Source organism: Sylvia atricapilla, chromosome 29 (assembly GCF_009819655.1).
Source record: "Sylvia atricapilla isolate bSylAtr1 chromosome 29, bSylAtr1.pri, whole genome shotgun sequence".
Taxonomy (NCBI): Eukaryota; Metazoa; Chordata; class Aves; order Passeriformes; family Sylviidae; genus Sylvia; species Sylvia atricapilla.
In genome coordinates this window covers 1,150,995-1,289,256 of record NC_089168.1, presented here as the reverse complement: position 1 = coordinate 1,289,256, position 138,262 = coordinate 1,150,995, and the positions used below count along the sequence as shown (strand labels likewise).

At 51.4% G+C, this 138,262-nt stretch overlaps 7 protein-coding genes and 1 pseudogene across 7 annotated transcripts in view; 7 read left to right on the top strand and 1 right to left on the bottom strand.

Moving 5' to 3' along the window:
• The window catches only part of LOC136372843 (keratin, type II cytoskeletal 7-like), a 5,470-nt gene extending 108 nt beyond the window's left edge, over positions 1-5,362 (top strand). The window contains exons 1-9 of the mRNA XM_066337680.1: positions 1-348; positions 1,356-1,570; positions 1,917-1,977; positions 2,591-2,686; positions 3,271-3,435; positions 3,515-3,640; positions 3,881-4,101; positions 4,373-4,401; positions 4,890-5,362. The exon at positions 1-348 is cut by the window's left edge and continues 108 nt beyond it. Of these exons, the coding sequence (XP_066193777.1) occupies positions 1-348; positions 1,356-1,570; positions 1,917-1,977; positions 2,591-2,686; positions 3,271-3,435; positions 3,515-3,640; positions 3,881-4,101; positions 4,373-4,401; positions 4,890-5,362 (1,734 nt within the window). The remainder of the gene's footprint in view (positions 349-1,355; positions 1,571-1,916; positions 1,978-2,590; positions 2,687-3,270; positions 3,436-3,514; positions 3,641-3,880; positions 4,102-4,372; positions 4,402-4,889) is intronic.
• Positions 5,363-20,242: 14,880 nt separating this feature from the next.
• On the top strand, positions 20,243-27,411 carry LOC136372754 (keratin, type II cytoskeletal 4-like). Its single transcript, XM_066337500.1, has 9 exons — positions 20,243-20,782; positions 21,928-22,142; positions 23,181-23,241; positions 23,515-23,610; positions 24,365-24,529; positions 24,979-25,104; positions 25,663-25,883; positions 26,220-26,248; positions 26,363-27,411. Exons 1-9 carry the CDS (start codon positions 20,243-20,245, stop codon positions 26,764-26,766), a joined length of 1,857 nt encoding a protein of 618 aa, XP_066193597.1. The 3' UTR covers positions 26,767-27,411.
• Positions 27,412-31,480: 4,069 nt separating this feature from the next.
• On the top strand, positions 31,481-36,692 carry LOC136372753 (keratin, type II cytoskeletal 5-like). The gene is made up of 9 exons (XM_066337499.1): positions 31,481-32,278; positions 33,103-33,323; positions 34,134-34,194; positions 34,523-34,618; positions 34,725-34,889; positions 35,011-35,136; positions 35,440-35,660; positions 35,773-35,807; positions 36,205-36,692. Exons 1-9 carry the CDS (start codon positions 31,481-31,483, stop codon positions 36,690-36,692), a joined length of 2,211 nt encoding a protein of 736 aa, XP_066193596.1.
• Positions 36,693-42,682: 5,990 nt separating this feature from the next.
• On the top strand, positions 42,683-61,425 carry LOC136372696 (keratin, type II cytoskeletal 5-like). The gene is made up of 18 exons (XM_066337424.1): positions 42,683-43,334; positions 43,908-44,122; positions 45,756-45,816; positions 46,427-46,522; positions 46,775-46,939; positions 47,343-47,468; positions 47,681-47,901; positions 48,199-48,233; positions 48,381-48,642; positions 56,894-57,416; positions 58,364-58,578; positions 59,069-59,129; positions 59,321-59,416; positions 59,682-59,846; positions 60,027-60,152; positions 60,394-60,614; positions 60,860-60,891; positions 60,998-61,425. The coding sequence occupies exons 1-18, from the start codon at positions 42,765-42,767 to the stop codon at positions 61,189-61,191; spliced, it is 3,384 nt and encodes a 1,127-aa protein (XP_066193521.1). The 5' UTR covers positions 42,683-42,764; the 3' UTR covers positions 61,192-61,425.
• A 4,314-nt stretch (positions 61,426-65,739) lies between these two features.
• Positions 65,740-69,342, top strand: LOC136372755 (keratin, type II cytoskeletal 6A-like). Its single transcript, XM_066337501.1, has 9 exons — positions 65,740-66,204; positions 66,573-66,787; positions 67,067-67,127; positions 67,235-67,330; positions 67,572-67,736; positions 67,987-68,112; positions 68,506-68,726; positions 68,986-69,020; positions 69,140-69,342. The coding sequence occupies exons 1-9, from the start codon at positions 65,740-65,742 to the stop codon at positions 69,340-69,342; spliced, it is 1,587 nt and encodes a 528-aa protein (XP_066193598.1).
• A 3,166-nt stretch (positions 69,343-72,508) lies between these two features.
• Positions 72,509-78,948, top strand: LOC136372695 (keratin, type II cytoskeletal cochleal-like; annotated as a pseudogene).
• Positions 78,949-91,075: 12,127 nt separating this feature from the next.
• KRT7 (keratin 7) lies at positions 91,076-101,522 on the bottom strand. The gene is made up of 9 exons (XM_066337537.1): positions 100,921-101,522; positions 99,968-100,176; positions 97,352-97,412; positions 96,603-96,698; positions 95,763-95,927; positions 95,194-95,319; positions 93,654-93,874; positions 93,108-93,142; positions 91,076-92,247 (listed from the first exon to the last, which is right to left on the bottom strand). The coding sequence occupies exons 1-9, from the start codon at positions 101,305-101,307 to the stop codon at positions 92,060-92,062; spliced, it is 1,488 nt and encodes a 495-aa protein (XP_066193634.1). The 5' UTR covers positions 101,308-101,522; the 3' UTR covers positions 91,076-92,059.
• Positions 101,523-115,657: 14,135 nt separating this feature from the next.
• Positions 115,658-131,278, top strand: KRT80 (keratin 80). Its single transcript, XM_066337538.1, has 9 exons — positions 115,658-116,181; positions 119,274-119,488; positions 124,846-124,906; positions 125,920-126,015; positions 128,366-128,530; positions 128,880-129,005; positions 129,115-129,335; positions 129,782-129,837; positions 129,913-131,278. Exons 1-9 carry the CDS (start codon positions 115,879-115,881, stop codon positions 130,071-130,073), a joined length of 1,404 nt encoding a protein of 467 aa, XP_066193635.1. The 5' UTR covers positions 115,658-115,878; the 3' UTR covers positions 130,074-131,278.
• The last annotated feature ends 6,984 nt before the right edge of the window (positions 131,279-138,262 follow it).

The window sequence follows — 138,262 nt, the reverse complement described above, 5'->3', positions numbered from 1 at the left end:
CGGTGCGGCGCCTACAGCAGCAGGAGCGTTTGCAACCTGGGCGGGAGCAGAAGGATCTCCTATGTCAATGGGGGCTGCAGCACCGGCTGCCTTGGGGAGATGGGGTTCTCAGGCATGGGCTACGGGAACGTTGGAGGAGGAAGGGTTGGCCTGTGTGGCCCCCGGGGATACAGCATCGTGCGGGGGTACCCCGAGCGCAAGGCCGATGGCATCCAAGGGATCTGCATTGACGAGCGGCTGCTGAAGCCCCTCTCTGTCGGGGTGGACCCACTGGAACATGAGATACGCTGCCAGGAGAAGGAGCAGATCAAGACCCTCAACACGCAGTTTGCTTGTTTCATCGACAAGGTGAGTCCAGACCTGCTCCAGAATTGCTGTTCCTTGAGTAAAACCAACCTGACCAACCCCCTTCCAAACCCATCTTGTGCCTCGAGTCCATCGACCAAAGCCCCAGTCAAGCTCACCCATGAATCACTGAGCTGGGTCCACACAGGGGTCCAGCCTTCCACAGAGAATTTTAAGACAATTCTATTAAATTTTAATAACTAGTAATAATTTTAAGATCTAATTTTAGGGTCCTTTAAGAGATCTTTTTAATGGGGCTCATTTCAGCCCTGTCCTTGTTCTGCCATTCCATGGCCTTTGAATTATGGCCACGGTTGCACTTGCTTTTCTTGAAGGTGTCTCTTCTTGGACAGTCTCAGTTCAGACTGGATTTCTTGCTGCAGCTGAGATGGAAGCTACAGCCCTGACAGGTTCATCTTTCTGTCCTGTGTTAAATAATTCCAATAGTTCCCTCCTCTCTCTGACTTCAAATATAGTGACAGCTCCAAAAACTTTCCTGAGGGCAAAGGTAGTTAATCTTGATCCAGACACATAAAGGTTAGGATCAAATCTGATCTGTCACCCAAGGATCCCTTTGAAGAAAAAACAGAGACAAAGCAATTTCACTATGTGGGGACTCAATTTTATTCTAAAATACATCAGAGGCACCATCTGGAGGAGTTTTGTTCCTAATACTTCTTAAGAAATGCAGATTTAGACACCAGGCTCCTGCATTTCTAAGGTAGACATGGGACTCTTTGATTTCTAAATAATGTAGACATGACATTTAGATTTCTGAATAATTTAGATGTCTGAATTCCAGATTTTGAAATAATTCAGACTCATGGCATAATAAGGGTGGATAACTTATTCTTAATAAGGGTGGATAACTTTCAGATCAGGGTGCTGTATCATCTCTCACTTCCTGAAAATCCCACTCCTGTACTTGTGGTTAAGAGCAGAGAGTTAAACAGGTGTTGAGTCCCTGTCTTCACCTTTTTACTTGAATAATTGCTATCTTTTGCCTTTAGGTCCGATTCCTGGAACAGCAGAACAAAGTGCTGGAGACCAAGTGGGGCCTCCTGCAGCAATATGTGCTGCCAAAAAAGGGGAAAAACCTGGAACTGTACTTTGAGAATTACATCTGTGACCTGCGGAAGCGCCTGGACTGTTTGCTGTGTGAAAAGCAGAAATTGGGCAGTGAAGAATGTGCCACAAGCCAGCTGGTGGAGGAATTCAAGTGCAAGTAAGGACCTTCTGGGCTCCTCTAGCTGGTGGCATTTTGTTTGTCTGGTTCATCTCGGGCAACTTCTCCCAGATTTGTGGCATGTCCCCTCTGGGAGTGCCACATTCTTGTGTTTCACTGGCAAGCTCTTTGCATTGGTAATTGTTGTTGTTGCTCATGAAGAAGCTTCTGATCTTGGGATGGTTTAATGTCTCTAGACAGTGATCTGGCAGTGCCCTGTGGCAGTCCCATCAAGAGAGAGTTGTCATTTATACCTGATGGTTATTGTCATTTATACCTGATGGTTGATGTCTGAGTGTCTGAGCATTTTTCTTTCCTTAGCCCTTTTCTCCTCCTTTTCCAACAGGTATGAAGAGGAAATCAACAGGCGCACAACTGTGGAGAATGAGTTTGTGGCACTCAAAAAGGTGAGAAGCTCAAATGACATGAATCCTTATTCCTGTAGTAGGTTTATTTGGGGCAAAACTTGGCTGAAATAGTTAATTATTAACAAAAGCCCACAAAATTGTTACAGTGAGTTGGAGGGAGACTTAGAAAGAGGGTTGGGAAAAGAGGCAAATAAAAAGTAAAAATAATGTCTCCTCAAAGTTTACATCATCAGCACTACAGCACCAGTTTTGTTGCCTCAAAAACATTCCTGAAGTGTGGGAGGGGGACAGAGCAGGACAGGTCACACCAGAAGACCAGGTTATTTCTGGCTGTCTCTCCACATCCTTTATTCTTGGACATCAGAAAAGCAGGAATCATTTGAAGAATATTAAAAAATTGTGCTTAAATACTCATTAGTCAATTGTGGTTTTGTAGCTGCGTCCTAAGTGATAAATCAACTAATTTCTGCAAGTTGTTGGAATGGTTTCATTTTCCTTCAGGAGGCACTGGAATATCCTGACTCACAGTCTCACACCTTTTTTCTCTTGAAATCTTGTTGAGACACATTTCTGTTTGTTGGTGTTGCCTCTGTGTGTTTCTTCAACAATCACAGCCAGGTTTGGGCTGGAATGTGTGTCTCTCCTCTTGCAGGATGCAGACTGCATCTTCTTGAACAAGGAAGAGCTGGAGGTGAAGGTGGATCTGTTAAGGAGGCAGCTGGAGCTGCTGAAATGTGTGTTTGAGGAGGTGAGTTCCTCTGGTACATCCTGAGACTTCAGTGGTCCTGTCTCATCCTTCAGGGGCTCCAAACTTCTACTGCTTGAAACTCCTCTGGGATGTGTCTCATACAAATCCCTGAATAATTAAAAGCTTGGAAGTACAAGGTTGATATAAAGTAGCATGATTATGCTGGAGATAGGGTGGTTCCCCCTTCCTTCATGCAGCTCCAGGTAGAAATTGGCAGTGTCCTAACTACCCTGGAGAAAAGATGCGTCCGTCTTGTTCCTCTGGATTGCAGCTGCCTGATTAGAGTTGAAGCAACTCCCAGCTCAGTCTTGTCATTAAATCACTCAGGCAGCAGGAGATGAAAGGATACCAAGGGTTAAGTCACTCCAATTCCTTGCCCTTGATGTGGACAGAATTGCTGCAGGTCAGCAAGTAGGTCAGCAGTCACAGGTGGCAACTCACACTGCCGCAGGATTTTGTGCTGAGCCATCCCAAGGGACATTTCTTGACTTGTTCTATCCCTCAACCACTGCGTGCCCCAGCCCTTCCCTCTCTGCAGAGCCTGAGAGGTGGAAAGATCTGACTAAGCCCTTCCCAACCTGCAGGAAAGGGCCCAGGTTGATCGCCAGCTCTGTGACACCTCGGTCATTGTCAAAATGGACAACAACCGAGACCTGGACATGGAAAGCATCATCAAGAACGTCGAGTGCTGGTACCAGGAGATTGCCCAGAAGAGCAAAGAAGAAGTAGATGCTTTCTACCAGACCAGGGTGAGTAAGAGGCTAGCTGGGTCTGTGCCTGGCAATGTCACAGGCCAAAGGTGATGACTGTCCTGTTTCTTGGTTCCAGTTTCAGGAGCTGCAGGACAAGAGAGGGAAATTCTGCCATGACCTGCAGAGCAACAAGTGTGAGATTTCAGAGCTGACCCGGATGATCCAGAAGCTGCAGTGTGAGCTGGAGAGCGTCAAGAAGCAGGTAGGAGATGTTTCCAGAGAAGTAAGACAGCTCAGACATAGGGCAAGGTGATGCACTGATCTTTAGAAGACTTGAGATCTGCTCTTGGTCCTGGCTGGAATGTGACAAGTGGAGAGGGATGGGATGCTGGTGCGTTTTCCCTGTCTGCAATTGGAAGAGCAGATTTATCCAAACCCAGAGTGTCCAACAACTAGGATAAGAAGCTTTGCAGACACCTGCACTGTTGTCCTCCCCTGACAGGTCTCCTGTCTGCAAACCTCCATTTGTGACGTTGAGCAGCGTGGGGATTGTGCCCTCAAAGATGCCCGGGAAAAGCACATTGAGCTGCAGAATGCTCTGCAGAAGGCCAAGGATGAGCTGGCCTGCATGCTGCGGGACTATCAGGAGCTGCTCAACATCAAACTGGCCCTGGACATCGAGATTGCCACCTACAAGACTCTGCTGGAGGGTGAAGAGAGCAGGTGAGTGACACATTTCCCTCCTGTGTATCTGAGGCCATGGCAGTTCCTGCTCCCAGGTGAATTGTAGAGCTCCAAGATCTCCCCAGGCTCACATAAACTGGACCTGAAGAGGTGCCTGGAGGCCATGGAGGCCACATGGGTGCCAGCAAAAGCAGTTCCTGTCCTAGGGATAGTGAGGCATGTTACAACAAGGGACTAAGTGGTCTGGATTTTGTGAGTAACGTGAAATTGGAAATTGTGAGTAACGTGAGTTTCTCTTTTCTCCCCACAGGATATGTGTGGGGAACCCTGTGAGCGTGTGTAAGTAACTGCACATTTTCAGCCATTAAGATTTCTTGTTTTATGAAAGATACCTTTGGGAACAGCATTATCTGTCAGTTCCAGGTCCCTCTGCCTCCCTTTTACAGTTCTGGAAAGTTTAGCCCCAGAAATCTCCAATATCTTAGAATTTTTAAGAAATCATCTTTTGGAGTGAGTGGAGGTGAAACTCAGGACTCTTCTGCTTGCCTTTTTTTAGTTTCTACCCTTGGAGGCAACAGAGAGATGTCCTGGGGATCATGGGCTATGTACTGAACCTGAGAGGCACCAGCAGCACGGGAAGGGGGAGGATCCATGAGGGGATGTGTTGGGACATGGGGAAGGAGTAGGAAGGAGCAGGGGCTCAGACATGTTGGACAAATCTGGAGGAAATCAGGTTTGGTTGGTTCCGTCACTCAAGAAGCAACCTGCCTCGCGAAAGCCTTCCAGTTTTCCTCCCTAACTGCTGACTCCTGTGGGCTCTGTTGCAGCTGTGGTCAGCAGTGGCTACAACATCCCTGACGACTGCGGGATGATGGCCAACGGGGCCGCGTGTGGCTATGGCTCCCTGGGCAGACGGGCCGGGAGACACAGCTCCCAAACCGGCGGCTTCAGCTCCCGGAGTGCCGGGATCCACCCCAAGAGGGTCCTCAGCTCTGTGGCCAAGCAGTGCATCCCAGAGGTGTTCTGCCAGGCTGGAGGGGTCAGCTGCAAAGCCGGGGGCTTCAGCTCCCGCAGCGGGGGGTACCCAGCCCGCACCGTGGTCAGCGCTGGGAGCGCGGCGATGAATGCCAGGATGGGGCCCTGCCAGGCTGGAGGAGTGCTCAGCTTTGGCAACCAGGGCTGTGTCATCCGGCAGCTAGCAGGGCCCCCCGTTGTTGTCTCCAGCCCTGAGGTCGTGGGGTGCAACAACGGCGTGGTGGGGAATTTCGGGGTTGTCAGAGACCCCTGTGTGGTCCCATAGGGACAGCAGCGCTCGGACACACCTGCCCTGTGCCACAGGATGCAGGGTGATTCCTCTGCCCCATAGTAGCAACATTTGTCACCAAACTCATTCCCACATTTATTAGGCCCAGATGTATCCCCCCGAGCTGTGTTTTCAGAGTCCCCAAGCCTAAAGACCCCTCTAGAAACTTCTGCTGCAGGTGCTCAGCACAGTGTGATTTCTTACTTTACGTTATCACAGCTTTAAGGGTCTGTTTGTTGCGCTGCTTTCCTCTCTCTCTTTTCCCATAATGAGCAGATTAATTAACAAAATTCCTCCCTCCAAGATCCCCCTTTTTTCTTCCAGCTCCTCCCAAAGCATTTCAGAAAAGAGAATGAGGATTTAACTGCTTAACTTTCCCAGGAGATTCTGCGAACAGCAGACTCCTTTTATTTTTATCCTGTTTTTGGTCCAAGAAAACCCTGCTCTGCAAATTTATGCTTAAATCAAACAAAGTAATTTTCAAAACACCTGCTGGTTACTCCACAGCCATCAGCTTTTTGTATGTGTGTGGAATTTGCTTATGGATGAACACGCAGTACTTTCGTTTGCTTCTGCATGTTGGGGTGGCTAGCTCAAGGTGTGCTGATTTTTAGAAGAGATCATCCCCTTTCCTTTTCCATCCCCCCAAAATGCCAAGGGAAGTTACTGATGCATAAATTGTCCACGTTGACTGCAGTAATGGATCTGTTCCCATTGACTGCTCAAACTTCCCAGCTTCTCACTGAGTCCTCAATAAACTGCTTTGAAAGGACATTTTTTGTCTCTCAATTTTTCCATAGATGGTATTTAAAGAAACTACAAAATAGGTGAAGAAATACTCTAGGGAGAAATAAGAACCAAAGAGACCTTTGGATTCTCTGCAGGCAGTTTGGGACATGGTGGGGCACAAGTTTATTTATCTCTGGTTTATTTATCTCCTCAGAGCATATCATGTAAGGTACTTTATAGACCAATTAACGATTGATGTCAAAGATTTCCAGAAACCTCTAAAATAATCCTGAGCACCACATAGTGGTGTTTTCCAGCCTGTTGCAACCTCCAAAGTATTTGTTTGATCCTTCCATGTCAGAGCAGTTGAGTAAAGATGAATTCCCACTGCCCTTCTGGGCTCATAGGTCTGGTGATCCGGGCTGTGGGATCAGAGTTGTGTTTCAGACACAAAAATTTGGCTTTAGTGGCTTTGGGGCCAACAAAGTGTTATTTGAACTGTGTGACTTAAAAGGCCCTGAGATCTCTTGGCCTTAACGGGGTGGGATTGACTTTGCCCCTGTTTTGGAGTCTCCCATGTTGAGCTCAGAAGGGTTGCTGGGGTTTTATTTCATGGAAAAAATGACACTTCCATGAAGGGATTCATCTGGTCAAACACAGGTGTCTAATTTAGCATGAAATGCATTGAGCTTGAGGCCGTCTGCACCAATGGGATCTGTCCTGGCTCTGGAGGCAGCCCCAGGCAGGGGGATTAACCCAAACATGGGTGTCCCATGCCAGGCGCCTGCAAGTTCCCAGGAATCCTCCCTGCCTCCCCCCGCCAGACTTGCAGACGTTATTATCACAGGGGATTTCTTCCTGTCTCCAGCCCAGGAAGAATTACAGGTCACACAGCCTCAGTAATCTCCCCACTCTCACAGGGCAAAATTCTAATTGCAACCTGAAAAAAGAGGACAATTAAAGGGTGAGGCAGGGAAGAAGATCAGCACCTTTGGGGAAGGGCAGGGGATGCCATTTCTATGCTGAGAGTGGAAAATGCTTCATCCAGTTCTGACCAGCTGTGTGTCAGACTGTGGTGGAGTGAGGTGGATGCTTGTCCTCCACCTATGCCCTCTCTCCCACACGGAATCCCAGTTCAGCAGTTTCATTTTTAACTGGCTCCAAGAAGATGGGATGGAGCCCACCTCAATGGGGAATTCTGCATTTGAGCTTGCTTCATTCACCACTTGCAAATGGAATTTGGAAACAGGAGTCCCTCACATCAGGCAGCTTCTGTTAACAGTGTGAACATCACGGATTCCTCGTGTGGATGTCACTCAGCCTTGGCCAAGTGTCCAGGAAACACTGCAGCTCCAAATTTGGATCTTGTGTCCATGAGGAGGCCTGGCTATCCCTTCACAATCCACACCCAGCATGATTCGGCTTGGCTTTGTGCCAAGATCACTTTCTGTTGTATCTTCCTAAAAAGATGGTTTCTTGAGGAAGAGGAGGGTGAGGAAGCCCTGCTTTGGAGCAGGGGTTTGATCCTCACCTGGTTAACATGACCCATGGCTCTTCCCCCACATTATCTGCTGTTATGGCCTGGAAAAACAGGAATTGGCATTGCATGGCATTCCCAGCTCAGAGGGGCTGGGGCCTGGCAAGCCCCAGGATTTCCAGAGCTTTCCCCCCGACCATGAAAGTCAGACACCGAGGCAGCCGCAGGTGAGAGAGGACTCAAGCCTGGGCTGCCCCTGCAGGGCCCTGGGCTGAGCTCAGACAGGAGCCTGAAATACTCTGAGCATTACCAAGGGTGACTCCTCCCAGTCCTGACTGAGGAAGTGGGAGGTGTCTGCCTAATTTCAGAGGAATAATTAACTTTTACTGGCCTGAATAATAGAGAGAAGACAGGGAGATGATCCTGCCTCACCCAAAACAAGTGCAGCTCCTTTCCTCCTCCTCCTCCTGGAGACAACACCCAAATTTTCTGAGCTATAATATTAGCAAACCAAAGAAGGAAATGAAGGCTGCATTTCTTTTTCTCTCTCTGGCTACAGCTCTTAAAAATCTTATCACAGGAGCAAAGGGAAAAGGCTCATCTCAAATGCTTTTCAGACCATTCATTAAGCTGTAAAACAAGCTCAAAATCCTCTCCTGGCAAGGGACTGCTACCTGTCTTCCCAATATTTATTTTGTGTTTTAATCTTGGGGATTGTTTTGACTTTATTATTTTTATTTCCTTTTCAGTCTTAAGGACTGTTTTGACTATTTCCCTCCTTCTTTTTAATAGCCACAAGTTCAAACACTCATTATAAGTTGGGGAACTGTAATTTCTGTCAATTAAAAATAATCAAAGAAAACATTTTGATACTGGAGCAATGTCTCCATTAAGTTCTTCTAAGGGAAAAAAAATTAGAAATACCATTCCAGGAATTTTATTCCATTAAACGACTTGTGTTTGGTTGATTAATTGAATAAAATTAACATCATCCCAACCAAATCCAGGACACCAAACCAAAGCCTACCATAGCTGAGGAGACGAAGAAGAGAATGAGAAGAAGCAAAGTGCACTCATCCAGGCTGAGTGCACTGTCCAGGTCTCTTCCATCATCCAGGGGACACACAGACTACTCAGAGGGTTCCTCCTCCAAAACCCAAACGTGTGCTGCCAGAAGAGCAGCATCAGGAGAGGGGAGACTGCTCCTGCATCAGACACCTCCCTACCCTTCCTAACAAGCATCTTCCAGTTCAACCATTCTGAGCAGGGTGGGACAATTCTGCCATAAATTAATCTTTAAAATAGGAGAGATTTACGGCACCAACCCATCCAACCTGAGCTTAATTTATGGACTAGAAAGGTGAGGGTTGGGCCTGGCACAGGCTGCTGAGAGAAACTGTGGCTGCCCCATCCCTGGAAGTTCCAAGGCCAGGTTGAACAAGGCTTGGAGCAACCTGGAATGGGATGGGCTTTAAGATCCTTCAATGGGATTCTTCTTCTCCTACACCTTCTTTGCACTGAATGCACCAAGACTGGAATGCAGGAAGAGGAGGAAGAGGTGGGACTCTAACAGGAACAGAGAGAAAGTCATCTCCCAGAAAATCATCTTCCAAAGTCATCTCCCAGAAAATCATCTCAGAAGTCCTGGCCACAGCATGTCCCTGCAGCACAAGGCAGGAACAGCAGCACAAGCGCAGCCACAGCAGGAAGAACACCCATCCCAGTAAATAGTTGAGCTGGTAATTAATCCTGGCAGAATAAATGGAACAAGAAAATGTTCTCCAAGCCAAGGCTGTCATTTAAGCTGTTCCACTTCTTCATTATTCCCCGTGTGTAAGAGCTGCTGAAAAGTTTTTTATGTCAAAAGCTGACACCAACCACCACAAGCCAAACAAAACCAGGCAGGCTGAAGAGACATTTCTTCCATCCAACCTGGATAAGGAATCCAAAACAAGGAATATTTTCTTAACTCTACCACTAGACAGGCTCTTCCCCTGGCCTCTCTGTCCCTTCCTTCTCTACTGACCTGGAATAAGATAAAGATGCTGAACCTCTGCACTTTAGCATTGAATGAGTTTTTCAAGCCTTTTAGCTCAGGAGCAGCAGAAAAAGGAAAACTAAACTCGTCCAACCTTTGAATCAACAGCAACAGCAGAAAATGGATCAGATTTACTGGAACAAGAACCCTCTTTGGCCTCTGTGGAGATGGTGGTGGTAGAGCACATCAGGAGGAGGGAAGAGGGATGTGAGGGGAGGATGTCTGTGCCTTAGGCTTGGCTTTAACAATCTCAGAATCTGGGGAGTGCAGAGATTTGGGGTTCTGGCAGCAATGGAGTTGGAGGATGAATCCCGGTCATGGTGATCCCATTAGCTCTCACTCTGTGACCAATGAAATAGCCAGAGCATGAGCAGAGATCTGGGGATGAATCACTTGGGACAGTGAGAAAGATATAGAAATCTCGGGAGCAAATCTGCCTCCTTTGCTGACAAGGTAGGAGTGGGATTTTTGTTTTACTCCATGGTTGATTCCTTACAAAGTAAATCTGGGAAGCCCCCAGTCATATCACAGTGATTTGGCTTGGAATATCTCACTTTAAACCAAATCAACTCGTGCCATTTCAGCTTTTGATTTTTAAGTGTTAGCAAAAAGATTTAAATGTCTCAGAAGTTCCTGGAGGACAAAAGGTGACAGGTGAGTTCCCATCCCTGGAGGTGTCCAAGGAATGACTGGACATGGCATTCCTAGCTCTAGTGTGGGTGACCAGGTGGGGATTGGTCACAGGTTGGACTTGATGATCCCGGAAAGCTTTTCCAGCCTCAGTGATTCTGGGGTTCTGTGAAGCGGATGCAGATTTATGGCATCTTTTACGCAGGGAATGATTATCAGGAAGAATCTAGGCTTCTTTGTTTTCAGCTCTTCAATTATCAGTCTGTTTTCAGCTCCTGGGAAGTCCAGTGGTTTTATTTCCCCTTTCTGACCCCAAATGAGATGTCTCTTATCCTGAGACATTGCTTTCTATTACTTACCCATTATTCCATTATTACTAGTTCCAGCACACAAAGGTGGAGACAAATGGGGGACTTGTAGCTGCACTGACGGGAAATCCAAGGTTGGATTTTCAGCCCTGCAGCCCCAGGAGGGTGGGAACAAACAAGATCCAAAGAACCTGCAACAGAGCAGATTGTGGATAAAGATAGGTAAGAAATTAGTCCCTAATTAATTCCTCCTGCCAACACTCACTCCTTGCAGTCAGATGGCTCCACAATCCACGCTTTATTCCAAAGCAAGTTGTTCCCTGTGATGTGGTCAGCATTACTAATGGGGGGGGGGGGGAGGGGGAAGGCTTTGGTTAGAGATCTGAGTTGTGAAGGGGTGGATCAAGGCAGGACAAAGATATTCTAGGTCTGTGGTCCAGGCTTAGAGTGTGGGGAGGATTCTCTACCTCCTTGGATAAAGCAAAGTGGGATCATGCTGGGGTTTTTTATCCTCTTCTTAACACAGCTTCTCTTTTAAGCTGGTTTTAGTGGGAATCCAAATTTTTCTTGGAGTCTTCATCCCTGGAGCATGGGGAACATTGGACCTATTTCTTTGGTGTCCAAACCAAGCATCTGGGTAAATTCTGACCTAATTTTAAGGGATTCAAGGTTTCTTTACTACAACCATGAAACCTTCCTCAGGAGATTTGCTCTTCCCAGAAGACAGATGAGCAGATTTATCTCCATAAAAGTTGGACTTGGTGGTCCTATGGAGTGCCTTCCAAATGAGAATATTCTGTGATTCTATGATTACTCCTCTCCACTTTTTCCAGGTCTGTGTCACTGAGGTGGTTTGAGGAAGCTCCTGACCACAGACAACACCCTCCACAAATCTGCTCAGAAGAAAAGAAAGGAACCCAAGCCCCAACCAGCCATGCAAAGCAGCCAAGGGTGAACCAGTGTCACTGGTCCTGCACTGTCTCTGGGAGCTGGATGGTGCCACAAGAGCACCGTGGGGCAGGGTGGGCTGAGGGAGACAGGAACTGGGGTTGCTGAGATGTGTTTGAAGACTAGAAATCCCTCCCTTTATGTCTATAGGGAAATGCAAGTTGGATTTGCTTTTTTCCTTGAAACACCCTTGTGTTCAGCACAGCCTAGTTTTGTGGTGACAGAGCTGGGCTGTTACCCACCTGGGTTTATGGGCTGGTTCTCTATGGGAACAAAAATACCACCAATATTCTTCGGGGTTCAAATGGGGAATCCTCTGTCTCCACCCAGCACTCACTGGCCATGGCCCAGTTCATTAGGGGAATTTATTCATTTCCAGGATTAAAGGAGGCTTTGGTGTTTTCTTCTATGGTGAATGACCCCAGTCTGGGCTGTAGCTGCAGGATGGACACTCCCCTTAGATAATTAGTTCTGCATTTCTCCAAAAGTGATGCAAATGAGGGTGATTAACTCTGAACAGCAGTTTTTCTACAACCTTTAGGAACAAGGTTTGTGACGCCTCCATTGCTGTAAAAATGGACAATTTTTGGGATACAGGCCCTGTCAGAAATCCCAGGGCACAGACCAGAGCAGGCTTCAAGGCTTTGAACCATAAAGGAAGGAGGAACCAGCTACTGAATATTATTGCACAAGAGAACTTCCAGCTCTGGAGGAGCCCAGATGTTGACCTGGGATAAGGAATTAAACAGGACCTCTGTCAGCTTCCTTGAAATGGGCTGTTTTGTACAACAAAATTTAAAGTGGCAGTTATTATGTGAAAAAAGGAGAAAGAAGGGAAAGGATAAAAACCTTTCAGATTTTAAGGTTCTTGTTCAGTTCTAGGGTCAAAGAATGGGGATTCAGGGCAAAGGAGTGAACTGTGCATCCAAGACCTCTGGATTGAGAGTGGGGACCAAGAGCCTGCCCTGCAGAGCTCCGTGTGTGACAGTGATGAGGATTTGGGTGGGAAGGTGCTAAACCCGACGGGATGACAGGCACTTATGCCAAACCCAATGGCAATCTCAGAAGCGACTAGTCCCCTTTATCATGAACTCTTGGAGTGACTTGAAAGGAGTTGCTCAAAAGGGCAGTGACGTTCTGGGGACAGCCCAGGGTGTTTGTCAGCTCTTAATGAAATGAGGCTGAGGAAGGCACAGTTGTCACGCTCAGTAATTAAAGGGAAAGTAAAGCCTCCTGTCTATGCTTTGGGAGCAGCCAGGCTGCAGACGGGATCAGGAAGGCTGAGCCGAGCAGTGACAGCATTGCAAAAATGCCTAGGAGGAAAAGAAAACATGAAATGATCTCCAGGTGAAGCCAAGGAGGAGCTTGGAATACCAGAGGTGCAATTATTGGGATGCCTTGAACACCAAGTTGGCCTTGGATCATTGAGATTTCCACATGCAAACCATTCTGCATGGGGAACAAGAGACACCGGTGCTTCACACTCCTTGGGATCACAGGCAGTGCCCAGCAGGTGGATTTCCCCACGGGATATGAAGGGAGAAAATTCAACCACATAATAACAAGAACAAAGGGAATAACAAGGCCAAACATCGATGTGTGTTTGTTGCTCTGAGAAACTGCCCTGGAGTTCCCCCAGTGAGTGTCCCCAGTGTGTCTATCCTGCCAAGCCAAGGGGGAAGAGGGAGCCTGAATCACTTGGGATTACCCAGGTGCTGAGCTGGAAATGAAAATGTGAATTTCTAAGATCCCACTCAGCACAGTTTGCCCAGAAAAGTGTAGGTTTACCTAATGTGCTTTCTTTGATCCTCCAACAGAGCATGGCCAGAGTCCTGTTGGCAGGAAATAGATTCATGGAATGGGTTGGGTTGGAAGGAACCTGAAAGATCATCTAATGCCACCCCTGCCATGGGCAGGGACACCTTCCACTATCCCAGGCTGCTCCAAGCCCCATCCAGCCTGGCCTTGGACCCTCACAGGAAGGAATTTCTTCTCTAACCCTCGCCTCTGCCAGTGGGAAGTCATTCCCTCTTGTCCTGGCACTCCAGGCCTTTAGAATATCTCTCCATATGTTTCTTGGTGTTTCCTTCAGGCACTGACTGACTACAATTAGGTCACCCCAGATCCTTCTCTTCTCCAGGCTGAATAATCCCAATTCTTTCAGCCTTTCCTCACAACAGCTGCTCCATCCCTTTAATCATCTCCAAGGCCGCCCCTGGACTCTCTCCAGCAGCTCCATGTCCTGTCTGTGCTGGGCCCCAGGGCTGGAGTAGCCCTGCAGGTGGAGTCTCACCTGAGCAGGGCACAGTGGCAGAGCCTCCCCCTCACCTGCTGCCCACGCTGGGGTCTCAGCCCAGGACAGGATTCACAGGAGGATTTTCCATTCCCATTTCTCTGTGCTGTTTCTTGGCTTTCTTTTCCAGTCACTCTGTGCCGGGTTTTCTTGCAGCCCAGGTTCCCAAGCCTGGTGCCAGTGGATGTTGGGAGGGGCCCAGCTGGATTTCAAAGCTACTATGGACACATCTCTGGCCATGAGAGGAAGAGTTTCCCAAAATAGGAGATTTAGGTCAAGCAGTGAAAGAATCCCCATCACAAAAAATGAAATCAAAGCATGATGTTGTACCTTTGAAGGAAGTGGTGGCTGGCCCTTCCCTGGAAGTGTCCAAGGCCAAGCTGGACGAGGCTTGGAGGAACCTGGGATAGTGAAAGGTGTCCCTGCCCATGGCAAGGGGCAGAATGAGATGAGCTTTAGGGTTCCTTCCTGCCTAAACCATCCCGTGGTTCTATGATGACCTTGCTCAGTGCGGGGAGGGATCGTCACTCCAGAGGTGCTGTGACTGTTGCTTTGCTTTATCTCCAGGAACATGTGGTTTTGTGGAAATTCAGGGTGTTAATCTCTGGAAATGAAGGTTGCAACCCTGCAGGCTTTGCTGAGCCAGGGAAATAAAGAGTGTGAAGCCAAACATTCCATCTGGCTGCTCCAGGGCACTGGGGCTTTAGGGAACGTTGGAGCAGGTGTTCCTGAGTATTAGAGCTGCAATGGAGGTGGTTGCCAACTCCTCCAGGACAAATCCTGCCTTTATCTCCACTTATTTCAGTGGAGAAACCATCATACAGTGAAAACACTGAGCTGCCACAGCTGGGGTGACACACCGAGGTTTTCTGCCTGTTGGTGACAAAATGAATCACAAAAGTGACTTCAACCTTTCATTAAGGTAATAGGTACAGCCTCCAGAAGCTCAGCTTTCTGTCATCTCCTTAATCTGAGTGTCCATCTGGGAAATTTAATGAATAGGTGCTCACCACACCATTGTTGTTTCTCCTGCTTCGAATTTGTTCCTTTATTTTGCTGAGGCAGCTGTGGACAGATAAGAACTTCTGCTCTGGGATCACCCTCCCCGGGCCCTGCAATGTCTCCAGGTTCTCCTGCCATGGTGGCATTAGAAAACAATCTTTTCCAAGCTCTCTCATTGGCTATTCATGATCTCTTTCTTCAACATAATGCCTGGTTTTTGGGGAGAATTTAGGTAAAGGACTCCTATGCTGAAAGTGTTTTTATTTACTGGTGATCTCACTTGCCAAGTTGTTTTTGCATGGCCTGTGAAAGGCTTTGCTCCCTAACCAATGTCTCTCCTTGTCCTTCTTCACTTTTAAATTCAACACAGAGATTGTTGGCTGATAAAATCTCAGCGTTCTCTGCTCTGCTGCCAGCAAACAGCATGAAATGTTTGTGCATCGTCTCCACTTCACTTTTGCTTTAAAGAAAACTCTGAAATAGAAGTTTGCAAAATCAACTCTGTTACATCAAGCACCTGTTCACTGAGCAGCTCCTCCCTGTGGTACTGCAGACACTGGTGTGACACACGGCAGATTTCCAGACATATCAATGGGAACTAGTTGAAATTGAAATTCTGAGGGTGAATTTCCCTCCTCCCACACTCTCCCCTTTCACTCAGCTGCTGGAAGGCATCTCCAGAGTCCCCAGCTGGCTCTGTGCATGAAGGAACACGTTTTCTGACTAAAACCATCTTTACAATAGAAGAGACGAGACGACTATCCTGTGAAACAGCATAGCCCCATTTCCCACCTCCAAGTCTGATGCGCTCCCCATGGGAGATTTTTTGCTAACCTTTCCAAAAAAACCTCTTCCAGTGGACACCTTGTGCCCTTGGGGGGCTCTTTCTCCACAGAGTGACTCCCTCCAGTGCTCTGCTTTCATCCTGACACCACCACTCTGATCCCACCCCATTACTTAGAGCCCTTGTTGTCCCTCAGCCCTGAGCACTGGCACAAAGTTGCCTGGATGATGTCAAAATGCCTCACAAATTCCTATGCAAAAGAGGAACATTACTAAAAAAGGAGTGGACACTTGTGGTGGTTGGCACGAAACCTCTGTCTCTTGCAAAAGGTGGCTCCGTGTGTTCCTCACATGAGACGTCACCTTGAGGAACGATATTTTACAGAAACATGGAATAGTTTGAGTTGGAAAAGACACACCCAAATCATCTGTACAAGACGCGCCGAAAATCCCAAAAATCATGTGCCTGAGAGCACTGCCCAAAGGCTCCTGGAGCTCTTGGGCCTGTGACCATTTCCTAGAAAACTTGTTCTGTGCCTGTCCACCCTCTGTAGGCAGACCCTTTTCCCAATATCAAACCTAACCCTCCTGACACAGCTGTTTCCTGGGTCCTGTCACTGCTCACAGAGAGCAGAGATTGGAGCTGCTCCTTGAGATGAAGATGCAGCCCCTGATGAGTCTTCCCTCAGACCCCTCCAGCCTGGCTTTGTGTGGCCCCTCCAGACCCCTCCTTATCCCCACGGCCCTCCTCTGGACTCTCTCCAACATCTTTAGGTCTTCCTTATCTTGTAGCACCCAAATCTGTCCCCCCAGTGGAGGTGAGGCTGCCTCAGCCTGGAGCAAAGCAGGACAACCCCTGGCCTGGCTGGCCCTGGCCTGGTGCCCCTAGGAGGTGTTGTCCCTCCTGGCTGCCATGGAACACAGGTGGGTCGTATCTGCTCATTTTGTTCTCTGAACAGACTGTCACAACACCCTAACACTCCTGATGGGACCACACGGGTCATCCACCGTCCAGCAGAAGGAAGGGAGAAGATTTGGGAAGGTCATACCTGGAAGCACCTCAAATGCAAGCAGTACATATGGGCAGATGTGAAATAGCCTGGAACATCATGGAACATCATGGAACAGCCTGGAAGGAACCTCAGGAATTATCTTTTCCATCTCTTTGCCCCGGAGCAGCATAAATGGACTGGGACGATCCAGGCTGAGGGTGAGGAGCAGCTGTGGAGCAAGGTTACTGGTTCCCAGTTTCAGACCATCATCTCTACCCCAGTCCCCACTAATCCCTGTCTGCTTTGATGTGGGAGTGGAATGAAGCTGCACTAAAGAGATAGGGAACAGCCACCTTTGGAGAGCACGGCCAGCAAAACCAGTGGGAGGTGTCCTGGGGGCCTCATTAACCCTTTTCATGGTGACTTTGTGTCCCTTCTGCAGGGACCCACAAAAACTGCCCAGCCTGCAGGGAGGGAGGGAGCTCACCACCATCACCAGGCCCTGACAGCTCTGTTTTTCCAGGAGAGGGTCTTGAAAAGTGCTTTTCTCATTGAGAAAAGCAGACTCGGGAGGCTGTTGGGTGGTTTTTCCAGCCAGAATCCCAACAAGAGGTTGGAAACACCCCCAGGCTCTCCCTGTCTGCAGGGGTGGCTTAGCAGGTCCCAGTTTAGTAGGCGCTTAAGCAGAATGAATTTATCTGGGCAGATGTAAATTTCAGAGGTGTTAAAGTCTCATGAAAGCCACCACAGCTCAAGGAATGTTTAGGGCCAAGCAGCTCAGGGTTTTCCCCTGTAAACCTGAGTGGAAGCTGTAGGTTTAAATCAAACATGAATCCCTGAGAGAAGTGGTTTCATATCCTTCTTGGAAAGAGGAAGGTTCATGCCTCTCTGCCAACACCATCTCACCCCCAACCAGCCAGGACAAAAAGAGGACATGTGAAAAGGTCTCAAGGAAGATGACCTGTGCATGAAAGCCATTGCAACCCTTCTCCTGGGAAGCCCAAACCCCATCGGAGTCCTTCCTGCTTTGAAGTTGGTGGAACCTCCACCATGTGACTCTGAACCAGCTTTGTGAAAGCTCAGCAGCTGCAAACCACAGGCACTGCCCTGGACTGACTTCCTCTGATGTGCAAGGCTGGGCACCTGGAAAAGCCACTTCATAGGGACAGGAGCAGAAGCCAGAGGTTGAATATCAGGTTTGTTGTGGAGGAACAGCCCTAGAACTCTTCATACACCAGAAGGGCTAGCAAGGCTTGCAGCTGGTGGAGGGTGATTGTCCCATGAGCAGCATTTTCCCTGTTTTACAACAAAACCAGGGGTTTGGAGGGTCTATAGCTCTGAAATCCATGTCCCTCGTGTCACAAGGCACTCCACAGTGGCTGAGCAGAGATACAGGGGATAACTGGGACCTGACCCCAGCCAGATGAAGATTTCTCACAGCTGGAAAAACTGGAAAGTTGTCGTCCTCAGGGGAAAAGGGCTGTGTCCTTCTTGCCATGAAGAGGAGATGCAGTGTCTCTGCGGTCCTGCTGGGCAGCAGAGCTCGGAGCAGCGGCTGCTCCCAATCCTGCAGCCGTGCAGGGCTGGGCCACATGGAAAGCAGGACTAGAGCCTGGCTTCTCCCTGTTTTCAGCTTGCCTGTGGTTGTGCCAACGTAAAAAAGTTCATGAAGGTCATGTCTGGACCTCCCTAAGGGCTCAGTGATGTTTTGTCCTATCCGTGAACACCCTGTCCCCAGGCAGTGCTCCATGTTTGGCCTCAGACCACACACCCCGTGTCTTTTCCAGGGATTGCACCAATGCTTTGGTGCAAAATAAAACTCATTTCCAAAATATTTCTTCTTTTTTCACTTGCATGCAAGAGGTCCTAGTGCTTGGGTTACCTTGAAGCAACACGAAGGATGTGGTGCCCAAAAGCCCATTTGATTTCTCCAACTATCTGTGAATGAGAGTAATCTGGGATAGTGAAAAGTGTTCCTGGCCACAACAAGGGGTTGGAATGACCTGAGTTTTATGGTTCCTTCCAACCCAAACCATTCCATGATTCTATGAAAGTACATCCCATTGCAAGATGTGCATCCCAATATACTCAGACCAACATAACTATAATGGAACTACTACATGGTTATAATTAAATATAGTATTTTTTTTTAATTTCAATTCATTATGAGACCTGTTAAAAGAAAAGGAAAGACCCTTCCAGGAAATATTCTAAATATCCTGATTCTTTTTCCTGACTTTTAATTTTAACTACATTTCACATTGACAGCAGCACTGAGTCTGACCAGAACCCGTTAATTTTGCCCCAGCAAAGATGTAAAGGTTTCTCAGGGCAAGCTCTGCAATCCTTTGTGTTTCTGTGATTAGACCCCCTTTTTAAGGCAAAAAAAGGAACTTTATTTGTTTAAAAAAAAAATTCAAAAATCTTTTTAAGAATTTTAATTAAGATGGGACAATGCCTTCTCATTACCAGATACTACTGGAGGGATTTAATGTCAAAAAGGTGTGTCAAGGAATGACCAGGCAAAACATTCACTCCAGCTGACATTTCTCAACCTGCTTGTAACTCTTCTCTTCTTTGTTACTTCTCCTGTTCAGGTGAATCTGTTGTGTGTCCTGGTCCCATTACATCCTTGTTCAAAATTTCGCATCTTCCCTGGGCACATAACTAGTAATAAATCACTACCATATCCCAGAAATGCCTTATCTTCAATTTCAGGTGTTCTAAGGCCCAGCGGAAGCCTTGGGTTGTCCAGAGAAGCTATGGCACAGGTTGTCCAGAGAAGTTGTGGCTGCCCCTTCCCTGGAAGTGACCAAGGCCAGTTTGGATGAGGCTTGCAATGACCGGGGATAGAGAAAGGTGTCCCTGCTCACAGCAGAAGGTGGAATGAGATAAACTTTAAGGTCCATTCTGAGCCCGATCATTCCATGACTCCAAGATTCCGTGAACCCCCAGTTTCCCAGAGCATCTTCCCCATTACCAAACTCATCCTTGGTACCACCTCACGCGGTTCCTGCTCCACAAACATGGAAACCACCAACCCCATCCTGCTGGTCAGCGCCCGAATTCCCTCCAAGAGCCACAGCCATCCCCACAAGAGGAAGGAATAAATGCTTACGAGAACACTCCCAACAACGTCAGTGCTGAGCCGGGATGGATCCGCCTTCCCTCTCCCTGTCAGCAGTGGTCATTGCTCAAGAGCCTGCCCAGAGCTTGCCACAGACCCTGAAAGGGGTGGCATCCCCATGACATTTTGCAGGAGGTCCTGAAACGTAATTAAATGCTGTGGTGAAACCAAACCGTAAACAAGCCATGAATAAAAACTCCTTGAATTATTTTGCTAAACTATAATTACACAATAAGGAAGCAGATTAATTAAGTAAAATATAAGTCCTGAAACTGAAGCTTGCAAGCAAAGCAGTTTATTTTAATTTCCACATTATTTCATATGAGATAGAAGTGTTTGCTGTGGGTTTAAAATGTTGGAAGCCATTCCTTGCTGCCAGGCAGGCCAAACCCAGTGGATAAATTAAATTTTTGCATCTGAGGCACCTCCTGAAATGTATATAAGGAGAAGGGCTCTGCCTCAGAGGAGCTAAAGGAGATCTCCTTCTTCCAGTCTCTGCTCCTCTCTTGCTCCTCCGCGTCGCCGTCACTGCCCACCAACCCCAGCCACCATGAGCCGACAGTGCTACACCTCTGGCTCCATCCTGGGAAGACGAGGCTTTTCCTCGGCATCCGCTGTCTGCGGCCTAGGCAGGGCCAACAGCAGCTCAGCCTCCGTGTGCCAGCCCGTAGGACGGAGGTGTGGGATCGGTGGCTTCAGCAGCCGCAGTGTCTGTGACCTGGGCAGAGGGCAAAGGATTTCCTTCGGCGGGAGCTGCCGCAGCGGCGTCTATGGCAATGCCGGCGTCGGGCGCTGCGGCATCGCCTACGGCGGGGGCCGCTTTGGCACCGTCGTGGGCTTTGGGAACTGTGCGACCTTCGGGGGCCTGGGCAGCTACAGAGGCCTGGGGGACGGCGTGGCCATGGGGGGCTACGGCGCTGGCATCGGCATCGGCGGAGGGAGGTCCGAGGGGATTCGTGGCGTCAGCATCCACCCAGAGCTCCTCAAGCCCCTGTGTGTGGGCGTGGACCCCGAGGAGTGCCAAGTGCGGACCCATGAGAAGGAGCAGATCAAGAACCTCAACAACCAGTTTGCCTGTTTCATTGACAAGGTGAGACTCCACTTTCCCTGCCCCATGTCCCTTGGCTCCAAAGGGTGCATGTCCCCAGAAACAACAGGGAGAGCTGTTTCTCCTGGTGCCCTAGTATTTAAACATTTCTGATGAGCCATGGTGGTCCTGGCCTGGAGACGTTCTGGATTTAAGCCTTGCACCAAGGTAATGCCACCAGTGTTGTACCTTTGGATGGTCACCAATCTGCTAAAGAGCTCAGTCAGGCACAGCTCCAGGGATATAGTAAATCCAAGCCTGTGAGTGATGAGGTGAAGACACAGAAGGATAGGAAATTTCATTTCAAGTGTATAATCTGATGTTGCTCTCACAAATTTATAACTCCAAAGGACTTCTGCATTCTCAAAATAGCTTGTGTTTCATGAAGGTGACGTGAAAGGATGAATTTAACTAAAATGGGAGGAACTATTATAATTTCTCTGTCCCTCCAATCTGTGAATGAAATGATTTGGTGATTTCCTAAAAAGATGTCCTAAAATTTTATCATTGTTTTCTTGGCTACATTTAAGGGTTTTCATTACTGTTTAGAGAGCTGTTAAGGGAAAGAATTTTTCAAACAGCAAAGAAAATCTGCTCTTTCTGATCTGATCTTGATTTTCCTGGAGAGTTGTTCTGCAACTGGAAAAACTGAATCCACCTAGAAGCAGCAACTCCTGCTTCTTCCCATTTGTAAAATGACTTATTCATGACCCATCAAGCTCCTAGAGAGCCCTTTAATCTAGAAGCGGAAATGCATGATAAGTATCCACAACTGCAGTTTAAATCAGATACATCCAAATGAAGTCCTGGATGGAGCTTTTAGTGCTGAGAAAGGCTTGTTAGCCCTGGGCCCATCGGGAAGCAGAGGATCTGGTTCGTGGGGAGGAGGGGAGGTGTTTGGCTGAGCCAGCATTGGTTGAACCCAGGCTCGGCCTCAACACAATGTGAAGGCACTGATGTTGCTCAGCCTGAGATTCGAGTGCTGGGTGGGATCAGTTTAGCTCAGAGAAGATGCTGATCCCACTCAATCCCCTGAGACAGCAGCACCTGACCATTTACAATTCTGATTTGATTTTCACTTTTCCCTTTGGGAAGTGCAGAAGCCCTGGGACAGGAGATCCTGACTCTCCCATCTCTTCCCTGCCCAGGTGCGGCTGCTGGAGCAGCAGAACAAGGTGCTAACCACCAAGTGGGAGCTGCTGCAGCAGTATGTGCTCCCAGCGTCCCGGAGAAACTTGGAGCCTGTGTTTGAGAACTTCATCTGCAACCTGAGGAAGCAGCTGGAGTGTGTGATGGGGGAGCGTGAGCGGCTGGAGAATGAGGAGCGGTGCCTGCGCGACTTAGTTCAGGAGTTCAAGTGCAAGTAAGTCACACACAGGGAAGCTGCAGGCCCAGACATTGCTGGCCTGGGTGGTGTTCCTGAGTGTGAATCCAAGGAAATTGCACTGGATGGTTCAACAAACGGGCACAGGGCAAGTCATTGCAGTACTGGGCGAATTTCCTGCACTAGGCATCCAGTGCTGCACTGGAGATGCTGCTGAGGGACTGGAAGATGTCTTCAAGCCCAGGTTCCTTATGGAGCAGGATAGGAAACCACTTTTCCCCTGCCTCCTGCATACCCCCATGGTTTGCCATATCAAATCTCTCCCATCACCTGTGCCTGTGTCTTCTCCAGTGCCTTCCATTCCCACAAAACAAACAAAACCCTCAGCCGATCTCCTCCACCCCACTCTTTAACCACATCATGTTGGGATTCAGTCTCTCTTCCCAGAGAGAATGTGGGATTTGTTTTTTTCAGTCGAAGCTGTAGATACTCCCTAATATCTCCCCATGTGCCCTACTAAGCCATAAACCAGGTCACTGGATCAACTTTCCCCAGAGTTCATCAACTCAGGTGTTTTTTCTTTCTGAGCCACCACCAAGCGAGTCCAACTCATAATATCTTGTGAAAGTTCTTGCAGATCCAAATTACTGAGTCATTGTGCCCTGACTGTGCTACCTACTGCACCCTGGAGTTTCACAGGTTGCTCAAGTTCCTGACCTTCCCCTGAGGTATTTTGGTCACAGTCTCCCCATAAACATTCTGAGCAGAGTCCTGGATGCTCTGGAAAAACATCTCACAAAGCAGAAGGGCTGGAAGCAGCAATCCAAGCCTCCAGCTCTGAGTTGCTGGTGGTTTGGCTGGATTTTCTGTCCACTGACTCTTACCATCCAAACCACTGGTGTGGCTAAAACTGCTGAGTAAAGCCCAGTGAGGGGGTAAGAAACAGCAATGAAGCAAAATTAATGATAAAAAATAAGGTGCAAAGTGAAATCTCATTTCCCATGGTCTGCACTGGACAGATGGGTGATGGAGATGGGACCCGCAGGGCTCAGCATCCCCCCACTCCACTTCCTGCAGGTACGAAGATGAGATCAACAAACGCACGGCAGCAGAGAATGAGTTTGTGGTGCTCAAGAAGGTGAGTCAGGATCAGCTGAGGGTGGGCAAACCCTGGCCCTGGGGGTCAGTGGGAGAAGTAGGGGGTCCTGGCACTATGGCACAGCCTGATGCCCCATAAATGAGGCAATCCAAGGAATCTGGAAAGCCTCTGAAGTTTCCAGCACATGCAGCCCAAACCTACATAGCACTAAGGGTTGGAAACAATGGGGTTTCCTCCAAATCTAAAGAAAACCCAGAATTTGCCACAATCGTTCCTTCATCTCTTTTCACCAAATTATTGGTATCTCTCCAGGATGTGGATTGTCTCTACCTGACCAAGGAGGAGCTGGAGGTGAGGGTGGGTCTCCTGCGGCAGCAGCTGGAGTTCCTGAAGTGCATCTATGCTGAGGTAAGGGCTCATGACCCAATCTGCTCTCTAGGGAGCAGATCATCATCCCCTGCCCTCCCCACCTGAGTCTTACACCAAGAGTGCAGGGAAAGTTGTTTTTTCTGAAAATCCTGGAATTGCAGCTCAGAACTGTATGTCTTTTAGACATATTTGATAACAGTACTGTCACACCTACTCTGGGAAGGGAAAGAGTGTCTTGGTTGTCTCCTACATTGCTGCCCACAAGGGGAGGGATCTTTCGCCTGAAAACCTCTCAAATTCTAATCCAAACCATCCTTGCACTTGCCAAATATTTCTAGCACTTGATTTTTTTTTTTACACTAGTCAAAATATTTTAATGAAAATAACACTTCTGTCTGAAATTCCACAAGTTTTTAACAAAACACACAGGGGACACTTTACATTGACACTTCTTTGAGCTAAACCCCCTCAGTGGGGTTGAGTGGGGCCCAAAGAACTCACTTCCAAAGGGTTCCCAGTCCAGGAAAGCACTGGCAGAGCCAGGAATGCAGGAGTGGGTTGTTCCACCAGGATTCCCTGCCCTTTCTTAGGGAAGTGCATGCAGCCATCCCATGTTATGCCACCAAAAGAGGTGCCAGCTGCCAGGTCTTGCTGGACATGAGTTGCCCACCTGGCGACCTCTACACTGGGAGTTGAGGGGAGAACCTCCTGCAACCAGACCCCCCACACAGGGGTTGCTGCTGGCCTGGCTGGGGCTGGTTGGGGGAATGGAACTGATGCTCTGGTCCCGCAGGAGAGGGCTCAGCTGGACTGTCAGCTGTGTGACACCTCTGTCATCGTGCAAATGGACAACAGCCGGGACCTGGACATGGAGGGCATCATCAAAAGTGTGGAGTGCTGCTACGAGGAGATTGCCCAGAAGAGTAAGGCTGAGGTGGAGGCTTTCTACCAAACCAGAGTGAGTATTCCATGAATTTCCATGACAGACCATTTCTGAGACCATGATGCAACTTTAACCCACCCCACATTGTGTATTAGCTTAAGTTTGCTTAAGAAAGTTGTACCAAAAAACCCAAACCCAAACCAACCTTAAAAGTGTGGTTTGAGATACTTCAGTGCAAGCAGAGCAGAGCAGAGTGTTCAGAGATGTCCCCTTTGTGCACCTTGAGGAGCATCTTTGCTTCCCAAAGGGCAAATCATAGAACCCCAAGGCTGGAAAAGGCCTCCAAGACCAGCAAGTCCAGGACTCACCTGAGACTCTTGTCCAGGCTGAGGCCATGTCTGGGTGGTGCCCTGGAGACACCAACCTTGGTGCAGCTCTGGAGACTTCCATCTTCCCAGGAAAGTAGGGGGCCCTGGGAAGGGGCGATTTGGGTGCATTGACATCATCCTATTCCTATGCAACAGCTGGAGGAACTCCACAGCAGCCGGGGCAAGTTCTGTGATGACCTGAGGAACAATCAGAGTGAGATTGCCGAGCTCAACAGGATGATACAGAAGCTGCAGTGTGAGTCAGACAACGTGAAGAAACAGGTAGGACCAAGGGATGGATCCACCTGGAAGCGCAGCTCCTCCATCAAAGGTCATTGTCCTACCAGCTCCCACCCTGTGGAGCTGCAAAGAACCCCCTGCCCCAGATTAGATCTATTTTACCTTCTCATCTGCTGTTCATGCGTAGAAAAGAGCAGATTTATTTCTCACTTGGCAAATAAGAAGTGTGTTGGTTTGCCGGTACCAGAATAATTGTTTGCTGTGGGTTCCCACCAGGTTGCAGCCAACAGATTCCATCCTCTTCATCCCAAATAGCTTGACCACCACAAATCCAGCCTAAATCTTGGCTGACACTTCCTGGCCAATAAATAAGGAGTCATATGAGCAAAGCTGTGGAGATATCCTTTGATATCACCCTTGGCTGCCTTCTTGCCCAGAGAGATTGTGCCTGGAAGTGTCCAAGGCCAGGTTTGATGTGGTTTGGATCAGCCTGGGCTAGTGGACAGTGTCCCTGCCCATGGAGATGGGACTGGATGGGCTTTGCTCTTTACTTTCCTTTACTGAACCTTTGTGGGAATGTCCTCCTGTGTCTATCCCCAGATCTCAGCCCTGCAGACAGCTATCTGTGATGCTGAGCAACGGGGAGACTGTGCCCTCAAGGATGCCCGGCAGAAGCTGGTTGACCTGCAGACAGCTCTGCAGCAGGCCAAGGACAAGATGGCCTGTCTGCTCAGGGACTACCAGGAGCTGCTCAACGTCAAGCTGGCCCTGGACATTGAGATTGCCACTTACAGGACTCTGCTGGAGGGAGAAGAGAGCAGGTAGGAGCAGTCCTGTAAGGATGGCCAGCAAAAGACAGTGGAAGGAGAAAGAAATACTGCACCCAGGGCTGCAGAGGAGAGCAGGGTCCCTTTTCCCTCCCACCGGGTGCAGAGGGGATGATCACTCTCATCCAAAAAGAGGATGGGACATTAGTATGACCGTGGAATTAGGGATCCAACCCTGCAGTGCTTTGGTGGGCAGTTTGAACACGGGTCTCCCAGCAGGGTGCACCTAAAGAGCCAAGGACATGTCAGGTTTCTAAGGAGGCAGTGGCTGGGCTCTATTCGAGGAATATGTCCCTAAATACATCTCTGAGACGTTTCTTTCCTTGACAGGATATGCACCGGCAACCCTGTGAGCGTAGGTGAGTTAATGACCCCCACCTTAATTTCTTATAAGCCTTTTAAGTTTGTAACGCTCCTTTTGAGCCGGGTTTTCGCTGCTCTGGGCGTGACGGAGCTTGTTTTTTGTCCCGCAGCCGTGGTCAGCGGCGGGGGCACGGTCGGGGAGTGCCGATCCCTGTCTGGAATTGGAGGCAAATGCACCGTCAAGAGCGGAGGGGCCGGCGCGGGGCTGGGCATGGTCTCGTCCTTCGGAAACGCCGGGTTCAGCACCCGGAGCGTGGATTGTGTCCCCAAGGTCGGGGCAGGATTCGGGGCCAGAAGCGCGGTCAGCTGCGTGGGGAGAGAAGTGATCACCGGGGTGGACGGGGTCCAGTGCGGCCCCGCGATGGGCAACCTGGGCAACCTGGGCAACCTGGGCAACGTGGTGTGCGCGGGGGTGGAGCAGTGCGGCCCCGGGCCCGTCATCATCCCCGCGGCCCCGGGGGTCTGCGGGAACAGATTCAGCACAGCCGTGCGCGTCGTCAGGACGACCCGGTAGAGACCGCCGGGGCCCCACGCGGCAGATTTTATAATAATCAGCATTTCTGCAATAAAAACAGTATTCCCCCTCCCTCTGACAGCCACAGGGATCACACGACCATGCACTAGGATATCGCTCTGCCTAAACCCATTGCCTGACACAACCCAACCTCTCTCTGTTGTCTTTCTTGGGGGAACCCCCCACCTGCCCCCCTCAGCCAGGTGAGATTTTCATTTCAGAGACCATTCCTGTCTCCACACATCATCTTGGCTTTTCAATCACCCTTCCCTGCTTGACCCCTTTCCAGCAGAGAATTTCTTTCCCTAATGCAGCTATTGCAAAAGGATGAAAAATTTGGTCATCCCAACTTCAGAGAGAGAAGCCACAATTTAATTGTCTGAGATGAAGCTGCAGCTGTAATTTAACTTCTTTAATGACAGCAGAAAATCCAATTTTTCCTGTTTACAAGAGGGTAGGGAATGCTTATGCAAATTGGTCCAGGTTGCTACACCGTGTTTGGTAGAGCAGATTTTAATTATGCCCCGACGAGCACCTTATATTTCTGTAGTTAAATGCATGCGTTGTTTTTCCTGTGTGCAATAGACGGAGTTAAAGCTTTTAATGTGTAAGTGAACAGAGTTATTACCCTTCGCTTACTCCAGACTTTCAGCTGTACCTTCAATAAACTCCATGCATAATTCATGCTGCACTGGCTGGGCTTTATTTCCCTCCCTGATATTGCAAATCACAGAAATTTCCTCAAACCTGACTCTCCAAACAGGTGGAGTTTGGAGCTTCAAGAAGCTTTTGTCTGCTCTCCTTCCTGAAGCACCTTTGCATACCTATATTCCATCCACTGGTTAGTGTGGCCACAAGGAAGTCTGGAAAGGAGGTTATTTAACCATCTGTGGGATATGTAGTTTAGTTGGGATCTCCCACAGTGTCTGGAATCTCTGGAGATGGAACCAAAAGGCAGCCAGGCCCTTGTCTAAAGAAATCAGTGAGAACCAGCTCAGGGAGCAACAGGACAATAATCCTACACCACACCCATGAAACCCTCTCATGAGAGCGGGTTGATTTTAGAAGAGGAAAGTTCAGTTTCCCAAAATGCAGCATCAGGGGCTTCTTCCTCAACACCCACCTTTCTAAAAATATGTGAACTCACACAAAGAGCAGGGTCTGGAGATGTGGCTGGACATGCCCCTCCGGGGAAGGAAAATCTCTCACAATCTTAGGAAACTGGGATTTAGGAGAAATCACATCATCTTCTCCTTTTTCTCTATGAGGGTCATAGAATCATGGAATATCGTGGGTGGGAAGGGACCCACAAGGATCATGGAATCCCAGTCCTGGCACTGCACAGGACACCTCAAAAATATCAGCAGATGTTTGAGCATTGTCCCAATGTCCCAGAGTTCTGCAGGGCTCCCAGTTCTCCTGGACAGTGACCCACTGATGGGTCTCTACAACTTGGCTGGGAGGATCTTGCCATGGTAACAACTCAACACAGCCAGATACACAGCTGGAATCACAGGAAAACCAACCAGCCCTGCAGCTCCTTCCTTCCCACAGCTCCCCGTGGCACAGCCAATGGCCCCTGAACCAGCTCTGCATCACCCTTGGAGAAATCCCTATGTCCTTGTCCAGCCTGGAACAACACAGCGTGTGGGTAGTTTCATCTGCCCACGAAAGGCTCACTGAGAACCTGGGGCTGTAATTTATTCCCCCATGTCCCACTCTGCTTCCAAGACTTCCCTGCTGACTCATGGCTTCTTTCTCTTGGCCTCTCCAGGACTGGGGGATGAGCTCAGCCCCCATCTCAGGCTCAGTCTGTCCTCACTGGTGGGATGGGGATGAACCCACCACGGGATGAGTTCAGCCTCTGCTGCTCTCCCAGCATCAGGCATTCCAGCTCCCCTCGTGATATACTGGATGTGATCAACAGAGAGCAGAGCAATAATTCTATTTTAAGAAATGCCACAGTGGCTGGGGATTGGTGAAAGCCAAGGGGGTCACCCCTTAGTGAGAAAGCAAAGCTCACCCCTCTAAAGATTTTTTTGGAAATGTTGTCTTCATCTTTTCTGCTCCATGAACACCACTTGGGCTCCATCTCATTTCTATGTAAATACCAGGCAGAAACACCCAAACCAAGAAGCTTCCAGTGCCCCAACAGCTCATAATTTATGTTGCTCATCTCCCTGCAAAGCAATATCTGAACACCAAACACCAGCCAGCTCCCCAGGGGAAAAAAGCAGTCTGGCAGCTCTTGCATTTCTGGGAGAAAACCTTTAATCATCCTTGTCCTCAACTCCCAGCTATTGCAAAACCCATGTTTGCTGCTGCCTGCTTGAAGATGTTCATGTAGGTTAGGTTTGTATTTTAGAGACAAAAAAAAAAAGCCAAGAATGTGTGTTTGGGGCAGATGGAAATCGAATCCTGCATAGTGTCAGTCTGGACAGACCTTTTTGTAAACTGATAGAGTCTAAAACTATGGATTCATGGAATGGTTAGGTTAGAAGGGATCTTAACCATCTTGTTCCACTCCCTGCCATGGTCAGGGACGCCTTCCACTATCCCAGTTGCTCCAAGCCCCATCCAGCCTGGCCCTGGACACTTTGAGGGATGCGGCAGCCACAGCATCCCTCAATGGGAAATCCATTGCAGGGCCTCCCCACCCCCACAGGGAGGAATTTTTTCCATATACTTGGCTTCAACTTTCCCTCTTTCAGCTTGAACCCAGCGCCTGGCAGAGCTGATCCAAACAGACAGATGAAAATGCCACATCTGCTTCTGGGACTGGAGCCCCAACCCTCAGCTCCTCCAGACCACCAACCAGCTCAGGAAGGAAAGGCAGCATTTTTCAGGTGGCCTTTGCATCTCTCACATACCCTGTGGATAACGAGCCGAGGGGAGAAGAGTATGGGAGCCTAAAGTGACAATTCCCTCTCTCTTCTTGGCAGCCCCACCTTTAATCCCATTACATTCATTCAGCTCTAACATCTGATCTGAACCCGTTCTTCAGCTTCAGGACAAGCTGCCTTTGCTGGGGTCAAGGAACAATGAAGACAAAATCTCATTTTCCCATCGCACCCTGGCTTTGAATTGTATGCAAATCATCAAGGCAATGGATGCTCATGAATATCAAGTGACATTCCAGATTCGGACCCACATTTTCCGAAAAGAAACAAGCTGACCTGCACCATCTGGGCATCATTTCTCACTGCAAAGGGAAATTCTCTTTCAGTGTTCCAACTCTTCCATTCAAGCCTGCCCAGCAGCATTTCTCCAGGGATAATCAGATATTTGTTCTTCTGTATTCAGTAGCACCTGTTTAATTGTTCTTTCAGAGATGCCAGTGGGATTTTAGCTCCTTAATGATTTTGTAGCACTGGGACACAGGGATAGGTTTCGAAGGGCAAGTAGAGTCCTGTCCTCTAAATATATTTAAGCTCCAGTCCTGCAGGGTGCAGGCAAAGCCACCAGGGCAGTCCCATGCCAAAAACCAGCTGAGCTCTGACATGCGAGGGATAAAATACTCTCAACACTACAAGTTCCACAAAGTCTGAGATGCCAGAAAGTGTCACCACACCCTGTTGTATTTGGTCTTTTTTCCCAAGGACTCCAGGAAGTAAAATAAGGAGAATTTGTGGGAGTGTTTTTCATGCTGGTTAAATCTGCTTTTGGCAGCATTTTGAATGGAAGGTTCAAAGATCTTTGAAAGAAATCAGAGCTAGAGAGAGCCAGAAATTCAGGAGTGACTACATCCTAAAGTGGGCAAATTACATTGTTCTACAGAGCTGGGCAGAGAGCTCTTCAGAAAATCAGATTCTTCTGATGGTTTTTAGGTCAAGATGAAAATGCATCAATCACATCATCAGCTAGCTGGAGAAATCACAACACAGCCTCTGTGTGGAATGGAGTTGTGTTCTGGAAATGCAAATATCCACAGGAAAAGCCTAGAAAACCTGCCATAGGCTAAATAATGAATATAAATGGGCAAATTTTGAGGTGATATTTACATATGGAAAGGGGAAAGAGGAAAACTTGATCAGAACCTCTTTGTCAAGTCATCCCAAAAAGATGGTCCCTGCCCATGGAGTAGGAACAGCAGACTGGATAAATTAGAGCCCCAAAAGGGATGTCAGGTTTCATGAACATCAAGCCACCTTCTGCCTTCAGGTGAAGAATGAATTATTTTTGTTCAGATTTAATAATTTAGCTCTCACCGTCTGTCACATGAGTTAGTCCAGAAGACTCTACACTGATCTCTGTGTTGATGTGTTGCATCTTTTAAGTAGATTTGGGAATCCAAGATATTATATCTGGCTTTATAACATTTAAAAATTATTTTCTTTCACAGTGAGGAAGTTATAGAATCATGGAATCCCAGAATGGTTTGGGTAGGAAGGAATCTCAAAGACCATCTCATTCCCCATGTCCCATGGGCAGAGACACCTTGTATTAACTCAGGTTGCTCCAAGTCCCTCCCAGCTTGGCACTGGACACAAAATAATACAAAATAAAATAACTCCTCTCTATGAGAAGACAGAGGTTTTGCATCAGGCTGAGCTCTCCCTGCCAGAAATCTGGGCGTTAGATAACTTTTCCAGCTGAGCAGATCCTGCCCCAGGAGGTGTGTTTGGGTGCAGTCAGGGTTTAACAAGTCTCAAGGAGACAGCTGCCTCCTGGCATGTCAAAACCATGAAGGCACTAAATTGATCACTGGACTTCCATGCAACCAAGCCCAGATCCCTGGAGGATAAAAGGGGCCCCCGTATTCCCTTTCCTCAGAGAGCTGCAGAGTCTCTCTGGCTGGGCAGGGACCTTCTCTGCTGCTGTGATGAACAGGACGCTCAGCATGAGGGCAGGAGGTGGAGGCCGATCCTACAGCGCTGCCTCGGCCATAATTCCAAGTAGCAACAGGGCTGGCTTTAGCTCTGTGTCTGTGGCACGATCAGGAGGAGGAGGTGGCTTTGGAAGGCTCGTTGGAGGAGGTGGCGGCGGCAGTTCTGGCAGTGGTGGAGGTTTTGGCAGCAGGAGCCTCTACAACCTTGGTGGTAGCAAGAGGATTTCCATCGGGGTTGGAAGCAGCTTCCGAGCTGCCTTTGGAAGTGGAGCTGCTAGTGGCCTTGGCCTGGGAGGTGGTGGTGGAGCGGGGGGCTTTGGGCTTGGCAGTGGTGGAGCTGGTGGTGGGCTTGGGCTGGGGCTTGGTGGTGGAGGTGGTGGGTTTGGCTTTGGTGGAGGTGCTGGTGGGCTTGGCTATAGTGGTGGGCACGGGAGCGGTGGAGGGTTTGGCTTTGGTGGACTGGGGGGCCTGGGAGGATTCCCTCCGGGGCTGGGTGGTGGAAGGAACCCAGCAGGATTTTCTGGTGGCCCGTCTGGAGTGGGTACAATCCAAGAGGTGACTGTGAACCAGAGTCTTCTGGCACCACTGAACCTGGAGATAGATCCAAATATCCAACAAGTGCGGAAAGATGAGAAGGAGCAAATCAAGACCCTCAACAACAAATTTGCTTCTTTCATTGACAAGGTGAGACTTCATTGAGTGCTGTGGATCTGTGGTAGAGGGGAAGTGAGGATCTAGTAAGTACAAAAATATAACTTCAGAGATCTTGAGTCTTTCACTCATTTCCTCCCTGCATGTCTTCATTAACTTCCTCGAACAACAATGTCCTGAACATTTACAGGGGAGAAAACAAAACAAGAAAATTGTAGTTATGGGATTGGATCCAGGTTTTGTTCCTGAGGAATAACACAGATTGGTTGAAATGGAGTAAGTCAGTTTTGGGTCCAGCTCTAGTGGCTCAACACAACTCTCTCTCTGGGCAATCACACCAGATGTCTTGGTCTTTGTTGTTTATTGTCTGCAAGACAAAATCCTTTTTGTATTGTCTCAATTGACTCAACCACTCAAGTCCTTCCTTGGCTTTTAATTGGATAAATATGTTTTATGTGTGAGCAAGAGGAAAGGCAATTAAGCCTTTTAGTGTTAGTATTCAGACCTTGGCTTTAACGAAGAAAGATAAATATCTTACAAGGAAAGAAACCCCAGAGGGTGTGAAAGAAGAACTTCACTGTCTGGTGAAGAAAGAGCTGAACCCAAGTTTTCTTACCATCACTTGTTGGCTTCCTAAATTAAATTGCCTCTGAAGAGAACTGTCCACTGAGGGTGGATTTGCTCAGCTACAGGTTGGGCTTAATACAACCCTGGATAATCCAGAGGATATTCCCAGTTTGGAAATTCTTAGTTCAGGAATCCCTTGGCTCCTGCCATGCATCATCCCAGTTATTGAATATTGGCTGTCAGCTCACAGATATCTTCTGCCTAAGCCTCTTCTGCTTCCCAATGCTCAGGTTCGCTTCCTGGAGCAGCAGAACAAGGTGCTGGAGACCAAGTGGACTCTTCTGCAGGAGCAGGGCCAAAAAAACAACTCTGGCAAGAGCAACCTGGACCCTCTGTTTGAGGCCTATATCAACAACCTGCGGCGGCAGCTGGCCAACCTGCTCAGCGAGCGGGGCCGCATGGATGGGGAGCTGAAGAACATGCAGGACCTCGTGGAGGACTTCAAGAACAAGTGAGTGTGAAACGGGGTGTAAATTGTTTAGCTGAACATTGAGTAGCAGGAGTTTTCACCCAGAGGGTGGCTGGGCACTGAACAGGCTCCCCAGGGAATGGTCGTGGTCCCAATGGCTACCAGAGTGCCAGGAGTGTTTGGACAATGCTCTCAGGCACAGGGTGTCCTGTGCAGGGCCAGAAGTTGGATTCCATGATCCTCATGGGTCCCTTCCAACTCAGCTGAATTTACTATTCTACAATTCTGTAATTCTAAGATTCTGTGATTCTATGATTCTATGGTTCTATGATTCTATAGTTCTGTGATTCTACAGTTCATCTCAAAAAATTCAATTTTTGAAAGTCAAACATCCAGCCAGACGTATTAATGGAAATTTCTCCAGGAAAGGGAAAAATGTATCTCCAGTTTGTGCTCCATTCTGTAACAGAACATCACGAATTACCTCCAATACCTCCTGCTTAGAGGTATCTCTCCCTGCAGGACTCCTTTTCCTCAACACCAAAAAGAGTCCATCGACATTTTTTTTTTCCCATCAAGAAATGGAGGCTCAGCCAAGACACAGCGTCTTGCAATGGCTCTTGCAAAGGAAAATCCTCTAAACCAGCTTTACCTTCTTTGTTCTGTCTGCATTAAGTAAAAAATGTCCTTTCTGCCTGTTGAGAAATGGGAGTCACACATTTGAGCTGGACAGTTCCCAGGAGGCTGATTTGGAGATGCCATCCCCAGTCCAGACCACCTTGCAGTCCTACCTGGACACCTGTTCTGCTTCCCAAGGTCTGATCCAGTACTTCTTTCCCTTTATCCCTGCAGATATGAAGAGGAAATCAACCGGCGCACGGCAGCAGAGAACGAATTTGTGGTCCTCAAGAAGGTGGGTGAGACAGGAGGTACTGCAGATGCTGAGCCAACCCCAACCATTGCACAGATTGGGAATATCCTGAGGGATGGGAGATCTCGTGGAGCTGCATCCTCATCCTTTAGAAGGGTTTTAAATCACAATTTGATCATGGTATTGCAGAAAAGGAATGGAGTGTCTTGTAGGAGGGAAGCAAAATCTCCTCTCACTCCTGTCCCACAAAACACACACAGGCGCAGAACAGGCCATGTAGACACAAAGGAGATCAGTCGTGCTGGGAATCCCAGGTACCGAGGCTGAAGATCCAGGTGCCACAGGTGTCCCCACAGCTGCTCTTTTCCAGGATGTGGATGCTGCTTACATGAACAAGGTGGAGCTGGAAGCCAAGGTGGATGCCCTAAGCGATGAACTCAACTTCCTTCGAGCCCTCTATGAGGCGGTACAGACAAATCCCCAATTCCCGTCCTGCCGTTGTCCTTGATTGGGGACTGCCACCACTCCGAGGGTTGGGAGAGGTAAGTGCAGCTCCTGTGTGCTTCCCACAGGAGCTGGCTCAGCTCAGCGCCCAAGTGTCCGACACTGCCGTCATCCTGTCCATGGACAACAACCGGGACCTGGACCTGAGCAGCATCATTGCCGAGGTCAAGGCTCAGTATGAGGACATCGCCAACCGGAGCCGCGCCGAGGCCGAGGCTTGGTACCAAACCAAGGTGAGCTGACCTATCATTTGCCGCAGGAAATCCCTGCTGTCCCTAAGAGGGGTTTTTTGAGCCATGTCTTGTCCAGCCAGACACCTCAGATGGTTCAGTTATATCTTCCTTCTTACCTCAGTTTGAGGAGCTGCAGGCCACAGCTGGGAAACATGGCGATGACCTGCGCAACACGAAGGGTGAAATCTCAGAGCTCAACCGGCTCATCCAGAGGATCCGCTCCGAGATAGAGAACACAAGGAACCAGGTAGGAATGGCAAAAGGAGCCAACAGAGCCCCATTCTGTTGTCTTTCAACACCATTGCTCAGCTTTGCTGATTGGGGGCTTTTCAGCCTCACTGAAGGTGTTGAATTCCCGCCTGGAAATGGCTTCACACTGTAAAATGTAACTATTAAGTCATCCTTGCCAGCCTGGCATTTCAACTCCAGCCGTGTTAGCTCAGCTGGAACATTTTCCATGAACATCCCAGCCAGAACATCCCAGTTTCCTCCTTGGGTGACCCTCACAAAAAGGGAAGAGCAGCTTTCCAAGCCCCCTCATCCCTTGCAGTGTGCCACCCTGCAGACGGCCATCGGTGACTCTGAGGAGCGTGGGGAACTGGCCCTCAAGGATGCCAAGGCAAAGATGATTGACCTGGAAGACGCCCTGCAGAAAGCCAAGTCTGACATGGCCCGGCAGCTCCGGGAATACCAGGAGCTCATGAATGTCAAGCTGGCCCTGGACATTGAAATTGCGACCTACAGGAAGCTGCTGGAGGGCGAGGAGAGCAGGTAGCAGCAAAGTCCTTGTGGGGATAATAGTGATTATACCTTTTCCCATCAGAGGTAGGTTCCTCTGCCTGTCCCCACAGTTTTGTTCTAATCTTCTCTAATCCTCCAACAGGCTCAGTGGGGAGGGACTGAACCCCATCAGCTACTGTAAGTATCATAGTTCTGGATCCTAAAGTCTAGCTTTGGGAGCAAGGCCTGGGAGAAACCTTGGGAAAAGGGAAGGTTTGGTCCACATAAGACTTTTGGAGCCCTCCACTGTCAGTAGGGGCTTGCACAGGGGATGGAAGTTTGGTTCATATCCTCTGGGTCAAGGTCCTGATGAGGGTACCTCCTGGGACTAGGTGATTCCCCAGAGAAGCTGTGGCTGCTCCATCCCTGAAAGTGTCCAAGGCCAGGTTGGATGGGATTTAGAGCAACCTGGGTTGGTGGAAGGAGTCCCTGCCCACAGCAGGGACAGGGATGGGATGATGGCACCTTCCAGCCCAGCCCATGATTCCATGACTGTGAAGTGGCTCTCCAACCCTCTGGTTGCTTTCCCTTGCAGCAGTCATCAGCTCCGGCTCCGGCATTGGTGGTGGAGCTGGCATAGGAGGAGGATTTGGTGCACTGAGCCTGAGTGGAGGAGGCGGCGGAAGTGCTTTTGGCCTTGGAGGAGGAGGTGGAAGCAGTTTTGGTCTCGGAGGAGGTGTTGGAAGTGGTTTTGGCCTTGGAGGAGGTGGCGGGAGCAGTTTCAGTCTTGGAGCTGGCAGCGGAGGAGGTGGAGGAGGCTACAGCTTTGGAAGTGGAGGAGGACTTGGACTCGGGGCTGGAGGTGGTCTTGGGGGTGGATTTGGAGGAGGGAGTGGTCTGAGCACTGCTGGCAGCTACAGCCATGCTGGAGGTGGCAGCAGTGCCCTGAGCACCAGCGGAGGGAATTTCAGTTCTGGAAGTGCAAAAGGCACCAACCCAGGTGTGAAAATCGTCTCCAAAACCTCCTCCAGCAAAAAGAGCATAAAAAGCCAAAGCCTGAAGAATGCCACAGAGTCTGAGTGAAGCCAAGCCCAGACCCTCTGTTCTTCTGTTCCTCCTGCCCACCATTCTCCCCCACCTCCACCCCTCCAGCTGCCCCTGCCCTGCTCCTGCTCTGTAGTTCTCACACATTTGGATCTCAGGTCAAGAAAAGCGGTGGAACACACAGAAACCAGAGCTCTCCAAGCCACTGAAACAGGAGTTAAAGGAAGACATGGACCTAAGTGATTGTTCTGAATGGGGAATTGGTTTGGTTTTCAGTTTGTTTGTTTTTAATAAGGCCAAACAGATTGTGATTGTGGCCACCCACAGCCATCAGCTAAAACAGCAAATTGCAGGGAAAGTTTTAGCTCAGTTCTGGCCCCCAGAAGCCCAGGGATGGGCTGGGAATGTGTATTTAGCTCACCCTGCTTTGCCTTCACTGCTGGAATGAGCCCAACCTGCTTCTTCACAAGAAAAATGCATCTGCATCAGAGATCTTGGTTATTTTTCTGCTGTCAAGAGATACCCCTGGAGACTACTCAAAGATCCCAGGCAGTGGCTTGTAGTGTCCCTCTTAAAATATCCTTTATTCTGAGTCATTCTAGTCAGATGGAAAATCCCTCTTTCCTTCATTCACAACCAAGTTTTGAAAGATATTATTCTTCCAGATATTGCAAATTTTTGCTGTTGAGTCAGCTCAGGCCCTTGAGCCTGACCAGGGGTTTGGAGCAGCAACCTGAGATCCTTCCACCCACAGATGAGAATTCAGTGTGCCATGAGCTTTTCAAAGAGCTTTTCCCAAATCACTCTCCCATTCCTGTCCTTTCTCTTCTTAAATGAGTTTGCCCACAGTGGCCCTTACACATAACTTCAGGAGTGGTTTTTGTCAGAGGATTCTGACTGATCCAATGATCCAAAGATCAATCAGTGATTGATCCTAAACCTATGGAAAAGGGCTTGTTTTCTAAATTACAGGATTTTTAAATTCTAAATAATGTCTGACACAATGAGTCCTTCAAAGCAAGATCAGTGCTTGCCATTAAATGGGGTTTCTGTCCTGTCCAATGCAAGGTTTTGCTGGAATGTCTTCAATAATTCCCAAATCCTCCAGCAGTCCAAGTCTTGCTGTCTTTCCCCACGGTCTTCGTTACAGCAGGTGGGCAAAGTCTGGGACTGAAAATCACGCTGGAAAAGCTACTTGAAGGGCCGTGTCCACAGCTCCTGGAGGAATTCCAGCATTTCCTCCTTGTGTGGGTTCCTCTGCCAAAAGAAAGACCTTGGGAAACTGGGAAGTGCAATAGTTTCCAGCCCAGTGTGTGGGAAACAAGGCAGTTGAGAATAGGATCCCAAAGGAACTCCAGCGTCCCAAATCTATTTTCCCCTTCTCTGGTGGAATTTGCCCCTCTAGCCTTCCACTGTGTCTTTTCATTTTTGGAAAGCACCATTAAAACAGAAAATTGCAGCTTTTTGTACTTCTGTAATAGTGATGCAACTCCATGTTTCCCTTCCTCTCTGTGTTTGGAATGTGTCCAATAAAACCACATTGTAACTTATTTGTTCTTTTTATTTATCTTTTTATTCTAAACCAGAACCAGTAACACAAAATATTCTCAACCTTCATCAGAATGAGGTGGAGGCGTATTTTTTTTTACTTCTAGGGAAAGGCTTTGAAATTCTGATTAAATGATAATAAAAATCTCGAATTTGGTTGTCCCAAAATAAATTGAAGAATTTGAGAGAAGGAAGAGAAGGAGGGTGGAGGTTTATCCATAACTGACAAGATAATTTGCTACATTTGGTCACAGTTTTGGAAATGGGCACACCAGTGGGATTGGCCGGGGTCCCCTGTTTGCATTCCAATTCAACCTATCCTTGCCTCACCTGGGGACTTGTTTACTTTTTATTCTTTAATGAGGTAAGTTAGTCAAGTTTGGTTCAGTTATGGCCAAATTTATCTGTGCAGCTTCAGATCAGCTGCAGCTGTCACAATAATTAATCACCGTTCATTTCTTAACTTATTTGGGTTAATCCAAAAGATTTCTTCTGTGGAAGGGAGAGCTTGGGGCAGCCAGGCAAAACCTCAGGATTTATTTTTTGCTTTCTTAAAAAGCCAGAACAAAACCAAGTGTCTGCAGGGCTCTTGGGGAGGCTTTATCTGGAAGATCTGGTTTGGGGATGGGTGCTGGAGCACAACAACAGCACTGATGCAGATTTTTCAGTCATTGCAAAAGGAGAATAAAACCAAGAAAAAGTGGAGAAAAAACCCTCAGTCAAAAGTTATTGCAAAGCCCTTACTGAATTTCAAAGGCTCAGATGCTTTGCTCTGCCCTGACCTTGCAACATCCTGGCCCTGCATAACTCTGGGCAGAACCTGGGAAGGAGCAGGAACACGGGAGGGAGCAGGAACACATGTCTGCGTGTCCTGGCAAGTTCAAAGGAGATGCTTCAGCAAAACCTCGCTCAAACCCAGGTGCACCAAAACACAGCAACAGCTCATCTCCTTTGCCCAGGAAATCAAGGGACCCTCAGTGAAAGATCAAATCCAGGGATATAACCAGACTCAGAATCCCAGAGTCCCAGGATAGTTGGGGTTGGATGGGCCCTCCAGAGCTCATATAGTCCAACATCCTGCCAAGGCACAGACACCTGGAGCAGATGATACTGGGAGGCATCCAGGTGGGCTTGGAATGTCTCCAGAGACAGACAATCGATGCTCTCCTAGGGCAGCTCTTCCAGGGCTCTGCCATCTCCATGGAAAGAAGTTTTTCTTCATGTTGGGGTAGAATTTCTTGTGCTCTATTTATGGCCATGACTTGTCCCAGCCCATGGAGGTGGTGGAATCACCATCCCTAGAGCTGTCCAGGGAATGACTGGATGTGGCACTCAGTGCTCTGGGCTGGTGACAAAGGGAGGATCAGGCACACATTGCACTCAGTGATCCCAGAGGGCTTTTCCCACCTCAGGGATTCTGGGACCCTTGTCCTGTTGGTCAGAACCACTGAACAGTCTGACACCATCCTCTTGCCACCCCTTGGAGATGCTCACGTGGATTGGTGAGAGACCCTCTCACATGAGGTATTTTTATGAATATTTGGATATTCCTGTGATTGTTGGGATCTTCTCTCAGTCCCCTCTTCTCCAGACTGACCACACTCAGCTCCTGCCATTTCTCCTTATCAGAGAGATGCTCCAGACCTCTCATCAACTTTTTGGCTTCCACTGGACCATCTCCAGGAGCTCCTTGTCCTTCTCGAACTGTAGAGTTTGCAGTAGAACACATCACTCCAGACATGGCCCCACCAGGGCCAAGTAGAAGAGCGGGATCCCCTCCCTGACCTGCTGGCCACGCTCTTCCCAAGGCATCCCAGGATTCCATTGAGAATTCCATTACTTCTGGCTGCAGGGACGCACTGCTGGCTCATGGTCAACCTGTCATCCACCAAGACTCCTCAGCCTCTGCTGTCCAGAGGATGTCGCAGATAGGCCAGAAAAACCAGTGAAGGTTAAAAATAAACTCTGAGTCACTTCAATTTCTGACCTCACTGAATTGCACAGGTCAGGTGCGAGGATTTAACACAGCTCATAACAGCCCAACCTTAACAAATCTGGAGAGTTTTTAACATCTATTTTCCCGTTCCTTCTGAAAAAAAAGGCAAATTAGAGCTCAGAGGCAGCTGAGCTCCTGCAGACAGGAGTCCCGTTCCTCCTCCCCTTTCTCTGAAGTGCCCTCACCCTCTGGGCAGCCCCCCATGACATGTTCTGCCTCTCCATAGGGAACTGTCCCACCTGAGGGGCCAGCACAGCCCCCCTGCAGTCCTGAGCACCTTCAGTGGGACACAGCATGTGAGCAACACAAACCAAGAAAGGAAAGTGTGAGGGACTGAGAGATTCTGCAAGAATTTTCCTTGTTTTGGTGCCTAAACCATCATTTGCTTTGCTCTTCCAAACCCTTTGTAATATTCCACTTAATTGCCATTGTCTGCAGTAACAGGCTTTCCTAGAAGAGCTGGGGAAGTAATGACTCCCTTCCCCATTAATCCTTTCCCTCTGCTTTAATTAAAACCTTTGCTCCTGTTCCCAGGTGTGACTTTGCATAAGCGATTTGGGAGTCAAAGGCAAGTTCCCTGCCTGGCCCAAATCCACAGGCTCCTGGCACAGTTGTGCCAGTTCACATGGGGAGGCACAGGAAAAAGCAAACCTCTGTGGATCTGCCATGCTTGGAACAGGGTTTATTTATTTTCAGTATCACTATGTTTCTTTTCAGCGCCCAGAGGTCTTATGCTGATGTGAAAATGGGGGTTGCTGGATTTGGATGGAGCGAGAGGGGTGAAGATTTCCCAGCGAAACGCTGCATTTCCAGCGCACAGGAGAGTCCCACATCTCTACTCTCCCAGGGCGAGAGCACCCCCTTGCTACAGCCCAGCTCTCTCCCCATCCATGGGAGGGATCTTGGATCGGCTCATCCAGGGATCGGCTCCGATGGCGCCGTGGTGACTCACTATTGGAATCGGGAGTGCTCGAAGGACATGGGAGTTGGGAGCGCTGCTGTTTTCTGATTGCAAGGAAACAAAACTCAACCAAACCAAACCAAACCCCTCCTTTTCAGGTTCTTTCAAGTTCCCAGACAGAAAAAAAGCAGTGGTTGGAAACACATCAACAAAAACAAGCTCTGAGACACAGCCAATTCCCGTAAAGCTCCTCCTTTTGGATTGAGCTCCTGCACTTTTTGCTCACGTAGATGAATTTGGGAATATCTTTGGTTTAGCTGCTTAGGGTCTCATCTCTCTGTCTTTCGCTATTACTTCACCTGTCCAAGGTGGGCAACTCTGATCAGTGGCAGAATCCAGTTAGCAAAAGTATTTGGGGAGGTATTTTGAGAGGGAATGAGGTGAATTTTTCTCCTGTATCTCATGTCCAGCTCTTCATGGACACAAGAGAAGGATCCGCAGCTCTCAAGCTTTTACACAACCCAGACTTATTGTGGGGGTTGAAACTCCAGCACAAGGGTTCACCCAGGAGCAACATCAAGAGGCAAAAGCTGTTTCAGAAAGTTTTTCCAACTGTGTGATCTCAGTGGAGTGAAGGAGGCAGTGGGAAGGAAAGTGGGTGAATTCCCCTCCACAGGAGATCTTGGAGAGCCAGCGATGATATGGAAAGTGTTGGATAAATATAAGGCAGGGGGGCAGAAAAAGTGATAAAAATACCACTTCACAGGGAGCTTTTGAATCCCGAGCTTCACAAGGAGATACTACAGAACCACAGTAATTTCAAGCAGCTTTTAAATTGTATTTTATATATCTCTATTAAGAAAACTACTATTTAAGCTATTTTCATGTGATTTTGGAAACGGCATTTTCTTGCTGTCTTTCAAAGTCATGTTAACTAATTCCTCAGTTTCCCTTGGAATGAGGGGAGATAATTTTTGGTAAGATCCTAGAAAATACTGTCATGACACAACTTTCACTCAGCTCATCTCTTCAAACCCATGATGATTTAGATCCAGAAAAAAACCAAACTTGAATATTTAAAGAAAATCACAGTATCAGCACTGATCATTAAAACCACCTTCATACCCAACTTTCCCAAGCCAAAACAGGGCACACACGGCCAGTTGCTGAGCTGGAAACCTTGGAAAAGTCCCTGTTTTTCTTGTCTATGCAATGTGTTAAACCTTAAAATGCAACTTGCAAAATCTTTCCTTTGCTCAAGCGAGCGAGTCCTTGGTTTGCCTGAGGGAAAGCGGCTCCCAGGGTCCCGAGAATCATGTTGCATCCTGCCCCTGAGCGCAGACCTCGTCCCATTCGATTCTAATTCTATGACTCAGAGCGGCGGCTTTGGTGGAGGGGGGAGCTCCCTCTCGCCGTTACTTTCCTGCCTGCAAACAATGCATTTTTCAGCGCCTCACCGTAGTCGAGGTGTGTTTGACAAGGCAAGTTGCTGCAAGGCACGTCAAGTTCTGAATTCCTGTGCCAAGTTTTCCAAGCAGATAAAAGAGGAGGCTCCAAAGCTCTCCCATTACAGGGGTTTCTGTCTCCATCGCCCTCTGCTCTTCCTGCTGCGCAGCCTTTTTTGTTTTCTTCTCTCCTACTCTTTGCCTTCCCAACTGAACCAGCCATGAGCCGGATCTCTTTCAGATCATCTACTGGAGGGGGCATGAGGGGCTTTAGCTCAGGCTCTGCTATCGTAGGAGGTGGTGGTGGTGGGACCAGGAGCAGTTTTAGCTCTGTCTCTGTCTCCAGAGTTGGAGGAGGAAGAGCTGGAGGTGGAGGAGGCTTTGGAGCTGGCGGTGGCTTTGGCAGCAGAAGTCTTTATAACTTAGGTGGAAGCAAAAGAATTTCCTACAGCTCAGTCGGTGGAGGTGTACGGAGCGGAGCCGGGAGTGGATACGGCTTCAGTCTTGGCTATGGTGGTGGAGCAGGTGCCAGCTTTGGCTTAGGAGGAGCTGGTGGTGGTGGTGGCTACGGGTTGGGAAGTGGACTTGGGCTGGGAGGGCCTGGATTTGGTGGCCGAGGTGGCCCCGGGTTCCCTGTTTGCCCACCTGGTGGCATCTATGAAGTGACTGTCAACCAGAGCCTCCTGGCACCCCTCAAGCTGGACATCGATCCAGAAATCCAGAAGGTGCGGACACAGGAGAGGGAGCAGATCAAGACCCTCAACAACAAGTTTGCCTCCTTCATCGACAAGGTGAGAGTTTGGTCTGAACCATCAAGCCACGTGTGTTATCAGTTGCCTTGAGAAAAAAAACTTCAGGAAGAAACTTCATTTGGATTTAGGGACTTGCCTGAACTGATCCCAGCTGACAAACAACATGGGCTTGGCTGAAAACTAAAAATTTTTTGTGTTTCCTCTTAGCAAGGATGAGTTACTCAGTGTCTTTATATTATTGACAGAGTAATTCTCTCTCTTCCCTGTAAAAACCATCCCCGGGTGGATGGATCTTCTTCTCTACAATGAGATAGAACCAGTTTAAACCAGTAAGGTGGGCTGAACATCTACTGGGGGGAGAAACATTGAAGTTGCAAGTACGGGTGTTTGGCCTGATTAAAACTCCTGAAAAAAATCTTGATAAACATCTCCAGAAGCTTCTAATACTTTTGAGAATCCAATGCCCTAAACTGGGACACTCCTAATAATTGCCCTCTGATTGTCTCAACATCTCTGGACCTTTTCTGTTGGTGATGCTACCTTTTTCCTGGCAGTTGTGAGGGGTTTTTTTGTGTGTTGTTCACACACGTCCCTGGTTTTGTTCCTCCCCAGGTGCGCTTTTTGGAGCAGCAGAACAAGGTGCTGGAGACCAAGTGGACCCTCCTCCAAGAGCAGGGTCACACTGTTACCAGGAAGTCTCTGGAACCCATTTTTGAAGCCTACATCAATAACCTCCGGCGGCAGCTCGACAGCCTGGTGGGAGAGAGGGGCCGGCTGGACTCCGAGCTCCGGAGCATGCAGGACATGGTGGAAGACTTCAAGAACAAGTAAGGAACCACGTTCTGCAGCGTAAGTCATCCCAGGCAGTAAAACCCGGGCAGGTGCTCATTCCTGCTGGTGCACACATGGTGTCTGATCCTGGCTCCTCTTCCCAGCAGGAACATGTTCCCAAAATTACCCCTTGCTATTTTACATTTATCACGAGTGAGGTCAGTGTTTAGCACAGAATTCCTGGGGGTCTGCTCCAGCAGAACAGAAGTCATGGTCTGATCCCTGGAGTCTCCTGAAATAGTATACCTGGAGACAGAAAAGTTAGTAAATTGTGAGAATAATAGACAGGCAGAACCAGAATGAAATGGAGCCAATAAACTTCCAGCTCCAAAATGCCCCATTTTTCATGCTGTGAAGGAAATTCCAGCCTTTCTAGAGGACCCAGATAACCTGGGAGTGCTCAAGCTTACTCACCTCCCATCACCTGGAAGATGATCAGCCCTTTGCCAAGAATTTCCCTGGAGAGGGAATTAACCCCCTGCTGAGATACGGGGTCCAGGGAAGGGGGGCTGGATCATTCTCAGGACACACCAGTCAGCACCTACAGCCTAGAGGGGATTTTTGGGGGGATTTTTAGGTGAAACCATTGACTTTTATTTGGCTGAGAACAATCTGTCCCTTCTTCTAACAGCCCTGGTTGACTGCAAATTTGAGAATTACCCTGCAGGGCTGGAGTATGTTAATATTAGGTAGTTAAGCATGGGAAGAGACAGGTTTTTGGGAGAGGGGCTGGGAAGAAGACACTTATATCCAACAAGAGGGACTCGCAGAGCTTCTGGTCTAGTTTTGGGTGCATCTGAGGTCTTGAAATATGTTCTAGGCTTTTAGAAATATTGGTCAGGCCCCAAACAATGAATTCTACAGTCCAGATTTCGGAGCTACCTCCTGGGAAAGAGAACACCTTTTATTTCAAGTGTAGAGTTTGTTCCCAGTCCAGTGGCTAGTTTCCACCTCTTCCCTTGTCCACTCAGAGGTCTGGGTGCAGGGAAAACTCTGGCAATATTGGTGAGAGGACTGGCACGAACGTGCCTTTGAAAGCCAGGTCTTAGTCTCAAGAGCCTGCATGTTTTGTCTACTTTCTAGCTAAGCCCTGCCCTGATTATCTGATGAGAGGATGTTGCTCAGAGCCATAAAAAGTTCCACAGAACCACTGTCAGAGCTGTAATGATCCTCTCTTGCACAACCATGGAGTTTTTTGTTTTAATTAAATGCTGCAGTGGATTCTTCTGAGCCATCAGCATTATTATAATATCAAATATCAAATGATTGCTTTATTATACATTTGTAGGCATTGCAGTGCAGCTTTGTTAAAAGTCTTTTGCATAACTTTGCTTGGAGCAAAGGTCACTGGGAATGGCTGCTCCTGCTTCCTGCCAAAACGGGCTCTGAATCTGCACATTTATGTATGAGCTTGACTTTATGGGCAGTGATTAAAATATATTAATTTAACTGGGACTACTCACATCACGGAGTCCCACAGTTCAAAGACAGTAATATTTGTTCTGCGTCTGCTCTGGATAAACCTGTGGGAGTAGGGAAAATATCCAAGAGCCACAACTGATGATTTGGGAGTGGAGTGCTCCCACCTCTTGATTCCATCCAAACCCCCTCACTCTTTTATCCCGGCAGATATGAGGATGAGATCAACCGGCGCACGGGTGCTGAGAACGAATTTGTGGTCCTCAAGAAGGTGAGTGGGTTGGGAATTTTGAGCCAGGACACAGAATTAGCTTACCTTGCAGAGTTCAAGCAAAGCTGGTGGGAGTTGAGGTCCTGCACCCTCATGGCTGGGTCAAGCTGTGAGATCAGCACATGCTGGGCTGGGTCCTGCTGAGGCCAGAAATGGGCACAACCTTCTCTGTGCTGATAGAGCTGCCCTGTTTTTTGGTCTCTTGTGGCTGAGCTCAACTCAGTCTCTGGTCACTCTCATCCTTGGGAGTCAGAGCTTTGCCTTCTGTCCAAGAACCTGGTTCTGGCTCACAGTCAATGTCCAACATTACGTTAAATAATACCTTGAAAAAAATTAGTCTAAGCAACTGCTGGCAGTGGCACAGGTTGCCCAAGGAAGGTGTGGCTGCCCCATCCGTGGAAGAGTCCAAGGCAATATGGTCTATGGGAGGTGTCTCTGCCCACAGCAGAGGTGGGAATCAGATGAGCTTTCAGGTCTCTTCCAACCCAAATCATTCCAGGATTCCACAATTCTGTGAATAATAGAGCTGGAAGTGGACATGGTCCCATTGGTGTCCTGAAGCCCCTTTGGGTTTGGGTTTCATCAGAAACCATTGGTATCTTCTTTTTAGGATGTGGATGGTGCTTACATGAACAAGGTTGAGCTCCAGGGCAAGGCTGATGCGCTGGCAGAGGAAATCAACTTCCTGAGAGCTCTCTATGAGGCGGTGAGTGGTTCCTGGAGAGCATCCCCCAGCTCCTGCCCCATGGATCCCACACCCAGGGCTCTGTGGGAGCAGAGGAGAAGGTGGTCCCAGGCTTTTGGAAATGATAATGCAGAAATAAGTTACAAAATGGAAATGGAGCTGGGGAAATGCAAGAAAACAGCTTTTGGTGGAGAGGACTCTCAAATCACCTCATCTCTGTGGTTTCCACCATGGACACCAGACCATTAGCTTCATTTTGTGCATCTTCTGCAGGAGTTGTCCCAGATGCAGCAGCAAGTGTCTGACACCTCCGTGGTCCTGTCCATGGACAACAACCGGAACCTGGACCTCAACAGCATCATTGCCGAGGTCAAGGCGCAGTATGAAGACATTGCCAACCGGAGCCGGGCTGAGGCTGAGGCATGGTACCAGAATAAGGTGGGCAACTAGGGTGACAGACTGATTTCTGTGGCCAGAAATGACCAGAAATTATTTCCCATCAGCTGAGGGGAGACAGGGATGATATGTTCAAAGGATTTAACTTTGGGCTTGCAGAGTCACTGGTAGAACTGGCCTGAAACACTTCCCCTTCCAAGTTCTTGTGGGTGACAACGCCCAGGTCCCCTGTGCCATCAGGCACTGCTTGCCTAGCACATACTGAGAGCTGAGGAAAAGCGCCGTTACTCCATGGACAGATTTCAGATTAATCTTGTCGTCCAACCTTAACCCTCATCCAGACATGCACTTTATTCCCTGAGGTCCCCTCACCTTTCCCTGAGCTACCAGTGCTCACCAGTGCTCACCAGTATTCACCAGTGCTCTCTTCCTTTCCCTGAACCAGTACGAAGAGCTCCAGGTCTCTGCTGGGAGACACGGGGATGACCTGAGGAACACCAAGATTGAGATTTCAGAGATCAACCGGATGGTCCAGAGGCTGCGGAATGAGATTGACAGTGTGAAAAAACAGGTAGGAGGGGGATGGTCCTGCAGAGCAGAAGGAGGTGGGTGGGAGGTGACGGTGGGAGGTGATGGTGGTCGGGTACAGGAGGAAGAGCCAGCTCCCATCAGGAGCCTTCAGTGCCATCCTGGGAGCCACCAGCCAGTGTCCAGAGCCCCCCAGCAACAGAGAGTACTTTGGGGAGCCCAAATGAAACCACTGCCTATTTTCCTCACTCCCAGTGTGCCAACCTCCAAGCAGCCATTGCCGAGGCTGAGGAACGTGGGGAGATGGCCCTCAAGGACGCCAAGGCCAAGCTGACTGAGCTGGAGGACGCTCTGCAGAAAGCCAAGGCTGACCTGGCCCGGCAGCTCCGGGAATACCAGGAGCTCATGAACGTCAAGCTGGCCCTGGACATTGAGATTGCGACCTACAGGAAGCTGCTGGAGGGCGAGGAGAGCAGGTGAGGAAACATGGACCTGCTGTGTGCTGGCCAGGGACAATCTCCTTGGAGTCAAACAGCTCTTCCCAAGGTGCTGGAGCACCAAGGCAGACAGAGGGATGGTTGAAATTGGGAACTTTGTAGGACACGTTTTTTTTTTCTCCAGCTCTTGGCACCTGATATTGATAAAAATGAGCACTGTCACCTTTCACCAGTAACACAGACACACCCTACCCTACTGAAAGCCATGCAGGCCTAAACAGATGGTCCCATGGACAAGGTTTTGGCATTACTGCTCACTTTTCCCTTTCTCAACAGGCTTGCTGGAGAAGGACTCGGAGCTGTCAGTGTCTGTGAGTATCACCACTCTCCCACGTCTTTGTATCTTCCCCCCTTGCCCCCCTTTCCCACGGACCCCTCACCGCGGGGGTGACACTGCAGGTGTCCCCACTCGGGGTTCCGGCTGTCCCCTCACACAGGTGTTCCCGCTTCCTTTCCAGCCGTGGTCAGCAGCTCCAGCGGGGTGGGCTACGGCGGCGGGAGCGGCCTGGGCCTGGGCGGGGGGCTCGGCATGGGCGGCGGCGGCGGCTACACCATGAGCAGCAGCGGCTTCGGCGGCGGCAGCGGAGGCTTCTCTGGAGGGCTCAGCTATGGTGGAGGCAGCTCCTTCAGCTCCGGCAGCAGCCGGGGCGTCAGCTCCAGCACGGGAGGCAGCGTCAGAATCGTTTCCAAGACCACCACCAGCAAAAAGACCATCAGATAAGGCTGGCAAGCACATGACCGTCAGCGATTGCGGCCTCCTGCCCTGCAGATCATGATGTAAATAGCTGCGCTAGAGCCTCTCCTTCCTCCGTCCTTCTTCTCTGGGGCAGCGGGGGGACCAGAACCCCTCGGTGAGAATCTGGAGCACCTTTGGCTGAAGCACAGGTTGTAACAGGTCACTGGCTGGGCACGGACCCCATGGTGCCCCTCTGTCAGCAAGCCCTTGGTCTCTCCTCAAAGTCAGGCGTTTAAAGGGAAATTGAAGCACCGTGTGGAACAGGGACAAACGTTTCATCCATCCCATTCCAAGGGTGAATCACAGCCTTGTGGAACCACAGTTCCAGGCCCTCAGCAGTGAAAACACGTCCAAGAAGCTCTAAAAGCCTCTGCCCCCGAACACGTTACAGCCTCCAAAGGTTCTGTCTGCAATTAAAGGTTTCTTCAAGCCCCTTCGCTTTTCTCTGGCACTTGTGGGAAAGGTTTTTGCTTTGTGTGTATAAGATTTCTAACTACTTGTCCTCGTGGCTGCAGCCTCCTCACTTCCATGCCTAACCTACTGTAAGGTGCAATAAAAGAGCATTTGTAATTTTTAAACTCTATTGGGTTTTTGCTTTTTTCCCTCCTCCTGCTGTGGGTGTTGGTCAGTGCCATGTCCTTGGTGCACTGGCAACGCCCTGAGGGCAGCTCCTGAGACAAGATGGGCTCCTTAAGGAAACAAAACTCAGTTTTAGGACTTGAGCTCTAGGACACGTTGGGGCAAATGGAAAGGAGGGTGGAATGAGCAACCTGGTCTATGGAAGGTGCCCCTGCCCATGGCATGTGGGTGGAGCTGTATGGGCTTTAAGATCCCTCCCAACCCCAACTATTCCATGATCCTATGGATGGAAAATTGACACACAGGAAAAGCTGCCTCAGAACTGATCCAAAATCTGGATGAATCCCACTGCGGTGGTTACCTGCAGAGTTGCCCTTTCTGCCCGTCACTGCAGGAGAAAGGAAGTGCAGGGGAGTGGGGAAAAGGAAGGTGATTCCCAAAGGTTTATTTGGGATTCATGGACTGGCTCATGCAGGGCATGGCTCAGCCATTAGGTGGTACAAGCAGGAGTAAATCGTACATCAGAGGAGCCCACCTCTGGCATCCGCACCATGAGGCACATAGCATCAGCACAGCGAGACTGGCACACAGCAGGAAGGGGATGGAGCAGGCAGACATTGCCCTGATTGGCAAGAGCAGCTTCAGGGGCAGTCACAGGGCAAAGCACCTTCTCTGCACACACACTGTTTGCACACAGAGGTTTCCCTGGTACACGCAAATGTCCCATGAAACATCCTGCTGCTCCTCTGCAACAGCTCCTCTGCAACAGCAGTTTCATGGCCTCAGATTTATTTGGAGTGAACCCAAAATCTTCCAAGGTGCCCACAGCACTTCAGCCTCCCAACTCCCACCCAGACGCCCAGGAGGTTTCCATGACCTGCCTGCCTGAGGGGTTTCAGCCGAGATCTCATACCAATCCCAGGCTCCCTCCTGTAACTCCACAGGTGTCTCCTGATCCCGCTCCCTGCCAGTGCCAGGTGTGGATCCTGGCAGGAATGGGGCAGCACCAGGCAAGGTGGGAATCCAGCCCCAACGGCAAGACAAGAACCATGAGCAAGGAATAAGCCAGGGCAGAAGCAGGGCAGATGAGGAAGGACCCACAGCCCTTTGGCAATGCTGGTCCCAAAAGGAGATGGCCAGTGCCCATAAACTCATCCCTCAGTCCCTGCAGGGAGTGGAGAGAAGAGGGGGCATCAGCCAGGTCTGCCAGAAAAAGCCTCTCGTGCAACATTCCAGAGCAGCTTTTCAGAGAAAAGCCTCAAAGCTCCCACATCACCAGGACCCCCTCGTCCATCACCTGGCGCAGGTGCGAGATCCCGGCCAAGCCAGCCCAGCATCTCCAGCAGGTGGGGACCCAGAGCAGGGAAAGGGATGGTCCTGCCCAATGGGGCTATGGTGGGATGAACACCCTGAGGCTCCACTCCAGCACCTGGGAAGGGCCATGGAACAATGCCTTGGGAAAGTTGGGGCAACCCATTTGCACCAGAGGAGGTTTTATGGTGGGTGAATTGTTGGGCTCCGTTAATTGAAGAGTTTTACTCACTTTTCAAGCATCTGGCCTTGTTTCTTAGACTGATTTGAGGGAATGGGGACAAGCTCCCAGAGCTGAGGTGGTGGCTGGAGGCAGAGCAGTCCAATTTGTTGGGGTTTATTATTGAAAATGTCAAATCTGATGGTTTTTGTTTTTTAATGGAAGCTGCACAACATGCTGGACCATCACCCACATCAGCTAATGAGCCCTCCATGAAACATCTGTGCCAAAACCTATCCCCATTGCACCAGGACAGCTCCTGAGCCTCCATGAGCCACTGCTGGCTCTGTCTCCTGCACTCTGAGGGTGAGGACGCAGCAAAAAAAGCCCTGAGCAGCTCTGTGTGTTTTCTGTTTCCAGAGAGCCCATCCTGGCACATCTTCTTTGTGAATTTGCAGAGCAGATGCAAAAAGCTGTAGTTAACTTCCATCCTCCTGATTTGCAGAGACCTGAAAAATTTGAAACACTCAAGTCAAACATGACACAATATTTTAGCTGCCACCAAAACACCAGGTGAAACATTTTCTGATAGCCAGCATTTAATTTCAAGGTTTCCTATGGGAATGATCCTGTCCTGAAACACTGAACCAACCCCCCTTAACAATTCCATAACGAAACTTTGCAGCTTTTTTGACTCAAGAGCAGAATTTCCATCAAAGGAAATTATTTTAATTTGCAAATTGTTTATTTGCACGGGCTGACGAATGAAACAAGAGACAAAATGCCTCCAGGGAGGGCAATGCTGGATGCAGCAAACCCAGAGTGGAACAATATTCCCAGCTGCCATCTGCTCAGTTGGAGCAATAGCCCACTGCCCAAAGCAGTTGGAGGCCAGGAATGGAATCAATCCCTCAGGATAGCAGAGTGGTAGATAAACACCAGGTCCCCTGGAATTGCTGCCCTGTGATAGGATCCACTTTCCAGGATACATGGATAATCCATTTAATTTCCCAGCTCCTTGTGCTGAGCCAGCTTTGTTTTAACAGGGAGAAATTAAACTCCACACCAGTGCTATGGATCTTCAGAAGGAAAGCCAAGCCAGGAGCAGGATGGAGCTGAGGGATGTGGAATGTGCATAGAGCTCACCAAAACTGTGGGACTCCCCAGCAACACCATTTCCAGGGCTCTGTGTTCTTTACTACGAGAAAAGACATGCCCCAGGTCTAGGAGAAAGGATGGGTGTTGGGGAAGATGAATTAGGGAAACCTTATAAATATGATTGCTTAGCAAAAGATTCTGAAAATACGAAACTTATCGGGATAGAAATGAAAGCTGACTTTGAGTTGTAGGATACTGAGTCTTAGTTACTATATAACCTGAAAACAATGGTCTAGCTGAAGGAGAATCCCTTTGGATTGAGCAGAACCCTTTCTGCTGGCTGAGGGATCCAAAGGTCAATGTAGCAAAACAGAAGTTTAAAGAGTAGTTTTTAGAGTTTAAAATATAACACAGTATGGTAATATAGTAGTTCTTATAGGCTGTCTGTAGATTCTATAGGATTTTGTGTCTTGTGTTGGTTGGTCACTGAAAATTAGAATATTCATCACAAAAGGAGATATAATGGATTGTAACAAGGACCTCGCTCTCTTACCTCTTCCTCCTCTCCTTCCCGCTGCTCTTAGCTCGCTCTTACCCCTCCTCTTCCCCCTGCTCTTGCTCTCTCCTGCTCTCTTCCCCCTGCCACTATGCTCTCTCACTCCCTTCTCTCTCAGCTCTCACTCTGCTGTTCTCTCTCCCTCTCTCTTTGAGACTCCCCTCCAGCCCAGGCTGGTGGCTGAAGGCAAGGCCTTTTTACCCATGACCCTTGCAATAAACCCACATGTTCTAGAATATACAAATCGGCAGAATTCCTTGTCCCAGCCGTCTGCAGATTCGCCTACAGATAGGATAGGACAAATACCCTGTGACCACCTTCAGCCTTTGGAGTTCATGTTTTCACACAGGGTCACAGCCCCAGCAGCCAGTCCAGGGCAGGGGGTTCTCCAAAGGCATTACAAGGAGATGTGGGAGATCCAGGTTCCTTCAGCTGCCACCAGCCAGGCACCAGAACAGGATAAAGAAGGAACCAGACCCCTCCAAAAGTCTGAGGGTCCTTCAAGAGAAGGACCCAGAGAGAACAAGCCCTCCCAGGCGTGTGCAAGGCAGCAGGGATGGAGGTGAAGTTCTTCACAAAGCCTGGACTGCACTGGAGTCTCCATGCTGGCACAGAAAACAATTATCTGGGGAAAGCAGGTCACACCTACACTTCAAAGTCACCCAGGAGCTGGAGCTGACTGGCCTCCAGATACTGCTGGAAACAGGCTCAAAGGACCCAGCACATGGCAACACCTACGGGAAAACTTCTGAGGAGCTTGTCCTAATTCATCCCTTTGGGAAATAGCATTTATGGACACTGGCCTCCCATCCAGGAGGTCTCAGAGGGGCCCAGCTCCACAGCACAGGGATGCTGTGAGTTCAGTGGTCTCCTGTGGAAAAACCTCAATCCTGTTGGTCATCATTAATGTGGGATGAAATAGTAAATTACGCCTGAAATGAGTTGGGTTTGAATTTAGCTTGGAAGCCCAAGTTTAAGCCAAAGGCTTTAATTTAAGCAATTAACGTAAATTACAGCCTTGACTTTGCTGATAATTAAACTGAGATTAGGTAGCACAGGTGAACCAGTGCAAGGCATTTTGACATGCTCTGTTTTACAAATATGGTTATTTTTGCAAACAAAACACAGAGAGGAACATCCAAAAATTTCTGCCTGAGAAGTTGCATCAGATGAAGGATTCTGAGGTGGATTCTGGACAGGAGCAGTGGAGCAGAGGGATGGAGAGGAGGTGATGAAAAGCTGTTGGAGACATTCCTGCTCACTAAACCACAGGAAAATGGCTCAGATTTCTCACTGAAGGGGCTCGAGTTGCATTTATTTCCCTGACAGAGGCAGAACTCCCTAATCTCAAAGGAGAAGTTTTTACCTTGAAAGCAGCATGGTGCCAGACGCAAATTCAGCCAAGACTTTACTCCCGGGTTTACAGCGTTTGTAAAGTGTTCTCCTGCCTCTTGCTCTGGGCTTGCAGTGACTGTTCATCCAGGTGGGCAGAAATGAGGACGGGGAGGGAAGGGAGCTCCAGAGCCTGCCCAGCCTCTCTCACGCAGAGGGGTCTGGCCCAGAGGGACCTGTCCAGACACAGCTGCTGAGGTGGAATCAGGAGGAAAAGCTGCTGAGCAGTGGGTGAGCTCCAGCACCATCCTCTGGAGCCTGTGTATCAGGAGGTCCCTGCACCAGAGCAGCAAATCCATTCCGTGTCAGGAGCTGCAGGAGCATGGAAGACACGCCCCGGGGAGCTACCTGGAAACTTTGTGTTTCATCAACACAACAGGGTGGGGACCCCCCCTTGCCATCAGCCCATGCCCCAAACCTGTAGCTGCAGCTCCTTGTGCTCCCAGTTCTGCCTTTTGTAATTACTTCTGAAATTCCTTCCAGATGAGTGACGACCACATCACCTCCACCCTGGCAGAACGTGGAATGGAAAGAAATTAATTCCTTCTCAGTTGCTTGGAGGAGCTGCATTATTACTACTGTTATTAACCATGGGCTCCGACGCACTCAGTGCATTCCTTAGCCAAAAAAAGGCAAGTTTCAGATGTAAAAGGAACCTGAGGGGAAGAAGGAAAGCACTGACACATCCTGCTGGAACTAGGGGGCCTCTGCCCTGCACACCCGGACTCCCCATTCTGTGTGTCTCCCTGGGGAGGGAGGATCTGCCCTTTGGTGCTGATCTCCATGGGAAAAATTGGAATGAAACTCCTTTTGGGTACTCAGAGTTAGGGGAGATGGAGAGTGCTGAGAGGGCAATTCCCAAAGGAATTGCTGGCAACTTCCACCTGCTTTTGAGTATCCTACAGTCACGGAGTGGCTTGAGTGGGAAGGGACTTCAAAGCCCATCCCATTCCATCCCATCCCTGCCATGGGCAGGGACACTTTCCACTATCCCAGGCTGCTCCAACCTGGCCTTGGACCCTTCCAGGGATGGGACAGCCACAGCTTCTCTGGCAACCCATGCCAGGGCCTCATCACACTTACGGGAAGGAATTTCTTCCCAATATCCAACCTAATTTTCCCCTATTTCAGTTGGAAATATTTCTGTCTGGAACTGGAATCCAGTATATTGGAATGAATCTCATGACCTCAAGTCCTGATATCTGTCTTTTGGTGGGCAAAGCCCCCAGACTGATCAGGAATCCTTTCAAAAATGCCCTTTGCTTACAATCTGTTTGCTTCCAGCTCCCAAGGGTGCAGAGTCAGACCCAGTGACACAGCCTCACTGTGAAAAACCTGCAGGATTCAGCCCTTCCTTGCAATAAAAGCTCAGTCTGGCAACAAACACAAAACCAATCTGACAAACCCTGTCTAAGACTGACATTGAGTTGAAAACCTCCATTGCAAACATCATCCCTCAGACAGCTGGGAAACAATGGGGACACAAAGAATTTCTGGGAGTTTCCTGCACTTGGATATGTCACCAGGCAGGGGCAGATGGAAGCGCAACTGTCCCCACCATGGCAAGTCCTCATTATTCCATTGATTCCTCATTATTCCATTCTTCCTGTACTGCAGCAGCAGCTGCTCGGGCCTGCAGCCAACACAAGGGGAAGCTGCTCAGGAGTATATACATTTACAATTTCAGCCTTTTTTATAAATAAATTAAATACAAATCCTATTTTCCTGAACAACACAAAACACCACAAGTACTTTTTGTCCCTCAAAATGAATTATTTTTTACATTTTTGTCTTTTATGTTTACTCAAACCACCTGTTAAAGGAAAAGGGCTGTGCTGGTACCTGTGGTGGGAAAGGAAAGACCAAGGATGTCCTAGAGTGTCCTGTGGATCTGGGCAGAGGGGGTTTCTGTAGAGCGCTTTCCAGTGGATTTCAGCAGGCAGGATCACACTTCCAGATGTGCTGAAAGAGCTGGTTAAATCCTTGGGAAATGACACTGTGCTCATTAAGTGTGCATTTGGAACAGCCCTGGAGTGCTCCATTTCCACAGAGCCAGTGGAGTCAAAGCAGTTCCTATTCCCACAATCTTTCCTCCTATGTATTTATTTCTGAGTTGTTTACTTGTTTGTTTTCATCCTGCTAAAATAAAGTCCAAACCCTCAAGCCCGAGGTAGCAGAATGTGTTTGTGACAGAATTCAGTGGCAGCTGTCAAAATTCACACAGGAACAAAAAGTTCTTGACAAAATATTCCATTTTTATTTGCGTAATTATATTTTTAAAGACAGTGGAATAAGCCTGGAGAAGCAGGATTTCCAGTAGGATTTCCAGAGGGACCTGAGCTTTTTAGGGATGGGAGCCAAACTATGTCTGCTGATTTCTGTGGTGGCTCAGAGGGGACCACGTGGTCCATGGCATCATGGGATGGTTTGGGTGGGAACCCAAAGGTCCCTTAAACATCATCCTAGTCCCATGGATGGGGACACCTTCCACAGACCAAGCTGCTCCAAGTACCATCCAGCCAGGCCTTGGACACCTCCAGGGATGGGGAGTCCACAACCTCTCTGGGCAAATTTCACAAGAATCTTATAGCAAAGATACCCCAAAATCCCAGGATAAAACTACTGACTGCAGGGCTGGCTGTGGAACTGGCACGGGTCCCACTCCTAAAGCACAAGGATTTAAAGTTTCCCAAGCCCTGCTAGTGAACAAAAGAAGGGGCAAAAGCAATCCTGAGGGATGAAGTTTTCCAATGACAGAGGTGTTGAGTGACAGCACTTGAGCGGTGTTTTGCTGCCGGTGCCTAACGTGACTCATCGGCACTTTCCAGCTTTGAAATGGGGACAAGTCTGGCTGTCTACAAAGACCGGCGACAGTTATTCCCAAACAATGTTCCCTGTTGCTGAGAACCTGGGCTGTATTATTTCAGCAGGGCGTGTGTGAGGAGTGAGTTCACTCTCCAGAATGCTGTTGGACATGCCAAGCCTAATTCATCAGAAAGATGATCCACCTCATCCAACCCATCCCAGGCTCATACATGCATAAAAGGGCTCTCCCCAGCCCTTGCAGAGCACAGGTTCACCTCTCTCCTTTCCCTCCTACTCCTTGCTCCAGGCCAGCACCTTTGCTCCTTTATTCTAGCTGCAGCATCCACCCCAATCCAAAAAGCCCAGCAATGTCTCGCCAGTCCACCGTGAGGATTCAGAGGGGGAGAAGTGGCTTCAGCGCTGCTTCGGCCGTGGTCCCCAACACCTGCCGGACCAGCTTCAGCTCCTGCTCCGTCACCCGCCTGGGCAACTGCAATGCTGGCAGTGGCTTTGCCAGGGTCGGAGGGGGCTTTGGAAGCAAAAGCCTCTACAACGTTGGTGGCTGCAAGAAGATCTCCGTGGCTGGAAGGGGTGGCAGCTTCTATGGCTCCGCAGGGTTTGGTGCCGGGAGTGTGTATGGGGGCGGCTTTGGTGTTCCAGCCAACCTTGGCTATGGATATGGGGCCTTTGGGGGTGGCCCTGGATTCCCAGCTGGGGGCATCCACGAAGTCTCCATCAATCAGAGCCTTCTGAAACCACTCAACTTGGAGATTGACCCCAACATCCAAAGGATCCGAAAAGAGGAGAAGGAACAAATCAAAACCCTCAACAACAAATTCGCCTCCTTCATTGACAAGGTGAGATCTGAGTTTTCATAAATATCTGATTTTTTTGACAGGGACACTTTTCTTTTCTGCATGATGAGGACAAAATCTGATCAAGGAGGAACAGAAGTGAGGAATGAGACTGGAAGATGCCCTGGAAGCTCGAGGGAATGGCACCTGTTCCACAGAGGTTGCCATGAATTAATCATCCAGTGTTTGAGTTCCTCCTTGTTTGCTGCTCCACATCTCACAGGCAGTGGGGAAAGAAATCTCCAGAGGACAATCCCACTGTTCTGGAGACTTTAGGCTCCTCCAGTGAGCATTTCAGGAGCCTTGGGAACAGCTTTTTAGATGATAAATGAACTTCTGAAACCCACCTAAAATGACCAAAAATTGGCACAAGGGAGAAGCAGCTTCTCAATGCTTGAATTCCCTGAAAGGCATTTAAATCTGTCACCAAAATGTCTGTATTTTTAGCTCAAAATATCAAAATCCAATCCAAATCTCTCTGGCCACCACATTTCACTGATGCACAACAACATCTGCTCAGTTCCTGCTCTGGTCAAGCTGCTCCTCCTTGGTTTCAAGGAAAACACTGCAATATTTTGGACATTTAGTGGGGTAGGGGAGCTCTACTGAAGGGATGGAGAGGCAGCACCTTAACGATGTTATTTTAATTAGAGAGCAAGCCCTGCTTTGCTCCTTATGTGATTTTGCTCACATTTTTCACACAAAATCCCTGTACTTGGTCTCAATTTAAACAATGATTGAGAATCCAGAAAATCAAAGGTTGTTCCAGAGTTTGTAACACTGAACAGGGTCCCTGCAGTCAAATCTCCCAAGAGATGAGAATTTGGTCTGAAAACCAGCTGGAAGGAGCATTTCACGTTCTCAGTCAGTTATGAGACCCTCCCATTTGCCAGGAAATTCTCCCCAGTCTCTGTTCTTTCCAAGCCCCTTCAGGACATTTATCCTTTCAGGTCCGATTCCTCGAGCAACAAAACAAAGTGCTGGAAACCAAGTGGAGTTTGCTGCAGGAGCAGGGAATGAAAACAGTCAGGAACAATCTGGAGCCGCTTTTTGAGACCTACATCAACAACCTCCGGGTGCAGCTGAACTCACTGCTGAGCGACAAGGGGAGGCTGGAGGGAGAGCTCGTCAACACCCAGTACCTGGTCGAGGACTTCAAGAAGAAGTAAGTCTTGAGCTAATGCTCTACTCACCTTTCTCCTCTCAACATCCTTAAACCAACTGGGGAATCTAGGAGAGTCTGGGATCCTGGAATTCCCGGCAATGACATTTTCTCAAGGAAAAATTTTCTTAGCAACAGAGTAAGAGATCCAAGTACACCAACATTTAGGGAATAATTTGGAGCATGATCAAAGACTTATTAACTAAATTACCTACTGAGAGGGAAAAATTACACAGTAGGTTTGAAAGTTTCAGGGCAGCACATTTCATTTGCTTAAAGCAGCAGAAGGATGAGTAATAGCCAGAAATAAGTAAAAAATAATGGATTCGTTCAAATTGTTTTGATGTACTTGTTTTAACTGGTTCAGCTCCTGGTCTCTCATTGAGGGAAAAGAGCACTGTATGCAAAATGCTCTGAAGGAAATTTATTCCAGCAAACTCAAATTTCTCTGTTACCTGCCCCAACAAAAACTCCCTGTGCCATTCTCCTTTAGGTACGAAGATGAGATCAACAGAAGGACCATTGCAGAGAACGAATTTGTGACGCTCAAGAAGGTGAGAGCAAGTTCCAGGGCACTGGAATGGCACTTTGTAGAGCTCTGATCACCCACTCAGTCACAAATCCACCCATTACAATTACAACCCCTTTATATTCCTTATGGTTTCTTCCCTGGACTGTTATCATGAAGTGTATTCCTGATTTACTGATAGGGATATGAACCACCCAAAAATCTCTCGTCCCCCAGGATGTAGATGCTTCCTACATGAACAAGGTGGAACTCCAAGCCAGGGCAGATGCACTGAGTGAAGAAATTAATTTCCTAAGAGCACTTTACGAAGCAGTGAGTACAACCAGCTCCAAAACATCCCAGCCCTTAGTGAAGAGCTTCTCTCCCTCCACTCCTCTGAGAGCCTCTAATTCCTTCCCCCGGGAGATGCTAAATCCTTCACCTCTGTAGAGTTGCACCAACACCTGAGCTGTTCAGATAACGATCTGTAACAGCCTCTCCCAGGTCTGCAGCTCACCTGGAAGGGTGAAAAGGCATCTCCCAAGGGAATTACCTCATTCTCCCAAGGGAATTACCTCATTCCCTGTGCTCTTTGCAGGAGCTCTCCCAGATGCAGACCCAGATCTCCGACACCTCTGTGGTTCTGACCATGGACAACAACCGGAACCTGGACCTGGACAGCATCATCTCTGAGGTCAAGGCGCAGTACGAGGACATTGCCAACCGGAGCCGCGCCGAGGCCGAGTCCTGGTACCAGACCAAGGTGAGGGATCTGGGGTTTCCATGCTCTTATCTTCATATCTCGTCTGGAACAGATAAAGAACTGACTCTTCCAAGAAAACCTTCCCAGCTGCTGATCCGGGCTTGAGGAGGGACTCTCAGGTTCCTGGTAATGCCAAAAATGGTGGAATTTCCCTTGACTGGTTGTTCCTGTGTGTGACAGTACGAGGAGCTGCAGGCCACGGCTGGCAGGCATGGGGACGACCTCCGGAACACCAAGCAGGAGATCTCAGAGCTCAACCGCCACGTCCAGCGGCTCCGATCTGAGATTGACAGCGTGAAAAAACAGGTAAAGAGCAGCAAACCCCACTTTTAACCAATTTGCCCCCAGACTTGCAAGGGAGAGGAAGGAAAAGGTTGGAGCAAACTGGGCAGTTCTGCTCAGTTTGACCCTTTTTCATTCAAAAAGAAAACTGTCACTAAAACTGGTGGAGCTGATGGTGCTGGGATAAAACCTTGTGATTGCAGGCAAGGTGAAGAACAACTTGGGTCTGGGGTGGGGACTTCAAGCAGAGTTTTGTGTTTCATAGTGTGCAAACCTGAAAGCTGCTATCGCTGATGCTGAGGAGCGTGGGGAGCTTACCCTCAAGGACGCCAGGGCCAAGCTGGCTGAGCTGGAGGACGCTCTGCAACAGGCCAAGGCAGACCTGGCCCGGCAGCTCCGGGAATACCAGGAGCTCATGAACGTCAAGCTGGCCCTGGACATTGAGATTGCGACCTACAGGAAGCTGCTGGAGGGCGAGGAGTGCAGGTAGGTGGGACACATCCAGTTCTAGGGCTGGAGGTCGCACAGAATAAGCTCAGCATTTCTGGAATGTTAAACAGGGGGCCACAGAGCAGGGGGATTGTCCCAGATAATGGAAATAACAAAAATCCACGGATTATACTATGATTTTATTTTTGTCCCCAAAGGACTCTGGGAAATGCATCCTATTGTCCCCCTCCTCAATATCAACAGACTTCTAATCCTCTTCCTTTTGTTCTATCCCTGAACAGGCTGGCTGGAGATGGGGTCCCAGTGAATATCTGTAAGTCTCTAAAATATAAGAATTATCTTATGTAAACATTTCTGTGTCTCTGCACCAAGAGGCCAATGCCCAGAGATACTGAAACTATTCCTTCTCCTCCTTGCAGCTGTCACCAGAACAACAGTGGGAACGGGATATGGAGGGAGCAACCTCACCACAGGAGGGGGAATCTGCAATTTGGGGAACAGCTTCAACTGTGGGAGCATTCCCGGGGTGAGCAGCAGCACCCTCGGGGCTGGCAGCAGCTCCAGCATGAAGTTTGTCTCCAGCTCCTCCACCAGAAGAAGTTACAGGAGCTAAAATTCTCCTTCCAGTCACTGCCACGCACCAGAAAGCACCGAAACTGGTCCTTTACTGGAGCGTGGCAGGGTCGGCACAACCAGGGCCACCTGCACCCCAAGTCCTGTCCCACAGGAGCCCTACTTTAGGAACTCTCTCTCAGCTGTGTTGTCTCGCACACACCCCGTTGGGCTCAGCCCTGGAACCTGAGTCTCACTGGGTTAAATTTGCAGCTTGCTTGCTCCAGCTCAGCAATTTTTCAGATTTTGTATATAAAATGTGTCCCATGACTGTTTGTCTCTCTTCACTTTCTGGGGTTTGTCTAATAAAAATGCACATGTAATTTATTCTATTTTGTGGTCCTTTTAATTAAAGAGGTGCAAGAGCAAATGCAAACACAGGTAACAAGAACTTTCCCTCGGGGTCTGACCAGTTAAAGGCTCAGATTTTTGCTTCTCACTCAGATTTACTGAATTTCACTGTCAGCATCCAGAACACCCCAGCCCAGCAGAGCCTCAGAGGGAGGTTTGGTGTTGATTTCGACATTCCCTCCCCACTGTGAAGGGAAAACACCTGGAAGCCAAACACCAGGACACGCCAAGGCAGGAGTTAGGCACAGGGGAAAAGGTCTGAGCTTCATTTACTTGCAGCTCCCAGCCCATGGAGCATCCAAGAGCCTGGATCCTGGGGGTGGGATCCCAGTGCCAGGTGTGTGAGGTACTTGCACAAATCTCAATCAAGAGGGAATTAATTCCCAGGAGAGCCAGAGCAACCCCCTGACTTGTTCAGGTAAATCATCCATCCCAAACCCGTGGTCTCACCCACACCCTGGAGCCAGCAGTGCCAACATCTGCCTGAGTGGGTTGAGAGCCCTCCCTGGCTCAGGGGCTCAGTTTGGGTCCTGGTGCTGATGTTCCCTCTCCTCTAACCACACAGAGGGGCAGGATCAGATCCATACTCTGGTCAATAGGGATTATGAACCAGATATGGTCTTACACTGAATTAAATGTCACTTACTCAGTAGCTATAAAAACACCCAAGAAAGGGATTTATTTCACTGTTGAAAAGTGAAAGTCTTCAAAATCCAGAATTTCTTCAGGATTTTAGGATATGTTTGAGACAAGGTCTTGTTTTGAGAAGGTGGAAAAAAAAACCAGAGGAGGTGTAGGGATTTCAGATGTGGTTGTGACTAATTGGGAGAAATTAATGGAGAAGTAAAAGTAGAGAAACAACTGCAGTGACAGATCTCACTGCTGGAAGGTCACTTGAATGAACAGATGAGACTGGAAAAACCATCCCAGCCCTCATTCCCTGGATTTTAATGGATTCAAGTAATGAGCAGGAAGGCTCTCTTAGGAAAACACCCATGGATTTGGGGAAATAAAAGGGAATTGGCAGTGCTGGAATGACAAACTGGATTCAGGGTTTCCTTTAGGACCAGTAGTTTCCCATAATTTTCTAGGATGCTCTGTGCTCTGCATGTGTATTCCTGAGGAAATCTCCTTCCTGAAACCTTGCAGGCTTGTTTGTGGGTCTGCTGTGGGTCCCCACTCCTGCCCCACCACCTCTCTCGGCAGTCTCCAGGGAAGGAGCAACTTCCTCCCTCACAACAGCAGCTTGGGCCGGGTCAGCCTGGGCCATGGCCTTCCTGCTGCTGCCCCAACAAACTCTCTCTGACCACAAGGATATGGGATTGTGTAATCCCAGAATCCCAGAGGTTGGAAAAGATCATTGGATCCAGGTCATTGGATGCAACCTGTGCACAGTCCCCACCTTAACCCAGCCCAGAGCACCGAGTGCCACGTCCAGCCCTTCCTTGGACACCTCCAGAATGGGGACTTCCCCGGGCATCCCCTTCCAATGCCCATGGAGAAATTCCTCCTGATGTTCAACCTCAACCTCCCCTGGCAAAGCCTGGGGCTGCTTCCTCTTATCCTGTTGTTCCCTTGGAGCAGAGCCTGATTCTCCCCTGGCTGCCCACTCCTGTCAGGGAACTCCCCTGAGCCTCCTTTTCTCCAGGCCGAGCTATCCCAGCTCCCTCAGAAGTTCTCCAGACCGTTCCCTGGGGCCCCAGCCCCTTCCCCAGTTCCATTCCCATCTTAGGACATGCTCCAGCCCCTCGTTTTGTGAGGGGTCAATACATGGGGCATTAGCAGGAGTCTTGGAGCACCTGCCACCAAAAAACAGCTGGGGAGTGGGAAGGGTGTGGAGGGAATTTTATGAGAGTTGTTCTCAGACCTTTTCTTTCTGTGAAAACTGTCCACGTTCCACAGAATCATCAGGGTTGGAAGAGACCTTCAGCATGAACCCAGTCCAGCCACCAGCCCAGCACTATCATGACCACCCTAAATCATGTCCCCAAATGTGCCAAATCAGCCTGATTTGGACTGGCAGCAGATCAGGAAATATCAGAATCTGGCCCAGGAGGGAGTTTCCGTCATCTGTGACACCAACACTTGGTCCCACGTCCAACAGGGTCATCAGAAGGTGCTACCCACTGCATCCACACCTGGGTCACAGCACAGAGAGGACAAAGCCTGTCATCCAGCCTGGGAAATGTCAGGGCCGGAATATTTGTTCTTCCAGGGCATCACTCTTCCAACCTACAGCTGTCCTTGCTCAAGAGCAGGGCCCTGGTCACCAGGCTGTCACCTCCTGCATCCCGTCAGACTTTAGGCATGACCTGGGGTTGGTATTTCAGCAGGAGAAGATGATCCCCATTAAATCCACAGCCCAGCCCAGATTAAAGCCTTAGTCATAATGACATGGATGGTGCTGGCACTCAGGGGCCTGGATTTGCAGTGTGTGGAGGGAGTCAATTGCAGGTTGGTGCCCATAAAGACTTTATAGAGTTCTTTAGGACAGCCTGAGGCTCAGTCACAGGAGCTCCTCAGTCACAGGAGCTCCTCTCTCTTACAAACAGCTGCTTGTTGTAACACACAGGAGCTGAAACACTCCCAAGACTTACTGCCATTCCAGGGTATGCAATGCAAATGTTACAAAAACAGAGAGAAAAAAATAGAAATAAAAATAAAAAAGCTTGGCTGAAAGGCAAAAAGAGATGATGGGAAACTGCCCAGTTCCCTCCTGAGACTTCTGGTCACATTCACTTTTCTGTCTGGCTGCCACATGTGTCAGGACAAGCTCCTGAAAGATGCAACTGCAAACACCTGTGGCACATCCTGGTGCCTGGACATGGCTGGGGAAAGCTGTGGATTCTCAGGAATGCTCTTTGGGAGGGCTGCCACCTCCTCCAAGGAGTAGGTGCTCAGCTTGGGCACCTGAAGCAGGTGACAAACTGTGACAAACTCCAGGGGCTGGGAAAAGCATGCCCACCCCTGGGCACCCAGATAAGGCACTGGGAGAGACTTGAGACCATGGCGCCTGCTCTGGGATAATCCCCTGTGTGCCAGAGCTGAGACACCGCCTCCTTCACCAAGGAAATGCCCTGTTTGGCTTTTCCTGGAAGCCACAGGGGCAGGAGTGAAGAGAGGTGTGTGTGAGCAATGTGAATATCCTAGTGAGTAAGGGATATCAGAGGGGAGAGACAACAGGCGTGGGGAGGTGAGCCTGGTAACACCGTGTAGAGACAAGGTCATCCTATGAGTCAGGAAACAGCTCAAAAATCTGCGCAGGTGAAGCCCTGAGAAATTGCCAAGTCAGGGTTTGTGGCATCACAGATGACGGAAACTCCCTTCTGAGGTTCTGATATTTCACCATCTGCTGCCAGCCCAAATCAGGCTGATTTGGCACATTTGGGGACATGATTTAGGGTGGTCATGATAGTGCTGGGCTGGTGGCTGGACTGGGTCATGCTGAAGGTCTCTTCCAACCCTGATGATTCTGTGGAATGTGGACAGTTTTCACAGAAAGAAAAAGTCTGAGAACAACTCTCATAAAATTCCCTCTACACCCTTCCCACTCCCCAGCTCTTTTTTGGTGGCAGGTGCTCCAAGACTCCCCCATCAGCACCTTGCCCCTCCCTCTATCACCCCTTTTCCCTTCCTGTACCAGTTCTGCTTTAAAGAACTCTCATTTGGGCATGAGAACAAGAGAACAGCTCCCATCAGGTTGGGGCCTGAGGTACTGAAGGTCCTCTGGAGTTTGCTCAAAACCACAGATCAGAGACTTCTCAGACTCAGACCCTGCATCAGGAACCAACATTCCAAAATCAACCCAATCAACCTTACACAACCCAGGTTGATTCATCCATGAACTGGAGATGAGTGAACACTTGCCCAATGAGGAACCATCTCCTGCAGCAGTGGAAGGAGGGAGTGGGAAAGCGGTGGCTGCAAACAGGAGCTGAGCAGCCACTATCGAGGTTTTCTCAGATATTTCAACACCAAAAAAATGCAACCCCTGCATTTTTTTGAAAGCTTCATAGGTGCTCATGGTGAACTCACTGTGGGTGTGCCAGGCCTGGTTAATCAGTGGGATGAGCCCCACGGCAGAGCTGTCCCCTCCTCAGGAGGATATATAGGGCCAGTCCCAGGCAGGGGAGCACAATTTCACCTCCAGCCACTTCTTCTCCTTCCTTTATTGCTTGGATCTCTCCTGGTAGCTGCCATGTCCCGCCAGTACACTGTGAGGAACTTCAGCGCTGCTTCCGCCTTCATCCCGAACTCCAGCACCTCCAGCCTCTGCCTGCGCCCTGCTCCCCAAGCTGGGAGCTGCAGGACCACCACTGGAAGGTTCACTGGAGGGTTTGGGAGCAGGAGCCTCCACAGCCTTGGTGGATGCCAGAGGATCTCCGTCGCTGGAAGAGGTGGTGGCTTCTATGGACCTGCAGGTTTTGGTGCTGGCACTGGGATCTCCTGTGGGTTTGGTGGGGCAGTTGCTGGTCCCTTTGGGTTTGGTGGTGGCCCTGGATTCCCTGCTGCGCCAGCTGGGGGCATCCATGAAGTGTCAGTCAACCAGAGCCTTCTGAAGCCGCTTAACCTGGAGATTGACCCAAACATCCAGAGTATCCGGAAGGATGAGAAGGATCAGATTCAAACCCTCAACAATAAATTTGCCTCCTTCATCGACAAGGTGAGATTCCTGCCTATGCTGTGGTGATTCTTTGGTGGGGAAGCACAAAGGGTGAATTATATCTTTAGCCACGGTTTTGCTGCTCCTCCACTGCCAGTTCTAACATCCCAGCAGGCTGGGAATAAATCTTGAGGGTTTCCAGCTTTGAGACCATTTACATCTTTCAGGAATCCTGAGATGAGACCAGAAAACAGGGACAAAGTGGTGGTTCTGGATGTAAGGAAGCAGAGTTGGGAAAGAGAGCGGGAGTGTTTAAATTGTCAGCTGTTCCTCAGGGGCCGAGATTTCCCACCTTCCAGCAAGTGAATCCTTGTAGGATGTCCCTCACATCTCCAAGGAAAACCATCCTAAAACACTCCTCTCTCCAGGTCCGATTTCTTGAACAACAAAACAAGGTCCTGGAGACCAAGTGGGCCCTTCTGCAAGAGCAGGGCAAAAAAACAGTGAGAAACAACATTGAGCCTCTCTTTGAGACCTACCTGAACAACCTCAGGAGGCACCTGAGCAGCCTATTGACAGACAAGGAGAACCTGGCAGTGGAGCTGAGCAAGATGCAGAGCTTCGCTGAGGACTTCAAGAGCAAGTGAGTCTGTTCATGGTCTGCCTGGGCCTGGGTGGGCTGCAAGAGATGCAGAAAACAAGAGAAAAAAGTCTTTTAGATTATTTAATCTTCTCAGAAAGGCCCGAGTTTAACAAAATATATGGCTGAAAAGTCACAGGCAGAAAATTACAGGGCAAAAAGATCAAGGTGGAGAACTGTACATACAAAAAAAAAAAAAAAAAAAAAAATTAGAGGCTGATCATGAAAACATGAAATAATTTTAAAACAAGCCTAGACCACCCCTCCACCTCCATTCCACAGATATGAAGAGGAACTCAACAAGCGTGCAGCCGTTGAGAGCGAGTTTGTGACCCTGAAGAAGGTGGGTGCTCGCCCACGTGGCCCCCCAGCCCTGCAAGAAACCCCTTCTCCAGCTGTTCCTCTGCTTCTCTGAAACTTACCTCATTCTGGTGATGTTTCCTCTCCTAGGAGGTGGACACTGCCTACCTGGACAAGACAGAGCTGCAGGCCAGGCTGGATTCCCTCACAGGGGAGATCGACTTCCTCAGAGCCCTCTACGAAGCTGTGAGCACCAGACCTTATATCCCAGTCCTTGCATTCCTTTCCCATTTCAGACCCTCAGGGCTGGTTATTTTCCCCTCTGTTGTGCTAAATAATTCAATAGCTTTTCCATTTCACATCTCTGCATGAAGCTGTCTTGGAAAAACCCTTTTGTTCATCCAGCTTTCCCCTCTCACCCTGGGGCTTTCCATCCTCCAAGCACCATTTGTGTCGCAGCTCTCAGTAATATTTGCTGCTTTTGCAGGAGCTGTCCCAGATGCAGACCCAGATCTCTGACACCTCTGTCATCCTAACCATGGACAACAACCGGAGCCTCGACATGGAGAGCGTCATCGCCGAGGTGAAGGCGCAGTACGAGGACATCGCCAACCGCAGCCGCGCCGAGGCCGAGTCCTGGTACCAGTCCAGGGTAAGTCCTGGGAAGGCTTCTGCAAGGGGAAATTCACCCTCCATCCCCAGATTCCCCCAGGGAGGTGGGTCCCGCTCTGATTTTGAAACATAGAATGTCTTAAGATTTAACCACCTATGAAATTCAGAAATGTTAATTCGGGATTGGGAACACACACATATTTTGTGGCGCAAACACCCCCAAACCCACACTCTGTTGGGCTTTAAATCCAATTTGTTTTCCCTTGACTGGTTGTTCCTGTGTGTGACAGTACGAGGAGCTGCAGGCCACGGCTGGCAGGCATGGGGACGACCTCCGGAACACCAAGCAGGAGATCTCAGAGCTCAACCGCCACGTCCAGCGGCTCCGATCTGAGATTGACAGCGTGAAAAAACAGGTGAAGGGCATTGTCAATGCATCAAATGTAACTCCTGCTGTGACCCGACCTCTGGGTTGTCCAAGGAATAAAAATAAAATCATCCAAGGGAGTTCTGCTGGATCAAGAATGAGCATGATATATAATCAGAGCAGTGACATCACCAAGAATTACACAGTGTAATATCAATGATCCCAAGGAGATTCTGAGCGTTGTGGAGGTAAATCCAGGGTTGTGACCTGATGCAGAACATGAACCAGTTCAATGGATTTAATTCAATTCATGGATCAGTGATGATTAAGATCACACCTATTGATATTAACCCAAACATCAAACCCGGGATCAGGCCCTCAGGATACAAAGAGCTGGATTATGCTCTCAATCAGGAATGAAAACCTGGATTTTCTCCTGCAGGTCACTGGGTTGCAAACGGCCATCGCCGACACCGAGCAGCGTGGGGAGGTGGCTCTCAAGGACGCCAGGGCCAAGCTGGAAGAACTGGAGACAACCCTGCAGAAAGCCAAGGCTGACCTGGCCCGGCAGCTCCGGGAATACCAGGAGCTCATGAACGTCAAGCTGGCCCTGGACATTGAGATTGCAACCTACAGGAAGCTGCTGGAGGGTGAGGAGAGCAGGTGGGTGAGATTTTATATCCCAGTTTTCGGAGGTGCAATGGAGTTGCAGACCCTGGTCAGGTTTAGGACCACATTCAGACCTGAAAGCTGTGTAAAGACCAGTAAGTGCCCTTGAAGAGGAGCTGTTTGGGAACAGTTTTTCATACAAACTTCCTACCCTTTGAAAATATTCCAAGGAAATTTTCCTGCCTTTGTGAGCCTTTGTCCTGCTCATGGGTTCCCCTTGAACTCTCACTGGTTCTCTTTTGCTCCCTGACAGGCTCTCTGGGGAAGGTGCTGGCTCAGTGAACATCTGTAAGTAACTTCTAGAGATATTTGGACCTTCCTTGATTTACCATCCATCCCTGCACAGAGCCCATCCCATTCATCCACTGCCTGTGGATTCCTCTCATGAGGGTGTTTTCCTCTGGCAGCTGTGACCAGAACCACTTCAGGAGCAGGATATGGAAGTGGGAACTGCCTGAGCTTCAGTGGTGGAGCTGGAAGTGGAGTCTGTGCTGGAATGGGAACAGGCTCCACCTCCGGAAGCGGACAGGGTGGCTCATGCATGGTTGGAGGCAGCAGCTCCAGCTTCAAGTCCACCTTCACCAGCTCTTCCACCAGGAGATGTTACTGAGGAACTGACTCCAGGCCCCGGTGCTGAGGCACCTTTTGGGTCCAATCCTCACCCAGCTCCTTCAAAAGATTTGGAAATCAAACCCATCTGTCATTATTTATGTAAAAGATTCTGTGCTCCCATTTGTCTTTTGACTCTCAACATTCCTCAATTCCCAAAGTTTGTCTAATAAAAGGCATGTGGAATTAATTATGTCGCATCCTCTTTTTAATTCCAATTCTTTTATGTGGTTGGTGCAGCAGAGTACCTTTGCTGCTTTGAAGGTAAAAAAAGTCACACACTAGTTGAGACATCTCCTTCCTCTTCAACTCCATGGACCTGATATCCAACAGGTATAGAACATTTGGATGTTTCATTTCCATGAGGATGGGAAGAGATCTATCCTTACTTCTTGGCAAAAGAGAAAATCCTTCTATCTTAATTCCTGCATTACAGAGCTCGTCTGAACAAACCTTCCAGCCATAGCCCCAGTCACACTTGCCCTCCCATCCCTACGACTCCTTTACATGATAGACAAAGTCAATGAACCTGACCCTACCCTAAAAGCCATTGGTCACCAATGATACTGAACCTATGAATACACTGACTTTAAAGACTTCACATTCAACTCCTACATGATAGCCACAACAGACCTCCCACTAGACATTTCTGGCTCCTGGAATTCGACCATCAGAATCTACAGTCCAAGTCATCGTCACTGCTGACAATGTACTCCACTCATCTCAGCCTTTTATGCCACTGTGGTAATGCCCAAACCTCTGTAATTGAGTAGGATGAGTCATGGAGGGATATAAACCCTGTTTTCCCAAGAAAATGAGTGCTGCAGCTCATGTGTTCTGCACACATGTCTCCTGCAAGGACTGATAAAACACCCTCCCTGCTATTACCATAATTAGAAATGGAAAACAACCATTAAACCCCCAAGGTTTAATTCCTCTTTGGGAGGAATAATGTCCCCAGAGGAGGCTGTGAGACAGTGAAAGATCCTCAGGGCACTGGAAAGGAGGTAGCTTGTTCTCTTCAGCACCTGTCCATCTTTCTCTGGCCTTTCCAGTCCACATCCGACTGGCAGCAGCAGAGCTGGAGTTTGATTTGTTATTTAACCCCTGTCCAGCATCAAAGCTCCATCCAGAGCTACACGGATGTGCAGGGGTCTGCAGGGGACACACAAGGAACAGCTGAGGGTTGGTTTGTCCACCTTGGAAAAAAGGAGACTGAGGTGAGACTGCTCAGGGGCTGTAGCTTCATCCTGAGGGGCAGCTCCAATCTCTGCTCTGGGGACCAGGGACCCAGGGAATGGCTGGAGCTGTGTCAGGGGAGATTTAGGTTGGACATCAGGAAAGGTTCTTCCCCAGAAGGTGCTGGTGCACTGGACAGGCTCCCCAGGGAATAGTCACAGCCCCAAGGCTGCCAGAGCTCCAGGAATGCTTGGACAATGCCCTTGGACACAGGCTGGGATTTTGGGGTGTCTGTGCAGGGCCAGGAGTTGGACTGGATGGTCCCTGTGAGTGCCTTCCAGCCCAGGATGTTCTGTGACTCACCTGATGAGCAGGACTTTCACACCTCAGGCTGTTTTCTCTCAGGGGACACTGGACTTTCAAACTTCTCATCACTGAATATTTTGACTCAAAGCACCTTGGCTCCCAGAAATGCACTGGTGCCTCTCAAATCCCTACCTTTACCAGCAGCACCTCAGTGGGTTTGCTTTGCTCTGCCTGCAAAGCTCAGGACCGCAGACCAAGACAGGAACTTCTTGCCTGAATCAGCACAGGTTGTCACTACCCCACAATTGCTGGATATTTTGGGGCAGAGTCAGGTTTTTTCTTTAGCAAAGGACATCAAACTGGCATTTCCCCCATCTCTGGATTCCCTATTGTGGCAACTTCAGTCCCATCAGCTTTAAACTAAACAAGAATCCCTTTAATCAAGCTAAAACTAAGCCCAGGGGCAACATGCAGACAGAAGTGGATTTTTTTGCCTCACCAGTAATCTCCTCTTTGAAAAACAGCATAGAAAATACAGGTAAGCAAGTTTTATGATCTGTCACTGCCAGCCCGTGGCATTGGAGCAGGTGGAGGTGGCTGAGTGCCAGAATACCAAACCCATGAGCTCACTCCCTTGAGCTGTGGTCAAGCCCAGCTCTTCAAAAGCATAAAAGGCTGGGGGAGTCCTGATCCCAACTCCCAAAGATTCCTGCTTCTCTTCCACCTCACCTCATTGTCCTCTTTCAGCGTTGGGTCTTCCGGAGTTGGGTGCTGCTCCTGTGGGGATGCCTGTCCAGTGTCCGTGTCCATGCCCCTGTCCATGCCCATGTCCTTGCCCCTGCCTGTTCCTGTGTCCATGTCCGTGTCCCATAACCCTGCTGGAGATGTAGGAAAGGCCAGCGGAGCCTTGTCTTGGGCTGCAATGCAAGATGTAACCAGCAGTTTGTATTCTATTATCATCTGTTGAAACCGGCTGGGGAACTGTTTTTCTCTTGTATGACCCATTCCTCATAATTCGGGGGTGGGTGTGTTCTGTTCATGGGCAGCTGCTAAAACCAGCTGGGGCAGAGTTCTTTATCTCTTCCAGGATTCATCCTCCCTCCAGGAGTATCTGCTGTTCATGGGCCATCCAGGCTCACTGCAGGGCTGAGACAATTCCATCATCCCACTGGGGGATGCCCCACCCAGGGGGAGGAGCCCAGTGTTCCGACTTGGATAAAACCTGAGATTTGGAACACCAGGACAGCCTGTTTCCCACTGGGTTCCCAGAGAAAGACCAGACTCACCTCACCACCCCTGGACCCTTCTACAGGATCATCTCTGCTCCAACAGAACCACATCCATCACTCCAGGAGGACTTAATTGGACTGCTCCCGGCATCCTGACCAACAAGGTGTCAGGTCATGTTCTGACTTTTCAGTGTTTTCTTTTTTGTTTGTTTGTTTGCATTTTTGTACTACTAGATTTTTATTTTTAACATTCCTAGTAAAGCACTGTTATTCCTATTCCCATATCTTTGCCTGAAAGCCTCTTAATTTCAAAATTATAATAATTGAGAGGGAGAGAGTTTACATTCTCCATTCCAGGGGTAGCTCCAGCTTTTCCCTGGCAGACATCTGTCTTTCCAAACCAAGACCAGTCTTCAGCAGGAGGAGCCTTCACAGCCAACGGGGAGAACAAAGATGGCCATGAGTGAAGGGCCCAGGGCTGCCAGACAAGGATGCAGCCTCAGGGCAGGAGGCAGGACTGGAGGAGTAGGGCTTGGATGTGGCTCTGGAGGGATCCAAGAGGTCCTGGTCAACCAGCGCCTCTTGATGCCCCTGAACCTGGAGATTGACCCCAACATGCAGCAGGTGTGGCAGGATGAGAAGGACCAGATCAAATCCCTCAACAACAAATTTGCCTCCTTCATCAACAAGGTGAGGCACGTTCTGCTCCTCCAGCTCTGGCATTACCTGGAGATGTAGTCAGGCAGCTCTCAACATTAAAAATTTAAATCTAAATCACTAAAGCAGAGTCAAGGATTTTGTGCAGGACTCTGTTCCATATGCAGACTGTCCATACAGATCTTTTTGACAACCTGGATGCAGAACAAATTATTTCTCCAGATTCCCTTGCAGCTAAATATTTCTCCTGGCTCCCAAATCTTCCCACCAATGATCTTTTGGTGGCATGCCCATGAAATCATGTTTTAATTGCAGAAAATATTTACAACCCCCGCCATGTTAAACCTCCATTTAATGAAAACCAAGGCAAGCTTGGAGTTGTGGATCTTGAATTATTTATGTTGTTCTAATCGGTTTCAGGTACAATTCCTGGATCAACAAAACAAAGTTCTGGAGACCAAATAGAGCCTCTTGAAAGACCAGAAAACTGTGCAGAATAACCTGGAGCCCATGTTTGAGTTGAACATCAGCAATGCGAAGTGGCAGCTGGAGGCTCTGGTAGGAGAGAGGCTGCGGCTCAGGTCTGAGCTCAAGGCCATGCAGGATGCAGCTGGGGACTTCAGGGTCAGGTAGGCAACACCCATGGAAAGACCTGTCCAGTTTTCCTTCACTCACCAATTGCCGCTTCCACAGTGCAGTGCCAACAGTACAGAGCAACTCGAGATGCCGTGATCCCCATCCACAGGATGATCCAAGAGCTGGAGAGCCAAGGGGTGATCAGCAAAACCCACTCACCCTTCAACAGCCCCATCTGGCCTGTGCACAAATCTGATGAGGAATGGAGACTGACTGTGGACTACCGTGCCTTGAATGAAGTGACTCCACCGCTGAGCGCTGCTGTGCCGGACATGCTGGAACTACAGTACGAGCTGGAGTCCAAGGCAGCAAGGTGGTATGCCACTATTGATATTGCTAATGCCTTTCTCTCCATTCCTCTGTCAGCAGAATGCAGGCCTCAGTTTGCTTTCACCTGGAGGCGTGTGCAGTACACTTGGAACCCACTGCCGCAGGGGTGGAAACAGCCCCACCATCTGCCATAGACTGATCCAGGCTGCACTGGAGAAGGGAGAGGCTCCAGAGCATCTGCAGTGCATTGATGACATCATTGTGTGGGGGAACATCATTGTGTGGGAGAGGCTGCAGCTCAGCTCCGAGCTCAAGGCCATGCAGGATGCAGTAGGGGATCTCAAGGTCAGGTAGGTAACACCCATGGAAAGACCTGTCCAATCTTCCTTCATTCTGTTCTTCCTGCATTCAATGAAAAGGCCCAAGACAGCCCAAAAAATGTGACCTCAGAATCATGGAAAGGTTTAGATGGGTAGGGACATTAAAGACCATCTCATCCCAGCCCCTTTCATGAGCAGGGACACCTCCCACTATCCCAGGTTGCTCCAAGCTGCATCCAACCTGGCCTTGGACACTTTCAGGGATGGAGCAGCCACAACTTCCACGGGAAATCCATTCCAGGGCCTTCCCACCCTCACAGAGAGGAATTTCTTCCCAATATCCCATCGAAATCTATTTTCATTTAAAGCTAAATCAGAATTCATTCAAGGTCTTGGATAGTTTGAGCACTTTGGAAAGTGAGGAGTTAGCTCCCATCCCATGGAAAGTCACCAGGATTCTGAGTGAGAATTTCAGCTCAGGAACTCTTTGGGATGTTGGGAGCAGCAGTTCCTCCTCTGCTCTGCCCTTTGCACTTTGGGAAAACATCCATCCAGTATTTGTGTGTGCTCCCATGGCCATGAGGGATCTGCTGGGAATGGATGTGAACAATTGTCAGAAATTTATCTGGTTCTGTGGAACCAGAAAGACAAGAGGTTGGAGTGAGGTGCCTCATCCCTGCTCCCAACAAGGGCACATGCATCCTGCCTGATCCCTCTGCTCTCCTTTCTCAGAAGATCACATGCCTGACACTCTGTGCCACCTTTCCCAACAGGAAAAGTTCCCTCCAGCCTCATAGCAGCATCAAAACCTCCTTGACTGCCCTGGAGAAAGAAATCAACTTGCACATCAAATCCTTGGACAGTCAAAGGCCACATCAGAGAAGCAGTTTAGACTTTAGAGCTCTGCTTGTGTCTGACAAAGAGGCAAACATTCCTTTGGGATCAATGGATTCTGAGGTGAAGTTCAGTGACACCTCACACATTGCTGCGCAGGGACCATCTGTGGAGTGCTTTCAGCCACTCAATGTAATCTCTACACAATAGTTTGGTCGGTGCTGCCCACCCCAGCAATGACCTTGGCCTTGTGGCTCCTTCCCCCTCAGTGTATCTCTGTTGGCTTCAGGTCAATGCCCTCACCTGCCCTTTGCCCTGTCCCCAGACCCTCTACTTAAGGGGAGATGGAGCTGGGGCTCCCTCTCTCACCTCCTCTGTCTTCACCTTCTTCTCCCACCCCGGTTCGGGCTGGGGGAGAAAATAAAATGGGCTCTTGTGTTTCCCTGCTGGCGCCTGCACCTCCCTGGACATGATGAACACTGCTGCCACACAATGCAACAACCATCCTCTTGCATCTACACCTACAAAAAGACGTTGGCTCCTGCCCCACTTCCTTGGAATTTGTCCTTCGCACCTTTATCTATTTTAAACATTTGGGTCTCAGATTTTCTTCCTAATATGGGAATCGGAATGACATGATCTCTAAGGTCCCTTCCAACCCAAACCTGGTTGGAAGCTCCAAATTCCTCTGGGCCAAACATTAATCCAGCAACTGGAAATCCAGACATTAAATTTTCTCTTCTACGTGGCCAAGAGCTTCGAGACCCACAAATGGATGCAAAGCTGGGGCTCTGCTTAATGGAAATTATTTCCAGGGACGGATATTCCTGATGGAAATAAATCTTCCCCCATGAAAGGGCCAGGAGAGGCCCATGGTTTATTAGCTGCACGGACTCCTTCCTTTGAACTCCTCTCTTTCTCTCTTTCATCTCCCTCATTTAAGCATTCCATCGGAGCTGGGCATCAGTCCAGGCTCCCGCTGGGGTTTGACCTTTCCCAAGAGAGTGGCCTTGGCTCTGCCTGCCCAGGCCACCCCCGCCCTCCTCCCCGGCCATCCCGCGGGAGCTGCGTCCCGATCCCGGCTCTCCTGAGCGGCCAGGTGCGGCGATGAGCTCACCCCGGCTCCACCCAGAACATTCCGGGAGCACAAGGCTCCCATTCACGGGATAAATGGTGCCTTTAGTGAGGGCGTGCAGCTTTTCTAGACTGCCTCTCCCACCCCCCAGCCCAGGGGTGCTGCCTTTTCCATCATTATCAGCCACAGAGAAATAAAAACAATAAAGCTCCATTAAGGACTCTGTTCAGCGCTGCTCCCTCCAAAAATCTGTGGATTGGTGGTAAACGCCTGCAGGAAGAGCCCTTTGGTCTCTTCTTGTCTGAAGAGGGGGTTTGCACAGGTCCCTGGAGGAGGCTGTGAAGGGATTCTGAGCTCGCCCTCCCCACAGGTACCAGGAGGAGATCAGCAGGTGCAGGACAGCAGAGAACAACTTTGTTGTGTTCAAAACGGTGAGGAGGCACCACCACCAAGGCAGGGACAGCTTTGGAAAGGCACATTCACATTCAAATCACTCTTTGTATACAGCAATGCCAGGCCCAGAGCACCGGGCACAGCTGGAGTCACCCCAGGAGTCAGAAACACCCACCCGTGCCAGTGGGGCAGTGCTGGGCTGTCATTCCTCCTTGTTTCATTCAGGTCCCTCATCCCAAACTCAGGAGTGTCACACAGGTCAGCACAGATTCCACAGATCCCACTGATCTGGTCCCCCAGATCAGCTCTGGGTCATCCAGACCTTGACCCTTCATCAGATGCTCTGCCAACCTTCAGCCTTTGTGTCCAGCCCCAGCATCCACAGCCCCCTGGTCCCACCTGCAGGAGACAAAATAAGGAGCTTATGCTGTTTCAAGTGTTGTATAAAATATCTGTCTGGGCACTGGCAGGAAAAGGGAAGTTCAGTGGTGTGACATTGTTTGGATCCATGGACATCCTCCCTCCTCCCCTCCACAAAACAAAGGTGGAGGTGAGAAATGAGTTCACTCTTGGCTCTGTTTAAAGGTGCAGAGATCAAGAAATCATCCGTTTCTGGTTTAATACGAAATTGCAATTCTTAATTTAATCTGAAACTCCAAAGGTTTGTGTTAGATACGAAGATTTCACCCAAGGACCCAGAGAAGGTCTGGTCCAACCTCCATTGCTGCCATTCCAGGATCCAGATGCTGCCTGTGTGAACAAGGTGGATCTGGGGACCAAGGTGGATGCCCTTACAGATGAGATAAACTCCCTGTGAGTCCTCTACAAAGCAGTAAGAGTATCCCAAATTTCCCACTCTGCTATTCCCCCATTTTCCCAGTCTCCAGAGGCTCAAGAGAGCCCAAGAGCTGGTCAGTGCTGCAGCTCCTCCCCAACCTTCTTCTACACCTTGGCTCAGGACAAACAGCGAAACATTTGGGACATAAAATGAATGTTTGACTTACAGCAGCTGTCCCAGATGCAGACCCAGATCTCCAACACCTCCGTGGTCCTGTCCATGGACAACAACTGGAACCTGAGCCTGGACAGCATCACCACCAAGGTGAAGGCACAGTACCAGGACATCACCAACCAGAGCTGCACCGAGTCCTGGCACCAGAAGAAGGTGAGGAGGTGAAAACAAATGGAGATTTTTGTTCAGCATTTGCCAAAGGCTGATTTATACTGGAAAGAACAAGCAGCAAAGACAAGGGAAAAGGGTGTAAAATGAAGTGGATTTGGAGAGGAGTTTAAATAGTTCCTTGGAGATGTTTGGCAGTTGGACTTGATAATCTTAAAGGTCTTTTCCAACCTTAATCATTCCATGATTCTTCACAATCCTATGTGAAGATGCTGCTCTGATAATGACAGAGGAGCAGAAGAACGCAGAAAGAGGAAGTTCAGTGGGATGAGTGTGGAAAGTCCTGATCAAGAGAGGATCAGAGCAGGGTCAGTCTCTGCCTGCCCCCACATCACCTCCCTGCCCACCCAGTATGAGGAGCTGCAGTTCTTGGTGATGCCTTGGGAAGCCTGACCTGAAACAGAGACTGGACAGAGCCAGAGAATAAAGTAGATATTTATTGAAAGGCCCTTAGGGTACACCTTGGGCAGGACAAGGGTACACCCAAGGTGGACTAAAAATGGTCACAAAAAAATGGATGACTGTCATGAGGTCTCACACTTTCATAAGTTTGGGTCTATTTGCATATTGGGGTTTAATTGTCCAGTTACAGCTTCAGGTTGTGAGGTCTCATCCTTCTTGTTTCTCTCTTCAGTCCACTGTTGTTTATGCTTTTGGGCCTGAAAGCTCTCCTTGGTCTCCAGCAGGAAAAGGATTTGCTTTGTCTACCTACTCTGTGAAGAGCTGACTGACATTTAATATGGGGCTCAGAACTCCACCCCTAGGCAGCACAGAATCTGGAAACATGAAAGATAAAACTTAAGGCACCACTGGCTGGTCACCCCAGGAATGACCTCCACAACAGCAGGGAGAATATCTCAGAGGTTAACTGTCTTGTCCACTCAGACACAGAGTGAAGAAACAGCACAGGACCTCTGCAAATGTGGGGCACTCCTGTCATCACCCCCCACTGGAAGGGGCCTGGAAATCAGGATCCAGACCAATCCCACGGTCCCTGGAGTTGTTCCCTGCAGGTGGCTGGGCTACAGACAGCTGCCACCAAGGTGGAGCACCACGGGGATATCACCCTCAAGGATGCCAGGGCCAAGCTTGAGGAACTGGAGGACACTGCAGAAAGCCAAGGCTGACATGGCCCGGCAGCTCCGGGAATACCAGGAGCTCATGAACATCAAACTGGCCCTGGACGTTGAGATTGCGACCTACAGGAAGCTGCTGGAGGGAGAGGAGAGCAGGTGGGAGCTCCCTCTGCAAACCAAATCACGTCCAAATCCAGAAATGTTCTCACCTTTGCCTTGCAAGGAGGTGAAAGTGCCACAACATTTTGCAGAGGAAATTAACCCTCATCCTACACAGTTACAGGTGTCATTCCAAATTGTCTTGGATGCTCTCCATCAGACCCAGCCCCCCTTGGGTCTGTTTTCCAAGGTCCTTGGTGCAAAAATGTTGCTTGAAATTATCCTTATAAGGAGCCCTGACCTCTCCATCCTCTCTTTCTTTCAGGCTGGCTGAGAAGGTGTTGGTGCCGTGAATATTTGTAAGTAATCCATCTCACAAACAATATATTAAGTGATTCCTTGATTGTACCTGGAATTGAGGATAAGACAAGGAAGATACAGCTTGTAGATATCAGCACAAAAATTAATATAATTAGGTTTTACTGCCTAATTTTTCCAGCCCTTTAGGTGGGACTAGGGAGGCCAAAGAGCCTGAGGCACATTTTCCTCAGCCAGATTTGAACTTGAAGGGATTTGTACATTGAGATTGTCCCTTGGGAGACTCAGATGCCTCAAGCCAGGAAGAAAAGACAGAGAATAAGATGTGTGAAATCCGGTCAGTGATAGACTGCCCAAGAAATAATTGAAATGTGTGAAAGTAAAGCTTGAAATCCCTTTGTACTCTTCCACACAGCCCCTGTGGCTGGCTTTCCCATCGAAGCCATGGTGCCCTCTGGGAGCAGCCACAGAGCTGGGAACACACCGGGGCTGGGAGTGTGTCTCAACGACAGCCTTGGAATGGGGGGATTTGGTTCCGGAGCAGGAAGCAGCTCCAGCGTGAGGTTTGTGTCCAAAAGCACCACCCAGGAAAGCCACCGGAGCTGAGCCACTCACCTGGAGCATGGGAGGCCAGCAGCGCCTTCACCTGCCAGCACAAAGCCTCGAATCATCTCAAAATCCCTGCTTGTCACTTGGCCATTAAGGGAAAACCTTCCCAGCATTGTTTCTCTGTTTCTCGGCTTGGGAGCGCTCCCTCTCCCAGTCCAAACAATTCCCCTGCATATCCCTGCTCCAGGTGGGGAGTGCAGCTTCTCAGTGAATAATCAATTGTCTCATTAACGAGTCTCATTAGCGTCAGAGATCAGTGAGCACCTTCCCAGTGCTCCTGCTCCAATCCAGAGGAAGGGCAAGGATTATGTTTACATCTGGAAGTGGAGCCTGTTCCTTTACTGCCCAGGAATCCAGGAGATTTGAGCCCATGATGCTCCCTCCCACCTACTCCTCCCTCACTCCCCAAATTCTTAAGGAATTGAAAACCAAACGTCTTCCCACAGGCAGTTTCTCCATTCCCCAATTCCTCTTTCATTGCTGGCTCACTCCAGGGCTCCCCTGCTCTACCTACATCCCAAAATTCAGCCTTCATTTTCCATAGGCTGGAGGTGCCAAGATCAGCCCAGGTCCACAACCCCACTCCTTCCACCTCCCAGGAGCTGCCAACTCTCCCAGGCACCCAGGGCCCAACTAGGAAAATGCTGAGCTCTCTGAGCTCCTTTCAGGCTGGATCCCAAAAAAAGTGCTCAACTCCCAGAACACCCACACACCTTCACCCTAAAACACTGAGTGGCTTCTGGGGTTGCATGCAGGAACTTCTCCCCCATGGAGCAGAACATGTTCCCAGGCCATGGTAATGCCAAGAAAATCACATAAAAGCACTTTTAGAAGAGGAATTTCCAGGATTAGCCTTATCCCATGCAGCCGAAGGAATTAAGAGTGTTCTCACCCATGGCACAGAGCCCTGTTGATATTCCAGCAAGGATAGGACTAAAAATCACCTATTTCATTTCTCCAGGAAAGATTTACCCACCTTTCCTGCAGTTTTGTCACTCTGAACCCACTTCTTTCACTGAAAAATAAATACATGTCCAGTCCAAACTCACAGGGATTTGCCCAACAATTCCAGCAGAAAGGAATGCCCAGGTCTGGCTTTCCTGGCAGCAATTCCCCATGGAAGACACTCCTGCAAGTGATGAGAGATGTCACTCTATGGAACTGATCTTTGGGATGGCAAAGGCTGCACAAGGGTCAGGATCTGCTCCAGGTGCCTGTGGGTGACTGCCATCGGCAGCTGCTGGGGTTGGGCATTTGGAGGTGGAAGAGGAGGATTAGATTAATGTTCCTGTTTAATCATGGAGTATCCTGAGCTGGAAGGGACCCAAAGGATCATCAGGTTCAACTCCTGGCCCTGCCCAAGAATCTCCCCATGGACCTGTATTTAAGGTGAATAATGAGGAGCAAAGTGATGGTTTCTCCTCCCCTTGCAGGTATGAGGAGCAAACCAGCCCCAGGGCTGTACAGAGGAAGAGTTTGTTGTGCTCAGATCTCTTTCAAGCAAATACAGCATTTATTCCAGGCTCTTAGGGAGAACAGCAGCCAGTGTTGTTGGAAGGAAAGTGAGGCCTCTCCCTCTCCAGAGACTCTAGAGGGACCTAAAGGACAACTTTGGGGCAGATTTTAATTAAAAAGAGTAGAATCCCACCTTAAGTGGATCAGCTTTAGCCGAGTGTGTTCATTTAGGATGTTTGGAAATCCAAACTGGCCCAAACCCTTCCTGTCTCCTCTCTGTGTCCAGTGACATTCGTTGTCTTCCTGGGAGGATGAGGGAGTAAAAGGCTTTAACAGCACAGGGAAATGTGTGTCCTCGAAGAGAGCAGCCCTGGGAATTTGTAACCTCGTTATCTGCTGGCATTAAACACTTTTCCATTTCCCAAACCCTTTAAGTGCTCCAGGACACACAGACTGTGCCTCTGTGAGCAAAGCTGAGCTGAAAGCCAAGGTGGAGTGCCTCATCCAAGGGCACTGAAGAGCCTCTGTAAAGTGGTAAAGGCGTTTCCTTTGCTCTTCCTCCCTGCTGTGTCCCTTCGGGGGCTCTGTGGAATTGGCTCCCACAACCCATCACTAAATCCCAGAGATTTTTGGTGTTCCAAGTGTACATCAGTCGATTGCTCCAGACTTCAAAGATGTTACTCATGCACTATTTGGGCAACATCCCAAGGAATCTGTTCCAACCTGATGGGGAAGAGAGATGCCAAGGGCTTCATTCTTCAGATTTCCATATTTGTATTAAAAAGGCTTTTTAAAGGTCAGTTTTCCCAGCCCCTGCTGGGTTTCCTTGTCTGTGACACATGCTCTGTCCACTTCTTACTGCTGCTGAGTCACTTGTGTCCCCAGAAACAAAGGTTTGGCCTTAAAGCTCCAGATCTGGGACTGCAGCCCCAAAATCCTAGCAAGGGTTTGATCAGTGACTCATGTCCTCACTCTGTATTCCTCATGTTCCTGCTCTCCTCAATGTGAGGAACCGAGAGGATCCACTGGAATGACAGCAGCTCCTTGGACACAAAGACTGCAGTTGTGATCCAGAGACTGCCTGGAACAGGAAAACACCATAAGCCCAGGGAAGGATGACTCAGGTGTCCACTGCAATCACAAATTTTGGCTTTCCAAACCTCTTCCAGAGCATGGGAACAATAAAGGCAATTCTGATGGGATCGAGATGAGCCACACCTCTCAGGCTCGTGAGTAACCTGAACACCAAGTAAAGGGTCTGGTACAGCCAGTGACTGAGCTGTAACATCAGTGAGGAACAGCAGAGACCATCACCTCTGGAACTGCAGCAAATCCCACCCAGACCCCACCTCTCAGGGTGTGACACTTTCCAAAGCATTTTCCAAAGCACTTTCCAGCATTTAATCCAGGCATTTGAGGACCCAATTGCCTCTCCAATCAAATGATCCTAAATCCCCAGGGTTTTCCCCATATGGGAGGCCTCCCACGAATGAAGATGAGGTTTTGTGCAGCCTCAGGTCTCCTCCAGCTGCAGGCTCAGCCACGGCCATGTCCGGCACCTTTGCCACCCCAGGCAAAATGAGCTGGAACATTCCCCATCCTTGGAAGTGCTCAAGGCCAGGTTGGACAGGGCTTGGAGTAATCTGGGATAGTGGAAGGTGCCCATGGCAGGGGTGGAACAGGATGAGCTTTAAGGTCTCTCCTAACCCACACTATTCCATGATTGCCCGATTTGATTTGGCTTAACTCATTCTGAACGTTTCAGGTTTGGAAGGAGTTTCTTGGGAGTCTATTTGACAATGTTTCCAGCACATATTCCTCTGGATGCTGAAAGCAAGAGGTCAGGCAGCAACAGCAGAGTCTGAGTCTGTGTGAAATCAAGTCACATAACTTTCTCACACCGGCCTGAGAAATTGTGAGAAGGAATAAAAACAATCCTTAGAAGGTGAAAAACCATTAAGGTGGAAAACCATTCAGGTGAAAACTGTTAGCAGCTGATATTTTCCAACTTGTTGTTTACTTGGAAAAAACAGTCAAGGGGTGTTGTTCTGAGTGTCCAATCGTGTTTCTTTCTCGGAATGTCTATGTAAAGGATGGTGAAAAAAAAAGATTCCTTCTCTCTCATCTGGAGATGAGAAGTTTGTGTGTCATTTCTACCACCGTTCCTCATCAAGATTGACATGTCCCTGTTGCACTGGAGAAGCTGCAGCTTCACCCACTGTCCCCTTCTCCTCTGGGATCAGACCCCTGCAGACCCCTCTTCCCACAAGCCCCCCTCAGATTCCTGCCCCAAAGCACCCCCAGGTCTTGCTGTGTTGGTTGGCTCATCCAAAGCAGAAGGAATTCCCGAGGATGAAAACATGGAGAAAGGAGCTGCAGCCAGAGAGCCCCAAAACACAACCAAAGTCTGGAGCAACTTGAGGACTGAGGAGAACCATGAGGTTAACTCAGCCTCTTCTTCTGCCCAGATCCCCTCAGGATGTCCAAGAGCACTGGAGCATCCAGGAGCTCCCAAACATCTCCAACAAATTGGGATTGTGGCTGTGAAACCAACCAACCACGAGACAGGGAAGAGGAAAGAAACACGAGGAACAAAACCAAACCCTTCATCCAAAACTTTCCACCTTTTCCCTGCAAAACACCACCCTTCCATGAAGGGGCATGGCTCCAACACCATCTGGTCCTTCCAGGGATCAACACATATGAGAGCAGCAGGAAAAACCCAGCCCCAACACCAGGAGGGCACAGTGTAAGAGGGGAAGGCCCTGCCCCAAACCAGGTGGGACCTTCAAGGGAGGGATGAGGAGATGCTGCTTTTCCAAGGCCAGTGAGTGTCTAGAAAAAAATCACCACCTTCCAGGCACTGGCTCCAGTTTAAACTAATCAGCAATTTCCTCAAATTAATGAATTTGTTGGAAAACACCCAGATCAGCAACCTGCAGAATAACCACCTTGGGAAATAGATTTGGCCCTGCAGATATTTCCTGGCATTAAAATGCAGCATTCTACCTTTTTTCTAGGTAGAACCCACAACAAAATGGTCATTTACCCTTAACCTGCTAGCCAGACATTTTAATTTAATTTATTTATTGCTGAGAGTTTTATAAACCAGCAGGTTGAGTCCCTCTTTCCTTCAAATTTCTCTCTTGAAAGCACAGGGATCAGCAAAAAAAAATAGTGTCTCCTTGGATAAAAAGCATTTTACACCTTCGAAGTCAACTTCACCCAACCAGTAAAAAAGAGGAATTTTCACCTGAAAATAATTCACCTGGCCCAAATTCCCCAATTTCTGTTGTCCTTACACAAGGCCTAACTACGGCCCCTGTGACTTTAAATCATTCCTCAAACCCAAATAGGACTGACCAGGTGCTGCTCTGGCTGCCAAGCACAAGAAATGTTAATTAATCCCTATTTTTTTGCATCACAAACATTTTTGTGAAAGCTTTGTGCAGCTTCACTCCGTTTTCCACAGAAATAAAAGGAAAAGGTGCTCTGCAGAGGGAACTGCACCCAGGAATCTGCTTCCAGCACCAAGCTCTCTCCCAGCACTCCCTGTGTCCTGCTGCTCCTACTGCATCAGCTGCGGCCATGCCTAAGGGAATTTTGGCTCTTCCTCTGGAGCTCTCCCCAGAATCTGGTGTGGTTTCAGCACTGCCCTGCATCCCTGGGGTGCTCTGGACTGCTCTAGCAGCAGAAACTGTGATGGTTCATGGTCAGGGCCCAGAAGGGATGAAGGAAGCTGTCCTCCAAGACATGGACACGGTTTTGGTGCAGCCAGAGCAGGGTTGGGCTACAGTGGTGCCAACTTCAGTTCCAGCCTGGGCAGAGCCTCCCAGCCCTGCAGCATCACCTTCATCCCCATCACCCCTATCCCATCCCCTTCACCCCATCCCCATCACCCCATCCTCATCACCCCATCCTCATCACCCCTATCCCATCACCATCACCCCCTGCACCTTCATCCCCATCCCCATCACCCCATCACCCCCCACACCATCAACCATCACCATCACCCCATCACCCCTATCCCATCCCCATCACCCCCTCCCCATCACCCCATCACCCCCCACACCATCAACCATCACCCCATCACCTCCCCAGAGCTGCTGCTCCATCCCAGTGTGCAGACAGTGAAGTACCAAGAGAAGGAGCAGCTCAAGACCCTCAATAACAAATTCACTTCATTCATTAACAAGGTGAGCTGGGAACCTCCCAGCTCCTTCCCAGGGTGTGGAGTCCAGGAGAGGCATTGGGCATGAACAGGGCATGGAAAGGGCACGGAAAGGGCAAGGAATCCTGGCTGAACAACTCATTAGAGACATCAAGGGAACTTGCACAAGCTGCCAGGGGAGAAACCTTGGGGTTTACGAGGCCTCAGTGTCCAGGACTGCTGCTGTGACCTCTGGGCAGGAAACAAGCTAAAACCAGTCCCAGCTGCCCTCCAGTCCCCTCTCAGCCCTTTCTGCACAGCCCAAATTTGTTGTAGAGCTGGTTTCAAGAATGTCTTTGCTTTTTTGTGCATTTCCAGACGGGTGCCCCCAAACAAAAGCTGCTGGATTGGGAAACGCTGCTGGGTGTGCCAAGAGCAGGAACACGTCCCACTGCCAGGGCATCAGCACTGCTCCCACAAGCACTTTGCCATGGGATACCTGGGAAAAGACCCACAGGGATCATCCAGTCCAACCCTGTCCCTGCACAGACACCCCAAAATCCCAGCCTGTGCCCAAGGGAATTGCCCAAACATTCCTGGAGCTCTGGCACCCGTGGGGCTGTGACCATTCCCTGGGGAGCCTGTCCAGTGCACCAGCACCTTCTGGGGAAGAACCTTTCCTGATGTCCAACCTAAACCTCCCCTGACACAGCTCCAGCCATTCCCTGGGTCCTGTCCCTGGTCCCCAGAGCAGACATCCCTCGGGATGAAGCTGTAGCTCTCAAGGAGTCTCACCTCAGTTTCCTCTTCCCCAGCTGGACAAACCAAATGACTTCAGCTGCTCCTCCTGTGGGCCCTCCGGACCCTTCACCACCATCTTCACAGTCCTCATCCCATTTCCCAATATTCTTTCTGGGATTCAGGTTTGGATCCTGGTGCAGCAGAAGGAGGTGCTGGAGACCAAGTGGAGCCTCCTGCAGAGTCACAGTGAGAGCAGCATCAAGGCTGTACTCAGGGCTTTTATCTGGAATTTGAGGGAGAAACTGGGAGCCCTCAGGAGCAGCAGAGCCCAGTTATGAACAGGCCTGAGAGCAGCAAAGCAGGATCAGGAAACCAACAGGAAAATGTGAGTAAAAACCAGAGAAATGCAATTTCAGAGCTCAAAATGTTGCTTGAAATTTGTGAATAGGCAGAAACATTACGCTTTTCGGGGTAGCAAATGGTTCCCAGAGAATTTGTAGGCAGAGATTAAATAGATTCACCTCCAGTGGATTCCCATGGTGGAGGTGAAGAAGATGGAAAGATCTCCCAGGATCTCAGTACAGAAAGCAACATCCAAATTTATAGACACATGGCAGAAGCAGAATATCCCTCTTCCACATTTGCTTTTGCTCCTTCCTGACTCAGAGATTCACATTTCCAAGTGTTCAGTAGCTATTTGAAGTCATATAAAAACAGTTCTGCTGCAGAAACCTCTCTGAAAACATGCTTGTTTTCCATGGGCTACAAAAAAAAGAGCAAGGTGTCCCAAAACACTGTCTGGGGAGAGGGAAAAAATCAGTTTCATTTGTTTCACTTGTGGCCTGAAGGAACTCGAAGAATGAGGGAATTGTGCTGAACTCCAGCAAAAGTTCCCATTTTCCCACGCAGGTCCAGGGATGAGCAGAGCCTGCAGACACACGCCCAGGAGGAGCTACTTGTCCTAAGGAAGGTGAGCAAGGGACTCTCTGGTTGAACTTTCCCCTTCTGGTTCTTTTTTGGGTGGTTGTGGTGACTTCTTTCCCCAAGGCAGCACAGGAAACAAGAACAAGCAAAAGCTGGGTTTGCTCAAACTCCAGTCAGACCCCAAATTCCAGGAGCCAGAGCATGGTCATGGCAGCGACCCTTAGGGCAGCCCCGAGTCCATTCTCCCTCCTAAAATTCCTCTTTCCATCTCCAGAGCGTCTCCAGAACACAGAGAGAGTTCTCTTGGACAAAGCTGAGCTGGGAGTCAAAGTGGAAATGCTCATAGAGCAGGGCAAATTCCTGAGAATGTTCTGCAAAGAGGTGAGAGGCTTTCCCAGGGCTCCAGCAGTAAACCCCAGTAATCCCACTGTGGGCAAGGTTTCCTCCCATCAACATCTGTAAACTGGAATATTCACCTACCAAAATCTGCCTCTTCTCCAGAGAATTTCCTAATCTGGATTCCTTTTCTCTGCTTTTTGCAACCACTTTCCACTCCCAGGGAGGTCTCACCTACATCTCAAAGCCTGGATTTGGAAGTGCTCCAGGACCAGAACCCAGAAACTCCCAATGGAGCAGCAGAGCTAGTGTTGGAGCAGCGGAATCTGTGCAGCTCCCATAGGAAGGGTGTCCAGGAAGACTTGTGGACCAGTGCTGGGAACAAATCTCCACATTTCCCATTGCATGGAGACAAAAAAGGGTCATTTCCACGCTCAAGATTTTTGCAATTTTTTCTGGGAAATCCAGGAGAACGAAAGGCTAAAACCCCTCATCACTCCCATTAAAACCAGATCCTTTGGCATAGTTCCCTGGTCTTTCCATTCGCACAAATGCAGGGATTAAAATTAGGTGGGAGGGAGTGGAGGCAGCTTCTTGTCGCAGAACCTGACCAGGTCCTGCTCAGTTCATTGGAGTGATCTCCCAGCAAAGGCACCCCAAGCCCTATCCCATCCCATCCCATCCCATCTCTTCCCAGGAAGACAGCAAGAGCACCAAGTCCCACCATTTCCAGCAGAGGCTGGAAAAGTTCCTCTCCCTGTGGTGCTGCCCTTTATAACCTCATCAAGCCAATGAGGATTTCCAGCTGGAGTCATCCCAGGATGGGAATTTCCCTCTCTCCCACCCCACTCCCCCCTGCCCAGGGGAGCTGAGCTCAGGCCCTGCTGCTTTTAGGTCATTTCATTCCTTTCAAGCATCAGATGAAAGTCTCAACCAGGACTTGATGATCTTGAACTTCAACACTTCCATGAGTCAACCTTGGGGCAGGGTTCCAATATCCCATCCATCCCTGCCCTCTGGCAATGGGAAGCCATTCCCTGTGTCCTGTCCCTCCATCCCTTGTCCCCAGCCCCTCTCCAGCTCTCCTGGAGTCCCTTTAGGCCCAGAAGGGGCTCCAAGGTCCCTCTGCAGTGAGGTGAACACCCCCAGCTCTCCCAGCCTGGCTCCAGAGGGGCTCCAGCCCTCGGAGCAGCTCCGTGGCCTCCTCTGGACTCTCTCAGCAACTCCATGTCCTCCCTGTGCAGGACCCCAGGGCTGGAGCAGCTCTGCAGGTGGGCTCTCACCTGGTCAGGGCAGAGGGGCAGAACCTCCCTCCCCTCTGCCCACGCTGGGGCTCAGCCCAGGCTTAGGGGGCTCTGGGTCCAGCTCTTGGCCACCGGCACCCCCAGGTCCTTGTCCCAGGGCTGCTCCCTCTGCTCATCCCCCTGGATCCATCCCGGGGCTGGCCCTGACCCAGGGGCAGCACCTGCCCTTGGCCTTGTCAAACCTCAGGAGATTCCCACAGGACGCTGCTCCAGCTTGTCCAGGTCCCTTGGGGTGGCCCTGTCCTTCAGGGGTGTCACCTGCAGTCACCCAGACCAACCACCCTCCCAAGTCCTGGAACCAAAAATTCAAGGAGCAGCACTGGAGCACTTGGAAATCTCTGGTAACGCAGAGTGAGACCCACAACTCTCGGGTTTGGCTTTCTGTGCCCGAGATTAAGGTGGCTAAGAGGTTTTTGCCTCTGAAAGCCTTCAGAAAGCCAGGTCGCAAGAAAGAAATGGAGTCTTCAAGGTCTTTTCTTGATTTCCCGTGTTGTTTATTATTTCATATCTTACAATGTTCTCCATGTGTCTTGGTTTGGGAAGACAGGTATCTGCCAGGGAAAGCTGGAGTTTCCCTTGGAATGGAAAATGTAAACCACCTCACCCCCCCATCTTTTTTTTTCTCCAATTAAAAATTTGCAGGTAAAAGCTTTTAGGCAAAAGATTTTGGAAATAGAAATAGCAGTTCTTTACTAGTATGTATAACAAAGCAAACAAAAACAACAACTACAGCATTAATAACAAAAACAGTACCATGAACCTTGAGGACTTTGCTTTACAAAAACCCAGGGCAGTTTGGTCTCGGTGCCTCTGCAGGATCCTCAGAGCACCAAGCTGGAACAGTGGAGAAGTCCCGGGCTGGTGGCTGGGATGGCAGGATGTCCCAGCAGGGCAGGGGGGTGCAGGGTCACACTGTAGCAAGAGGAGCAGTGCCAACAAAACCACGATGGCAGGGCAGGGCTGGGCCAGCTCCAGCAGGGCGGCAGAGGAGCTCAGAATTCCAGGGTGACCAGATGATGGCAGATTTCCCAGGACTGGACCCCTCCAGAGAGAGTGAACTCTCCTAGCAGCGAGCAATCCAGCTGTTCTCTCTCCCTGAACACCAAAAAAACAGAATGCCAAGCTGCCTCAAGCTCTGTCCTTTACCTGCCCCAAAACTTGAATATCTCTCCTTCCAAGCTTTGACCACCCCTTTGTTTTTTTGTTAACTAGTCTTAAGTATCCGACACTTAGTTTCCTTGGTAACTTATGGGGAAAAAATTCTTTTCAGTAAAAAAAAAAAAACAAACCTAACCCCCAACACCAGCCGAGATCTGAACAGCAGCGAGGACACAAGGGGACGCCTCCCGCAGTGGGATGTCGCAGCCTCTTCATACAGAAAATCACCTATCACTTGTTTACAGTGATGTGCCAATACCTATCACCTTTTCTGAAGGGGTCAACTCTACTCTGACCCAATCTCCTCAAACTACTTTGTGCCACTGTCACCACAAGTTGGAGGCCAGGGGAGAAGAAAGAAGAACTAAGGGCACCACCCCAAATCCTCCATCTTGTTCCCCATGTACATACATTCTAAAAACTCAAAACTACATAATTTTTCATCCTACACCAAGCTAAACTACTGTTTTCACATCTTTGTGGTTTGTAATCCTTCTCTTAATATTGGAAGCCATTACCATGGACTGAAGTCAAAGGCAGTGTCCTCCTGGGCACTGTGGCAGTGTCTATCACCCCCCTGTACAGCTCCAAGACCCCCCTGTACAGCTCCATGACCCTCTTGCTCGAGTCCCAAACCTCTCTGCTGAGGTCTGTGGCCTTCAAGGGCGCCCAGAGGAATGCCCTGGACTCCTACACACAACTCACAAGTATCCCCAAACCACACAATTCCTGCCCAAGCATCCCCAGACCACTCAAAGGATGACAAATAGTGACAAATAGCCCCAAAGGGGCTTGGAATAGATCAGGTGGGAGATGCTGGGCTGTGGCGGGGCTGGGTAAGAGGCAGTTGAAGGATCCATGAAGGAGTCACCCTCCATCCCAGAGGAATCAGCATTCCCAAGTGGCCCCAAAGCCTCTGGCCCCAGCTGCACAGGGCTGGAAAGACACAGTCTGCCCTGGGATGGGCCCAGCTCCCTCCAGAGCCCCACAGGCAGAAGGAATTGTGTCCCTGTTCCAGATGACCCAGACCCCAGACCCCAGCTCCGAGGAGGCTCAAACATTCCCACAGGGGACCGAGGGCTGGGACAGGGACAGTGGATCGTGGCAAAGCTGGAAGCAAAGCTCCCCACATTTCCCATTGCACTGGGACACAAAAGGGTCTTTTCCATGCTCGGGATTTTTGCTGTTTTTTTCCAGGGAATCCATGAGCAAGAAGGGCTAAAATCCCACTCCTCCCTTCCATTAAAACCAGATTCCATTTCAGTCCTGAGCTCAAACCATGACTCTGAACAAACTCCCCCAACCCTTTGCCCAGACTCCAGGCAGGCAAATTCCCACCAGGAATGAGCTTTGCAGGCATCAAACCCCAAACCCTGCCCCTGCCCACAGCTCTGCTCCAGGTGATGGCAGGAAGGTGATTCCTGGATATTTTCCAGAGCTCCTGAGCACCCAGGGCAGCCCAAAGAACTTTGCTGAGACTGGACATGCAGCTAAAAGGGAAACTTTATTAGTCCTATAAAGGACTCATGGGAGACATAAAAAGCATAAAAATCCAACTCAAAACACAATCCCAGGACAGGGCTGAACACAAAAACTGGGAGCAGGTTCTTGGAGTAAGTTCCCTACAAACTCTTCCTACTGCAGTAACAACAATTTCCCTGGCATGTTGAAGACCCATTTTGGCAGGAACAAGGAGTTTTTGGAATGGGGCATCAACTGAACCCTCACTGCAGGAGACTCCAGATATCACTAAATACCCTTAAACAGGGAGTAGTAAACAGACACCCAAAAATAGGGAATTTATCTCCCAGTTTAGTGGGACACATGGAATTTGAAACAATTTTAGATCCCTCAAGCTTTGGGTTTCATTTAAAAAGAGGGAAAGGGTGTGGGAGTTTCTTGAGGAGTTATTTTGCTATGAGGAGCCTGAAATCAATCTGTCAGTGCTGCCTTTGGTCAGAAACAGCTTCAGTCACACGGGAATGTTGAATCCCAACCCTGAGCCCATTTCCAAAGAAAAGAAGGGGAGACCCAAACTTCCTGGTATATTTAAAAAACCCAACCCAGGGTGAGCCCTTGTCAGGGGCTGAGGAGCCTGAGGGATTAGAGTCTTCCAAATCCTGTTAAGAGGGAAAGAATCTTCTGGTCTTTTGCAGAAGCACAGCAGAAACATGGGATTTGCCTTTCCAAGGGTGAAATCCAGCCCAGAGCAGGGGGTACCAAGCACAAGGGTAACAGCAGGGATATCCCACCTGCATCCTGGGATAAATTTCACCCCCCAGGTTTGATCCTGCTCCCGGAGGAATGGTTACAATCCAAGAGTGCAGGATCAAGCCCAGGCAGGGCAGGGGCAGGGCCTCAGCACTGCAGGAGGTTTGCAGCCAATTCATCCTGCAAAAGGCATCAAGACTTTTCTTTCTGTGGTCTCCCTCTCTCGGGTGCTGGGAATGCTGAGCTCCATCACTGGAGTTACTTCCTGACACTTCTCCGGCTAGACGAGGTGGTGGTGATGGTGTAGGACTTGGAGGAGCCTCCCGAGGAGAAGCCGAGAGCTCCGCTGCCCATTCCCGAGCCCAGGCTGAGGCCTCCTCCAATCCCTGCTCCCAGGAGTCCGCCGGAGCTGGAGAATCCGCCCCCACTGCTGGAGCTGACCACGGCTGGGAGAGGAGCAAAGGGAACGTCAGCACCTGGAACCCGCTCCCTCAGGAAAGGCTCCCACAGGATGGTTTGGGTGGGAAGAACATTAAAGCCCATCCAGTGCCACCCTGCCATGGGCAGGGACACCTCCCACTATCCCAGGCTCCTCCAAGCTGCATCCAACCTGGCCTTGGACACTCCTAGGGATGGGGGATCTTCTTGGAAATCCATTCCAGGGCTTCCCCATCCTCACAGGGAAGAATTTCATCCCAATATCCCATCTAAACTTCCCCTTTTTCAGTTTAAAGTCCTTCCTTCTCATCTTGTCACTCCATTACCCAACCCGGCTCAGGATCCCTTGAGCTTGGAGAACTCATAGATAGCCCTTAGAAAATCCATGGAGAACCCCATTTCACAAACATATTCAGCTCATCTTCTGGCGCCCCAAACCTGTGGGAATGGGGTTCCCCAATTCCCAGCAGGAATTAAGGGGCTGAAAATCAGAGCCACTGGTTTGGAGCATTCCTGAAAGAGCAGCTCCTGCCCAAGGCCTGGGCCAGGTGAGGATCCAACACTTCCCAAGCTGGAAGAACACCCTCTGCCACCACCTGTGCACTAATTCCCAACCCAGGAAATTAATTTCCCATTAGTGCTTTTCTATCCATACAAAAATGTGAGGAAAGGAAGATCATTGCTGCCCCAAGTCCAATTTCATCCCGATGAGCCAGAGCTGAGCTCAGGATGGAGCCCCAGCACCACCCCCAGTCTCCGGGTGCTCCCAGTAAGGAGGGGCTGAACTGGGTGAACTGGGACACTCTGCGCCCCCTTTCCCATGGGTTTAGAATGAGGGGGAACCACAACAAACAACAAAATCACTTACAGATGTTGACGTTGCCAACTCCATCCCCAGCCAACCTGTCGGAAAAGACAAAGGGAAGGGGAGGGATTAGACTCAGCTTTCCTTGGTCCTGGGGGTTGAGGAGGAGGACAGAGGAAAGAAGTTTCTACTCCAGCTGCACCTTATCCAGGGAAGATCCCTGGGCCCTCCAGGGCTTTGTTCCAGCCCTGCATTTACCAACTCTGTTACTGCCATGGTGGGGGAGGACAGAGCACAGAAGTTCTGTCTTAATTCCACAGGGATTTCCACTTGGAAATGATCTGCCACAGCATCCATCAAACCTGATGGAAACCAGTTTTTTCCTTCTTCACTTATTTTCCCCAGTATTTTTCCCCCAGAATCTGCCAGTTCGGCTCTTCGGCCAAAGCATTTCCAGGACCAAAACTCAGTTTTTCAAAGGTTTCCTTGCCTGCATTTCCTTGTGGAAATGGGAATTGGGCTCTCATGGTGTCCCCAGACAAAGGGAGCAAAGGGCAGGATCCCTCCCAGAGGGAATCTTTGCTCACCAATCCTCCCACGTGTCCTCACCTGCTCTCCTCGCCCTCCAGCAGCTTCCTGTAGGTCGCAATCTCAATGTCCAGGGCCAGCTTGACGTTCAGGAGCTCCTGGTATTCCCGGAGCTGCCGGGCCAGGTCAGACTTGGCTTTCTGCAGAGCGTCCTCCAGCTCAGCCAGCTTGGCCCTGGCGTCCTTGAGGGCCAGCTCCCCACGTTCCTCAGCCTCGGCCACGGCTGCCTCCAGCTTCGCTCGCTGCGGGGGCAGAACGGCCACATCAGGGGGCTCCTCATCCCTGTAGGAGGATCCTGTGCCCCAAACCTCTGGCTCTGCTGCCCAGTCCCTCTTCACAGATCTGGAGCTCTACTGCGATTTCACCCCTACCTGGTTTTTTGGGCACTGGATGGAGATGGAACCTCATCTCCTTCCAAAGTCTCCCAGAAGGAAGACCGGGTTTCTCTCCACTGGTTACATTTTTTAAGGTGATCCTCAGCTTCCCAGTCCCCCAAATCCCAGAGATCCCTTGGGGTTCAGGAAAGCTCAGGTTCTCTGCTATTTCCCCAGAGTTTTTTCAGAGCTGGGCAATCTCTGGCTGAAATGTAGGTGGGTGTGGACTGGAGCACACCTGGAGGTACCAAACACCCCAAGACCAGCCCTGTGGGGCCCCAGGGAACCCCCAGCTGTGCCCCCACAGCTCCAACCCCCGTGTTTGGCAGGAAGGGCTCTCAAGAGGCTTTGTGCTCCCACACATTGTCCAACGGAGCCCCAACAGGGCAGCTCTCAGCTGGTGCCAGAGCCTCCCTGCCCTGAAACCAAATAATCCGGGATGAATCACCAGGTTTATCTGGAGTGGAGCTCCAGGCCTAAGCCACAGCCCTGATAAAGTGATAAAACCCCAGTGAAAGCAAACAGAGTACCCCAAACCTCTGTGTGTGTGCCTAAATATGGTGTTCCCTACTGGGAAAGGGAGTGGACAATGATCCCAGGAACAGGAGGGCAGAGGATTGTGTGCCAGGGGTGATTTCCACTCATCCTCTCGAAAATCCACCTCCCTAGCAGGACCACCCTGCTCCCAACACCCCCCCTCCCCCAGCAGAACTGAAATCCTACAGGATGAGCCATGCAGCCACCCTAGAATGGTTCTTACAGATCATGGAATTGTGAAGGTTGGAAAGGTTGGAAAAATCACCACATGCAAGGTGCTGTGTGACACCCAGACCCCTGAAACATCCCTAACATCGCAGAATGGTCCGGAGTTGGAAGGGACCCACAAGGACCATCATGGCTCAGGCCATGACAACCCTAAAAATCCCACTAACTCTGAAATTCAACACCTGAGAGTGGTGTCCAAAGGTTCCTGGAGCTCTGGCAGCCTTGGGGCTGTGACCATTCCCTGGGGAGTCTGGTCAGTGCCCAACACCCTCCGGGGCCAGAAGCTTTTCCCAGTATCCAACCTGACCCTCCCCAGACACAGCTCCAGGTGCCCCCTCAGATTCTGTCCCCAGTCCCCAGAGGATCAGTGCCAGATCCCAGCTCTGAGGCCAGAGAAGGACAGGAGAGGGGCAGCTCCTCACCTGGGCCTTGGCATTCTCGATCTCCCCCTGGATCCTCTGGATGCCCCTGTTGATCTCCGTGATCTCATTCTTGGTGTTCCTCAGGTCGTCCCCGTGTTTCCCAGCTGTCACCTGCAGCGCCTCATACTGGGACAGAGCAGTGGGACACAGAGTGATGGGGTGAGCATGGCAGGGAATGAGTGGGACAGACCCTCCCCCCACTCCACTCATGGCACAGGGGATACAGGGGCTGACAGAGCTGGTGGCCATGGAATGGTTTGGCTTGGAAGGGACATTAAAGTCCATTCAGTGTCACCCCTGCCATGGGAAGGGACACCTTCCACAGTGCCAGAGTACTCCAAGCCCCATCCAACCTGGCCTCGGACACTTCCAGGGATGGGGCAGCAACAGCTTCTTTGGGAAATCCATTCCAGGGCTCCCCATCCTCACAGGGAGGAATTTCTTCCCAATATTCCCTTTTGCAGTGAGAAGCCATTCCCTGTTCTCATTGCTTCAGGCCCTCTCCAGCTCTCCTGGAGCCCCTTCGGGCACTGAAGGGCCCTGAATCCCTGTCCCCTCCCAGAGCTCACCTTGCTCTGGTACCAGGACTCGGCCTCGGCGCGGCTGCGGTTGGCGATCTCCTCGTACTGCGCCTTCACCTCGGCGATGATGCTGTCCAGGTCCAGGTTCCGGCTGTTGTCCATGGACAGCACCACCGAGGTGTCCGAAATCTGGGCCTGCAGCTCGTTGAGCTCCTGCAGGAAAACCAAGCCCATTAATCAGCGAGGTTTCAGGGCCCCTCTTTCGGAAGCCAATTAAAGAGAGAATGCAACGAGAGAAGGGAAAGAGAGGCAGATAAGAATCCCATCAAAATAATCATTAATTAGGAGGGAGCCAGCCTTGCAAAGCACAGAGCAACAACCAACAGCAGAGCTGTTTATCCCTACTTTGGCAGCAGGGCCGCTTATCCCACTATTATCCCGTTCCTTAGATGACAACCCAGCTGGCTGCAGAACCTGAAGGGGCAAATTCCACCACCTCTTCCAAGGGTGTGTGTCCAGCTCAGGCAATCCCCGATCTTTGAAACAACGGGGAGGAGAAAGGAGCTGAGAACAAGCAGCTTTCCTTCATTCCTGGCGCACAGCACCACCTAAATCCCTACAAACCACTTGTTTCTCTTGTTTTCACACAAGCAGCATCACAAATACAATGTCTGTCCCATTATGTCTGCAATCCATCCATCCCACATCCCAGACAGGGAGAAATCTGTGTGGCGATCCATGGGAATTCAGAGGAATCACTTCACACGCAGGCATAGTTTTGCTTATGGAAGGAAAGACTGACTCCATGAATCCATCACCTTCCCCACGTTCCTTTCTCCAGCCAGCATTCCCTGTTTTCCCCCTCTGAAGAAGCAAAAGGGTCCTCACCGCCTCATGGAAAGCCCTCAGGAAGTTGATCTCATCTGTCAGAGCGTCCACCTTGGCCTCCAGCTCCACTTTGTTCATGTAGGCAGCATCCACATCCTGGAAAAATGAGGAATAACCCACTGAGATTGTGGAGCTTTGATTGTCTGAGCCCACCCAGCCCCTGTTGACTTCCAAAGAAGAGCTCCCCAAACCAGCTCCAGCTATCCCAGTGGCACCTCAAGGCCTACAATTCATCTCCCAGGGCATTGAATGCTACTGGAGGGCAGATCCTGAGAGTCCTTGGGGATCCTTTGGATCCCTGTTTGCAAGTTCAGTGTCAGGTTGGACAAGCAGACCTCAGGAAAGATTCTGAAGAAAGGTCTGGCATCATCTCTGGTACCCCTGGGACCCAACACCTCTTCCCTGTGTGTGTGGAGACCTCAGGGCCTCCCCTGAGCTGCCTTTGGCAGGTGTGGGATAGAATCCTACCCCTCAGAGCTTAGGCAGAGCTGGAGTAAACTCTGAGTAGGGCAAAGAGTACACTGTGAGTTGGGGCAAATAGGGGAAAGGGCTGCACACACTGATGATCCATCCCAGGGAAGAGCTGTGGCTGCCCCATGCTTGGAAGAGTCCAAAGCTGGATGGGACTTGGAGCACCCTGGGCCCATGAAAATTGTCCCTGCCCATGGCAGGGGTGGGATTGGGATGGACTTTAAGGTCTCTTCCCACCCACCCTATGTGAGGATTCCCTGACCCACGATGATACTCACCTTCTTGAGCACCACAAACTCATTCTCGGCCGCCGTGCGCTTGTTGATCTCATCTTCGTACCTGCCAAAATAAAAGGATTCCTGTGAAGTTAGAGCCTGGATAAAAGGAAAAATATCTCAGTGAAAGGTTATCCCAGTTCTCTTCTCTATCCCTCCATTTCTTGGGAGCCAGCCCAGCAATTCCCCAGGGCTGGTGCACCAGTGGTGCCACAGGTCTGCTCTGGATGAGCTGCTCCACACCACCACCACCATCTGGAAAGCATCCCCTCCTTGCTTTCCCATAATCCTTAAAATTCCCTCTGCTTCAGAAGATTCTTGCTCCTGCTCCTCCTTTGGGGAAGGCCCAGGCTCTGCCCCCATTTTTTCACCAGCCCTTCAGGGTGCAAATACAAATCAGGAGAGACACAAACAGATCTCACAAACTTCTCTGGGCTGATCCCAGCACCTGCTGGTGCTGCTTCTACTCTGCACTTCCCTATTCCAGACTGTTGGGAACATTTTGCAGGTGTTGAACACATGGCACTACCCTGGGCAGAGCTAAAGGTAATTAATTACCCTCATTCTCCTCCAAAGTCCAGTTTTGGTGACTCCTGCTCTGGTATTCACCCTCAAATGAGGGCTCACCTGAAAATCCCCAGAGGTTTCACTTAAAGTTCTCCAGCAGATAAAAAATCCCTCTCATAGATTTCACAGGATCACCACTGATTTGCAAATCTGGATCTTGGAGCCCACCTGGACCTGTCTGTGCACCCTCAACCTGCCCAAACATCCAGCCCCAGCCTGCTCTGGGGATCTGGGAATCCTGAAAGCCATCCAAGGAACAGAGCAGGAAGCACTTCAGCTGTTTGGGAATTGTTGTTACTACGTTAAGGCTCTTTATTTACATGGGCCCTGCATGGCCAGAGCTGGAATTTGCCTTCCAAAGCAGGGGCTGCTTCACCTTCCCAGCCTCCCTGCCCCTCCCTCCTGCTCCCAACTGGAATCATGCCCATCCACACCAGGATCAATGGAGGTTGCCCCTTTGGAGGTCGCCCCTTTGGAGGTCAGTGAGCTGCCAGTGCTATTCCAGAGGAATAAATCCCAGGAAATGACGCAGAGGCGCTACCTCTGCACACAAGGGATCAGCAGAGAGAGATAAAAACACTGAATTCTTCTGGAATGGATCATCAAATTCCTCATTTCCTGGGGGCAGCTCCACCAAGCTGGTCAGTGAACGGATAAAGCATGGAATCTAGGAATGAATTGGGTTTGTAGAGACCATAAAGCCCATTCCAGCCATGGGCAGGGAAACCTTCTGCTATCCCAGGTTGCTCTAAGCCACATCCAACCTGACCTTGGGCACTTCCACAGATGGGGCAGCCACAGATGCTCTGGGAAATCCATTCCAGGGCCTCCCCACCCTCATAGAGAGGAATTTCTTCCTAAATTGTCCAGTATTTTCCCGAGGCCCCTCTGGAAGCTCAGGACACCCTCACCCCTTGGAACTAAGCCCTGTGGGCAGCATGATCCCAGCTGGCTCCACACCCACTGCCACTGCAATTCCTGAGTGAGGAGCTGGGTCTCATCCCTGGAGCCTTTCCTCTCCTAAGTATCACCTGGGAATTCCTGGGGAAACCAGACCTATGGAAAAGAGGCCACAGACGCCCCCAGACCACACCACGGTTTAGGTTTTCCATTTATAAATGAGATTTTCTCCATATAAATGGGGAGCACCGGGTTCTGCATTCCAGTTATTGCATTCTCACTCCCTCAGCTCCTAGCTCCTGCTTCCCTTCCGTTAGCACACAGAGGGTGTGGCTTTCCATGCATCTGTAGGCTAAAGGAATAAATCCACGAGTCCACGGACTGAATCCATGGGAAATGCAGCTAAACTTTGGGGTTTAATCCCTCTGGCTGCAAACCAGCTCCTTGCAGAGATTCCAAGGCCGACTGTGGATAAAGTAACAGAGATGAAATAGCTGGACAGGGCTGGGGGAAGCATCATTCCCAAGCAGCTCTTTGGGAATCTCTGGGTATTGACTCTCCCTAAACACACCCTGGGGATTATCAGCTCTATTTGCAGTTCCTGCCTAATCCAGTTTGCCAGCTCCGTCCTGTTCTTCCCCTGCTTTCTCAGAGACATTTCCCGGCTGGGCTGGGACAAAGGCCACCTTTCTTCTGGGGCTCCTCCCAGGTGACACTGAAAAGTCACTGAATAATTGCAGGGCAGCTGCTCCATTCCCTACCCAGGGAATGAGCCGGGAGCTCCTGCGGAACTCTTGGAGTTCTGGCCACCCCAAGGAGTCACTTCTCACCCTGAGGAGGCCCCAAAGCACCACCTCCAACCCCAGGGAGGCTCCAGAATGTCACCTTCAGCCCTGAGTAGGCCCCAAATGCCACTTCCAACCCTGAATAGGCCCCAAAGCAAAGCCAAGAAGATGGAGGCACTGGCCCATGCAGGAACAAGGTGCCAGAGACAACGAGCAAGAAGAATCCAGGCAGCTTCCCTGGACTGCACACCTCATTGGTGGCCAGAAAACATCCCCCACCCTGGCAGGGGAGCCGGGGACATCCGTGTCCAGCCACCGGCCCAGCCAGCAGCTCCACCACCCTGTCAGGGGGACACTGATACTTTACTTGGTCTTGAAGTCCTCCACAAGGTCCTGCATGTTCTTGAGCTCTCCCTCAAGGCGCCCCTTGTCCGCCAGGAGCCCATCCAGCTGCCGCCGCAGGTTGCTGATGTAGGACTCGAACATGGGAGCGATGTTGCTCCGTGTCGTCTTCTGCTCCTGCAGGAGGCTCCACTTGGTCTCCAGCATCTTGTTCTGCTGCTCCAGGAACCGCACCTGGGAGGGAGAGCAGGGCTCATTTGGGGATGTGGGACAGAGGGGGAGCTTGCACGACAGGAGATGGAAGGACTAGGCTGCAGGTGGTAATCCCGTCCCAGGAATTTGCGTGTCCATGGGAAGCATCAGAGGAGGGTCATGGAGACCACACTAAAGAGGTTGGCTGCTCTGGGACCTGGTTTGTGACTTTGAGGCTTTGGATGAATTAAAGAAAAGCAGATTCTGCCGGGCTGACACTTGACAGAAACTGGCCCCAGACCTCAAACCCTCCAATTACTCCAGCTCTAGAGCTGGATTCCTCACATTTCGGGGATACCAGAGCGAGATTTACACAAGGTCAATTAGTGCAGGAGAGCCAAACTGGGCAGGGCAGCATAAACACCCTGGGACAGGCTCTGGTTCCATCTGCTCTCCGGGGACAGGCTCTGGTTCCATCTGCTCCCTCCAGGAGCCTCTCCCTCCCCAGATTTGGTGCTGGGGTGGGGCTGCAAAGCCTGCACCCCTTTTTGGGCAATCCCAGGTAAATCAGGGCTGCAAAGGCAGCCCGAGCAAGGTGAACACCTGTTCTGTTGGCAATACCAGCAGGGCTTTAATACATCGAACAATAAGAATTATTTGATTGCAGTGGGCAAACCCCACCACATTCTCCAGGACGGATCCTCGGCCCAGTCACGATTAAACCAATTTTGGGTCCCAGCTACTGTTCAGCACCCCCAGAGTTCTGAGCCAGCCCAAGTAGCCCACCTTGTCAATGAAGGAGGCGAACTTGTTGTTCAGGGTCTTGATCTGCTCCTTTTCCTCCTTGCGGACCCTCTGGATGCTGGGGTCGATCTCCAGGTTGAGGGGCGTCAGGAGGCTCTGGTTGACGGTGACCTCCTGGATGCCGCCGGGGCTGAGGCTGCCCCCGAAGCCGGCTCCCCCATAGCCGTAGCCCGAGCGGACGCTGAAGGAGCTGCCCCCTCCCAGGCTGATCCTCTTGCTGCCGGAGCCCAGGCTGTAGAGGCTGGCGCTGCCGAAGCCGCCGGCGCGGCCGAGGCCGGAGCTGCGGCTGGAGGACACGGAGCTGACCCGCACCTGGCTCAGCGCCGGCCCGGCGGCCGAGCGGGAGCTGAAGGTCACCGAGCGGGACATGGTGCTGCAGGGGTCGGTGCGGATGCCTCGTTCCTGAAAAGCTCAGGGAAGCTGCGCTGGAGCGGAGGGGAGTGAGAGCTCTCCCGCTGCCTCCCCTTTTATCCGTTAGAAAAGCTGGGCTTGGCCCAAGGGCACACCAGGGATCATTTTACTGCTCGGAGCTGGGTGTGCCTGGCTGCATTCCCACCCTCCAGCGGGAGAAAGGGAAGGGCCGCGGGGAAGGGACAGGGACACACCTGGCGCCGTGTCCCTCCTCTGCTCCTCTGCCACCTGTGCGCTGAGCCCCGAGCTCGGATCCCTGCCATTCCCCGTGCCCGGACGGCTGCTGCAATGAGCAGGGGGGACACAGGGAACACGCAGGGATTTGGAAATGCTGCAGGCAGGTTGTCCCCTGGGCACGGCCCAAAGCTGATAAAGGGGCCCCGGCGCCAAGTCCTGCCTGTTTAATATAAACCAGGGCACTGCCCGGGCCCTGCCAGCAGCACCCGGAGCCTGCCCGCCCTCCTCTCTCCTGCTCCCCTCCAATAAATCCTTAAAACCGAGGTGGGTTAGAAGGGTTGCATCCCACCCAACATTTAGTCCACACTCAAAAGGAGATAGGATTTAAATTCTAGCTCGGCGTTCTGGGTCCCTGCTTGAATTTTGGGACTTGTATGAAGAAAATGCAGAGAAAAAATTTGGTTTCAGGGGTTTTGCCATTTCCAAATAGTCCCAGAGAGCCTCAGCACTTCACTATCAAGTCGTAAATTCCCCAGGAGATTTCAAAGTCTGGCCTGAAAGTGTCACCCTTCAGCTTTTCTGTCCCCAGGACAGGGAGATAAGGCTGGCTGCAAACTCAGCCTGCTCAAAATCCACCCGTCCTGCTCTGGGGGGAGGAGAAGCCCAGCTGCTGCAGGGAAATTCTCTTTGTAAAGAGTGAAAAGGGAGAATTTGATCTGGGAAGAGAGAGATGGGGCAGGATTCCTGCAGGATTCCTGCCAGCCCTGCATCTGGCTTGGCTTCCACCATCTCAGGTTGGACTCGGTGATCTCAGAGGTCTTTTCCAGCCTAATTGATCCCGGGATTATAAAAATAATCCACTGAGTGTAAACGAAGTGGACTGTTACAGACATGCCCTGCACCTCCCCTGGGGCTGGAGGACAGGACAGGGATCTCTCCATCCATCCATTCCCAGCTGGGAACACAGCAGTGTCCAGCCTCACACGGCCAGGCTGCTCACGGAACAGCACGGGGATGTCCTGAGAAAACAGGGATGGATGCTGACTGTGGGATTGACAGTCAGGCAACAACTCCCACCTGGTTCTGGCTGTTACCAGGTTGGATTCCGGCCTGGATAAGTGCACAGGGACTTTTACACAACACGACAGGCACAGGAGGAGCAATCCAGCCAGGTAAATCCATCCAGGCAGGTGAATCCCAACTTTCTAGCACAAGGCAAAGCTGCACCCAGCAGCCTCCAGGAATCCCAGTTCGGCACTGGGGAGCTGGACTTCACCTTGGATTTGGGTGAGGGTGAGCCCATCTTCATCCCAAGTCCAACCCTCCTTCCCTGCACCTCAAGCAATCCAGGTGGGATCAGGAAGCCTCAGCCCCTGCTTGCTGTTCCCAGTTCTGCTCCCTTCCCCCACTGCCAGGTGGATATTCCTCGTTTGAAGCCACGTGGGGCAGGGCAAGATGTGGCCACCAGAGGTGTCCCAGGGTTTGTTGTGTTGTTGCTCCATGGCAACCTGAGATTGTTCCACAACTGCTCCGACCGGTAAATTCCTCCCAGCCCTCATCAGTGACCCCAGGGACTGCAGTTTGGTGACACGGAGCTCACTTTTGACTTTTTGGGGAAGGGATTTCCCTGCCTGCCATGCTGGGGGTCACATCCCCCCTGGGCCTGCACACAGAGGATTGGCTCCGATGCTCCCAGAGCAGCCAAACCCCCACAAAGGACCAATCCTTGGGAAAACAAGACAGGCTCACAATTCCAGCTGGAAAGTGCCAAAAAAAAAAAAACAAAAAAAACCACCAAATATTGTGATGGAAGAGGAAAACCTCTGCAGGTGAGTAAAATTATGCGTTGGAAATGTGTTCTTGCAGGGTTTCCACACCTCCTGTGTTATCCCAGGGGATCCCTCCTGCTGCCTACTGGATTTCTGTGTTTGGATTGAAAGCTTTTGGGAGCAGGAGTGTCCATAGGTTGTGTTTGTGCATGCCCTGCTAGTGGTTCCTGATCCAAAGAGCTCTGGCCCTGAATCCCACATTTATTGTCCCAACACCTCACAGTGTCTGTGAGGCTCATGGCTGGGGAATGGACACAGGGCATTGGGATCGCTCTCCAGGCCCAGGGAGGCAGAGCACTGGGTGATGGAGACCTCCTGGATGAGGCACTCGGGGCTATCGGGATCCCAGGATCACTGAGGCTGGAAATGTCCTCTAAGATCATGGAATACAAGCTGTGAGCAGTCCCCACCAGAGTCCTGAGTGCCACATTCCTTGGATACCTCCAGGGATGGAGACTCCACCACTGGAGTGCCTGACCATCCTTTCCATGGAAAAATTCCTCATGATGTCCACAGAAATTTTCCTGATGTCTAATGGCACTGCCAAGCTCTTACTCCTGCTAAACCCACCCAAAATCAATGGGAACAAAACAGCACCTTTCCCAAGATCTCCCCATGCTGTGAACCCAGATCCCCCTTCCAGTATCAAAGCAGCCTCATTAATTAAAATTTCCAGCTCATCATAATTCCTGTGAGTAGAGACTGGTCAGAGAGAATTTGTTCTCCTGGATCCCAAAGGCAGGTGTTGGATGTCACCAGGCAAGAGTTGGCCTCACGGATCCTCGGGATCCAGCTCAGAATATTCCACAACTGAAGGCACCGTCTGATGCACGGATTATTGGGATGAGGTGGCCACTTATCAGGATTTTATGGATTCCAGGCTCATTTCCTGTGTCACCAGGCCATAAAGTCAATGGAATGACGCAGCTCCAGCCCAGAGCTCGGCGACAAGGGAGTGCCCTTTCCAGCCTGGCAACAGCTGCTGAGCCACGGAGTTCCAAAGGTTGGTGCCTCCCTCCCGCTAGCACTCAGGGCCCCGTGTCCCACTGGACAGCCTTTAATTGGTGTCTGGTTTCATTTTCTGCCCCTGCCACTTCCCAAGCACTGCAACAATTCCCATGAGCCTGGTGGGACTCCCCTATTGACGGGAATCATGGAATGGTTTGGGTTGGAAGGGACCTTGGAGTTTATCCAGTGCAATCCCCTGGTTCAGACAGGGACACTTTCCACCATCCCAGTCACACCCTCCCATCCTTATCTCACATAAACTGAATGTGCCAAAATCCTCACATTCCATGAAGTGGCTTTTCCGAGGACCTGAATTTCCTGCCATGGCTTCTCCCTGCTCCAGTGCTTTTGGCAGAGGCCAGTGTATTGTTCAGGCTGCAACTTCACGTGGATCTACACGTGGAAACCACATTTTCCTCCCCAGTTTTCCAGCCTTGAACCGGGACAGGAATCAGGGCTCTGCCAGAGGCAGCCAGGTCCGGGCTCACCCAAACTGCTCCAAGCCTTCCAGGAACTCCTCATTCAGGCATTCCTCATCCAGGATACTCCTCATCCACGCATTCCTCCTGCTGCAACACAGCAAAATCCAAATGTGAATTATCACAGGGACTAGTAGGAGCAGAATCATGGGATCATGGAATCGTGGAATGGTTTAGGTGGGAAGGGTCCTTAAAGCCACCCCTGCCCTGGGCAGGGACACCTCCTGCTATCCCAGCCTGCTCCAAGCCCTGTCCAACCTGGCTTCAGACATTTGCAGGGATGGGGCAGCCACAGCTCCTCTGGGAAATCCATTCCACAGCCTCCCCACCCTCACAGGAGACATTTTTTTCTAAATCACATTCAATATTCTCCATGAGTACCAAGGCTCCTCAGGGTGGCGGGGGCACTGTCTCAGCTTGCCCAGGGTGACAGATCCAACTCTGTGTTCCCACGGCTTCCCAAAAGGTCCTCATTCTCTCCAGGAGCTGCATTTCACCTCTCCTCTGGCTCTGCCCACCCTGCTGAGGCTTAGAAGTTCTTGAATCGGCTCTTGGCCACTCCTGGAAGCTGCTGGCCATGAAATCCATCCCTGGGAAACAGCTCCTGGAGCTCAGAGTTGCCCACACCTGTCCTGTTTGCTGCAACCCAAAAGGGCTATCAACCAAAATCCTAAATGTTTGGATACAGCACAAAACTAGCCACCAACACTGCCAGGAAGAGGGAGCAGGGACAGGGCCCAGGGAACAGCTGGACCTGTGCCAGGGATGGTCAGGTGGGATATTGGGAAAAGGTTCCTCTTCCAGAGGCTGCTGGAGCACTGCCCAGGCTCCCCAAGGAATGGTCACAGGCCCAAGGCTGCCAGAGCTCCAGGAGCATTTGGACAAGGCTCTCAGGACTGGGGGGATTTGGGGGTGTCTGTGCTGAGTCAGGAGTTGAAATCTATGATCCTCACAGGTCCCTTCAATCTCCGGTTTTTCCATGATTCTACAAACAACTTGGACCCCCCGCAAGGAGTTGCTCTCGCTGGAATCTCTCCCTCCAGCCCCTTCCAGGTGCTCAGTGCAGCAATGGGGCTGCTCTTCCCCCGTGGATGGAGCCCCACATTCCTCCTGCCCTCTTTACAGAGGAACTTTTCCACCTCCACTGCTCTGCCCACTGCCAGGAGCTCCTGAACACACCAGGAAACCCAGTCCAGAGCAGGATCCTTCCCAGGGACATGGAACACGGCCTGAAACTGGGAAGGTGTCCCAGTATCCCGGCTATGCACTTTCCCCCTCTACAGCTCATTGGACAAAAGCCTAAAGCTGTTTTTTTTCCCCTCTCCCCCAAATTACAAGATCTTCTGATTACAAGAAAACTTGAAGGAATATGGATAAATATAGTTATAATTATGGATAATCATCATCACCTGGATAATTTTAACATGAAAGCCGAGAGTCCCTCCCATAGCCCAAGCCTTAAGGAAAAACAAACAAATTAAAACTTCAGTTCTCAGTGCTGGGATGGAACTGCCAGCACTGGGAATGCTGGGCTCAGTTTTTCTGGAAAAGACACATCTCAGGAGAGGCTGGAAAACTCCTGTTCTCTTCTCACAAAATCCATCTGACTTTGGAGTCTGTTGGTGTGCTCAGGTTCCAGGGGCAGATCTGGTGGAAACTGAATCCTCCCAGGGCCAGAGCAGAGTCCAGATACCCTGAGCTACAAACACAGAATTCCAGAATCCCTGAGGTGGGAAAAGCCCTCCCAGGGCATCGACTCCAAGCTGTGCCTGATCCCCACCTTGTCCCCAGCCCAGAGCACTGAGTGCCACATCCAGGCCTTCCTTGGACACCTCCGTGGATGGGGACTCCGCCACCTCCCCGGGCAGCCCCTGCCAAGGCCCGACCACCCTTCCCATGGGGAAATCCCTCCTGATGTCCAAGCTGCCCCTGCCCTGGCCCAGCCTGGGGCCGCTCCCTCACCTCCTGTCCCTGTGCCCCGGGAGCAGAGCCCGACCTCCCCTGGCTGTCCCCTCCTGTCAGGGAGTTGTGCAGAGCCACAAGGTGCCCCCCGAGCCTCCTTTTCTCCGGGCTGAGCCCCTTCCCCAGCTCCCTCAGGAGTTCTCCAGACCCTTCCCTGGTGCTTCAGACCCTTCCCCAGCCCTCTTTCCATCTCTGAATTCACTCCAGCCCCTCAGTGTCTTTCCTGAAGTGACATAATCCAGGCTGATCTGCTCCAAAACACAGAATCATTAGGAAATTCTCCTTTCTCCATCCATATTTCTGCAGGTAACCCTCCCCAAGGTGAGGCTGCTCCTGGACCACCTCCATGGGCCTGTGTCCCCATCACTCCTTGGCTGGACTTGTCCCTGCCAGGATCCCACATGGCCTGTGCAGCTCCTCCCATGTCCCTGCTCCCGTTAGCTCCAAACTCAGGTGGCCTTTCCCAAGCAGGTGGAAACTGTGAGGTCACTCTGAGGTCACACCAGTTTGTGGCAGCTGGAATAAACCCAGGATGACACAGCTAAGGATTATTGCAGGTGTCTGGGGCCCGAGTCCTGGAGGGAACATTGGAAGGAACAGTGGAGGGAACGGTGCAAGGAATGGAGCAAAGAGGGAGATAATCCAGCAGAGTCATCCCAAAAAATGCTCTTATCAAAGCTCTCTTTCCTGTCCTTGGGCAGAGTCAATGGCATGAAGCCACTTTGCACCAGTGGATCCCATTTCCAAGTCCAGGATGGATTAAAGGCTCGCTTCCCCCCAAAACACTCAGTTCCCACTGGCAGCCATCCCAATTCCATTTCTGCAGCCCTTGGCAAAGGAATGCTGAGCAAGGACTTGGGGTCTCAACAGTCTCCAACAGAATCCAGCACCAGCCTCACCCCTGGGGGGACACAGAGATGGAGCTGCTCCTCACCCTCTGCCTCCAGGAGGGGATTCCAGCATCTTTGGCAAAACCAAACTGATTTGTTGCCTGGTAAATGCTCCTAAAGGAGAAAAAATAACATGGAAAAGGAACTCGGAGATAAACAGGAACGACATGGGAGAGGCAGAAGTAGAACTGGTGTCACGTCCCTCACTCCCCACACACCGAGGGACACATCACCAATGTGTGGCTCTGAAAACTCCTTGGAATCTTGAAAAAATTCGATCATTTTCAGGGGAAACTCTTCCTGCTCAGGACCAGCCAGAATCCCAGAGATGGAAACCTCGTGTCCAGGAGGACGAGGGATGACCCAGGCATTTGTTCACCTCGGATGTTTTCTGTGTGCGACCTCAGAAATTTAAGAGATTTGACTGGTCACAATGGGGGGTTGAAGGACCTTCCCAAAACAGCTCCAAGCTGAGAACCCAGAGCCCACTCTGGGGCAGGAGAAGGAGCAGGAGAGCAGACAGGCTGGGGGAAGGAGTGATGCCTCTGCCCCATGACTCACTGGCTGCACTGGAGGGACGGGAGCAGAGCAAACAAAGAACATTTTACGAGGATTTTACAGCTGCTGTTATCCCAGAGTTATCCCTGCCCCCTGCTCGTAGCAGGTTCTGCAGGAACTACAGAACTAGGGGGAACCAAGCTTCCAAATCTGGGATTTTGGCCTTCCCACCTCTTACTCCAGTCAGGGATTTTATCCCAGCAGCAGGAGCAGCTCCAGGGCCAGACTGATCCCAAAGATGACGAGTTGGAAGCTACCAGAAGGAAGGTGCCATTTCCTCCTTTGCTCTGGTCTTCTCCACAAGTGGGTGGGGACCTGGAACCAGGAAGGACAGTGGGAGCAAAGGGCAGGATTGCAGCCTTGGAGCCCAGCCCTGGTGCTGATGGAGCAGAGGGTGGGGCCCGTCTGTCTCAGGCCCCTCCTAATCAATGCACTCAGCGCTGACAACAATAATTACAATTATAATTGTAATGATAATTGCCTTGGACCTGCCCACACTGCCGAGGACATCAATGCCACCCTGGGAAGGGAGGGATGAGCAGGTCCAGCATTCCATGGAGCAGGGGCCACACCTGAAACCCTCCTCCAGACCCAGCTCCCAACGGCCTCCTCCCCACACCCATCTGTATCCCAAATCCAGCTTCAGCCTTGAGCTCCACCTGTGGCACTTCCCACCTCCCACAGGAGGAGAGAGGCTCAGCAGGAAAAGGAGACAGGAAAAAAAGAGTGCCAGGAAAAAAAGAACAGTTCTCCATGATGCCCAGAGCAACTGTGGCTGCCCCATCCCTGGAAGTGCCCAAAGCCAGGCTGGACAGGACTTGGAGCAACCAGGGGTAGTGGGAGGTGTCCCTGCCCATGGCAGAGGTGGCACTGGATGGCCTTTAATGTTCTTCCCACCTGAACCACTCCACAATTCCATGCTGAGGATGTTACCTCCCCCCACTGAGTGGGCTCCAGAGCTCCTCAGTGGAGGGAAGAGTTTCTGCCACCCAAAAAACAAGGCAAAACAGCCCCCTCCAAGGCAGGATGAGCTCCTGGTTTTGGAGTGCTCTGGGTGTGACTCAGCACCTCAGAATCTGAGCCCAGGAGTTAAAATTCGGGATGACTCAGCCCCCGTCTCTGATTTTACAGGGATTACAGGGTGGCCCTGGCACACGTCACACACGTGGGGACAACCACAGGCCTTGGGCCACGTCAGCCCAGCCTCCCGGGGCCAAGAGCAGCAGAGCAGGAGGAGATTCCTGCCGCTGCCTCTGAGTGCTGGCTCGGGCCTGAGCCTGCATCCCAGGCTCCAAACCCACTGAGGGCACATTCAGGGTGCCAGATTTCCCTTATGGATGCAGCAGGATGGGTGGTGGCTCCAGGAATCCACCAGCCCCAAGAGTGCCCCTCTGCAGGAATTCCAGCCCTGACCCAGAGCAGGGCTGGGCCTTGGCCCCTCTCTGCCCTGCACCACAGCATTGGAGATGTGGGAAAATGTCTCCATGGAAGAGGCTGTGCAGCCCTTCCCTCATCCCAGGAAGTGTTCAGAGAGTGAGGGGATGTGACACCTGGGTCCAGGGTTGATCTTGGGGGTCCTTCCAACCACAACAATTCCATGATTTGGGAAGAAGGACAAGGCACCCTAGGGATGCTGTGGTGAGGTTTGGCCATGGCCAAACATCTGCTTTGGACAACCAGAAAGGTTCTGGTAGCTCAAGGGGAAAAGTGGGAGATGGATCCAATTCCCGTAAGTGCCCAGGAATAGATGGGGAAAAAATTAGACCTTTTTCCTGGTGGTTTGGGCATGTGGCCCTGGAAACTGCAGGCACAAGGCCCTAGTTCTCCAGCTGAGGAGCTGCTACCCTGAGCCCACAGGAAATTGTCCCTCAGTTTGTCCCCAGACAGCTACTGCCTCCAGCAGTGACCCATCCCCTCTCCCACTCCCACCATCCTCTGCTCCCAGCTTGTGGATGAGCCCAAATCCTCACAGAGGAAAAAAAAAACATACCCAAAGGTATGCCAGTCCTAAAGTTCCTGCTGCAACACAGATTTCGGGAGAGCAGCCACTGCAGGCTGGGGTTGCCCTGACCACAGATCCCCAAACTGGGGCAAAGGGATGTTCCTGCAATTCCAGATGCAAACATCCTCCTCTAACTGTCACTGGGATGTCACAGGCCCTTTTTTTATCCAAAAAACACCCTGATCCCAGGGTATTTAACACACAGAACCTGTTGCAAAATAGGGAGGTGGCTCCTAAACCTCCCGCAGCTCCGGAAGAGCCAGAGGCTCCCAGAACCCACAGCAGCAGCTCCTTCTTTGTGCTCCACAGCCTGGGAGTGACACTCAGAGCAAACAAAAGCCTCATTAAAGTGACACAAGAGTCTGTCTGGATCAGAGCTGGATCTGGGTGCTGTTGAAGGGAATGAAGTCATTTGCTCCAGTGGGGATTGGGAAACACCAAGCTGTAAATCCTCCCTGTGCCTCTCATTCCTGCTGTTTTCATTAGCGGGATGATGGGACAGGAGGAGCCATTTGCCAAAGTAACAGCACTTTGTTGGAGAGGGAGCTGGGAACCTCCAGGCTCCCAGTACAGCCCTGAGTGGAGATGATGGACCACAGAGAGAGCTGGAGATCCATGGATGGTTTTGGTTCAAGGGTCATTAAAGCTTATCCAGTGCCACCCCTGCCATGGGCAGGGACACCTCCCACTGTCCCAGGCTGCTCCAAGCCCCATCCCACCTGGCCTTGGGCACTTCCAGGGATGGGGCAGCCACAGCTGCTCTGGGAAGACCATTCCTGGACTTTGGGGCCATTTCAGGTGAGAAAAGAGGTTTGGAGATGAAGCAGAGCCCCCTCAGCCCCCAGCGTGGGCAGCAGGGGAAGGGGGGTTCTGCCCCGCTCAGGTGAGAGCCCCTCCCACGGCAGCGGTGGCACTGGATGGGCTTTGATGTCCCTTCCCACTCCAACCATTCCACTGTCTGATACCACCAGGGAGACGGTGCTGGGGCACTTCCAGCCCCCAGAGCTGCTTCCCCACCCCTCTGCAGAGCGGGCACAGCCAGCAGCATCCCGGCAGGAATGGCTGACATCACCACCCCTGGATTTAGTCCTGTTTAAGGGGGTTTTTTTCAATACCTGAAATTTCCTGGAAACTCCGCGAGCCAAAGCTCGGCTGAGTGGGAAACGCTGCTGGGAGTGAAGCCGCCGTGGGCAGGTCCCGGCCGGCCCAGCCCCGCGGGACATTCCTGGGCTCTGACGCCTGCTTGGGGCCGAGTTTCAGCTTCTCCGTGTTTCACCCAGGAACCAAAAAGAGCCTGATTTGGGATTCCAGAGGAACGCGGGGAAGAAATGTGGATGGCTCTAGGCAGGCGCAGAAAGCAAAGGAAAGAGGAGGTGGGAGTGGGAATGGGGCATGAGAAGGGAGCGGAGAAGAGAGGAGCGAGGGGGGAGAAGGAATAAGTGAAGGTAAGAGAAAGAATGATGAAGTGAGAGAAGGAGCAGAGATGAAAATGAGCCTGGGAAGGTGGCAGAGCTCCCCTCAGCCACCCTCCAAACCAGGGTCCACAAATACCCCCCAGTCTGCCATCGGATTCTCCCATTCCCAGCCCCCAGAGCCAGACCCCAGTCCAGGGAGGGGCAGGAAAGGCTGCAGTGACCCTGTGTGCCCACCTCCTGTCCCGTCAGCATCCCTGCAGTGTCCCCATCCCTGTCCTAGTGGTGTTCCCCCCTGTGCCCACCTGGGGCTGGGCAGTGTCCCTCCAGGGCCATGGACCTCCCTCAGCCCCTCTGTCCCACTGTGGCCTGAACATGTCCTCAGCCTGGCCCTTCCCTTCCCCAGAGGGAACAGAGCAGAGCTGAAGGAAGGGGCTCTCAAACCCCACAACCCAAGCTGGGCAGTGCCCAGTCCCAAACTGGAAGCTCCAAGCCCAGCACAGCCCCTGGTAGAGCAGGAAAACGCCAGCCCCACCCAGCCCGGGGCCAGCGGCCAAACTGAACAAACCAAACCAAACCACACATTTCACAAAATAAATCCTCTCCTCCTTCTGTTTCTTTAAACCTGAGCTGACCTCGGAGAGGCTCCAGCAGTAGAACCAGGAGGTGCTCTGCCTGTCCCATGTGTGACCACAGCTCTGCCCATTCCCTGTCCCATGTGTGACCACAGCTCTGCCCATTCCCTGTCCCATGTGTGACCACAGCACTGCCCATTCCCTGTCCCATGTGTGACCACAGCACTGCCCATTCCCTGTCCCATGTGTGACCACAGCTCTGCCCATTCCCTGTCCCATGTGTGACCACAGCTCTGCCCATTCCCTGTCCCACAGCCCTGGCCATTCTCAGCCATGTGTGACCAGCCTGACACAGCTCCTGCTCCTGGGGCAATTCCCATTCCAGGGGTATCTCCCTTACCTGGCTCCTGCTGACCCTCTCATTCCCTTCAGAGCCCTGTCAGTCCTGCTCTACCTCCTCACTCATATCCCTTGGGGCTGATTCCCACTTTTTTCCTCATTAATAAAGACCAATTACTCAGGAAGCCTTGATAAATGATTCCACTCTGCCTGCACATATTGAGCCAATAACCCTGGAAGGTGAGTTCCAGATGCTGGCAATAATTCCCAGTGTCCAGGGAAAGGTCACAGATTTCCCAGGTTTGTCCAAGGGGGTTGAAGCACCTTCAAGACTCCCTCAGATGGTTTAAATCTCACTGAGCCTCAGCCCCCTCACAAAACCACACACAGTGACACATCCAGAGTGGGAGATCCTGGGATCACTCCACATCCAACCACAGCAGGCTGTGAGTTCACAGGGAATGGCAGAGGTAGGACACAGCAGCTCAGCTGGATGGGACTGGACCCTTCATCCCCTTCTCCACATTATCCTCACCTTCCTTTGTCCCTGTCCCTTTCCAGCAGGATTTCTATGCAGCCAGGAATGATGAAAAGCCCTGTTTTGGGGACCAGCCCATCCCAAACTGAACCAAATACCTGGCCAAGGAGGAGCACTGAGAACATCAGGAAGGGCAGGAGCTGCCTGAGTCAGCTCAGCCTCTCCCCCAGGCAGGGAGGGCAGCAGGGGCAGGAATGAGGGGCAGGTGCTGAGCTGAGGACAGGTCCTCCCTTCTCCAGGGTACTGCAGGATCCTTCCCTACAAACACCAAAAATGCCTAGGAGTAGCACCACGGGCACTGGAAGCAGGATTCCTGAGTGTCCCTCCTCCAGGGGACTCCATCGAGCCCTCTGTTTGCCAGGTGGGCCAGCAGGAGCTTCAGCCTTGAAAGGAGAGGCCAAACCCTCTTCCCACACATCCCATGTCACCTGCAAATCAAACCCATGCTGCTGGAAGGACACAGCACTTGGAAAATCCTCATCCATCTCAGAGCAGAGTGGCTCCAGTGATCCTAGTGAAAAATAGGATTCTATGCTGCTTTTCCCAAGAATTAGAGGCAGTTTTCATCCTGAACCATCATCCTTCTGCACCTTTCTGTGCAGAGAGATTTGGGCCCATCTCCAGCATCTAATAATGGAATTATGGAATGGTTTGGGTGGGAAGGGACCTCAAAGCTCATCCCATTCCACCCCCTTCCACTGGTTCATGTTGCTCCAAGCCTTATCCTTGGACAACTCCAGGGATGGGGAGTATGTGGGACACAGGACACGATGCTGTGCAGGAACTGGGAATCAAAAGGCATCAAGATCCATTTGGATCCAACCACCTGGAGAGGTTTCCTGGGCCTCTGTGCACTGTGAGATGCTCTTTGAGCCACACTTGCTCCCATAGGCTGGACCTATGTTTGGAAACTTCACTTCGTGGAAGAAAAAGGATGAGGGAAAAAATTGGAGGAGAAAGGAGCAGGGATTGATGGTGGGATGACCTGGGATCATGAAACATCCCACCAGGATCAGAGCAGACACTGCTTCCAGCCTCTGCTGTACCAAAGTGCCCTCATTCCACCTGCACCTGCTTCCCTCAGGAGGATCCAGCCTTCCCAGGGCTGTCCCAGTGCCCTCAGCCCCACTGGCAGCCCCAAGGCCAAGGGTGACCCCAGACCTGATGCCCATGGGGATCCATCTGTGCCTGCAGCCACAGAGCCATTGGAGAAGCCCACGAGGAAGGGATAATGTCACCCACCGAGCAGGGGCCACGAGCTATGGCTGCTCCCAACCAGGAATTTGGGCTTAATCATTAAAAGAAAGCATCAGGATTACCCTGAGAAGTCCTGCCAAGGACCCACTGAATGAGTGACCAGGTGTTCAAATGCATTTTCCCTGGAAAGGACATTATGGGAGGCTGGAAAACACGCCGTTCCTGGCAATATATTGCAATTCCACCTGAAGGAAAGGTCAATCCCACAGGAATGGGTCTCCTTCCCAAACTACAGCTGCTCCTCAGCAGATGTTTCTTGTCAGAACACGTCCGTGACAGATCCAACCTCACCTCCCTTGGCAGGGAAGTTCCCGTGTGGAGCAGAACCAGAGCAGCAATGCAGCAGCTGTCCCACAAAATGGAAATTGGGATGGCCAGAGGAGACCATCCCCCTTCCCAAGGGTGCCACAAAACAAGGCACAGATGGGAGCTCTTCTTTCCCAAGCTTCACAGGAGAAACGGAGCCAAAGCAGGAAACCACATCCAGGGTGGGTTGGTACCAAAAAGGGATTTAAGGGTGGGACACCAGAACTCAGAGGGTTTTGGTATCTCCAGCTTTTTTAGGGCTTTTGGGGAATGCAAATGGGTGAAAAAGATGGACTTGGGCACCTGAGATCCACCTCAGGGTCCAGAGGTTTTGAGGGTCTCTGGTGTTGCCAGAGCAGATGAGTGAATAACCTCATCACTCTTGGACCCCACTCCCAGGGGTCTCAAAACCAGGTATACCCTCCCTAAGTCAGAACTATTTTCCCTAAAGCCAGACCGACCATTTCTAAAAACTGATTTATCATCCCTGAAACCAGACCTATCACCCATAAACTGGACCTAACATCCCTAAAACCAGACCTATCCTCTCTAAAACACCCAAGCACCAGACCCTTCCACAACAAGCTTAGTATGCATTTCTCAACTCCTTCTTTAGCCAATTCACACTCTTTATAGTTTTAAACCCTCCTGTATTAAAAAAAAAAAAAAAAAAAAAAAAAAAAAAAAAGTATCACTGTTTCTTCCTGCAAATTTGGACTGGAAAGCAGCCAGGGGCTGATGCTGGCTCCTTGTGCCAAGTCCCTGTGCAAAGCTGTGCCTGGAGCAGTCCTTCCCAAGCCCCAGCACCTCCAATTCCTTTCCTCACCTTTTAAGGATGAGAGAAGCAGCTGCTGGGGCCCGGAATTACCTGGGAGGATTTGGTTTTGCTGCGAGGGCCTGAGTCCTCCTCACACAAACAAGCTCCTGAAGAAAGGAGGGACAGACAGAAGAAAAAAAAAAAAAAAAAAAAAAAAGCCAACAGGTTGATCTGGATTTCCATCAAGGGTTCCACCCTCCTCCGTTTAATGAACATCGCAGAACAGGTGTTTGGAATTCATTACCAGCCCACGAGCCCAGGAGACGGGAATCGCAGCAGCCCGGCTCCACTGCTCTCCCTCTTTCGGAGGCGGCAGCAGCCACAAACCTCCAGCCCTTTTCTCCCTCGGCCTTTCCCTTCCCCGGAGCCGCAGCCCGGGCATGACCAACCCCTGCTCTGCCTTCTCCAGCGGCTCCCTGTGCTCCGGGGAGGCGGCGGCGAGGATGAGCCGCGGCAGCGCCGGGAGCCCGTCCCCGGAGCGCCGCAGCCCCGACGGAGGGGCCAGCGACGGCCACGGCTCCCGGGGCGGCCGGCACCGCTCCCCCTTCTCCCCGATCCCCACGGACGGCAGGCTGCCGGCCCCTGTCCGCCTGGACATCGACACCGAGTTCCAGGCCGTGAGGCAGCAGGAGAAGGAGGACATCAAAGTGCTCAACAACCAGTTCGTGACCCTGATCGAGAAGGTAGGCACGGCTCCGGGCTGGCGGGGAGGACGGGGCTCAGGCACTGGCGGGCTTCTCGGGGAGCCTGAAGCCAACCCCCGGCGAGGCTGGGAACGTGCGCCTAATTACCCAATTAGTTATTTCTTCCAAGCTCTCTGCCTTACGAGGGTTAGGGAGCATCCTTGGGGGAGGCGCCGCCGGGGGCTGCGCCTGTCACCCCGGGGACCCCCAGAGCAGCCCCGGCATTGGCACCGTGGGCAGGGGGCACCGTGGGCAGGGGGCACCGTGGGCAGGGGACACCGTGGGCAGGGGGCACCGTGGGCAGGGGGCCTTGGCTCCCGGGCTGGCCGAACAGCCACGGGCAGCGATGTTGGTGATGGCGGCAGCTCCAATGCCGGCTGCTGCGGAGAGCTGGAAACTCATCCCTGGAATCTCATCCCCACCTCCACCAGGGCAGCACGGGGGGCCGGGGGACCCCCCCACCCACTGCCTCCCAGCTTCTGAGGAGAGGGGCCAAGAGAGTGTTGCTTTCATCTCCGCGGAGCCGGGAGAAGCAGAAGTTTCTCCAAGGAAAACAAGTCCCAGAGCAGGCAGGTTCCTGCAGAGCCCTGCTCCGTAAACAGATGTAATCTCCGGGATTGCTTCATGCAGCTCTTCTGCCAACCTCCAGCGGCCCGGCATTGATTCACTTTAACTCTCCGAGGACCTGGATTCACACTGGGCAGGAGAAGGCCATGGGAACATCTCCAATGGATCTCCAAGGGGACAGTAGTGACCAGTCACACCTGGCAGTGCCAGCAGGGCCTGGCTCTCAGGGATGGGCCTGTGAGCCTTTCCAAGATCGTGGCACTGGAGAATTGGAATTTGGAGAACACCTGGTGCGGGCAACACCCACGTGGTGGAGGCTGGAATTGGGACTGTCCAGGTGGAGGGTTGCTGGGCCCTTGGAGCAGGGATGGGAGTAGAGGAAAGGGACAAAATGCCGTGGGCCTGAGGCCAGGCCTGTTCCCTGACACCAGGGAGGGAAGAGCTGAGAGTTCCAGGCTTCCCAACAAAACCAACCCAGTAACCTCCTGATCTGTGTGGACCCTGGGACAGGGACAGCCCCTGGTCTGGGGGCTCAGGGGACAGGGACACCCCTGGGCTGGGGGCTGGGGGACAGGGACACCCCCTGGGCCAGTATCTCCATCTGCAGCTCCTGAGCTCTTTTGAAGGCTTCAAGAGTTGCATCAAGTGGCAACTTCAGGCACCTGCCCCAGGTCCTCATTCCAGTGGAAGGGAATGACACTTCCTTGTCAAAGACAACTTGGCTTTGTAATCAGGGATTCAGATGTTCTGAATCCCCAGCAGGTGATTCCAGGGATAATTGACCACACAGCTACAGGAGTTTGGTGCTGGTGGTTTTCCAGCTGTTGCAGATCTGCTGGCATTTATTTTCCAGATAGATGGAAAAGAAGACAGGGAAAAGCCAAGCCCTGGAGCCCCTGTTTGAGGCCCTGCCTTTATCCCAAGCAGCCCTCTGGGGAAGGCCTGTGAGGACCAAATATTGGCCACTTCTGTGTTCAGGCATGAAATTCCAGGGAATAAGGCCAAATCTGGGTGATCCCTCTGCAGAGCTCCTGCTAAAAGGAAGGTTTCCACTGAGGGGGACATTGCAGGAGTCACAGAATCATGGAATGGTCTGGGTCACATGAGTCCTTAAAGGTCATTTAGCTCCAAGCAGATGTTGGAAGACAAGATGAAACCAGTTCAACCTAGTGATGATTTGTGAACAGGAATGTGAGAGATAAAAAAAGAGCAGCTGAGGGTTAGGAAGGAGGTCAGGAATTAATTAAAGGTCAGAGATGGACTTGGAACAACAGTGAACACAATCCATTCCTATCCCAGGAGGGAAGGATGACATCTCCAAGAATGAGACCTGGAACATCCCAACAATTCCATCCCTTCTGCTGGAAACTCCCAAGCACTGGAGTGGTTTTGCTTTGCTTGGCTGCTCTCTCTGGTCAGACAAGAAGCATTTGGAGAAGGATGGTGCCACATCTGGGTTGGCAGCTGGAATTATGCCTCTCCAGGCCAAGGCTGGAGGTCTGATGGCTCCTGCCCCCAGTGCCCCCAGTGCCCAGCACCGCATCGGCCCTGAGTCATCCCAGGATGCAACACAGGAAACTTGGAGGCAACTCTGCATCTCGAGCCAAAACGTGACTGGGGTTGCTCCTAGAGGTAGCAATTAGCCAATTAATTGGAGTTGGCCAAGAGCTTTGAAGATGAGAACTGTTAAACTTGGAGCGTTTACTGGTGAGATTGGGAATATTGGGAAAGAGGAGCAGGTTCCTCAAAGACAGGCACAGGAAGGGCAGCGTTGTCCTCTTAGAGCCAGCACAGGGAGCTCACCTGGAGTCTGTAATTACCTGGGATGTTCTCCAGAGCTTTGTCTGAGCTGCTCTGCAATAAACCTGATTCATTCCCTGAGCCTCTCCATGCTGTACTTACTTGCAGTCCAGAGGGTTCCCTGTCTTTGTGCTCTCTGGGGTAGGAAATCTGCCCTTTGCTGACCCTGTGTGACCTGGGGTGGATCCAGCCTGGGCTTCACCATGTTGGACTCAACACCTGGATCTGGTGAACCTGAGGTGTTTCTAGGAGTCCACGGTCACAGGCAAAAGGGACAGAACTGACCATTCCTATTGTCAGTGACTTTTATCCCAGTGTCACTGTTTATCCCAATGTGAACATGTTTATTTTGATGTCACCGTGTTTATTCCAGTGTTACTGTGTTTATTTTGATGTCACTGTGTTGTGTTGAGAAATTACAGAAATTCTATATGAATAATTAGTGAGTAAAGTGTAAAACCCCTAAAAGTCCCCTAAAAGAGGGAGATGACCCTGCCCATGCCATGGGGTGGACCTGGGTGATCTTTTAAGGTCCCTTCCAACCCAAACCATTCCACGATTCCATAACCCTTCATCCTCAGGCCTAATTTTGAAGGAATTTCTCATTCTTCTCTGGAAATCTGCTGATTCCAGCAGCTCCTCTGAAGGTCTCCAACATCTCCTGCCCTGCCATGCTTTGATTGTGGCTCTCAGTGTCACTGACACCTCTGAAACCCCTCCCATAGGTCCAGAGCTTGGAGCAGCAGAACAAGATCCTGACGACCAGGTGGAACTTCCTGAAGGACCAGGACAATTCCCACTCTGAGTCGGACATCAAGGCCATCTACGAGCAGTACATGAGCAAAATGAACCAGGAGATGAAGGCGCTCAACTACGAGCAGGAGAACCTGGAGTCGGAGCTGGCGAAGGTGCTGAGCACCATGGACACCTTCCGGAGCAAGTAGGTGTCTGTCTGCATCTAGGGGGAGTCAGCTAGGGCACAGGGAACAGGGTGGGATTGATTTAACTCAGCCAGCCTGAGATTCCCAGGAAAATATTCCTGGTTTGGTGTGCACAGAAGTATGGATTTGAGAATTTAGGATCACAACCTCTTCCTGGTAAACGATATTTGAAAGGAAAGCCATAGCAATGAAATTCCAAGGAGAGCAGGGTCTGAGGAGCCTCTGCTGGAGAGCAACTCAGGGAGTGGCATTGCTGGAGTGACAGCCATGAAAACAGGGAATGTTTATTCTCCACACAATTATCACAAGCCAGAACTTTGTCGCCCAAGTGATTTCTGGACCAGGCTGCTCAGTACAAAAAACAACAATCCCAGCTACATGATGGGACTTTTGGGGTGTTCTGGGCAGGGTGAGGAGTTGGATTTGATGACCCCTGTGAGCGTCTTCCAACTCAAGATCTTTATCATCACAGAATGGGTTAGGAGGGACCTTTAGGACCCTTGCCATGGTGATACCTTCTACTCAAAGCCCTGTCCAACCTTGGACACTTCCAGGGATGGGGCAGCCACAGGGAAATCCATTCCAGACCCTCACCACCCTCACAGGGAGGAATTCCTTTGTAAAGAAGGAATATTCTATTCCATGACTGTGGGGTTTCTTCCTTTCCCTCTTCACCCAAAGCATTTCTGACAAACTCTGCTTTGACCAAAAGGTCAAAATTGTGCCCCAAATGGTCCTGACCAAGAACAGGGAGGCAGCCAAAGGTCAGGGGAGGTGCAGCTGTCTCTTATCTCTGGGAAGCTCCTCTTATCTCTGGGGACCTCAGATATCTCTGGAGATGTGCAGATAAGAGAAAGCAGCCAGGCCATGCCTGGTCAGGAGCACACAATGCCTCCCTCATTATGGGGCTCATTTGCATCCCACATGAGAATCCCAAATGAGCTCCTTTCCCTCCCAATGACACCCAGCACCTTCCCCACGCTCTGGAGGCTCCTGTGGGGATTTGGGCTGTGCAGAGATGTCCAATCCAGAGTGGTGCCAAAGGACTGATGAAGCAGAAATCCTTGCTGGGATCCAAATCCACTCTTGAGGTGAGGCACAAACAATCCGTGCCCTCTGCAGGGAGTTCAGCCCAGGGATTCTCCAGCTCCTTAGGCCCTGCTTGAGGTGGCTGCAAATTAGGGAAGGGCTGATGGCTCCTTTTAACAGAGACACAGCAGTGAAATGCCTTAATCAGGTCAGAATCATGGAATCTTGGAAGAGCCCTTGGAGATCATCAGGTCCAACCATCAATCCACCACCGTGGTCACTATTGACCCCAAGTCCCCAAGTGTCACATTCACACAGCTTTGGACACTTCCAGGGGTGAGGACACCCTGGGCAGCGTGTGCCAGGGCTGGATGACCCTCTCCATGGAAATTTTTCCAAATATCCAACTTAAACCTCCTCTAGTAGAACTTGAGGCCTTGTTCTCTGTGAGTGGATCCTGAATCCCACCTGGCTGCCCCCTCCTGTCCAGGAGTTGTGCAGAGCCAGAAGGTCCCTCCAGACCCTCCTCTTCTCCAGGTTCAGCTCCCCCAGGTTTCTCAGGAGTTGTCCAGACCCTTCCCTGGTGCTCCAGCCTCTTCCCCAGCTCCATTCTCACCCTTGGACTGGTTCCAGCCCCTGAGGGTCTTTCTTGTTGTGAGATACCCAAACCCCAGGATTCCAAGGGCCTTAGCAGTGCCAAGGACAGGGAATGTTGTGAGGAATTTGACAGGAATAAGTACCAGCAGTTTGATTCTTCACCTTATACTGAAATCATCCTCCCTGGAGTCCTTCAGGTGCCTAAAAAGTTCTAAATTCCTCATGGGAGGTGCCTGCCTGCTCTTTATTTGGATAATGCAAAGGTTAGGATGTGCCATCCCTGTCTGGAGCACCTGGCCCTCCCTGCACTCCCCTGAGGAAGCAGAATCCCAGACTGGTTTGGGTGGGAAAGGAGGCTGCCATGGGCAGGGACAGTTCTACTGTCCCAGGGTGTCCCAAGCCCTGTCCAGCCTTGGACACTTGCAGGGATGGGGCAGCCACAGTCTGTGCTCAGATCTGCACTCAGGAGTTGCTGCAGGAATTCCCAGCACTCCAGGGTTTTCCAGCCTGAGTTCTTAGGGATGATGGTGCTCCCAGGAACAGGCTGATTGAGGGTTCTCCCCAGTGGATTTCTTGTGACTTTTCTAGTGACTTGGACAATGGGATAAGACACAATTAGGATGTTTCACCCCTCAAAAGTGATTCACAGGGAGAGAATTCCCAGGCCCCATCCAGCCCTGGCCCAGGCCAGAGGCATTTCTGGAGCAAATCTCTGTACAAACCAGGCAAATTCAGGAGGTTTCTTTTCCCCGGGGAATCCTGGGGGAGGGAAAGCAAAGAACCAGTTGGATTTCCTACGGGAGTGATACCCTCAGCCAGGCTGTGGCATTCTGGATGGAACACACCATGGGCATGAGAACACCCCAAGTCCTCCGGGATGGGAAAGGTGCCTGGGGGAGTCCCCCCACAAGGCCCTAAATTCATCCTGAGCCAGGGACTGCTTCCCAAAACCATGTGAATGGGACTCACTGGGACACTCCCACCTTCTCTTCAAATGATGCTGCCATGGACCAGCAATTCCAAAGGGATGGAGGGATGGATGGATGGAGAGAGGACAGGCACATCCAGGAGGGAACTAAGCCTGCCTGAGATCTGGTTCCCTGGATTTTGCTCCATCCCAAGGAGCCTGGGGCAAGCAGACGCTGTCTCAAGTGTGCTAAATGCAGAAAGGGCTGGATTTGCCCTCCTGCAGTGCCCCGGGATTATCTCCCAGGAGATAAACACTGGGATGTGCCCGTGGAATGCTCCAGCCCCAGGTGAGTCACGGTCCTGGGAGCGTGGCAGGAGCACGTTGGGCCGGCTGGGCCGGCTCTGCCCCGCCGGGAGCAGGGCTCTGCCAGCGCCCGGGGCCGCGGGGACACAGGGACACTCTGGGACACACAGGGACCGGGCTGAGCTGCGACAAGGAGGAAGGGGGGCTGCAGACGGTCACTAAGCTGGGTCCCAGTGCAGCGGGGCTGTTGGTACTCCAGCGGGGCTGGCAGTATTCCAGCCAGGCTGACAGTATTCCAGCCAGGCTGACATTCCAGGTGAGGAGCACAGACCAGACAGGTAAATCCCATCAGCTGCTGCTGCCCAGCCTTGGAAAAACAGGGAAGGAGAGGGCAGGTTCAGCACCGAGGGGGACTCAGAAGGAACCCCAGGAGCGCCCAAAGCTGTGACTGTCACATGCCCCCTGCCCTCACAGTCCCCTCGGTGAGGGAGCTACAGCCCCAGGGAGCTGCTTTGGATATTCCAGGTCTGCTCCTGAGCACAGCTTCCCCCCTTTCCCAGCATCTGCTCCCCTTCCCAGGCACAGCTCCCCATTTCCACACTTCATACACAGTAGGGAAGGCTCCCAAGAACTTGGACTAGATACACCAGACCCCAAACAGCAGCACACAGCTGCATTCCTGATGTTCCTATCCTCAGTCTGTGGGGAGAGCCCATTTTACCTCATTCCCAAAGCCTCCCCCAGGTCCATTTGGTGACATGTCCAAGCAGCACTGAAAGTCTGAGTTCACAGCCTGGAAATGGGAGTCACTTTGGAGCCACTTCCACCAAGAAAGACCCTGAGGGGCTGGAGTGTGTCCAGAGCTGGGAATGGAGCAGGGAAAGGGCTGGAGCTCCAGGGAACGGTCTGGAGAACTCCTGAGGGACCAGGGGGGTTCACTGTGGAGAAGAGGAGGTTCAGGAGGGACCTTCTGGCTCTGCACAACTCCCTGACAGGAGGGGCCAGCTGGGAGGGTCGGGCTCTGCTCCCAGGGAATAGCAGGACAAGGCAAATGGCCTCAAGCTCTGCCAGGGGAGGTTTAGTTGGATATTGGGAAAAATTCCTCACTGGAAGGGTGTCCAGGCACTGGCACAGCCTCTCAGGGCAGGGGTGGAGTCACCAAAACCATGTGGATGTTGCACTTGGGGACAGGGTCAGGAGTGGCCCTGGCAGTGCCGGGAGAACAGTTGGACTGGAAGCTTTCCAAGGGCTTTTCCAACCCGAATGATTCCCTGATTCCATGCCTCAGAGGAACCTGAGAGATCACAGAAGAGAAAGGGGTGCCACAACCTCCCTGTGAGCTCAGCCTGCTCTGATCCATCACTCCCAGTGCTCCCACACGTGTCCAGCCGCTGTGGGACACACCGACTGTGACCTCAGACACAGACGGCTGAATTCCTTTCCCACCGTCGAGGTCACACTTGTGACGGAGGGTCACACGTGTGGCTGCTGTTAGGAGCACAAAAGGACATGGCAGGCAGCAGGAGGTCAAGCAGGAAAGCTTCTATTTTATTTTTCTGACTCCATATATATACAAATTTACAGACAGGCCAAGATTGGCTACACACGTAGCCACCTCTTCGACCTCGTTGGTGACCATCACCATCAATCATCATTCTCCTCCTAGAGAGGAAGAATGTAAACAATTCTAATAATATACATAGTTTACTTGAAGCTGCGTGAGAACAAAATGCAAAAAGTAAAAAACAGGCAAACTTGAAGCAACAACCGACCCCCATCCCATCATTCTCCTGTTCTGACCAAACACTGCTGGGCCCAGAATGGACCCTGTGGCTCTCCTGGTTAGGTCCCAGGATCCAACAAGGGTTGGAGTATTCCCTAATTCCTGCTCATATCCATGGACTGAGGCTTTGCTCCCTGGCCCTGCCCTATCCCACCTGGATTTAAACACCTATGGGGCTCATTCCTCAAAGGGACACTTAGGACTCCACCCTATCCTGGTTTGGTTCCCTTCCACTCTATGGGCAGTTTTCCATGAATTCCTTTGCCTGTGTGCCTTCACAAATCACCTGGGCTGAGTTGTGACCCCAGTCCAGAATTCTTGGAATTTCCACAAGCCAAAGTTTTCTTCCTTGGGAAGACTCTGACCCTGGAAGTGAAACTCCAAGGAAATGTGAGCAGAATGGAGAAGGCTTGGGATGAAAATCAAGGAGCCTGGGCAGAGCCAAATCCCCACCCCCTGTCCCTTTGTGAAGAAGGTGAGGCTGCCCAGCCCCTAGATGAAATCCCAGTTAAGGCTCCCTCCTCTCTGCTCTGGGATTCTTCATCCCAAAAGTGCTCCTAGTGTTCCAGGGCAGCTGGAATGTGGCAGCTTCTCCTCACTCACGCCCATGATGCCTCAAGGAGGGGGGACATTGCAGGAAAAGCAGAAAGTTTGGATGCTTTGGGGGTCTCAAGACAGCCCTGAGTGTCCCTGAGTTTCCCTGTGGTTGATCCCATGCTTTGGGCACTCTGCAGGTACGAGGATGAAATTCGCCTCTGCAGCGGGATGGAATTCACCTTCATGGAGCTCAAAAAGGTCAGTGGGAAGGGGAGGTTTCCAACTGGATTGGCTCTACCCAGCCCTGCACAGTCAGGGAAGGGCCTGGAGGTGATCCAGGCTCAGCTGGTTTGGGATAGGACAGGGTCTGGAAAAGGACAGGGAGGGAATGAGTCCCAGTTCCACAGGAGGGTGAGTCTGGAGTGGCTCCTGAAAATCCTTTGGCAGCACCTGGGGACTGAGCATCCCCATCCCTACACCCTGGGATTGATTTCCTGGTCAGACTATCCCCATCCCTGCACCCTGGGATTTTCCTGGCCAGAGGAGTCCAAACCCTTCCCAGGCTGCCCCCTCCTCCCTGTGTTCCCTCCAGGTGCCATTAGGGTTGGGAAAGGCTGGACTTGATAAAGGATTTCCTTTGTTGCCTGTGGAGGGGCCACGCCCTGGGCAAACCCCGGGCAAAGCTCCCACTCCAGCAGGAGCCAGTGGGAATCAGCTGGAAATGGGATTTTATATCAAAAACCCCGATTTGGGTGCAGGATAAGAGTGTTGGGAGAGAGGGAATGTTCCCCACAGATATCCATCCTGGCTAATCCCCCGTTTTCCCTGGCACAATCCCAGCCAGGAAAGGCATTCCTGGATACTTCCATGGATGGCTCCGGAGTTTTCAATGAGTGGAGCCTTTTGTGGGGGACAAAAGTTGGGAGGGGTGGCCCAGCCCTGCCTGGCCCAGCGGATCCTCCCACCAACAAATCCCACAAAACAAAGGGAAAAGGTCCTCAAAGGAGCCGCCCCACCTGGAGAGCAGTTCCAAACATCCCTGCTAATAATTCTGGGAATGGGTTGGGTGGGAAGGAGCTCATCCCATTCCCCCCCTCTATGGGCAGAGACACCTTCCCTTCCCTGTCCACGGTGCTCCAAACCCTGTCCAACGTGTCCTGGAATATTCCCAGGGATGGAACAAGCAGGGCACTCCCTGGGGAGGGGGAGCTGTGGGAATGACTTGCTATAAATCCTGTTGTAGACTGATGAATCCCTTTCCATCCGTGCAGGATTTGGATGTGAGCACCTTGCACCGCACAGAGCTGGAGGTGAAGCTCAAAGGGCTCCAGGAGCTGCTGGAGCTGAAGAAAACCATCTACGAGCAGGTAAAGGCTGGATTTCCACCCACATGGGAGCTTGGCCAGGGTGTCACAGCCATTCCATGGCTTAAGCAGGGCCTGAGGAGTTGATCCCGTCCCTAAAAACAACATTGGAATTGGGCCAGGACATTCCTTCTGCCCCAGAGCCTCTGCAGAGCCTGGGGTCCCCCCAAAAACTGCCAAGAATCCCAGCCTCATCCCAAACTGGCTGTTGGGGCTCAGCTCCTGCCCCCAAGGATGGGTTTGCCCCAGACCTCATCCCAGGTGAGCCAAATGTTCAGACTCCAGGAAGAACCCAAAAACCAGGACACCTGGAGAACCTGGGTACTCTGAAACACAGTCCAGACCCCCCTTTCCCAGGAAAATCAGGGGTCTCCAGTCAGGAATGATTCCAGCCAGGGGGGAAGACTGACTCAGGGCCTGGAAAATGTCACCTGGCAGGATCAGCAGTGTGGGAACAGTGGGGATTTATCTAAAGTCCACCAATCCAAACAATTACAATGCCTGATGGAGAAATACAAACATTTCTTGTGGAAAACTGAGGCACAGAGGAGGCCAGAGCTGCCTCCCAGCACAACTGCCCAGGGAGACTGATGTGCTCAAAAATGACATTATTACTTGTGCTAGGCAATTTCAGCCCAGTTTTTTTGGAAATCAGGCCCTGCTTCAGGATCTCCAGCTGATTTCCCACAGGGCCCACAGTTTTTAACCCCCAATTCATGTAAAAATCTCATCCCCAACCTCTCCTGTCTCATCTTCTCTGTGGATTCAATGGCATCAGGTACAGGCACATTCCCACAGGGAGGGAAAATGAGGAAACCTTTGCTTGTTGGCAGGGATCAGGAGAAAATCCCACCCTTGTTTCTCAGTAATAAATGACCAGTTTGGGGGTTTTATTCACCAAATGATCCAATGTTCCAAATAAACACAAATTTTCTCACCTGCCTCAAGATTAACGAAGAAACTCATGGATTAAACACCAGTGGGATAAAATCCTGCTTTGGATGGGGTATTTCTGTGTTATCCCTGAGCCACAGCCCTTTGTGAGGCAGGGAAGGGAGTCAAAGAACACAATTCCTGCTCCAGAGACCTGAGCACAAAGGGAAGAACAATGGAAAGGGAGGAGGAGAAGGAATTCCTGGTGCAAAGCAGGAGCTGCGCCTGAGATAAGGGAGCAGCCACTCCCGAGCAAGCCTGGATACAAACCTGGATCCAGGGGCCCTTCCAGGCTCAGGGAGGGGAATTCTCCACTCTGGGCTCTGTTTTCTCCAGCTGTGACTTATCCAGAGCAAATATCCCAGTGGGTGATCCCAGGGGTGCTCCTGCCTCCCCCATGCTGACATTCCCAGGATAGAGGGGTGGAGCAGCTCTGCCAGCCATGGATGTGTGCAGGGAAGGCTCCTGGTTCCCTGAGGAGCTGTAAATCAGGCTCTGGCATCCCAAAGAGCAGCCACAGGCTTGCTGGATCCCACAGCAGAGCTTGGAAAGGGCATTTTCCAGCCTTTGCCAGGCTGTGGAATGATCCTCACCGCCTTTGTTTTCCCAGAACTCTCACATCCATCATGGATATCAATGGATATCCAATGGCCATGATCATCAGCTCCAGGTCTGCCCCTGGAGAACAACCAACTGGACAAGAGGGAGGTTTAGGTTGGATATTAGGGAAAATTCCTTCCTGGAAAGGTTGTCCAGCCCTGGCATGGCTGCCCAGGACAGGTGTGGAGTACCTGTCCCTGGAAGTGCCCATGGAATGTGTGGATGTGCCACCTGGGGACACAGTCAGGGGTGGCCTTGGGAGTGCTGAGGAACATTTGGAACCTGGTGATACTACAGGTCTTTTCCAGCCTTAAGGATCCCAGGATTCTCACTGCTCCTGGAGCAGTCCAAAGGCACTGTTTTGTCTGATTTTTACCAGATTGTATCCAAAGATCCCAAACCCCAGCTTAAGCTGAGTCTGGATTTTACGGATCAAGCAATACCAGATCTCCAACTCCAGAGAGTGAAAATTTGGGAATTCTCCCCATCTCCACATGGAAGCTGTTCTGCCAAGCACAGCCCACCTGGAGGGTCCAGCTCTCTCTGGGAATACTGGATATGACCAGATCCTGGGAAGATGTTCTTCCCTGTGAGGGTTGTGAGGTCCTGGAATGGATTTCCCAGAGCAGTTGTGGCTGCCCCATCCCTGGAAGTGTCCAAGGCCAGGCTGGAAGGGGCTTGGAGCAGCCTGGGATAGTGGGAGGTGTCCCTGCCCGTGGCAGAGGTGGCATGGGATGAGCTTTGAGGTTCCCTCCCATCCAAACCATTCCATTAATTTCCAGCTCCATGTTCTCTTTCCTGTTGTCCCTTGGCCCTGCAGGAACTGGAGGATCTGCTGACGGAAATCAAGGACATTTCCGTGGTGCTGGGAATCGACAGCTGCTCCCGGCCAGACCTGGGCAGGATCGTGGAGGATGTCAGGGCCCAGTACGAGGCTCTGGCCCTGCGGAGCTGGGAAGAGGCTGAGGCCCTCACCCGGAGGAAGGTATCAGAACCCTACTCTGTGCTGGGAGAGGCAGGGAAAGGACAGGAGGAATTGGCCTGGAAATGGCCAGATCAGCAGGATGGGAGGGATGGGCTGACCCTGGGAATGGAGGGAGGGACAAGGCGCTGTCCCAGATCAGCTCTGGACAGTAAATCCGGAGTTTTGGTACTCTGGGCTTATCCCAGTGCAGATGGAAATGTCTTTCCAGCTCTCCAAAGAGCAGGAATGCGACTAATTCCAGGAGCCAGGTGAGCCTGGCACAGCCACAGCCAGAGACGGCAGGAATGAGCCTCAGATCTTTCCCCAAGTTATCCAGGTGATCCCAGGGCACCCTGCCCTCTCTCCACAGCTCACCGACAGCAGCTCCCAGTGCGGCTCCTTCGGGGGACACCTCCTGGACAGCCGGCGGGAAATCGCGGATCTCAACATCCGCATCCAGAAACTGCGCTCCTGCATCGTGTCCCAGAAGAGCCAGGTGTGTCCTGGGGTGGGACCATGGGACAGCTGTGTCCTGGGGTGGGATAACGGGACAGCTGCGCAATTCCCTCCTCCAAGCCCCCTGAGCTCCCTTTCCCACACTCCAGTGCCTGTACCTGGAGGAGCACATCCGTGAGGCTGGCGAGCAGGGGGAGGGCACCCTCAGGGACGCCAAGGCCAAGGTGGCCGGGCTGGAGGAGGCCCTGCAGCGCAGCCAGGAGCACATGGCTCACCTGGTCCGGGAGTACCAGGAGCTCATGAACATCAAACTGGCCCTGGATGTGGAGATCCTTACCTACAGGAAGCTCATGGAAGGCGAGGAGAACAGGTGAGCTGGGATATTTCTCCGCCTCAGGTGGGGAAGAAATGCACCAGGACACCTGGGGGGGTGGAGACATCATGGAATCAGGGAATGCTTTGGGATGGTCCACACAGTCCCACCCCCCGTCGTGGGCAGGGATGCCCTCAAAGCCCACCCTGCCCAAATCCCAAGTTCTGAGTCAGGTACCGAGGGTTTGGTCAAAGAAGGAACAAATCCTGGTGGTTCCCAGCAGTTCAATCTCATTTCTTGCTCCGAAGTCTTCCTCAGACTCCTTAGGCTGAGGTTCCAGACCTTCTCCAGGTGCTTTGCCCAGGGGCTGTTGAAGCTCTTCCTGGTCCGACCACACCCTTGGTCCTACCACTATCCCAACTCTCTCAGGCTAAATTTGAGCCCTTTCCACCCCTCTGGGACAGCTGAAGCCATGTCCTCACGCTGTGTCCTTCCCTTCCCAGCATGGAGCAGCCCATTCCCACCGTCATCAGTGCTGTCCACTCCCGGCCAAAGCCTCGTAAGTGCTTTGATCCCTTTGATCCAGAAAATCAGGGAATGGATGGAAGGATTTTAACTTTGCCCCTTCTCCCAGTTTCTGCCAGCACCCTGCGGAATTCCCGGCTGTTTGCCAGCGGCTCGGAGCCGAGCGAAGGCGGCACCAGGAGCCCCAGGAGAGCTCAGGACATGCCGGGGACTCCGGACACCGGGACCCAGCCCAAGCTCAGCTCCCCGGGCACTGGGGAATGTTCCTAGGAGAAAGGGATGGACACACACACAAGGCACCTGGGAAGCTCTTCCTCCTGAACTCCAGCCCACATCCAAAGGATGAAGGATGAGGATCCTGTCCAGGCTGTCCCTTGTCTTTCCACCATCCCAGTTCACAGCTCCATTCCCAGTTACAGCAGGAACCAGCCCAGGACTTCAGGGACTCTCTCATTCCATTCACCTTCCTCTCCAGGGCTCCCTTCCCAGGAGATTTGCAGTCACCCCTTGGAATGTGCCTGGCAGGAGGAAAGTGTCCCTACCCCAGTTTTAGTGACTGCCATTGGTCCCTTTACTGGTGCTGCCAAACCCTTTCCCTGCTCTGAGGGTGATCCCTGACAGGGCTTCCAAGGAAAGCACCATCCAGGTTTCCACACTGGGGAAGAGGGAGGAAAACAACCCCAGGGATGAATTTGTCACCTGGACTGACAGATCTGGTGACACCCTGGGGAGCCCTTGGCCACCTCAGGGCATTTCCCTGCCTTTGGGGGGCCCCTCATTCCTTCACCAAAGCTAAAATGCCTCTAAACTCTTCATTTCCATAATCCCTCCCTCTCTCCAGGCTCCACACAGCAGTTCCAGCTCCTAAAACTGGGACGTTGGTTCCTATTTACCTGCACTGGGAACAGCCCAGTTTGGATAGGAAGGACCTCAAAGCTCATCCCATTCCCACCCCTGCCATGGACAGGGACACCTTCCACTGTCCCAGGGTGCTCCAAACTCCGTCCAGCCTGGCCTTGGGCACATCCAGGGGCAGTCACAGCTGCTCTGGGAAATCCATTCCAGGGCCTCACCACCCTCATAGGAAAGAATTTCCTTCCTAAAACTGAATCCAAATCTTCCCTCTTTCAGCCTAAAGCTGGAAAACTCCCTGGCCTTTGTATTTATTGACCTCAGCTTGTACCTGACCCAGCTGCCCCCAGTGGCTGATCCCAATCCCAATGCTCCAGAGCCCCTGGAGCCAGCCCTGGAAGTGCCACATGGCTGCAGGTGGGGGATGCTGTGGCCTTGGAACAGCCATCCCTGTGGGCTGTTCCCAACCTCACCCAGAATCCTGCAGTATTTTCCTTCCTGGCTCTAGCCACTGCCACTCAGCCCCCCTGAATTCCCAGATTCTGGGTCCCCATTCCCACATTCCCATAGGATAGGAAGCACAGCTCTGGCTCATGGGGTTTGGCTGATACAATAAAGTTCTGTCACTCAAAATCCATACTGTCCTTGGTTTTTGCCCAACTTCCCATCACAGGCACCTGGAGCAGCAGCTCCTTCCCAGCAGGACTCACCTGGGGGCTCTGGCTGAGTTGTGGCAGCCAGGCCAGCCTGGAATTGCTTCCCAGGGATTGGCTTGGGCACATCCCTGGGATGAAGGGCAGAGGGGCACACGCAGTACAGGATCCAAGGCCTTGGAGATCAATTTTGGGAATGAGAGGAACGCACTCAGCACTGCTCAGCTTCCCCTTCCCAAATTTCTCCTGATCCTCTCCAAAGGGGAATTCCTGCACACCTGGGCCAGGTCCATCCTGGACACCCACATTTCCCTGTGGCCCTTCATTCCAGAGGTTCCCCTTTGGATCACTGATTCTCCCTGTTCCCGTGGGGGACTTCCCTGGGAGATCCAAAGCAGCCCAGGGGCCCCAAGGTGCTGGAGGACCCGAATTTGGGAGCAGCTCTCCGGGTCCAGGCAAGGGGATGGGAAACACAGGATGGGAAGGACATTACAGATCAGAGGAAAAAGTTAAATCCAGTTTCCCAAATAGGCAGAGGGAAGAGGGGGCTCTGAGCAGTTCCCAGTTGCTCCCAGTTTAGGCAGGGTTAGTGTAGGGCTGCCTCCGGAGCCAGGAGCCTGCAGAGCCCTTGGGAAAAGCCCTTGGAAAAAGCCTTTCCCAGACAGAGGAACAAAGTGGGGTCTGTGCTCAGAGCAGCCCCATTCCCTGAGCAGAACAGGGCTTGTGTTGTTCAGGATGAGGCTGGAATGGGAGCCTGGGACACTCAGACTGGGGGATCTGGGGGAACTCAGGGAGGGCTGGGGCTTATCTGAGACTTTCCTGCTGCTTTTCCTAGCTGACACTGAATTTTGGGGATCTTTTTGCTGTTTCTGAGCCTTCACCACCCATGGCATTGGGAGAGATCCCTGAGGCCACAGCAGGGGATTAAAGGGTTTGTTTGAGACTTGGGATTTTGGCCACATTCCTGGACTCAGGTCCCTGTTCTGGGACACCGCAGGGACAGACCCAAGCCACCATTCATTCCCCTGTCCCACTGCTCCCAGCCTCAATTCCCACTGACCAGTTCCTGCTGGCACCAGGGAACGGGCCCATCCAGCAGAATTCCTGCCCTCCATTAACGGGAGCTGAGTTCTGCCTGGGATGATCCATGGCTTTGAGACACTCATCCTGGCCCCTCCACCATCCCTCCCTCATTAGGGCCCAGCCTCTTCCTCAGGGCAAATTCCCATTGCTGTTCTTATCCCAGAGTCACAGCCAGCCCTAATACCAGCTGTAAATTCCCCAGGGAATTGCAGCAGGTTCCAGGCAGCACCATCAGCTCAGGACCCTCTCAAAAAATCCCTATCCCAGCCCTTCAAAAAAGGTCCTGGCTGCACCCCCTGTGTTGTCCAGAGCAGTGCTGTCAATCCACAATAATATACACTGGATTTATCTTTTCTGAGGGGTAGAATATTAAAAAACGGGAGAAACAGAGAAGGATGCAGTGGTGAAGGGCAGTCCCTGAAAGTTCCAGGATTGTCCCTTGTTTTGGTTCAAAACGCCACAAAATCCCACCTGGCTGCTTCCTAAAATTTCCTAAGAGCTCAAAGGATCCTGAATTTGGGTGAGGGGGTGGGGAGGTTGATGGCAAAGCTCGAGTTTTATGGAAAAAGGGATGGTTGTGTGTGGTTAGAGGGTGCTTGGGGGAGGTTGAGGCATCACTCACCTCAGATCCATGTAAAAAATGGATCAGGGCCTGGGGATTGCTGAGAAAACCCTAAAAGGGTTAGGGAGGGTAATTAACTAATAAATGGGGAAAAAATGGGATAATAAACAGCATTCCCCCATTTATGGCTCAATAATGGTGTTTTATGGCTGATTCCAGTGATCCCCTTCAATCAGTCTCCCCTGGGGTGCCGGGGCACATTCCCCACAGGGATTTGGGAGCTGCTGAGGGGATCTGTGGGATCAAGGGATATTTATCCCTCTTATCTACCAGGCCACTCAGGAATCCACGGCACAGGCTCCTCCAGGCGACGCCGTATCAGCTCCAGCCGCTCCCAAGGATGACCCCATCCCTGCCTGGAGCCTCTCCAGGGCTGGACATGTCAGATGTCCTGGAGGTCTTGGATGTGAGGCATCCCAGGGGCAAATCCCAGGGCGCTGGGAGCAGGGGCTGCGGGGATTTCGGGAAAAGCAGCAGGGAATCAGTCCCGGCTGCACGGGGCTGGAGGCCGGAGCACGGAGGGAAGCGGCTCCCGGTATCCGCACACCTGGAGCGGCCAGGAACGAGCTCCGGGCTCCCTCTGCCGGGCAGGTGACGCCGCTGCGGCGCCTCCCCAAATCCCGAACAATTCCCGGCTTCTTTCCACTGGCCCGGCCTGCAGAGAAAGGGAAACAGCTCCCAAGGAGCGAGGCACGGAGGGGATCCTACAGGGGATCTTACAGGGGATCTTACAGGGGATCCTGCTGCCCAGAGCAGCCGTGGCTGCCCCATCCCTGGCCAGGCTGGTGCACCCTGCTGTGGTGGGCTTTAAGGTCTCTTCCCACCTGAACTGCTCCACGATTCTGTGATCCAAAAGAGTATTTCTCCTCCACCAGGAACTCCCATGCAGGTGGGAATGGCTCCTGGGATCCAGCTGGCTGCTCCACTGCTCTCAGACTCGTTCCACACCCCCTGCCCCTCCACACCTGGAGTAACTCTGGGAAGGTGAAACAGCTCCCAAGGTGAGGAACTCATCCCTCTATCCGATCCCACCTGCACTGGCCATGGATCTGTCACCTTCCCCTCTCTGGGCTCGGGTAACTCCAGTCTCTGGGTACTGGTGCTGCCAGTCCCTCTCTGAGATATCCATGGATCCCTTTCTGACTCCACATTTTTATCCTCTAAGGGCCAAATCCTTCAGGAACGCACCCAAAACATCTTTCTCAGGGGACAAATTCTTTTCCCATCTGGAATGTCGCCTCTCAGCCCCTCTGCTCCCCAGGAAACAGCCTCAAGTGGGAACATTCCTGATTCTTCTTCCACCTCTCCTTCCTTCCCTGGTGGATTTAGGGATGCACCCTCGGTCTGGAAGCAGCCAGGCCTTTTCCCAGTCCTTCCCAGTGCACAGAGTCTGGAGAAATGCAACACCAGCTGAGTTCCTGCTCAGCACCAGAAGGGAGCCAAAATCCCCCCACGTGTGCTATGGGGTTGAATGTGTGGGAAGGGAAATGGAAATACCCTGAGATGGGGAACTGATGGCCTGGGGCTCCCACTCCCATTCCAAACCCAGTTTAATCCTCCCACAGCTGCTCCCCCAGTTCCAGCCAACACCTGGAGTGACTCCAGAAGGAGGAAGATGAATGCTGCAGGCCCTTTCTTGGCCTGGCACAACCATTTGCAGGAATGGAAGTGGTTCACCCCCAGAAATCAGCCATTGGGAAAAGGAGCTCCCCCACTTTGGGGAAAAGACAAGGCTTGGATTTCCTTTTCCAGCACCATCCTGGCCCAGTCGGTGCCTCAATTTCCCAGCTTTTTTCACCTGCAGCCTCGGACAGGATAGAATTGGGGGCGTGTGGGAGGTGTAATTTTGTTTTCCTAATGAAATGCTCGAGGACAGAGCAGGGAAGGGCTCAGCAGGGATTTGTCCCTGTCCCTCTCCCCAGGCTCGAGGGGATCTCCAGCCCCACCCTGAGTGCCCCCATGGCCTGGGGGGACCCAAACTCTTACGGGAGCCCCAAATCCTCGGGCTGGCTGCAAACAAACCCCTGGATTGTGTCCAGGCGGGGCGGAGGGAGGGGGGAGCCCGGCCCCATCGGCCCATCCCGCGGGGAGCGGCCGGCGCCGCTCCGTGCCCGTATAAGGGCAGCTGGGGCTCTCCCGGCCCAATCCCCGCAGGAACGGGAACACCTGAGCCGGGCCCCGCCCCGGGAGCACAGCCCTGCCCCGGGGAGCACAGCCCGGCCCCGGGGAGCACAGCCCGGCCCCGGGGAGCACAGCCCGCCCAAGGGGAGCACAGCCCGCCCAGGGGAGCACAGCCCGCCCAAGGGGAGCACAGCCCGCCCCGGGGAGCACAGCCCGCCCCGGGGAGCTGAGCCTGCCCCGGGGAGCACAGCCCGGCCCCGGGGAGCACAGCCCGGCCCCGGGGAGCACAGCCCGGCCCCGGGGAGCACAGCCTGCCCAGGGAGCACAGCCTGCCCAGGGAGCACAGCCTGCCCCGGGGAGCTGAGCACAGCCCGGCCCGGGGAGCACAGCCCGCCCTGCTCGGGCTGGGGGAACAGCGGCTGCAGCCTCTCCCCACCGGGCACAGAACGGGAGTTGTGTCCGGTGGGAATTCCGCCCTGGGAACAGTGGCCCCAAAGTGGCCCAAAAGTGGCCCCAAAGTAGCCCAAAAGTGGCCCCAAAGTAGCCATGTCTGCTCAGCTCTAAGGTGGTACCTTTCCCTCCCTCCCCTGTTCCCAGCCATTCTGCACACGGGAGGTGGAACAGCTCTCCCCGTGTCCTGCGGCCAGCCCTGCTGGGATTCACCCCCCCCCCGGCCCCGCCTGGGATCGGGATTCATCCCCCTAAACCTGGATGGCGATTCCCGTCCCCGGTGTCCCCAATCCCACTCTGTCTGATCCTGGCAGGATGCGGGGGCTCCGGTACTGGGAATACCGGGGGTAGAGGGATGTGCCAGGACCAGCTGGCACCGGCCCCGGGCCTCCCAGTGCTGGTACCGGGATCTGGTGCCCCTGTCCAGGCAGGGCCTTGGATCTCCAGAGGTCCCTTCCAACCCCAGGTGTTGTGGGATCCGGGGACCTCACCTGGATCCCACCCCAAGGTTGCCCTGGGACCAGTGAAAAGGGAGCCCAAGGTGCCACCAGGCCGGGGGGACACGGGAGGGACCCCGAGGTGGGGGCACAGCCGGGCGCTGTCCCTGTCCCTGTCCCAGCCAGCCCCGGAATTCGGGAGAAACCAGAATTCCCTTGTTGTGCTGCCAGGGCCGGGCCGTGCCCGGAGCTCCGCGGGAGCGGTGCCAGCCCGGCCGCGGGGCTGGGAGTGCCCCATGGCACGGGGGACTCGCACACGCAGCAGCTGCCCGGCCCCACCCTGCCCCAGTTCCTGCCCCAAATGCAGCCAGGGAAGCACCACCTGGGACACAGAGGGAATTGGGGGGTTGTCCGAATTCCCACCTGCACAGACCCGCGTGCCCAGGGTGGGGCAGGAACGCTGGGAGCAGCTTGCCCTTGGACACTTCGAGGAACCATTTCCAGCTCCCCCGTGCTCCCCTCTGCTCTGCAGGCTTGGAGGGTACGGCTGAGCTCCTGCTCCAGGGCCTTCCCTTCCCACACATCCAAACCTGGGGCTCAGCTGGAGGAAAGGAGGCTCAGGAGGGACCTTCTCCCTCTCACAACTCCCTGACAGGAGTGTGGGGGTCGGGATCTGCTGCCAGGGAACAAGTGAAAACAGCCTCAAGATGCATTAGGGAAGATTTAAGTTGCATTTAGAAAAACTTTATCTGAAAAGGTTGTAAAGCACTGGAAGGGGCTGCCCAGGGCAGGGGCAGAGTCCCCATCCGTGGAAGTGTGGCTGTGGCACCTGGGGACACGGTCGGGGTGACCAGAGTGGTGCTGGGTTGATGGTTGGACCTGATGCTGTCTGAGGGCTTTTCTAACCTGAGCAATTCCATGGTTTGTGGACTGCAGTGACCAGACGTGGTTCCTGGGGCTTGGATCGGGCTCAGCTCGTCCTCCCCACTCCCTCCAGGCACTGAACACCATCCCAGAGTTTCCTCTCCAGGATCAGCTGGAGCCTGTGGGGTTGGAGGAGGTGGAAGAGCCCAGATCACAGCACAAGCTCCCCTTGGGACACGGGCATGGCTTGGGGTGGACATCCTGGAATCATGGAATGGTCTGGGCTGAGGGACCCCAAAGCTCATCCCATTCCCAACCCTTGCCATAGGCAGGGACACCTCCCACTGTGCCAGGCTGCTCCAAGCCCTGCCAGCCTGGCCTTGGACACTTCCAGGGATCCAGGGGCATCCTCTGGGAAATCCATTCCAGGGCCTCACCAGCCTCACAGGGAGGAATTCCTTCCCAATATCCCATCTATCCCTGCCTTATAGCAGTGAGAAGCCATTCCCTGTGTCCTGGCACTCCAGGCCCTTGTCCCTAGTCCCTCTCCAGCTCATCTGAAGCCCCTTTAGGCACTGGAAAGGGCTCCAAGGTGTCTCCAGAGCCTTCCCTTCTCCAGGCTCTGCTCCCTCCCAGCCCCACAGGTCTCTCTGATGCACAAATTCCCCAGGAACTCTGCAAACCTCAGAGAGTCAGGACCCACAGAGGGATCTGGGGGATCTGGGACAGTGCCCTGTGCCTGTGGAGGGATCTGGGGCATCCAGGGCTGTGTCCTGTGTCCATGGAGGGACCTAGAAGGAGTAGAAAAGCCCCAGCTCAGCAGAGAAAGGAGCTCACAGGGGCTGCTCCTGGCACAGCCCCTGGAACCAAGCCAGGAATTCACAATGGGAGTGGAGCTCAACCGCTCCTGCCCAGACCTGCCGTGTTTGCGAGGCTCCGGGCACACCCAGAAATTCAGGGCCTCGGAAAAAAAGCCCTCAGCACCTGGGCAGGGGAGGGAGAGGAGCAACCACTTCAGAGCTGAGGAATCCCAGGGTGACTCAGGCTCTGACGCAGGAAGCAAACAGGGCTGGCAATGGCGAGGAGAGGGTCGGGCAGCCCTGGGAGGGGATCCTGGGGGGGCCAGGCAGCCCCTGCCCCTGGGCCCAGGGAGACTTGGACCATCAGAGTTCATGGAATGTTTTTAGCTGCAGCAAAGCTGCTCCAGGCACTTCCCAACATCCACCTTTACCTGCCTCAGAACCCACTCCAAGAGTCCCAAAATCTGCTTTGTCCCAGTGCTTCTCAGGCTAGTGAAATCCCAGTGCAGCACCATGAGCTGCCCCCTGCCCACAGAGAGGCAATTCACCCTTGAAAAAGGGGATATAAAACATCTGG

Excerpts from the sequence above, each read along its gene's own strand:
- LOC136372753 (XM_066337499.1), top strand. The coding sequence starts at position 31,481 with ATGCAACCAAGCCCAGATCCCTGGAGGATAAAAGGGGCCCCCGTATTC. Across the intron at positions 32,279-33,102 it reads TTGCTTCTTTCATTGACAAG|GTTCGCTTCCTGGAGCAGCA; the intron begins GTGAGACTTCAT and ends CCCAATGCTCAG. Across the intron at positions 35,661-35,772 it reads CTGGAGGGCGAGGAGAGCAG|GCTCAGTGGGGAGGGACTGA; the intron begins GTAGCAGCAAAG and ends ATCCTCCAACAG.
- KRT7 (XM_066337537.1), bottom strand. The coding sequence starts at position 101,307 with ATGTCCCGCTCGGTGACCTTCAGCTCCCGCTCGGCCGCCGGGCCGGCG. Across the intron at positions 100,177-100,920 it reads TCGCCTCCTTCATTGACAAG|GTGCGGTTCCTGGAGCAGCA; the intron begins GTGGGCTACTTG and ends TCTCCCTCCCAG. Across the intron at positions 97,413-99,967 it reads GTGGAGGACTTCAAGACCAA|GTACGAAGATGAGATCAACA; the intron begins GTAAAGTATCAG and ends TTATTTTGGCAG.
- LOC136372696 (XM_066337424.1), top strand. The coding sequence starts at position 42,765 with ATGAGCCGGATCTCTTTCAGATCATCTACTGGAGGGGGCATGAGGGGC. Across the intron at positions 58,579-59,068 it reads GTCGAGGACTTCAAGAAGAA|GTACGAAGATGAGATCAACA; the intron begins GTAAGTCTTGAG and ends ATTCTCCTTTAG. Across the intron at positions 59,417-59,681 it reads TAAGAGCACTTTACGAAGCA|GAGCTCTCCCAGATGCAGAC; the intron begins GTGAGTACAACC and ends TGCTCTTTGCAG.
- LOC136372754 (XM_066337500.1), top strand. The coding sequence starts at position 20,243 with ATGAGCCGACAGTGCTACACCTCTGGCTCCATCCTGGGAAGACGAGGC. Across the intron at positions 25,105-25,662 it reads CAGACAACGTGAAGAAACAG|ATCTCAGCCCTGCAGACAGC; the intron begins GTAGGACCAAGG and ends GTCTATCCCCAG. Across the intron at positions 26,249-26,362 it reads CGGCAACCCTGTGAGCGTAG|CCGTGGTCAGCGGCGGGGGC; the intron begins GTGAGTTAATGA and ends TTTGTCCCGCAG.
- LOC136372755 (XM_066337501.1), top strand. The coding sequence starts at position 65,740 with ATGTCCCGCCAGTACACTGTGAGGAACTTCAGCGCTGCTTCCGCCTTC. Across the intron at positions 67,331-67,571 it reads TCAGAGCCCTCTACGAAGCT|GAGCTGTCCCAGATGCAGAC; the intron begins GTGAGCACCAGA and ends CTGCTTTTGCAG. Across the intron at positions 68,727-68,985 it reads CTGGAGGGTGAGGAGAGCAG|GCTCTCTGGGGAAGGTGCTG; the intron begins GTGGGTGAGATT and ends GCTCCCTGACAG.
- KRT80 (XM_066337538.1), top strand. The coding sequence starts at position 115,879 with ATGACCAACCCCTGCTCTGCCTTCTCCAGCGGCTCCCTGTGCTCCGGG. Across the intron at positions 124,907-125,919 it reads CCTTCATGGAGCTCAAAAAG|GATTTGGATGTGAGCACCTT; the intron begins GTCAGTGGGAAG and ends CCATCCGTGCAG. Across the intron at positions 129,838-129,912 it reads CCACTCCCGGCCAAAGCCTC|TTTCTGCCAGCACCCTGCGG; the intron begins GTAAGTGCTTTG and ends CCCTTCTCCCAG.